This window comes from Mustela lutreola, chromosome 5, assembly GCF_030435805.1.
Source record: "Mustela lutreola isolate mMusLut2 chromosome 5, mMusLut2.pri, whole genome shotgun sequence".
NCBI lineage: Eukaryota > Metazoa > Chordata > Mammalia > Carnivora > Mustelidae > Mustela > Mustela lutreola.
Genome location: NC_081294.1, coordinates 123,314,561 through 123,458,739, shown reverse-complemented (window position 1 = coordinate 123,458,739; position 144,179 = coordinate 123,314,561). Strand labels below are relative to the sequence as shown.

The window sequence follows — 144,179 nt, the reverse complement described above, 5'->3', positions numbered from 1 at the left end:
GAATGCAGAGTGCAGTTAAGAATTGTTTCCTGGGGCGTCTGGGTGGCTCAGTGGGTTAAGCCACTGCCTTCGGCTCAGGTTATGATCTCAGGGTCCTGGGATCGAGTCCCACGTTGGGCTCTCTGCTCAGCGGGGAGCCTGCTTCTTCCTCCTCTCTCTCTCTCTCTCTGCCTGCCTCTCTGCCTGCTTGTGATCTCTCTGTCAAATAAATAAATAAAATCTTTAAAAAAAAAAAAAAAAAGAATTGTTTCCCCTTTGGCATAGTCTGGCTTGCTCATGACCTTAGATTAAATCCCTGGTATCACCTGGATAGATGTGAAATGGTTTATAACCAGGTAGAACTGGAGATCATAGAATTTTAGAGCTGAAAGGTGCCTTAGAGATCATCTATATCTTTTACCTCCACTATGCAAATCAGAGAATCAAAGACCAGAGAAGGCTAACAACCAGCTCAAAGTCACAAATTCAGAGCAAAACTTTCAAATCCTTACATAATGCTTATTTCTCTATAACACATTCCACACTGTAATTCTCAGGTGCCCAGGATTCTTGCAAGGAACCAGTGGGACTTCTGGGATGACAGAGAAGTGACTGAGTCTAAGAGACTCTACAGACCTCCCTAACTTCAATTCTAACATCTCTACTTTTACTACTTTTCCATAAAATTCTAAACAAGCTTTTGATATTTTAATATTGTGCATATTTGAAAGTCAAAAAAGGAAAGCAATTTTCATTTACTGACCTCTTATTTAGATATTGAAATCACAGAAAAGAAATATACATGGGTAAATGATTGTATTTATTAACCGAATGTAAATCTATATCAAAAAACAGATTTCTGACTATTGTTTCTGTAGTATTAATCTGAACTGAAAATAGATTAGCATCTTCCCAAGAACACTTGATTTTTAAAAGTACTTATAAGGATTTAAAGTCTACTTATGCCCAAAGGAGTCATAAAGATGCCTTGCCTAACAGTCTACTCAAATACATAGTCTAATATTAGTATAGTACTACCAGTAACATAGTATTTATTTCCTAATGGAACTGGTCTTCCAGGGGTACAAAAGGCTGATCTGGCAACTGAATTTGGGGTGAAAAGAGTGGGGTGCAGCCACTCAAGAGATCAATGTTATTTGAAAATCATTTCAGTTAATGTTTCTCTGTAGACTCTGACGCTTTCTTGAGTCACTTACTATACCAGTTTTCCCAAATGAAGCACCACAGATTGGGTGGCTTAGAAAACAGCCCAAGGTCAAGGTGTCAGCAGGGTTGATTTCTTCTAGAATTTCCTCCTTGGCTTGTTCATAGCCACTTTTTCCCCCTGAGTCCTGCCATGGTCTTCCCTTTTGTATCTGATCCCAAATTACCTTTTTATGAAGACACCAGTCACACTGAATTAGCTTCATTACCTCTTTCAAAACCTTATCTCCAAATGCAGTCACATTCTGAGGGATGGGGAGTTAGGACTTCAATATATGTATTTTGGGAAGACATAATCCAGTCCACAGCACTTACCATGAAGCAATAAATTCTGCTAGTCAGTGTTTAGCAAGCAGCTCTCCAAAAAGGAAAAGACTTGAATTGCAGCATTTGCTTATTTCTATGGCAAAATTTCTCCCACCACAGCCAATTGCAAGCTACCAGTGTGATTTCTCTGACTGCAGATTTTGGAAGAGATGCAACACGGTACACCATTTTTTACTATTTCTACCACAGAAATATATAGATGTAAATAAACTTAAGAGATCAGAAGTCAGCTAACTTTTCCCTGGAGTGCCAGGTAGTAAATATTTTCGATTCGCTCAACTCTTGGAATTGTAGCAAGAAAGCAGCCATGGGCAGCATGTAAACAGATGGGCATAACTGTGTTCCCGTAAAACTCCACTTTGCAGTTGGCCTTTGCCTAATGATACAGACTTGGGGAGATGTAGTGTTCAAAATGCTTCTTCAGCAACTTTCAATCAGCACTCCATGTTTCAGCCTCCCTTCCTATCCCCTTGATCAAGTTCTTCAGCTTCTAGTTGCTGGCACCCCTAAGCCTTTCCAGACTAGATCAGGATAGCCATGGAAGTGTACTGCTTCTATCTCCCTTCAAGACAGAACTTGCAATTCAGCCGCAATTAACGTCATTAAGGTAACTGCCTCTACCTGTAGTATTTTCAGGTTTTAATACAGCATTCCAACTGAGGCAAACTCTCCTGCTCAGCCAATAACTGAGGATGGCGGTGGTACTAGGGCCCAGCCATCTTTGCTCAATGTAGGATTTCCCCAACAGGAATATTTGCTCCATAGCTCCGCATTGTGCTGGCTGAGCTTTTGTCGTATTTGTACCATCATCTGAAACCTTTCTTTCCCAATCCTGCTTTCTCTCCCTTCATCTTTTTTTCCAATAGGCTTCCTGGACAACTAACTTAGTGCCATCATCTGTTTCTTGGAATACCCTGAGTGAGACACTTGGTAAAAGGAGTTGTCTAAGAAATCAGTAAGAGGGGGTTTGGGAAACTGGATCTGAACTGTCCCACTGTTCGTGAACCTCACCACATGTGGTATCTGGGGCTTGGATAGTCTCTGGTACAATGTGGTGGCCCAGTTAAGAAAACATTCACCAGTTGTCACTAGGGAGATTCTCCTGAAGCAGAGGAATGCCATGACGGGGGCAAAGATGCGGGCAATTCAAAAGTGTGTGTAGGTGTATGAACAATAGATACAAGCTAATAATAGCTGGCTATTATTAAGTTGCACTGAGGCCTACAGAAGGTTAATGAAAACCAGAGAGCAGTTAACCAAGTGAAAACTACTTCCCTAGTGGCTTCCAAAGACACCTTTGCTTCCTGGCCTGAGAAAAACAGAAAAAGCTTTAACACCAAACCCCAAACTTAATCAATCAAGAAGCTTTAAAAACAACTGAATCCAAGGGTAGATAACTTGTTGGAAAAATCAGGACCCTCATAAACGAGGCATATGGAGAGCTGTGTGGATTCCCCCAAAGATTCTGAGAGACTTCCATGAACACTCAGAACCTACAGAAGTTGCCCACCTTTCTGGTTAAAAGCTAGCACTCCTGGACTCCTCCATGGCTCAGTTGGTTAAGCAGTTAAGCTGTTAAGTGTCTGCTTTTGCTCAAGTCATGATCTCATGGCCCTGGGATCAAATCCCTCATAGGACTCCTTGCTCAGGGGGAGCCAGCTGTTCCCCCCTCTTTGCTCCCTCCTTTCTCTGTCAAATAAATAAATAAAATCTTTTTAAAAAGTAGAAAAAAAAAAAAAGAAGCTAGCACACTCCCCCACGCAGAAAGTCACCACAGTAAGTGCTTCTGAACAGAAGAGGACTCTCTAAGAAACTTAGCCCACCTTCTTTCATAGCTGCTACACCACATGGGAATATGGTAGGCAGCAAGAACTAGTCAGCATATACTGACCCAAAACAGGGAAATATTTGGGCACGTTTTCAGAGCACTTGATCAAAAGAGCTAGAACATAAGAGTAGATAAGGGTAACCTATTGACTTGTTGGCATTCTTAGGTTATGGGAATTCACAACCTGACAAGGTCCCAGGGGATGGTGAAAATCTCCTGTTAGGATGGTTCCTAAAAGTCTGGAGAAAGTAATGGCCTATGCTGAGAGATGCTGAAATGCCTAAATTGTCACACCCGACAGTGGAGGGTAAGATTTAAAAGATCAGAGAAGTAGATATATTATGCGAGGCCAGAAGCCCAGAATGGAAGATTATGTTCCATGAGAGGGTATATCGTTCTCCAAACCACCAAAACCACAGGCATGCCCTGGTAAGAGAGGTATCACCCTCATGAGTAAGTTCAGTGACAGCTTACCTCTAAAGACCAGGGCTTATTGTCAGTGATACTATCATAAAACTTGGCTTATTAGTAGCAATGGGAATGATGGGGCCCAGAATCATAGCAGATCCAGAAGACGGAACTTAATACCAGAAGTCAGCATGTCACAATTATCATAATGACTGAGGAAATCAGCACAATAGCCAAGGGAGTTCAACCTGGAAGAAGTTGTGGAGATGTCTTCTAGAAGTGCCCCTAAGAGAAAAAAAAAATTGATGGGCCGGCAATAAGAATACTGCCTAATGTATGTAATCAAAGAAAGGAAGAATGAATGAAGAGTCCGAGCATGGTCACTATAGTAAAAAGTGTCATGACCCATTGCCCAGTTCCCAGACTGGAGCTAATATTTTTTAGACCCAGAAGCTATTGACTATAGAGGTAGTCAGGTTCTAGCAGAAAGGACTCCACAACACTATGGCAAATATATATTGTAATGATTCTTCTAGTCCTTCCCGCAAAAGGACCTAGGCCATTTTCTCAGGTGACTGAACACTGAGGAAAAGGAAGTGTCCAGACATTTCAAGGAAAATTAGACACAGGACGTGTGTTGACAACAACACTAGAGACTGAGAATATTTTCTTGACCTCCCTATTAAGAGTAGGAATATATAAGAGCCAAGTAATAAATGTAGGCCTGGACAAATTTGGACTCACAGTAAGTACACTGGGTCTATGGAAACAACTAGTGCTCATTTCTTCAATCCCGAAATGTAATAATTGTGATTGACACACTAGGCGTTGAAGTAATCCCCATACTGGGTTTTAGCTTTTAAGTAAAAGCTATTTCAGTGGGGAAGACTTAGAAGTCTTGGAAACTAATACCCAGTGTACTTCTGCCCCCAAAACGAAAAAACAATGTATCATATTTTGGGTATGCATTGTGGAGATGGGTGCTAGTTTTAAAGGTCATAAAGATGCCTGGGTGGTGTCCGTGAGAGTTAATTTTATGTGTCTACTTCACTGGGCAACAAGGTGCCCAGATAGTTGGTTAAACTTTCTGGGCTTGTCCATAAGAGTGTTTCTGGATTCAAATTTACATTCGAATAGGTGGACTGAACAAACTGCCCTCCCCACTGAGGGGTGGGACTCATACAATCTACTGAAGGCCTGAATAGAACAAATAAGGCTAAGTAACGGAAGAACTTTCTCTCTCTGCCTGAATTCTTAGTCTTCTGCCTTTGGATTCAGACTCAGACTGGAACTTACACCATCATGTCTCCTAGTTCTCAGGGCTTTGGACTAGGACTAGAGCTGTATCATTAGCTCTCCTGGGTCTCCAGCTTATTTGTACAGCTCTTGGGACTTCTTAGCCTCTAAAGCATGAACCAATTCATTACAATAAATCTCTTTTTATATATATCCTATTAGTCCGTTTCTCTGGAGAACCCTAACACATGGTCCCTATCATTTGTCTGCCCCCTGCAAAAACTGAAAGAATCCTAGAGAATGACTATACCACTATAAGCCCAACCAAGTAGTAGCTTTGACTGCAGGCAAGACTTGCATATTAATATGGCTTCAGTTATACAATATATGATAATGCTGTAACACAAACTGTTTGTGGAACAATACTGTTAAGCAAACTGAATGCAGAATCTTCTAGATGTTTATGCTATTTCACTTTTTTTTTTTAACTGTTTCATATATACCTCATTTATCTGAATATTCTTAGCCAGTTGACTTTCAGTTTTTCAAAATCATTCCACAAATGTTTCAAAGAAACTAGATTGCCTTCTTAGTTCATCCGTTTATGTATTTTTTTTCAATTATATAACTGCAACAATGAGTACAACTAGCATTAACAGGCTTAAAAGAACAAATACATAATTTAAAATATGCAATTCAACTTACAGAAGCAGAAATGTATGTTGCACTAGAGTAGCTTTCCACATATAAGCGCTTAAAAGCTGCCGATGACAGCAATGGGTTTTACAGAGGGAATGGAAAGGGTGGGTTATTCCAAGGAGTTATAGTGGATTGAAGATTAAGTGGAGCTCAGTTATGAGGGTGTTTGTTCTCAGAAAGGACATGATCTTCCTTTCCTTCTTCCTAGTCCCATGTATGTGTATATGGTGGGAGGTGGTGGGGAGGAAAGGCAGTGGGAGGGGAAATGTACTTTAGATCTTACCAACACTAAACAGATCGGATCTTACCGTCTCCCTGCTCCCAAAACATCATTAGTTCTCACTGCTCTGAAGACAAATGAAAACTCCTTAAGGGTGCCTGGGTGGCTCAGTTGGTTAAATGGCTGCCTTTGGCTCAGGTCATGAGTCCGGCATTGGACTCCTTGCTCAGCAGGGAGTCTGCGTCTCCCTCTCCTCCTACCAGCTGCTTCTCCTGTAGGTGCTTGTTCTCTATTCCTCTCATACATACATACATACATACATATATACATACATACATAAAATCTTTAATGAAAGTAAAAAAAAAACAAAAACAAATAAAAACTCCTTAAAAGTGGTGTGTCCCTTCACCAGCTCAGAGTCACTATGTTTTCTGTCATATTTCTACCTTGTGTCCCTTCCCCCACCAATCCTCCTGCCATGCCACTCAGTCTAGAATTAATTTTCCCTTCCTTTTTTAGGGTGACTACATAATTTACTATCCATAGTGGTAAACATTTAAGAGCAAATGAGAAAATGGGAAAAATTAAACAAACTAGGGTACTCAACAGACCTGTAATCCCCTATTCATCATAGGCCCAATGATTTCCTCCTTTCTCTGACTCAGGGCTTAAGGCTCAGAGAATGCTCCAAAAACCTTGGTTGAAATTGATTATATATTCAATAACCCTCTCCTGTTGCTGTTTTTATTTCCCTTTCCAACCTTGGTTACCAATAACATGTATAGCAACTTTGTGTGAATTATAAAATGTGCCCTTTCTTGCTGGCAGCGAATTCCAGAGTACATAGCAAGTAGATACAGGCTGGATTTCAGCCACTACTTTCCCTGCACGTGGGTATTCTTCTGTAGTGAAAAAATTACTTGATGTGTCTCCAACTATTTATCCTGCATAAAAATTAACTGGTGGTGGAAGAAACTGAAACACTCCACTGAAATCTATGTCAGATGACATTTGAAATCTGGATAAGAAAAGATGCAAAGTGAATTTGTAGTAAAGGGAGGAAAGTATCAAAGATTTATCCAGAATTTTATGTGGAGTGACCATGAGAACACTGTGAAAATCTACTGGGGAGCAATAAATTTGCTTCATGTTGAAACAGGAAAAGATTTGACAAGGGGGACATAGGACCATAAGATTATTTAGAGAAAGCATACTATCAATATCAATCTAAGAAAAAGAAAAGCCAATATTCTCACTGCTCAGAAACAGGCTATGACAAACCATATGTATAAAATGTCCATTTTGTTTTAAGAAATCTATCTTAACAAACAAGCACTCAGTATTTTTTTTTTTTTTTTTGGTTGCTCAATACCTCTGTAACATAGTACATACATTTTAGATATTACCCCCTGGTAACTTTAAAAATAAAAAAAGATGAGGGGCACCTGGGTGGTTCAGTTCAGTTGATTAAGTGTCTGCTCATGTTGTGATCTCGGGGGTCCTGGGACCAAGCCTTGAGTCCTGCTCCCTGCTCAGCAGGGAGTCTGCTTCTCCCTCTCCCTTTTGCTCCTCCCCCTACTCATGCCAACAAATTAAAAAAAAAAAAAAAGATGAAACTTCAAATTTCTTATCCTTTAAGACTCTGACTTCTTATGTTCACTCTATGTACCCCACTTCTGGATTACCATTCTCTACGTTCAGAACAAAAAATACTTTGATTTTTAAATTGCCCATATTAAATAGTAATTAAAGAAGTCATTTTTTAAAATGGACTCAATTTAAAATTCTAACTTGGGGGCTCCTGGTTGACTCAGTCAGTGAAGTATCTGCCTTAGGCTCAGGTCATGATCCCAGGTGCAGGATAGACCCTGGCTCCCTGATCCGCGGAGAGCCTACTTCTCCTTCTCCCTCTGCCAACCGCTCCCACTGCTTGTGTCCTCTCTCTCTCCTTGTCAAATAAATAAAATAATAAATAATAATAAAATAATAAATAAATAATAATAAAATAAATAACATCTTTTAAAAAAAACAATATTTATTGAAAGCTATTTCTTCATTTACATATTTTAGATAATGTTTCTTTACTTGTTAAGAGAAAGTAGGGATTTTGTCAGGTAAGATGCCTCAACTTCTAGTAATACCAATCCCACCCCATTTAAGAAGTAAGAACTGTGCTGATTTCCACAATTCAAAGTCCAGAGTTTATTGTGAACCTGAGTCAACTTCATTCAGCGACACTAGCTCCATTTCTCTGTGGTTGCCTCAGTTCTATTATCTTGGAATGATGTCCCATCCACAGACTGCCTTTCCCGTGGGGCAAATGAACTGTAGTACTTCCTGATCTTATGCTAACACAGCTGATATCCAAAGGAAGAAAGAGATTCATTCTCTGATTTTTCAGATTAGAATAAAGAAGATTTCTTTTTCTGAATATCTAGACGAATCCCATATAGATCTTTACTATGAATTGGGTTATATGTTCGTTCCTCAGCCATTCCCTATAACCTAGGGAATGCCATGGATTTACTGGCTCAGAACCACCTATCCTCAGATATTAGATTGGCAAGGGCAATTGGATTACACTGATCAATTTAATCAGACTGACCCCTAAAGTGGTCTTCATGGCCACTATGCAATAGGGAAGAGGTGGAATGGATGATGAACAAACAATGTCAACTTTCACTATAAGCATTCAGCACTCAAATACTATGTCCACCCCTACCACTCCAAGGGTATTATATCACCATATTTAGTTAAATCATATTTAACTTCATGATAACCATGAAAAAGATGGCAATAGGGTACTATAATTTTATTATCTTTTTGTAGAATGTTTATACTTCACCTGTAATTTTTTAAAGATTTTATTTATTTATTTGACAGAGATCACAAGTAGGCAGAGAGGCAGGCAAAGAGAGAGAGGGGAGGAAGCAGGCTCCCTGCAGAGCAGAGAGCCTGATGCGGGGCTCAGTCCCAGGACCCTGAGATCATGACCTGAGCTGAAGGCAGAGGCTTAACCCACTGAACCACCCAGGCGCCCCTTACCTGTAACTTTTAATTGCTCTTAAAAATCCTACAAAATTTACTTTTAACATAGTCTAAGCTTTTCAAATGTTTCACCCTATCAATTGACCAGGGTGCTTACCTTCTAGTAGGGGAGAAAACAATAGGTAAGTAACAAGGAAAATGAGGTAAATGTAAATCCTAATTGCTATTTTTATGAGGAAAATAAACAAGGGAACTAGAAAAAGTAACTGAAGAAAGCCTCATTAGAGAATGCTGTTCAGAGGCCCCTTTGAGGAAGTGACATCTGACCTGAGACCTAAAGGATGACGAATAGCCTGCATGAGAAGAGCTGAGAGCAGCATTCCAGGCCCAGAAACACCCAGAGCAAAAGCCTGGGAGGGGAAAAGCATTTGGCAGGCTTGTGGACAGAAAGGAGGCCAAGTGACCTGGACAGAATGAGTAGGGGGGAGAATGATGGGGTAAGACTGCAGAGCAAGACTGAAGTCAGGTCATCCAGGCTCTTGGAAGACCATGGAAAGAAAGCTGGATTTCTCTGAAAGGGTGTGAAACAGTGGAGCAATAGGATTTGCTTAATGTTTATAAAGACACCCCCTGGATTCTTTGTTAAGAGTGGATTTAGGAGGAGGGTGGGGGTTGGAGCCAAAATGGAAGTTACTGAAATCAGCAGGCTACTGGCTGCCACACTCTTCCTCATAGCAGTTCCACTAGACTGCATTCTTCATCCTATGTTTTTTTTTTTTTTTAAAGAAGCTTGAATTGTTTTGAAAATGTGCAATCAGCTTCATTTATTAATGACTAGATGTTCATATAACCACTAAGACCAACAGAACATCAAACTTAGACAAAGTACTTGTACTTATTTTTCTTACTTATTTCAGATGAATCATGTAGGCTCACCTACTATCTCCTCTGAAAGTTTTGTTGGTGACATATATAAAATGATCATTCCATGTAATTTTTGCTTACATTCCTCTAATTAAAGTGATCTCCATTCATCACAGGAAAAAAAAAAAAAAGGTGAACCACAATAACAACTAATATTAAGAAATCATAAAATCTAATGGATTTTTAACTTTTTTAAAAATAAAGCATTTATGCCTTATTATGTGATGCCAAATGTCTAAGTATTTCACATTTCCAGGTTGAAAAATTAAGATCTATGGAGAATTTAAAATATGAATAGAGATAGAGAAGCTTCTAGTTAAATGAGCACTTTTACTTCCTCAGTGTTAATACAGAAATTAGTATAAACAAACAAATAATTACTATGTGAGTGCTCCCCCCCCCCCCTGCACTGAACTCAAATCAGATTCCTTGCTGTGTCATAAACATAATAAGTACCCTCTGGCCTTAGGGCTTTTGTCCTGCTCTTCCTTCCACACAGAATGCCCCTGTCCCTGCCAAATATCTGCAAGTGTCTCACTTTATTCAGTTTTTGGCTCACATGTCTATAACCTTATCAGAAAAGCTCTCTGTAACCTTGTTTAAAATACCATCCTCATCACCCTCTAGCCCTCTCAAAATGTGTGTTTTTTCTTCATAGCACTTAACACTACCAGATAGAACGTATGTTTACTTTCTGGCTCCCCACACAGGAACATAAATTCCAAAAAAAATAAAAAATTGAAAAAAATGCACAGACTTGGCTTTCTTGTTGATTGTTGTATCTCAAACATCTAAAACAAATAGCACAATACCTAGATGTTTCACATATGCTTATTGAATAGGATGTGTCCTTATCAAATAAGGACCTACGTTCTTAGCATTAAATGAGTCTAGGCTGTCTTAAATTAATAATGACTCAACTATATTCTTTTCAACTGTAGACTTTCTTTGCCCCTAAATAGTGGATCTCAGGGTCAGGATCTGGGGCATGTCCTTCTTGTCTCCAAGAATATAAGCTTCTTTGAAGCTGATGTGATGACCTTGATTACTGGTCAAGTCCTGTACAGCTGTTCACTGCTAGTCATTCTTCTATTTATTGACAACTTTTTTTCTGGTTTACGCTTATATTTCCCCTTTCCAACACTATATAGATCATTCTCAGTGACTTTCAAAATATATGTAGCGGACCCACCCAATAGCAGTGTTTTTGTTTCTGTTTTTAAATCTGTCGCATTTCTGTTTCTTTCTTAGGATTTCCAGCTCTTAGCTTACATTGCCTACCTATTCTTGCATGATGCCTACTTTATCTATTGTTCGGAATGTATCAATCATTGTTGTTTTAAATTCTTTGATTAATAATTCCCAACAACTCTGCCATGTCCGGTCTGATGCTTACTCTGTCCTCTGTCTCTTCAAATTATGGTGTTTTTTGTTTTGTTTTGGTTTTGTTTTTTGTTGTTGTTGTTTGTTTTTTGTTTTTTGGGTTTTTTTTTTGGTTTGTTTGTTTCTTGATATACCTGGAATTTTTTTTCTTAATAGTTGGACATAACATACTGGATAAAAGGAATTGCTGTAAATAGGCCTTTAGTGATGTGGTGTTGAGGTGTTGGTGGAGGACAAGCAATCCATAGTGCTGTGATTAGATTTCAGTCATTTAGTGTGCCTATGTCTCTAGACTGTGAACCTTACAAGTGTTTCTGTTTTTTCTATTCCCTTGCAGTGGGACAGGATAACTAGAGTGGATAGGAGTTGGATATTTCCCTTCCCTTAGGTCAGTTAGGCTTTGAAAATAGCCCAGCTGGTTAGGCACTGGCTAACTAGTTTCTCCTGAGGACAGGCTTTGTTCAGAAGAACAGAATGGTCTGGAATATTTCTGAATGGCTCTTTTCCTCTCTCCCTGCAGAAGGCATAAGGGGATTCAAGTTAGATATTTATTGTGGGAACCTAGTCAAGCTCTTGGAGGTAAATCTCATAATATTTGGGGGACCCCTGTATGACTGTCCCCTGAAGTTTTTAATTCAGAGTTGTTTACATAAAGCCTCTAGATATTCATCAATTATGGTTCAGATTTTCCTAGTCTGGTCTTGTTCCCAGTGTTTTCTGCTTGTCTGTGCTCAGGTAAACCATGACTGTGTATTTGCTTGTCTCACCAATCTTGGGGGCAGAGGTCTGTCCTGTGTTGTCCTTTCTCTTACTGATCCAAGAAGAGTTTCTGATTTTATAGTCTGCTAGCATAGAGTAGAAACTTCTATTCTTTACTGGAAACTGGAAAAGGTTCTTTAGCCTTCATCATCTCCAAAGACCATCACCAACCTCAATTCATATCTTAGACCAACCCTGGACCACGTAAGCACTGATGACTGTACTACCTGTGAAATATCAATTTTGAACATCTTATTTGGTCCACCCACCACCTCCTAATTTAGCTCACTTTAGCTTGGCAGTAAATCTTTAGCTTCTTACAGACCTCTAGTTCATTGATACCCTCTTCCATTCCCACTACTTTTTAATTACCTGTATTCACTCCCACATTTACCCAGCGTGGAATTCATGTTTCATCATATAAGCATTCCTTCTGAAGCACAATCAAGTGCCTTGGCTCCCATCTCTCTCTGTTGAAATCATTTCACAAAATCTCAAACCTGCTTGAATTCAATCTGATTCTTTGTGCAGAGATCCAAGCTACTTAATAAAGAAATAATACAATTAGCGGACTCATTTCTCTCTAAATTCATGACCACAGACCATAAACAAACACCCAAGCCAAACTGGCAGTCCTACTATGCTTCCCTAGGAAGTTCATCTTCACATTTTCTGAGGTAGAAATGTCATCTTTTTTTCCTGTTACCTCAGACTCCTTCACTCTCCTCATTTTCAGCAGATGATTCTACTCCATACATAATTGATTGTGAATACAGAAACCCTCAGAGAGGATTTACTTCATTTTCATTCCAACAGATATCCAAACCTCTCTGCATCCGTACTCACCTTCTAAGCCTTCTTTTCTGTTCCAATTGAAACAGTATCATTTTCCCTATCATGAGCAATTGTAACTCTTGACACCTATATTTTCTCTTCTCGATTTAGCTCCTTCAGTTATTCCATTTGTCTACTACACATCACCAAATTTTCATTCTCTGCTTATTATTCATGCCAGTCTACCAACATACATCAGTATTTTCAACTAAAAAGAAATACTCTGTTGACTTACTTCATCTTTTACCACACTGCTCTCTAACCTTTTCACAGCAAAGGTTTTGTGTACACACACACACACACACACACACACACAATTTTTATTTAAAAATTATATTGAAGTTTATGAAACAAAACAAAACAAAACAAAACAGCATTTCCCTCTCAGCCCTCTCTACTCTCAAATACCTTCAACCTAACTAGCTCTTTGATATTTATCTCCAGATTCCCAAACAATATTCTTGTTAGCTATTTATCGATATATTTAGATACTAATGTATCATAAATGAGGACCTCAACTCAAATGTTGTCATTCTTAAAACCCAAATTAATCTTAATTCCATTTTCTCTACATTTCAAAGCTACTCCTCTAAACCTAACAGCTATTATACATTAGACTAGCTTTTTAAGTGGAGAGTTAGAGAGAGCCACTTTCACTTTTGCTACTGTTATCTATTTTTCTACATAGAAGCTACAACAATCTTTTAGAAAGTAAATCAGATTATGCTACTCTTTAGTGTAAAACCTTTCAATAGTATCTGCTTGTGTTTGGAATTAAACTGCAATGCTTTCCATAGGCCACAAAGCCCTAGATAAAAGGAGGTTCCTTGAATGTGTTTTTGAGTCCAGTATCAACTTCTCCTACACTATGCTTCAGCTATACTTGCCTCCTTTGGTTCTTCACATATAACAACCCCCTTCTTACTCTAGGGTCTTTGCATTTGTTCTTCTTCTTGCTCTTCCCATGGTCCTTCCTACACTAAGTGCAACCTCATTCTACCACCTATGGCTTGAAGAAGACTTTTCTTCTGACCACCCCACTGCTCTTTCCATTTGCCTCCTTTTTAAATTTCTCTGACATTACCTCACCTTTCCCCTGCAGAACCCATCCCAATTTATAACCTTATTTCCTTAATGATATTTATTTCCCTTCCCCCAAATAGAATGGTAACTCTAAGTGCAAAAACCCATTGTCCATCTTAGCACTTTTTTCCATGTCCCTACCCCAAGGGTAGGCATATAAAAAGCACCCAAGAAATACTTGGATTAATGCTGTATTTTGTGGACTAAATATAAATTCAACAAGTTCAACTAAATTATATATTATATTCAGCAGGAGTGGGATGGTAAATAATAGGCCTTGAGATCTTAAAAGGCATGAGCTAATGGACCCACTTCCTGGTCAATTATTAGGATGTCTGGCTGCACCTAATTTGGATTCTCTTTTACAATCTTCCAGAGCCACTCCTGACAAAGGACACTGAGATTCTTCACTTGGGGCAAGGGCACCCACTTCTTGCTGGTGCAGATTGTTTTGTACTGGAGAAGGAGAGGTGCTTAGGGGTTTGAGATAGTCTGTGGTCTGAGTCCACTTTGGGGTTTATGACATGCAACTGCTTTACTATGGAGAACTGCCTGCCAATTTTCTTTTAGGGAGATCTGTATTTAGCTAAAGCTGAAGAACTTAGTGGGTCAGGTTTCACCATAAGTTGTCAGTTCTTCTGGATTTCTGTTTCTTAGCAACAGCTGGGACTCTGTCCATCTTCATTGTTGGCTGCGTTAGCCTCAAAGCAAACAAGAGAAAAAGTGCATACAACAACTTGCAGTTTGCCATTTAGTAATATTCCCAGACATACAGTGCATTCCGATCTTAGTAGCTATTGATAGACCTTGTAAAGGATCATCACACTTTTGTGAAGGGGATGGCAGTGAAAAATGCTTTGATGGGAACTGAGAAATTGGAATACCTTAGTATCATTTGCTCCTTCTTGCGAGTCTTATTGCTATTACCAAAATTTCGCTTCCTGGAAATGTAAAACTTCAGTGTAAATGTAAATGTAAACTTCAATGTTAGAAATAAGGTGGTAAAAAAAGAAAATGTTGCAATTCAATAAACTGCTTAATTAATTTCTTTTTTGTGGGGGGAGGGTGGGACAGTGGGGCCAAGGGAGAGAGAATCTTAAGCAGATTCCATGCCCAGCGGGGCTTGATTTTACAACCCTGAGATCATGACTTGTACCGAAATTAAGAGTGGGATGCTGCGGCCTCCGGGGGTCTAAATTGTCAAGCATCTGGCTTTGGCTTAGGTCATGATCTCAGGGTTCTGGGATTGAGCCCCACATCGGGCTCCATGCTCAGCGGAAAGCCTGCTTGTTCCTCTCCCACTCCCCCTGCTCATGTTTCCTCTTTCCCTGTGTCTCTGTCAAATAAGTAAATAAAATCTTAAAAAAAATAAAAAAGAAAAAAGAGAGTGGGAGGTTTACACAGATGCCCCTTCATTGACTAATTTCTTGGTCTGTTTCTATCTGAGGTTTATTTTCTGTTCCATTCACAGTCAAACTGGAGAAACATTCTTCCAGTTGCAACTGGCAGAAACCCACTTAAGCTAGCTTAAGCAAAGACATGACATTTTATTATAAGGATAAATTACGATAAATAATTCAAAGATAGGAAGCAAACTCAACCCTTTCAAGAGACTGAGATCAAGAAATGGAAACCTGTCAGGAATCAAGGCAGCTCTTACAGCTGTGTCTAACAGGTCAGCACTACTTCATGAAAGCACAGACTTGAGTCAGACAGCCCGAGTTTTATTTTAGCTTCAATACATATTTACTTTAGTCAAGCTTCTGAGCTTCCTTACCTGTAAAGTGAAGATAATAGGACCAACCTCACAAAATTAAAACACTTAGAACACTGAGCGACATAGTAACATGAAATCATTCTTACTCTGCAACACAACTGGGATTCTCCACTTGCTGCTCCCAAGTAAGGCAGACGTGACCCAACTTCCTTTCTCAGAACAGATTAACTAATAAACATTCTCGATTTCAGTTTTACTCAAGACAATTTGATTGGTCCAGAGGTGTAATTGTTCAGCCTAGCTAAAGACAGAGGCATTAAGTCACCTAATACACATACAGATGCTGAGGCCCACCCAGAACATCTGTGAATTTTTCTCAGTGGTGGGAGAGAATCATGAAATAAGGCTAAAATCAAAATAAAACAGACAGTGGATTTTTCTTTTTTTTTTCTTTCAAAGATTTTTATTTATTCATTTGAGAAGGAGAGCTACAGAAAAAGGGAGAGAGAGAGCAGCAGCAGGGGGAAGAGGCAGAAGGAGAAGCAGACTTCCAGCTGAGCCAGGAGTCTGACATGGCACTCAACATGGGGGTGGATCCCAAGAGCAGAAGGCAAATGCTTAACCATATGAGCCACTCAGGCATCCCTACAGTGGATTTTTTTCTATACTTCTCTTAACTCACTGATCTTCTGTTCTTCCATAGTCACAAAAAATACCAATAGAAATGATGTTACCAATGTCATAATAATGGATGAAGCAATGGTTCAAAACCAGATCTGACTCCAAAATCAAAATTTATTTTCACTAAACAATGCACTGGAGTTGTTCACAATGTGAATCTATTAGATAGTTAACCCCGCATTTAACCAAGCACTTGACACACAAGACTTCAAGTAGTTCAAAATTAGGTTTCCCAGTTTCTTTCCCTAATTTTAAGAAATGGGGATGTGGCATATACACAGTAAAGTCAACAAAATTGAAATGTTCAGTTCAAACCTTTTCATATGTATACACTCATATAACCAGCCAGATAAAGGTCTGGAAGGACATTTCCATCATTTCATCACCTATGCTCCATCTAATACCTGTGCCCTGAGAGGTTACTATCCTTTTATCACCACAAATTAGCTTTGTTTGTTTTAAAATTTTATATAAATGGAATTACAGGGGGGCCTGGGTGGCTCAGTGGGTTAAAGCCTCTGCCTTCGGCTCAGGTCATGATCCCAGGGTCCTGGAATCGAGCCCCGCATCGGGCTCTCTGCTCAGCAGGGAGACTGCTTCCCTTCCTCTCTCTCTCTGCCTGCCTCTCTGCCTACTTGTGATCTCTGTCAAATAAATAAATTAAAAAATAAATAAATAAATGGAATTACATAATATGAGTTCATGTTTATTTCACTCAACACAATACCTGTGAGATCTATCCATGCTATTGTGTGTAGCGATCTATTCTTTTGAATTGATGGGTAGTAGTTCACTGTATGGATATACTTCACTTTTTTCAAGTTTGAGGCCATAATGAATCAAACTGTGATGAACTTTCATATATGAGACTTTATCGGGACAGAAACTGCTGACATAGGGTAGACATAAGTTCAGGTATAATGGATACTGTCACTGATTTTTCAATCCCATTTACTCTACCAGCAATAAGAGTTTCAGTTACACTATATTTTCTTTTAAACAAAGAAAATAATATAATCAGTCTATTGTGCTAGTTACATTTCTTTGTTCTGCACATGTGTTTTGTTTGAGGTTCTTTTGTTGCTAATATGAGCAAGGCTGAGTTCAGGCTAAGCTGATGGGTAGGGTAGATCCTCCTTCACTTGTACCCTTACCAAACCACAACTCTACCCATGAAGATTTCACTAAAAAGTAACTATTTAGCTTGATATCTTTTATAGCAGGGTTTCTCAACAATGGCACAACTGTCTTCTGGGGCTAGATAATTCTGTTGTTGGGTCTGTCTGGTGCATTAATGGATCTTTAGCAGTACCCCTGGCCTCTACCCACTAAATGTCCGCAGCATCTGCCATTCTATTGTGACAACCAAAAATGTTTCCAGATGTTGCCAAATGTCACCAGTGGAGCAAAATCTCCCCTTGGCCTATTACTAAACACTATTATAAAAAATAAATGTCCTGGGCGCCTGGGTGGCTCAGTGGGTTAAGCCTCTGCCTTCGGCTCAGGTCATGACCTCAGAGTCCTGGGATCGAGTCCTGCATTGGGCTCTCTGCTCGGCAGGGAGCCTGCTTCCTCCTCTCTGCCTACTTGTGATCTCTTTCTGTCAAATAAATAAATAAAATCTTAAAAAAAAAATAAATGTCCTGGACTCTCTATACTTCATTTAAACTACTTTTAGTCAGTACAGTATTAATAAAACAATGTCCATAGTTTTCCAGTGCCATAACACAGAACCATCTTTTAAAAGGTGAGCTTTTAAAGAATGCATAGGCCAAGGCCCTACCTTAAAACAATGGAATGCAATCTCTTGAGGTAGGGCTTGAACATTTTTATTGTAGAGCTACCCAATATTTAATTCTAAATTTTGGCACAGTTGAAAACTTAACATATTTGTCTTCCCAGAAATATAAGCTTTAAAATAGATTTCTACAAACGATTTTTCAATTAGTAGAATATGAGGCATACATAAATGTGGAGACTAGAAGGCTCTCAGAAACTCTCAAATCACACCAGATGACCACCTGGAACCCCTAACAATAAATAGTGGATGGTGCACCTGGGTGGCTCAGTTGGTTGGACAACTGCCTTTGGCTTGGGTCATGATCCTGGAGTCCCGGGATCGAGTCCCACATAGGGCTCCCTGTTCGGCAGGGAGTCTGCTTCTCCCGCTGACCTCTCTCCTATCATGCTTTCTCTCTTTCAAGTAAATAAAATAAAATCTTTAAAACAATAAACAGTGGTATCTAATGCTTAGTTCCTGATTGAAAAAATTACTTTTTTCCCGAAATCAGAACTTTAATGTATTTCCTTTTCTGAATGTTAATCCTTCCAGCTGACTATCACTAACTCTTCTCTAATCAACCTCTCAAAAGGACATTTCCCATTGTTTTTGAAACATCTGAAGTCTTTCACCTAAACAAATAAAAATCCACAACCCTCCCCAACAATATTCCCTCCCAAGTCAAAGTCAATGATTTTAAACTAAATGATCAACTTCAATTATCACATTCCACTCCAATCTGACTTCTGGCCCTATTATTCCAACAAAACACTTCTAAGGTAACAGATGCTCATCATATTACTAAATCCAACAGATATGCTGACCTTATTTCAGTGATTCTCAACAGCATTATACACTGTTCACCACTCCTTTATTGAAGTACTTGTCTTTGTTATCCATTGCACAACACCCTTGACATCTGCAACTCCTTATCCAGCTCATCTTCCTTCTCCTAGCCAAAAATTAATTGAAGTTCTTGACTGCATACTCCTAGGCTATCTTCCAAGTTTATCTCACATATACTCAAGAGTTTAATTTCTCCCCACACACCTAACAGTTTTTTATTCAGTCCAAATCTCCCTTCTTAGCTCCAGACTTCTATACCAAAGACTCTGACAAGGTATGAGAAACTCAGTAAGTCCCAAATTTATGATCTTCACACCTACCGGACTCCAAATACATTACCATTGAAGGGAATGCTATTATCATTCAGTTCCATGCCATTCTATTGTATGCGCAGCTTTCCTCCTCCTCCTAATCCTGAATCTAATTGCATTGACAAATCCTGTGGACAGTTCCTTCCAAAACTACTCTCTCTTCTGTGACACTACCCTGGTCCATCAAATTATTTATCTTTAGTCAAATTCACTTAAGAATATTGTTTTTTCTTTGACATACCACCAATTTTTAAAGGCTGGAATAAATTTTCCCATTTGCAAATCCTCCATTACCATAGTTTAAAATCCTTCAAAGCCTCCCTTTGTTCCAAGAAAAGGACACACTTAATTCTTATTACTTACTTTTTTAGAGAGGGAGAGTGAGAATCCCAATCAGGCTTGATGCCCAGCATCCATCTTACAACCCTGAAATCATGACCTGAGCTGAAATCAAGACTTGGACGCTTAACTGAGCCACGAAGATCAAACCCACTTCTTTACCTGGCTTTGGGCCCTGAAGAGCCTGGCTCCTATGCAGCTTCATCTCCTCAGTTCTGTCTGTTCCAGCAGTACTGTGCTCCTTGCAGTCCAAACCAGAGCACTTCTGAAAGTAAAAAATGCCTATCCTTGGCAAACTGGATTATAAATTGACCTAATCTCTCTGGCCCAGAATTTTTGCTCATATTATTTCTTTTACCTGATAAGCTCCTTTTTTCTCTTTTGCTTATCTTCTCCATATTAATTCTTCGGTTCTCCAAGGATGTCGCTTCCTTCGGAGACTTTTTTTAAAGATTTATTTTAGAGAGATAGAGAATGAGAGAGCACATGAGTGAGAGGGGGGAGAGGGAGAGAGAGAATTTTAAGCCGACTCTGCACTGAGCATGGAGGCCGGCAGAGGACTCTATCGCAGGACCCATGAGATCATAACCTGAGCCAAAACCAAGAGTTAGATACTCAACCAACTTAGCCACCCAGGGACCCCTGGAGACTATTCTGACTAGGACTCTCCATTACGAATTCTCACATGATTGATTCTTCATACCATTTTTCTCAGTTATGATTTTGCAGTATGATGGTTTCCTCTATTAGACTCTAACTCTTCTAAAGTAACTGTTTTTTTCTCTATTATAATCCCAAGGCAATCATCTCCCACCCGAGCAGAATGTCTGATACTCAATTTATTGAATAAATGTCAATAAATGTCAATAATAGTGTACTGGGGACACAGAGAGTCTCCACTCAAATCAAACCTGTAAGAGATTCCTTCATAAGATAGATGGACTATATCCATTTACAATTAAAAAGTTAACTCTTTTTCTTTTTAATTTAATTTATTTTTTATAAACATATAATGTATTTTTATCCCCAGGGAAAGGTTAACTTTCTAATAACTTGAAGGAATGTGTGGCTAGAGTGTCATGTGTCTCCTAGGAATGATGGAAGGCAATGCTGGAGTCAGACTATGAAAAGACTAATTAAAATATAATGTATGCAAACTTGCAGTATATCTAAAAATATGTATTTAAAAAAAATAAAATAATAAAAATGTGTATTTAAAGCAAGGAGTGATTTCATTAACTTCAAGTCTGAAGGAAGCTACAGGGTGAGCTAGAGGGAAAAACAGAGAAAGTGGGGCTTATAAAAATAAAGTAGTGGAGACAAAGAAAGGATGAAAATGACATACAAGAGGTAAAATAAACAGTAACTAAAGGATCTGCAGGAGAGGAATAACACAGCATCAATGCACCAATTTGATACTAGTTAGTAAACTTACTTTTCTTACTCTCTGGGTACACTTAACTTTGAAATTAGAGGAAGTAGAATCTTTATATATAGTTTTCTATATATATTTATACGTGTGTGTGTGTGTGTGTGTGTGTGTATGTATATATACATATATACATAGTTGCCTCTTAGTATCACCTCTAAGAATTTTCCACTTGAAGTTTAACTTGATTCAAGGATTTATCAGGAAAAAGCCCATATAAAGTGGCTATAAGCAAGGTGAATAAACCATTGGTGGATTTCTGAAAAATCCAGAAAAAAAATTTTCTAAACACTATCTAGAACCTAGAAATTCTGCATATTAGAAGAGGAAAGGAATGGGAGTGTCCAGCATGTACAGTTAGGAAAAAATTTCCTCAGTTACTGACTCCTACCCCCTGTCCAACACTGGGAACCACAGATCCTGTCATATAATTTTAATGATTAAAAAAATAGAAAATGTAGATTTTCATATAAGGTGATTTAGAATTTCATGAGTCCTATTTATAAAGGACTTGGTAAATTTAAGTATATTTGGAAACCCATTCCTCTGTTTAGAAAGAATCTGGGGTATGAGGACAGAAGTTCAGTTTTTAGGCTATTTTTTTTTTTAAGATTTTATTTGTTTATTTGACAGAGATCACAAGTAAGTGGAGAGGCAGGCAGAGAGAGAGGGGAAAGCAGACTCCCTGCAGAGCAGAGAGCCTGATTCGGGGCTCTATCCCAGGACCCTGGGATCATGACCTGAGCTGAAGGCAGAGGCTTAACCCACTGAGCCACCCAGGCGCCCCTCTAGGCTATTTAAATACTGTTCTGATTGTTTTAGCAGCTTCTCATACACAAATCCTCCAGGCAATAAGAACATAATTATGGAATTAAAATCCTATCTGGGCATCCAAAAAGTTCATGAGAAAAGTTGCGTTTATGTTGAACACCCCACAATTCCAGATAAGTGGTTTTCAATCTATCTTCACCTATGGGTACCCATCAGAAACTAGTCCTAACAGAGCAAATCAGAATCAAGAACCCACAAAGTACTGCCCTAAATTTTGTAAAAATAACATGCTTTCCAAAGAATATGAAATTTCTCAAATGGGAAATAATCAAGACTTCCTGGTTGACATTAATTTTCAAGGATTTTTGCTAGTCATGTGCTGAGATTATCAACTGTTTTTAGTACAACAGAAATAAAGACCGAGTTTGTCCAAACAAAGTTAAACTAAAAATTTAACTGTGCAGGTAACAAACAGTCAAACTATTTGACTTATTATATATCTTATATATTATATATCTTGTCTTATTCATTAAATAACTTAAAAAAAATTAACTGGCAAGATTGTTCCCATTTTCCACTTACCCTGTATTTCCCCACATTCTCAACAGTAATTCTAAAATTCTGTGGAGTCATAAAGTATATTATGATATTACCAGAAATAAAAACCTCCAAGGTTCAGTATTTCGTTATAAATTTATTGACTTATTTTGCAAAAAAAAAAAAGGGGGGTCTATAAACTTTATGTGTAGTGTATCACATCCAAATGGCAGTTTAAAAAGGTTTATGATATGATTTCAGAAAAAAAAATATATATATATAAATCATACAATTCTTTTTTGTAAGATGATACAATATAGTACAGATATAATTCAAGTCTTTATTATCAGAATCATTCTTCTGATTACAAAATTCTTTATCTACAATGGTTAATGTTTTTCTGGGGCTTTTTCCTTTTACTTTCCTTTTACTATTAATCCAATAAAGAAATTAGTCTGAGGCACAAGAAGACCCTATTGTTAAAGCACCTTTACCCTATTTTCAAAGCATAACATTAAAAACTAGCAGTTAGTTCCTACTTTTAGGGACTTTAGAAATGGATATTTGTTATAATCTTATTCTTCACAACCCAGCACTACAGCTCTTTAATAACCAGGACAAAAGAAAAGGTAGTGTTACATTTTACCACTTCATAATAAACATTTTTTTTTTCGAGAAGACCATGTATACTTGTTTGCCTTTCCCTACTTCCCACGGGTGAATACACTTCCATACAATGAACACATATTTGGAATTATGTTTTGAGATCTTTTCGAAGGCTTTAAATCAAACTGTTTCAACAGCTGGCGGACTAACATGACAATTTTCTACAGACGAAAAGAATTATTTTGGGAATGCAGCTACCGCATTCAAACTCATTTGGTTTGGAAGCTGGGACTTTGCACCAAATCCAATCAGTGGCGAATAGGATTAGAGAGTTAACCTCTCTGATTATCATTAGTTATCATTAACCTCCAGTGAGTCAAGACTGATCCATGAACTGGGGGGGGGGGGGGGAAGTATAAAAAGAATTTTGATTTTAAAAATGCTTTCAAGAAGAGTGAAGCCAGACACCACCATGCTAGAAAGGTGTTTCCTTCCACACTTACAAAGGGTTGTAACTGAGGCCCGCAGCTACAGTTATGAAAGAAACCGTCAACTAAATTGCAGCAGGTTAAACCGACACAGTTACTAACAACCCAGAGTTGCTTTTCTATTGCGAGTCCGCACCGCACCCTCCACCCCGCCCTCCAGGAAGAGAGACCTGGGAAGGTCGTAAAAGTTTTTTACTGAACCAGACAAAGGCTATCCACAGATGAAGTGTCACAGGAGGTCAACAACTCGGTCTCTATTTTCCCCCATCTCCTCAAGAGCCCCGCCCGTTCGGGGTATCAGACCCCGGAGGGGGCCCGTGTCACGGGCCACCTAAGCGTAGGAGGCGGCCGGAGGTGACCACAGTTGCCCAACAGTTGGGTTCCCAAGCTGCCTGGTGTGACGCACAGCCCCCTCCCCACCCCTCTGGACAGGCGCTCAGACTGGTCGGAGGGAGTGATGGTTTGGGGCCTGGGCGACCAGGTTCCACGCAAGCCCCTGCTCCCTCGGCTTATCCAACTTGGCCCCCCCGCGGCACCCCAGCCCCAACGTAGTTTTTAGCGTTTCCCCACCCCCCGGCTTCCCCCGTAGCTTCTCAGTCTCTCAGTCGCGATGTCCTTGCGTAATCGTTCCGAGTGACAGTAGCGTCCATACCCGCACGGAGCGAGCCTGCAGCTCCCACTTCCCGGAATTCAACTCCCGGCCTCTAAGAGAGGGCGCCCGAGCAAGGATCAGCAACCCACGGTCGTGGCCAGAGTCCGGCGGCCTCCGCGCGGCCAGCGTGCGCGCTCCCATTCCCGCGCGTGCGCGCACTCACCCTTGGCCCGCCTCAGCACCAATAGCTTTCCTTCTAGACCCCACGACTCCACAACGTGGCCCCTCCCACCGCCCGCGCGCCTGCCGGAGGTGTTCGGCGTGCGCGCGCTCGTTCGCCCGCCGGCCCGCCTCGCGCGCAGTGGGGAAGGGGAGTGAGCAGAGGAGCTTACGTCGCGCGGGAGGCGGAGGCGACGGCGACCTCGGTGGTGGCGGCGGCGGAGGCGGCTACGACGGAGACGGTTGCGCTCGCTCTCTCGGCGTCATGGCGGCTGCCGGGAGCCGATAAGCGGCGGGAGCGGGAGCGCGCGCGTGGCCGCGGCGACGACGACTGCTCGTTACTTCTGGCTTTTGCTGCCTTCGCCGTTGGTGCTTCAATAATGAATTGATTGTTGGATCCGCTCCGCAGGGGATCGCGCGTTGGTGCCGCGGCCCGGGGCTTCCCCTTCCCCTCCGCGTCCTTCCCCTTCCCCCTCCTTCTCACGGACTCCTGCTTACCCCGAGACGCCCGCAGCCCGAGGACTCACTAGCGGCAGAGACCGCGGGCCCGGGCGCGGGGGAGGCCGCCGATCGAGTCGGCTCCCTCCGCCCCGCGAAGCCTGCACGCCCGCCGGTAAGAAAGGGGGCGGCGGGCGGGTCAGGATGTGGCGGGGAGGACGGGAGCCGGCCAGGCGGAGGGCGGGGGCGGCGCGGTTCCCGGGCGGCGGCCCAGAGGCCGAGCGCCGGGCGAAGGCCGGGGCGGCTCTGAGAGGGCCGGCAGTGGCTGACGGGCTCGGAGCACAGGGGGCGTGTGAGTGGCGAGCGCAGGCCGGCGCCAAAGAGCGCATCCTCGCGCCGGACGGTCTGGCAGCCGGGCAGCCGAGCCTGGGCCTCCTCGGCTTGGGGCTGGCCGGGCCGCGAGGGGAGAGCGGCGAGGGCAGAGCGGCGAGCACTTGCCGGGTGCTTTAGTCCCGCCGCGACCCGGACTCCCAGCACGTGGGGAGCGGCGGGGAGGGGGAGGGGGCGGCGGCCCGGGCGAGCCCGGGAGGGCGCGGGGCGGGTCTGCGGGAAGTTTGAGGCGGGAAGAGAGACCCCGGGACCGGGATGAAGGCCGGGAGAGGGATAGGGGTGGAGGGGGTGGTGGTGGGGGGGTGTTGTGCATCTGGTTGGGTGGCTGATTGGAGCGAAGCTGCAAAGTACGGATGCGGGAGGAGGAAGGTTTCCAGCCTCCTTTCGAGGACCGCGTTGAAAACTTAGCAGGAGCGGAGCAACTGTTACAAGGCGCAGAGAAGGAAGATTCAAAGAGGTTTAGCGTCTTAGGGGAAAGAGTCATTGTTAGGACGCGTGAAAGGCAGGACAGAGCTGCTGGCGCCTGGAGCTTCAGAACTTAAGGGTGTTTCTCACACCCTTAAGTCTCCGAAAGAGGACTTAGTCGGAGAAGGAAGATGAGGGGGAAAAGGAAGTTTCACTGTACGGAGAAAGCCATTTTGAGGGGCGAAAGGAGTGAAAAGGAAAGAGCGAAAAGAGTTGTGAACTTTCTCGTTGAAGAGAGACTTTGGGTAAGCGGCAGTTTGTTCGAGTACCTAGGTTTTTAGGACATAATTGTTTAATAGTAAAGGTCTTTGACTAGTTGGAATTAATATTTAACGTTAAGAATAAATGTTGCATGGAATAGTTACTTTTTGGATGACCGTTTCTTGCAGTCTACTGGACTGTAGTCTCTGGAGAAATAAAATTCCGATCAAGATGCAGAGTTTACTATAATTGGGTTGACAACAGCGTATTTTCCCCCTCTTTTTTGTGGAGTGGAAATAATCGTAGGAGTAAATTCTCTTTGCTGAGGTCGGCAGACAGCTCTGCTCTCAGGCGCCTGTCTCGGTACTTTCTGGCTGGGGAAGGATCTGACGTCTCCTTCCCCCGCTTCTTCCTCTCCCTCCCCTGCCAGAGATCTCCTTTGTTTATTCGTGGATGGCTTGTAGGTGACTCTCCGGGGTTGGACTGAAATCTTGAAAGGTGGAAATGCTGTGTCTTGGCTCATGATTTCTACCCCAAGCCCATTTCTTAATTAATCCTAGTGTATATTCTATTACTTTTTTCCTTTTTTTTAATGGAGCCGCTGCAAGTCCAGACTGGATAACTACTATTTACATTTTATCTCTCCATTCTTGGTTTACCTGTGAAAGGAACACATTTGTTTTGACCTATACATTTTCCCCTGAAATTATATGATACACTTCTATTCTGTTCTCATGTGAGCATTTTCAAAACTTTCCCCCACTTGGGTATATGAAGTTCTGGGTAATAGGAATTAGTGCTTGATTAAAGGTAATCCTCCCCCCCCCCCCCTGCCATTTGTTTGACCAAGTATCTAATAAGTCTAATGAGACTTCATTTTCTGTTCTTGGGATATGTATATGTTACATACTAGCACTTTGTTTTAGTTATCTGTTTAGAATGTTTATATATGTGCATTGATACACAGTTGCAGTCAGTCTAAAAGTCTTATCACTCCACATGTATTTTAATTTCTTCTGTCAAAAATAAACAGTGGTACTAAATTCTAGTAAGTAGTCAGGAATGTATTTAATAGAAGCCTAAGTATTTTGAGTGAAAGACCCCTACTCCTCCCTTACCATTTCTAATTGTCTTAGGTAGGTTTGTATAAGTTCCAGATAGACTTACTCATCTTTTCCTCTATAGGTAATTTTCTTACTTTCTCAATATATTTTCTTTAGGTGAATCAAAAAGGGCCCAGGAAGCCTATGAATGTTGGAGAAAATTCATCTGTGAATTTCTGATGTTTAAGGAGTTCATATTTGTATTCATCTTTTAAACTGGGAAGATTTATATTTTATTTTAAAACTTCTTGGTATTTACAATGAATGGACACAGTGATGAAGAAAGTGTTAGAAACAGTAGTGGAGAATCAAGGTAAGCACTTTATTACAACTATTTATTATGAAGAGAATGTAAAACTTGCATGACTCTTTAGTTTTCCTAGTAGGTGGCAGAGTTTCCAGATCAGATTCTTCCTCTGAGTTATCCAAACAGTAAAAAAGAAATTTCCTGATATATGAAGTTTTGTTGATAATACAGGTTTTATTTTTTTTTATTGGGATATACAAAGTTGAATTTAAATATGGAAAGTTTAGGTGACTTAAATCTCTTTGGAAGTGTATATTATTTGGTCAGTTATTGAAACTAGACCAAGTAAAAAGAGACCCTTAAATAGCTTTGACTATTGGTGCACTCTCCAAATAAAGGCAATAAGAAGTTCTTTACTCACCTTTTTTCTGGCATTTTGTCATCCATACATTTCCTGTACAGTATAGTAGCTACTAGCCACATGTGGCTATTTAAATTTGAACTATTTAAAATTACAGAATATTCAAGATGTAATCATTCAGTCATACTGGATGCATTTCAAATGCTGAAAGCCACATGTGATTAATGGCTACCATGATCTGTTGCACAGATAGAAAACATTTCTATCAGTGCAAAAGTTCTTTTTGCCAATGCCGATTGGGACATTTGTTAGAATATTGCTGCAACCCTTTTTACCCCTCTGATTTTCTTTTTAAATTTCAGTTTTAATTATGTATGAATGAGTTACTTGAGCCATGTCTTTGCAAAGAAGACATAGTTAATGGGAATAAGACGTATTAAGCTATTTTAATGTGTAAGAAACCTCTTCAATACAAAGACTTTAAATTCTTCTGTAGCCCCCAGATTTTGAGTTACCTGCACATTGATGGAGTCCATATAGTTATATACACTTATCAGTAGAGATCAGGTGTGAACATCAGAGTCAGACCCCCTGATTACTTTCCCCAGTTCTACTTTTTATTAGTTGTATAAATTGGGGCAGATGACTTTACCTCTGAGGTTTTGTCTTTTTCACTTATAGAATATGAATTACAGTATTATTTATCTTAAAGTTGAGAATAGTGAAGTGTTCTGTAGAAGGGGCTTAAAGTAGTTCTGATATAATGAGCACTCAGTATTTGCTTACTATGATTAGCATCATGTTTTAGGTACCATAGAATACTACATAACTGGAACTTTAATTATGGTGGTAGAGAAATGTGATGGACAAGAAACAGGAAAGTTTTGGTAGTTGGGAGGGTTGCAGAAATAATATTGGTAGAAGAGAAAGCAGTGTTACTACTATATGACTTGAAACTTGGTGTTTTCTGGTCATGCTAGGTGTACTTTAGTTTATCAGCTTTCACAGGTGGACTGTTTGTATAACAAAAACATCATAGAGAGAAAGGAACAATTATGGAAAGCAGCATTGTTTAGTTGAACAGGTATTGGTCTAAACATTACAAAACCTGAGCTGATACTGCATTAACTAGTTCTCTGAACGATCTCAACTTTAAAAAAGAATTGAACTAAATGATTTTGAAGTTTCACCTCACTACTTAATTTACAAAGTATAATAAGGTTTTAGACAATAAGAGTTGAAGAATCAACAGAATTGAGAGGCTAAATTGGAAGAGTTTTGAATCTCATGTCTGATTCAAATCTCTACAGGTAAATTGACTATAGTAAGTGATTGTACACATTCTTTTATTTGTTAGTGAACAATGAAATGGTTAAGAGGTAGAACTTTCTAGAGGAAACACAGGAACTAAACTACTCACAAACTATGAAATAAGACTCTTGAAAATAAATCCTCTAGTTGAGTATTCAGAGAGGTCATGTGCTGTTACATTCTGAGCCCTCATTTGTTCTAATAATGTTTTATGTATTTTGCTGCCATATCTAGAGGGGAGCAGTGAGATAGATTTGGTAGTATAAGTGAAAAAAGTTAAACCCTGTGAAATCAGATGTACTTAAAGGAATCTTTTGCAACGCATACTTATTTAAAATAACTGCAAATCATATTCCCTAATTATTCTGAGTTACTATTTCTAGTATACAGGTTTTACATGCTTCTGAGAAGTGTGGTTGTCAAGTTATCTTGCTCCTGCAACTGCCTTGGTATTTATCAGGAGGGAGACCTGCTTCTCATCTGCTTTCATTTTCTTCCTTACTGCTGTTATGCTGTCTTTTTCCTTTGCTCCACTGTCATTGTTAACAACCCTCAACCACCATTCTCCCCAGCCACCTCCTGCCCGCAAAAAAACAGAACACTTCTAGTAACTATGAATATTACTATAGAGTGAAGAGAGGAGAAATATGCTCTGCTTTTAAAATTGATACATACTGTAAATAGTTTTTAAAGTAAAACTTGATTTTTATTAGGTAGAATTTTTAAATGGATTTTTGCTTTAGATTTTCTTTCTTCCTTTGTGGAAATTCCATTATAAAATGAAATAAAATTAAGCAAGGAGTCATTTGACAATTTTAGATGTTATAATTAGCTTTCTACTAAAAAATGGTTTTTGATTGTTTCCATGTGGAAAGCTGTCTATGACCACTGACTGAAAGAAGGAAGAGTACACAGGAAGATGTCTCTTTAGCTATGCTATAACTGACAATTTTGAAACTTATTTACAAAGAAATGTGGGTCAGGATGCACCTGCACATCAGTTTAAACTCAGCACAAAGTTTATTATATAACTGAAGTTAAGCTTTCTAAAGATGTTTTTGGAAGATTTCAAAGTACTGATTCTTGGCTATGTAGGTTTGAGGAAAAAACAAACAAACAAACAAAAAAATCAAGTTTTCCAAATTCTGGTTAGACTTTTTATTTTAAAGTTCTCTTGAATGATTTAATCCTGGAATAATTTGTGGATGAAGACCAGAAATACATAGTCACATCTTACTACTCAGAACAATTTCTCTCCTTGACTGCAGATTAATTTTTAATAATCTAAAATTGTACATGTAAATATACAGTCACATTTTGCTACTCAGAACAAATTCTCTCCTAGCCTGCAGATTAATTTTTAATAATCTAAAATTGTACATGTAAATTTGATAATTTATTTGAATTACTTTAATTAGCATCTAAATATGATGCTCTTGAAAAATTTTTACAGAGTGAGGGAGACTGTTATTGATGTGCTGCAATGGTCTTAACCATTGTTATGGTGAATCTGTGGCTGGCAGTTGAGCTTTATTAACCTGATTCCTAGAATTCTTTATTTCATTATAGCTTTTCATAGCATTAACAATGCTTGATTTAATATTTACGTATGTTTTAAATATATATGTGTGTAAATTTTATATTTATTTTGAAGAACTCTGGCACACAAATTTCCTTGGCTTTATGGAAAATATTTTTGTTAATGTTTTATAGTTCAAATAACTATAACTGGATCTGAACTTTTAAAGTATTTCTTGTAAGCAAAGAGTAGGAAATATGATCAGTGGAAATGTTCTAAATGAAAATCTCCTTTTATAGAAATTCAGCTTCTTTAAAAGGCTTTGAGAAGCCCCCTAGTTTAAAGGACCTGTTAAGGGGCACCTGGGCAGCTCAGTGGGTTAAGCCTCTGCCCTCCGCTCACGTCCTGATCTCCAGGTCCTGGGATGGAGCCCACATCTGCATGGGCTCTCTGCTCAGCAGGGAGCCTGCTCCCCCCCCCCCCCCCGCCCTCTCTGCCAGCCTCTCTGCCTACTTGTGATCTCTCTCTCTGTCATAAATAAATAAAATCTTAAAAAAAAAGAATTAAAAAAAAAAGGACCTGTTAAATTTATTAACACCAAGTCAAAGTTAATTTGAACACAGGCCATGTTTCTTTACCATGTATTTATTTGTTAGTGTCTTGTTGAAAACTACTATGGTACACCATTTTTGATGTGTTGCCTTTATGTACATTCATACCAGAAAGATTTGTTGTCATCAAAGTCAGTTTTTTTTCACTAAGTAAACTTGAATGATTTTTAAAGGCTATACCAGTTAAATGGTATTTTCTGAGCTGACTTTGCAGTTATCTCAGAGTTTTTAAAAAAAGTTCATTCTTAAATTTCAAATGTTTCTGCTAAGAAATATTTTAAGAAAGGCAGGAAAACATGAAATCACAAAACCGGAATGGCTAGAAATCATTCAGTTAAGGAAACTGTTTTTTTAAATTTTCCCATGATGTAATTATTTGCAGGGAAGTATGGCTCTTTTACACCATTTTCTGTTAATCCCTGTTTTTCAGCTCTATGTAATTTCATTTTTTCCTATTAGTTTTTTCTTTCCTCAAATATCCTATACTTGATCCTAGATGATCTGACATTAAGTACCATTTCTTAACATTTTGAAAATTGAATAAACTGTTAAGCAGGAACTTAATAGGTTACTCTCTCTCCCAAGTACAGTTTACTGAATTAGAATTTTCATAGTATTGTCTAGGATTGTAATTAATCTAGGTTACTGTAAAGTTTTGAGACTTTCAACTGGTAAGGATAAGAGAATTGTGTATGATTTGAGGTTCAAATATATTCCTTTTATCTGCATAGGCATGAGATAATGTGGAGGCAAATGTTAATGTGTAATTGTCCCTTTTTTATACTTCTAAGGTAGTTGCTGATTTAAGATCATGGTGATGGGTTACATTTGGTATGGTTCTGTTTTTAAAAATAAGAGTATTGGGGCACCTGGGTGGGTCAGTGGGTTAAGCCTCTGCCTTCAGCTCAGGTCATGATCTCAGGGTCTGGACATTGAGCCCTGCGTCAGGCTCTCTGCTCAGCGGGGAGCCTGCTTCCCCCCTCTCTCTCTGCCTGCTGCTCTTCCTACTTGTTATCTCTCTCTCTCTGTCAAATGAATAAATAAAATATTTTAAAAAATAAAATAGAAAAAACAAGAGTATTTCTTTGTAGGGAAGAGGTAAAGAATAAATAAGAAAAACCTTTTATCTTTTTATCTTTTTTAGAGAAAATTAAAAAAATGCATAAATAGAAAAGTTAAAGTTCCAGTTATAGTCCTTGGACCAATAACAGTGGCATCAACTGTGAATTTGTTGGAAATGTACAACCTTGGGCCCAACCCTGTCCCCCTGAATCAGAATCTTCATTTTAACAAGATTTCCAAGTGATTTTTGTTCATGTTAAATTCCTGTGTGTGTGTGTATAGCTACACATACACACACACACACGGAACTGTTTGGAGTCATTCATCATCTAGCCACTTACTTTTGTTACTGATGTTGTTATTTTTTTTCCTGGGAACCCCCAAAGGATGGTGTCATGGCCCATGCCAGCAAGAGATTGAGTACATTTCGTTTCTTTTGAATCGATAATAATGTGGCATGCAATGATTATTGAACTCTTACTCTGACTGAACCAGGCATGGTACACGTAGTGTACAGATTATTACATGAATTTATCATAGTTCATCCTCATAAAACTCCTGTGATGTATGCAGTATTATGATTCCTACTCTCCAGAAGGGGAAACCAGATTTATAGCCATTTTTAAAAATCTTTTTTAAAAAACTACTAACTAAATTCCACACTTTACTTGGATTTCATTGGTTTTTCCATTAATGCCACTTCTGTTCCAGGATTCAATCCAGGGTACCATGTTGCATTTAGTTGTCAACTCTCCATAGTATCCTTTGGTCTGTGAGAGTTTGTTTTTTGTTGATTTCCTTAAGTCTTAAAGTGCTGGCCAGGTATCCTATGGAATATCCCCCAGTTGGGATTTATCTGATGTTTTTATTAGGATAAACTGGGGTTATCAGTTTTTGGAAAGAGTATCACAGAGATGAAGTGCTCTTCTAGTCACATACATGGGAAGCGTAGTATCCACATGATATTAACCATCATCACATAGCCAACATAATATTTGCCGGGGTTCTCTATTTTAAGTTGCTGCTTTTTTTTTTTTTTCTCACACTGTATGCTTTGGAAGCAAGTGACTATGTCTAGCCCTCTCTCAAATGGTTGGGGGAAGGTTGGAATTAAGTTCCATCTCCTACTGACAGAGAGTATCTGTATACATTAAGTGGAGTTCTTCTGTAAAGAAGTCTTTTCTCCTCTGTTTACTCATTCATTTATAGAAGCCTGGACCTCCATATGTGAATTTTATGCTTTGGGTTATAATCCAGTAGTGGTTTATTTTGTTGCTCAAATTGTTCTAGCCTTGCCCATTGGGTGCTATCTTTCCAGTTTGCCTCTGTATCCTTTTTACATACTCCTCTATCTTTTTGCCCTAGAATCAGCCCTGGATTGAAGAGAGCCCTGGATCCTTTTATTGGAGAAAAGGGTATTAGAAACCAAGACTTGGGTGCTAGGTATGCTTGTTGCTACCCAGGTATCTCTGCTTCTAGGTCCTCTCAGTGGAAAAAACAGATAAGCTAGATAGTATATGTATATATACTAAACCATGTATATCTACGTATCTCTAGTGTATATCTGTGTATATCTGTGCATCTCTATCAGTATGCATATTAAGGTGGACATGAGTTTGTATTGATGTCTAATTCTGTACTACAGGATTCATCCTAACCTTCCTTTCTTGTTTGTTTGTTTGTTTCTTTCTTTCTTTCTTTCTTAGATTTTATTTATTTATTTGACAGACAGAGATCACAAGTAGGCAGAGAGGCAGGCAGAGAGAAACAAAGAGAGGGAAGCAGGCTCTCTGCGATGCCGGGCTCTATCCCAGGACCCTGAGATCGTGGTCTGAGCCAAAGGCAGAGGTTTTAACCCACTGAGCCACCCGGCGCCCCTCTTTCTTGCTCCTTTACAACTGCAGTCTCCTTCAGGGAGAAACATGGCTTTTATCAACCACCATCCCATCATGTACTTCAAGATCAGATGCAGATAAAGCAGTTTTAGAATTTTTAGGCCACAGTCCCAGAAGAAATAAATTTATCAACTATAATACAGTATTTATGTACAGTATACAGTTTATATGATATTTAGCCTTACAGTTTCTAGTCAAAACACTGTTTTCTAAAGTTACTAATGTTAGTTTCTTCCTGCCACCCTCTTCAGTGTGGTTGTCATAAATTTGTAATAAAGTTAGAGTCATTTGGCACAGTTTGCATTCCATTCTCTGTTCTTCGGTCACATGGGTTGATCTTTTAAAGTTGCATATATTACATTTACTCTCTGATATGCAGTTTCATGTGTTTTTAAAAAATTCACAGAATCATTTATCCACTATTCCATTACTGGGCAGAATTGTTCCTTCACCCTAAAAGTTCCCATCTTTGACCCAGATCTGCTGAATCAGAATTTTCATTTTGACAAGATTCCCAGGAGATGTATATGCATATTCAATTCATATACATATAGGAGAAGCTATTCACCTGGGATCCTTCAGTATCATGCCGTGTTAATGAAGAAAGATTATTATGATTTAGAGGTGATAATGCGGTAGCTAGGTTTTAACACACAATTAGGTATGTTCAGATTCTTGGAACCATATAGGTAAACAAATGAGGTGGAAGAAAATGGAATTGAGCAAAGTGCTAGAGTAATGTAATGGGCTATATGGGACGTTTTCATGGAACTCTTTAATTTTTGTAACCTTAATGGTAAGAAATGATGTAGTGTGGAAAGAAGCAAGAACAAATAGTATATAGTCAGAAGTGGGATGGAGAGGAAAGTTTTTACAGAGTCATAGTCCCCCAATAAATAAGTGTAAGTTCCCTAATAATGTGTTGGACATGCTGGCTTTGCAGTTCTCCAGTCTGATGTTTATTCAGTGTTATGCTGAAGTTATTGAATGGTTTAGTCCTAAGTGAAGGAAGGAGAAAAAGAGAAGGATAGCTGAACAAATGTAACATGTGTTAACAGAGTAATACCCACGTAAACGGGTTGTCAGAGCCACTGGTTTTAAAGAGGTACTCCAGAAATTTATTGTACTGGAATCAAGTTCTTACATATGAAGACTGAAAAAATTGCTGTTTATAGTTAAAGGTATCTTATCTGTCGCTGTGATATGAGGTGACTGCTTAGTCAAAAGTCAGCTTTAAATGTTAAACTGCACTTCAGAGTACTTTGGTGTGGATAGATTGAGATCTAAGCTATCATTGAGAATGAAGTACAAAGATGGTAAGCTCTGGCTAAACAGTACTGGCTTCTGGCACCTAGTGTCTACAGTACCTATCTCTCAGAGATGAGACATAAGGCACAAAAATAGTGAGAAGCTCTTTTCTAATGAAAACCATTCATGTTAGCTATTTCACATCTCTCATTTCTGCTTTCAGAAGTACAGTTCTCTGTCTTCATACGCTTAATTTAGATGATTAAGCATCAACTTTGTGGTAGATTGCATGAGATGTTAAAATTGGAGATTCTCCTGTGAAGTTTATAGTGAAGAAAGAAACCAGATTTAAATATTTGCAGTATCAAGTGGTTATAGTTAATACAAAGAGGTAATAGTGTGCTGCAGTTCAAAGGTGGGAGTCAGAGAAGTTTGGTCATAAGGCAAATGGTTAGTTTATTATTTTTTAAGGATTTTATTTATTTGAGAGACCATGAGAGAGAAAGCATGAGAGGGTAGAGGTCAGTGGGAGAAGCAGACTCACCATTGAGCAGGGAGCCCAGAGTGGGACTTGATCCTGAAACTCCTGGATCATGACTTGAGCCGAAGGCAGTTGCTTAACCAACTGAGCCACCATGTGCCCACAAGTGGTTAGTTTCTCTATCAAGCCCAGTGTTAGAATGAATTTTGGTTTTTTCAAAGAGATGTGTAAACCTGTGATGATCTTAGATTTTCTGCATGTTTAAAGTTCTGATAATGTGGCTTTTATGATGGTGAGGCATTTTGACAGGCTTAGGGGAAAAGCAGAGTAACTTTTATACCCAGGAAAATGTTGTTAGATGGCAGTAAATACTGTGCTGAAGAGCTATTATGTGAAGGGATGGGGCCATAGGACAAGAGTGGAGTTAGTCTGAATATCCCGAAAGGAGACTATTCTTTTTGTGCTTGAAGTAGATTATAGTATGATTATTGCCATTCGATGCAACTACTACAGTATTCCCATTTCTAATTGAGTAAATCTTCCATTAATAAAAGGAGGAAGTTTGATCTGAAAGGAAATTTTATAAGAAAAGAATTACAGTTGTATATGAGTATGAAAAATATAAATAATTTCTTTATTCCAGTTTTACCCTATATTTTATACCAAAGGATTGAACTAGTGTTCAGTAGCTTATCTCAGTCATATTATACTACATTGATGATTTCACTTTTTTTCTTAATTGAACAGCTTACAGTAAATGGAGGTAGTTGTTATGTGCAGCACACTCCTGTGTATCTGCAGACTGATGAAATACCAAATTACAAATAACTTTGTTGGAAAGTAAAGCATATAGTCCTGAGAACTTAGTTGTTCTGCTGTAGTATTCATTGACATAATAAAGACCATATACATAATTTCAAAAATCCTTTTTTTAAAGATTTTTATTTATTTTGAGAGAGAGAGAGAGAGACTGAGAGAGAGCATGAGAGGGGAGGTCAGAGGGAGAAGCAGACTCCCCATGGATCTGGGAACCCAATGTGGGACTTGATCCCAGGACTCTGGGACCATGACCTGAGCCAAAGGCAGTTGCTTAACCAAATGAGCCACCCAGGCGCCCCCAAGAATCTTTTTTAAAACAAATTACTCAAATGGATAATCTCTTTAAAAATAAACTTTTAAATATAGACATTTATTTTGTTATTAGTGTTGACTGAAAAGTTGTGAATGGTAATTTTAAGCATATGTATAAATAGTGACAGTAGTAAAATGAACTCTCATGTATACATCATATAGCTTCACATTTTATCTCATGGCCAATCTAATTTAATCTCAAAATCCTCCCACCTGCTCAATTATTTTGAAGATTATTTTGAAATACAATTTTTTAAAGGTTTTTATTTATTTATCTATCAGAGAGCAAGTGAGCACAAGCTGGGGAGCGGCAGGTGGAGGAGACAGAGGGAGAAGCAGGCTCCCTGCTGAGCAAGGAGCCTAATGTGGGACTCCATGGGATCATCACCTGGGCTGAAGGCAGATGCTTAACTGACTGAGCTACTCAGGTTTTCCTTGAAATACAATTTCTACAATTTCTACGTATGTTAGACTTCTGCATGATAGGTAATAGTAATGGGGAAAACAAATATTATAGTTAAGGTTCATCTCCTTGTTATAATTACAAATTATAGAATTGAGGAGCACCTGGGTGGCTCAGACTTTTTAAACGTCTGACTCTTAATTTCGGCTCAGGTCATGATCTCAGGGTTGTGACATCGAGCCCAGTGTCGGGCTCCTCTCTGGGCCTGGAGCCTGCTTAGGATTCTCTCTCTACCTCTACCCTTCCCCCCATTTCTCTCTCTCCTTCTCTCCTTTTCTCTCCTCCCCATTTAAAAAAAACAAACAAAACAAAACAAAAAAAACAAAATTACAGAGTTAGAGATGTGTATTGTTATTAATATTATAACAAATTTTGTATGTATTTTACGAAACTAACATTTAGCGACTTGCAAATGTATATATAGTAGCCTTTATTTCTCATCTGGTTCTCTGAATGTTTAGTGGAGAAATTTTGAATTTACTGTCTAACTCATATTCAACATGACTAAACCCAGTCATTTTTTAAATTAGTCATGCTAAATGTGACCCTTTCTAGCATCTAATTCTAGCAGATTTATTATTGTTTATTCAGTTGGAGGTAGAAACATACTGTACTTTGAGTTTATAGTAGCATTTTGACTTGGATTGGTAATATAGAATGCTAAAAGGAACCGTTGGGTTCCTTAGCCATAGCAGCAGCATTAGTTGGTTTTCAGAACCATGCAGATGGATAGATATATTCCAGGTTTTCTCAAACCTTTGGTATTTATTTGATGGCTTATAATAAAATCAAGTGGATACAGATTTTAAAATAAAGGTGGTATGGTCTCAGTTATCATCTAGCTGAACTCTTCTCATTTTTTAAATGACTACTCTAGGGTAATACATTTTAAATAGTAGGTCATAGTATGTTAAAGGATTAGTATCCGTTCTTACTAAAAGAGAATAGTGTAAATTAGAATAGAAAATACAGTGTACCTTTTTTAGAATACTAGTTCATCAAACTTTTATGCCTATGTGTGCATGCACGTGCATGTGTATACTGCATCATGATAGGAACTGTACATATACGAAATAGTCCAAGAAGTTTGAAAGCCATTGCCTTTGGCCACTAATACTTTTTTGTTGTTGTTTTAAGTATTTCCTCAGTACATACAGATTTCCATATTTTTTTTCTCTAGTCCTGTTGAAGTGAATAATGGTCTATAAAAACAACTAAAATGAAATCTCTGACTTAATGAATTCCAGGATATAGTTAGAAGAAAGACACATGAGGCACCTGGATGGCTCACTTGGTTAAGCTTCTGCCTGCAGCTTAGGTCATGATCTCCACGTCTTGGGATTGAGCCCTGCTTGGCTGGCTCCCTGCTTGTGCTCTTTTTCTCTCTATCAAATAAATAAATAAAATCTTTTTTTTAAAAAGAGATACATGTATACAAATAATTACAATATTGCGAAGGCATTACTAAAAACATATGAGCAAAATATTGTGAATTTGTGGGTTAGAACAGTGATGTGCCTGGAGAAACTGGAGAAGGTTACATAAAGGATATGATAATTTTGAGTAATGTTAGAGCCAAAAGTTTTATCTCTTGCTTCAGAGAGGAATCATTCTCTAGAGTGAAAAGTAGGGGAAATACTACCTATACTGAGCTCTAAATCACTCCCTCCACAAAGCCTTGCCCCTGATTCCATTTCCCTCAACTCTAGTTCTTTAATGAGGAATCAGTCCATCTTTATATCTTTAATTTTCAAAAGTTTTACTTTTTCCCATGGTATTATGTATCTACTAGAAATTCTTACTCAGTATTTGTTTGTCGAAGAGATGAGCCAATGAATTCACATTATCTATGTACAGAACTTAGTCTTTCAAAAAATGTTTATTACATTAACACTATTATAGTATATCAGAGAACCAGTTAAGGTGTTCTCTATGCCAGAAATTTACACTGTTCTCTTTCAGTTAGACCTGATCCTCAAAACACAGGGGCTCAAAATAGTTACTTCTTTTTCATTCTCAATGAGCTTTACCCCTTGGGGTTTTTAAGGTACTGTGGCCCGTGGGACAGCTTTGCTATTCCTAATCTTAATACATGGCTTCTCTTGCTCTGTGAGCTGCCATTTTCAGCCAGCAGGAAGAAAATGGGGAGGGAGTGGTAGGGTTTAAGGCAAGTCACTTTGTTAAGGCTGTGATGTAAAAATCCTATATCACTTCTAGCCATATCCCTTTGGTTGGATGGAACCTGTTTACATGGCCACATCTAGCTGAAAGCTGCACATATAGCAGTGAAAACTTCAGGACAGTTATGTACTACTAAAGGTTAGACAAAATGGATCCTGGGTGAGTGAGGTGGAGCAAGTAGACACGAGCAAGAGCATATAAACATATGGCACAAATAGAAAGAAATGTTATTTCAAAATAAATCACTCCTGTCATACTAAGAAATTAGCGGCTTTCATTTTTCTTAATTTTCTTTCTTTATATGTATTCATCATTTGTACACTTTTGTTACAATAGTATTGGTATTTGGTTTTGTCACTTACTCTTCTCTGAGCCTCAGTTGTTTATTATATGAAAGTGAAAGGATTAAATTAGAACCCAGGATCTGGCACAGAGCACCAAGTAGTAATTATGATCTGTTTCCTTTTTTTATTAAGCAATTTGTATTGAAAACTTTAGTATATCTGTATGTTTAACTCACAGGCATTTTAGATATCTACATTGACAGTTATGACATTCTGAAGAACAGCTAAAGTAGTCCTTGGAGTAATAATTCTGATCTTGAACTCAGGAAAAAGAACTTTTTTTTTTCCCTAATAGTCGTCAGTGTTGAGTTCCTATAATACATCAGACTGTATGCTTTATATCTCTTTTAATCTTCACAGTAATCCTTAAGTATGTTTATTATTTCCATGTGGCAGAAACTTGAGGCTTGTCTAAAGGGTGTACATATATAAATATAATAACAATGAGAAGAAGGAGCTAGAAAGCTAGGGGAAAAAAAGTTGAACTTCAGAGCACTCATCAGGTTAGCTCTGAATTTTCAAAAATTCTTTCAGAATTCCCCCAAAGAAATCCTTTTGAATGGTTTTGACTCTTAAACAGTAATCAGGGGAGGGAACAAGGCATGAAGTAAGAATTTGGTGCAATATGTTTATTCCTTAAAATAGTTAATACATTTCTTTGTTTATGTATTACTGTGTTTGTCAGGCGTACAACTTTCTATTAATATTTCTGTGGAAAATCGGTTTACCTTTTTTCAGTGTATCCTATAGCTTTCCTGCCCTACCTCCTTAGAGTCTACTCCATCTAAATACTATGACCAGTTTAAAAAATTTTGAAAATGATAAAGTGGGGAAATGGCATATACAAGGAGGAAGATCTTGATGTTTGATGTCCTAGGGACAAAAGAAGAAAATAAAAGAATACATTATTTAATGGAATTAAAATGAGAAATCATTGATGTAAGCCTTTGATACAGGCATATGTTTGACATATATGTTTGAATACACAGCCTTTTGTTTTTTCCTTCCCTGCTATTGTTTTGAGAGTTTCTTTTTATTGCTCCTTGGTACTTTTGCATCCAACCAATAACTCTTTCTTTATTTCTTCTCTCCCCCCGCCCCCAGTCCTATACCACTTTCTTGGCTTTTTCAGTCTATTCCTGTTCCTTTATCAGGGCCAGTTTCTTCTTTTATCTGATGGTAAGGAAAGCAGCTGCTCATTGTTACCATTTTCTTAGAAGATCATTCACATTTTATTCTTTATTCCCTTATGTGCCATTGCAGACATAGTTTCCAATTTCTGTGATAAAAAAAGCAAAAAAATACTTGAACATTTTTTTCCTTGTAATATATAAGAATCTTTGTTTATTCACTTGAAAATATGTTCTTCTCATCTACCCATTAGGCCTTGGTATTTTCTTTAAAGGATTGATTTGAGTGGAGAGTAAAGCGCAGAACAAGGAGGTGGTGTTGCTATTCTGTCATATGCAAGGCTGAGCTAACATAGATTCTCCTAAAGTAAAGTATATCCTACCCACAAACACATGAGAATCCTAAATAAAATTGGGGAAATGGGCGAAAAGTAAGTGCATTGCTGAACTTCAGAGAAAACCTTCATGTGCCAGAACAAAAGAGACCTTAAAGTCAGCAGAGGGAGCAGTAAGCTCTGAGCAAACATGGCAGTACAGGGAAGATGTAAAAAAGATGTAAATATACATGGTCTCTGAATAGGAGGCTGAGGTTGGAGTTGAAATTAAGTATTTGATTAGGGAATTAAGTCTCTTTAAAGTTGGGACCCTGGAAGGCTTGCCTGCTCTGGAAAGAATCTAGAAAAACTTCTATGTGTACCTTCAAGGACACTTTTTCTTGTTGTTGCAAAGATAAATTAGAATATAGTTATGAAGATATTTTGAAATCTATGAAGTGCTATTAAATTTTGTCTAGAGTAAAATGAGAGAAAGGGCCATAAGGGCCAGGCAGATAACGTAAATGAATGAAGATGTCTGGGTATAAGATACTTATTTGGGGGAGGTGACTAGTGAAGATCATATAGAGATTTGGTGATTATAGGCATCATTGTAAGGAACCAATGCTACTTGGATATAGACAACTGTGAGCATGTGGACAATGGACCTAGTTTTAGTGTTCTAAATATTCTGATTCTTCAAAATTATTTTACCATTAACAATTTTAAGTTAGATAACTTAAGAAAGAAAAAAACCCAAAAAGAAGAATAGAAGCAGAGAAACCAGGAGGAAAGAACAAGAAAATCATAAAAGATTTAGGCTTATGATGTTTTTGAGTAAAAAGCAGAGAGGTAGTAGTATTAACTGTTTATTGAGTCACATGTTTTTTGAGTCTGTCAAATAGAGTTCTAGAGAGTAGAGATAGATTTAAGCAGTAACACTCCTATGATACAACTGGCTTATATTAAGCAATGTACTAAGTGCCAGACTTCCTGCCTATGTATCTTATGTAATCAGTGGAGATCTAGAAAAACTTGATTGGAGAAGCGAAGGATAAATAGAGAAGGAATACTAGTGAAGACTGCAGAAGAGTTGCAAAAATAGTACCAAGAAATTCTTTGTGTATCTTTTGCCCAGATTCATTACTTTTTAATTTTTTGCCTTTATACATACATATCTGAATACTTGATACATAATGTAATACATATTTATTTTTCCTGAATTTTTTAAGAGCATGTTGCAAAAATCATGCCCCTTTAGGCACTGATACTTCAGTATATATTTTCTAAGAACAAAGGTACCCCTTTACAGAAACCATGTATAGTTAATAAATTCAGAAAAGTTTACATTGATATAATACTTTAATCTTTAGTCATTATTCCATTATGGTCAATCATCCTTATCATTTTTCAGTACAGGTCCAGTCTAAGATCACATAATGCATTTGGCTGTCACGTCTCTTTAATCTGTAACACTTCTCTTTGTTTTTCATGACATTAGCATTTTGAAGATGATAGGCTAGTTATTTTACAGAATGTATTTCTCAATTTGTGCTTGTCTTATGTTCACTTATGATTAGATCTAAGTTATGCATCGTCTACCATATGCATCCCTGGCTAGAATACTGTGTAAGTGATGATACATCTCTCTCAAAAGTATATCTAGAGGCTTATGTTTCTGCCTGTCCCTATTGATGTTAGTTTTGATCATCAGGACAAGGTGGTACCTGGTTTTTCAACTATTTTCAAATTTATCTGTTATACTAAAAAGCAGTTTCTGAGAAATTAACTACAAGTATCTACTCATCAGACTCTTTCCTTGGATTTAGCTTGTATTGACGATTCTTGCCTAAACCTATTTTCTATAATGATTGCAAAATGGTAATTTTCTAACACTGCTCTCCTGTTCACATTAATCAGTTGGCATTCAGAGCCCTATCAGAACCCTCCCCTGTCTTTCTTCTTGGTTAACTACCTACCTACCTACTTATCATCAGAATGGACTCAAGGATTCCTGTTTTATTTACTGGGGAATAACTTTTTAATGATCTCTTTTGATATTCAGGTCAGTTTGGCCAATGAAAGTTTCTTGAGGGTGGTTCCTGTGTCCTGTTTTATTTTTTTCCTATTCTTTTAACATGTCCCCATTTTTGCTTTTCCTTCCTTTCCAAGTATTTTGCTTTTTGGCATAGGAAGATAGTTTAGATTCATCTTTTATTTTCCTGTCCCAAGAATCTGCTATTTTTTTTTTCTTTTTTAAGATTTTATTTATTTCAGAGGGAGTAAGAGAGCATGAACATTGGGGAGGAGGAGAGGGAGAAGCGTGCTCCCTACTAAGCAGGGAACCTGATGTGGAGCACCATCCTAGGACTCTGGGATCATTCCCTGAGCCAAAGGCAGACACCTAACTGAGCCACCCGGGCACCCCTAGAATCTGCCATTTCTGAAAGGTCTCTCAGTTCATATAAGTGTAGAATAGTACTTAGCTATCAGGATCTGGGTGCTATGTGATTACAAATTTAACACTTCAAAGTGGATGTTTTTATATTGGTTAATAAATAGCAAATCAGAGGATATACTGTCATAAATACAAAAAGATATATGCACAGGGCCATCTTTTTGTATCAATGTGATATCACAGGAATGGAAGCAAAGCATGTTCATCATTGAGGGTCAAGCTGGAACGGTGATGATTCTACGAAAGGGAGTATGTGCAGTTGTATGAAGGAAGGGGGAACATATCTACTGCTGTGGAATGATCTCTAGAATAATATATATGTATATAATATATCATTTATTTAATAGTGTTAATATGTTAATGATTATTTATAAAAGAGGGGATAGAAGCATACATTTCTTTTTTCTTTTTTTTTTTCAAAGATTCTATTCATTCATTTGACAGACAGATCACAAGTAGGCAGAGAAGCAGGCAGAGAGAGAGGAGGAAGCAGGCTCCCGCTGAGCAGAGAGCCGGATGCAGGGCTCGATCCCAGGACACTGGGATCATGACCTGAGCCGAAGGCAGAGGCTTTAACCCACTGAGCCACCCAGGCACCCCGAAACATACCTTTCTTAAGCACAGTTTGCTTACATTGAAAAAAGGGAAAATAAATTTAAAATTTTTAAAAAGAACTATAAGGGAGAAAGGACATAGTATAGAGGAGACAAGGATGGATAGTAGATTTTAACTAACTTCTGTAAATTCAAGTTGGACCCAAGTAGATAATAAAGCAAGATTAAATTGAGATGAATAAAAAAGTAGTCTATAAAATGAAAAAAAAGCAAATGACTGTAGGTAAGCCAAATTGGTGGCTATATAGAAATAAACTATTTCAGGTGACATTAAAACAATAATTTGATTCTAGGAGTGTGTATTCCTGAAGGACAAAAAGAATTGTAAAGAAATCTTGATATTTAGTAATAATGTTAATAATATCGGTATTATTTTGGAACTATTATATATAATCTAAGATAGACAGTAATTTTGTTAATGTTTTTTGGAACCAAAAAAACTCAACCCAAGTGATATTATAAATATAAAACTAAAGAAATAAAAACCCTGCAAATTAAAATTGGAAATGCTAGTATAAATTCTTTTTTTTTTTTTTTTTAAATCTTTTTTTTTTTTTTTTAAAGATTTTATTTATTTATTTGACAGAGAGAAATCACAAGTAGATGGAGAGGCAGGCAGAGAGAGAGGGAAGCAGGCTCCCTGCTGAGCAGAGAGCCCGATGCGGGACTCGATCTCAGGACTCTGAGATCATGACCTGAGCCGAAGGCAGCAGCTTAACCCACTGAGCCACCCAGGCGCCCCGCTAGTATAAATTCTTAATGCATTGTCTCTTAAAGTATTTATTCTAGGACCTTCCATTAAAAACAAAACTTTTTAAAGATTTTGTTTGTTAGAGAGAGAGTGCACAGCAGGGGAAGCAGCAGGCAGAGGGAGATGCGGGCTCCCTGCTGAGGGAGCAGTCCTTTGGGAGTCTGCATCCCAGGACCCTGGGATCAAGATCTGAGCTCAGGGCAGATGCTTTGCTGACTGAGCCACGCACGAGCCCCTGAAAACAAAATTAAAAACAGTGACCAATCGCTAGTTATAGGCTCAGTTAGGACTCAGATTGAAATTTAAGTTCTAATCTAAACAGAAGCAGGGCTTTTGATGAAATACCTGAATTATATTCTGAAATATGCAAGATGAGCCTGGTTCTTCTTGTCAGACCAGAAAGTGAGGAAGCTATCAAAGAGTACTTGAGTTCTTGTCAAAAGGACTTCAGAACTAATAAACCCTTCAGAACAGGGTTTCCTGTTGGCTAAAGATGGGACAATTTGGACATCAACAATGATACAGTGGATTAAAATTCATCAGATAATTCAAATCCATGAGTTAATGAGACAGATAAATTATTGATTGACTTGGAAAGGATGCTAGCAATTTAACTTTCAAAACTGACAAGGAAGAGAAATGAAAATGGCTTTCATGTATGAACTGTACCTTAAGGTTAACAATTACCAAAGTTTCTCATTATAGAAGTATTCCACCTATTAATGAAATTATATAATGGGTAAATAAAGATAGATCACCATTTTACTGCCTCTAAATAAATAGATGATAAAGCAATTATGACCAATGGCTGCTAAAAACATTAGATACAGAGCTTATAGGAAACTGTGTAATGAATAGATAAGGCTGAAAATGCCATAGCTGAAATTTAACCTCACTCAAAAAGGACAGCCAAACTTAAGATTCTTTTGATAGAAGTCCATAACAACTCAAAAATTATTCTTTCTAAGGAAAGCTGAATTTGAATCTGAGTCTCTAGATCTAAGAGTTTACAGGAACTATAAGGGCCAGGAAAATATGTTAATAACAAGGGTTGAAGTTAGCAAAATCTGAAAAAGCAAGAAAAACTACTTAATTTCTTCCACAAAATAAATCGCAAGAGAAAACGAAGAGGGAACTGTCAAATTAATGAAGGAAACTTAAAGAGTCAGAGAAAAAAAAATACCGTATGATTTCACTGATATGTGTAATTTAAGAAAATGAATAAGCAAAGGAAAAAAGGCAATCCAAGAAACAGATTTTTAACCAGAGAACAAACTGGTGGTTTCCAGAAGTGGGGTGGTTGGGGGGGGGGATTAGTTAACTAGGCAATGGGGTTTAGGAGTGCACTTGTGGTGAGTACCTGGTGATGTTTGGAAGTATTGAATCACTATACTGTATACCTGAAACTAATATTATACTGTATAATAAGTAACTGGAATTTAAATAAAAACTTTAAAAAATGAAAGAAACTTAAAAAAATATGATTCAAGTACAATTTGTGAATCTCACTTGGATTCCTATTCAGTCAGTTGAAGAAACAAAATTGTGACTAAAGAGGTAAACTGAACTAGATATTTAATATTATTTAATGTTTAATTTCATATTGAAATTCAGATGTAAGTGGTATTTTAAAGATATGGTACTTGTATTGTGGATATTTAAAAATAGTGTTAAACTTTTTATTTGTATTACCTAAATATTTATGGATTAAAATTTTAAAATGCCTGAGATTGTATGTGTTTAGGAAGCTGGATTATTTGAAATAAGATTGGTATATTGATAATTGTGAAGCTGGTTTTTAGATATATGGTAGTTCATTACATTGCTCTCTTGTTTGTATTTGAAGTTGAATATAAAAACAGGCCTGCGAAGAGACTTTAATTTGAATTGCTATTTTATTATTTAAATGTTGTATTCCTATTTAATTTTCCCTCTGAAAGCAATTTATCAGAGTGCCCATAAATTTATGGTGGGTTTTGTTTTGTAAATTGACAAAAGTGAGGAATACAGTGTTTCTTTTAATCCACCACTTAATTGTAATGTGGTAGCGGGATTTAATATAATAAGGATAATGCTTAAACTCTTATGTGACTTATGTTGTATAGATTATTGATATTGGTTGTTACCTAAATAAACAGAACATTAGTTGGAGCTCAGCAATATTTCTTGTAGACCAAATATATTTGTGAATTATACAAGCATTTGAACCCATATATTATCTTTGATCTGTTTATATGTACATCCAACCACGCATCAAAGATACTGAGCTCTTCATTTGGTGTTCAGTATACAAAGGACAACAAGTAAAAATTCCAACTCTCTTGAAACATATAGTAGAATATGAAAGATAGGATACCAAAAATACTACAGCGTTCTTTACAAAGTGTATGTAGAGCCAAGATTGTGGTATGTACATAACGTTTTGGAAGTGTTGAGGAAGATACCTAATTTAAGGTTGAACTGAGAATAATAGTCAGGAAAAATGTTGAAGTGCCTCTGAGATGAAGCTCAAGTAGGAATTCTATAGTGAGGAAAGAAAAAGAGAAGTACGTGAGCAAAAGCAGGAAGTGGAAAGAGAAACTTGCTCTCAGAATTACAAGTAGTTTGCCATTGATAGAACTAAGGATTTAAGTGGGAAACTGGCTAGAAATAGGTTGGCAAAGACAAATTCCTGAAAGCCCTCATAGGTGTTTGCATTTTGTTATAGAAACACTGACCACGCCCAGATTTTTATTCTGGAAAGAGCATTTACAGGAGTGGGCTGAAACAATTACTTTAATAGGGAGGAGTTTTTCAACAATTTTAGCTCAAATTTTTTTGTCCAAATATAGTTTTTTTTTTTTTTCTGAACCTGTGTCTGTTTTTCCTAAAGTTTTTAGGATTTTCTTTTTTAAAAAGTTATGTAAAACATTTACAGGTCTTCAGTCTGACGACTCCCATTTCAAACCTTGTCCTGCTGTTCTTCCTCTGTCCCTCCCTCTGTAGATTACCATTTTTTTTTTAAGATTTTATTTTTTGGTTGAAGGAGAGTACAAACAGGGGGAGCAGCAGAGGGAGAGAAAGAAGCAGGCTTCCCACCAAGCAGGGAGCCAGGTGTGGGGCTCGATCCCAGGACCCCAGGATCATGATCTGAGCCGAAGGCAGTTGCTCAGCCGACTGAGCCACCCAGGCACCCCTGTAGATAACCATTTTTAACTTTTATTGTTGTCATATACTGCCATTATTGCTATTTTAAAAATATGAGCAAATAATGTGTATTTTTCCCTTATACAAAGGAAGCATACTTTAAACATTGTTTTATATCTTGGGTTTTTTTTTTGTTTGTGTTTTACTTAACTATATTCTGGAGATTGTTCTGTGGCAGTATAAACTATTTCTTACTTAATCTTTGTATACTCTTAATCCTACTAAGAACAACTAGATAAAATAAGTACTTTATATTTCTAATACATAAGGTAAAATACATTCTATAATAGGTTCGTACCATTAGAGTAACCTGGATTCAGTCTGTTTTCTTTTATCTTCAGCCAGAACTACTATAACCTAAAGAATATGAAGGGAAAGATTCCTCCTTTCACTTAGAATTTTGATTTATTTTTAGTTTTTAAAGATTTTATTTATTTATTTATTTGACAGACAGAGATCACAAGTAGGCAGAGAGAGGGGCAGGGAAGCAGGCTCCCTGCTGAGCAGAGAGCCCTATGCGGGGCTTGATCTCAGGACCCTGGGATCATGACCTGAGCTGAAGGTAGAGGCTTTAACCCACTGAGCCACCCAAGCACCCCTAGAATTTTGATTTATTAACAAAGAATTTTGACTAGCCACTCATCCGAATGACTAATCAGGACATAATCAAGAATATAGCCCATGATAGCCCCCCAAATTCAGTCATTCCAGTCCACCTATTTTTTGAGTCTCTGTTGGGCACCTTTACCTGTGTAAAGTTCTGTGGTTAAGTAATCTGGAAAAAAATAAAATGGTGTCTTAAGAAGCTTACAAGCAATTCTCCTTTTCTATCAATGACACATTTTTTTCTGTGTTTCCTAATTACTCTGTTTGACTTGCTTGTATATGTAGTGCTCCCTATACACCTAGATCACTTATCTTAAAATAGCACAGAACGACACTTACTGGTTGACATGACTGTCTCTCCATATGAAGTTAGAGGTTTTTTAATGCTAAGAATTTTGTATGCTCTTGGTCTTGCCAGTGCTTAATACATGATATTGTCTCTGTAAAGTTTACTGAGTAAATGAAAGTGGGTTGAAGGAAAAATAAAATTGTATGTCAGGAAAAGTATCTTAGTATTCGTGCTGAAATTTCTCAGAAGGGAAACAAGTAAAATATGGTAAGTGGGATTGGTTTGTCACAAGGCACTGTGCTGATTTTGGATCTCTGGACCATGTGACCAATGGTTTAAAATTTTGGCAAAAGTGATTGTGGGGTGCCTGTGTGGCTCATTTGGTTATGCTTCTGACTCTTGATTTTGGCTCAGGTCATGATCTCAGGAGCAAGAGATTGAGCCCCCCTGTTGGGCTCTGCACTCAGTGGGGAGTCTGCTTAAAGATTCTCTTTCTTTTTTCCTCTGCTCCTCTTCTTACTTACATCCATGCTCTCTTTCTCTCTTTAAAATAAATGAATAAATCTATTTTTAAAAACAGTGGTCTTGATATCATAGACTTTAAAAGGCAAATTTTTTCTGTTTCTGTGAAAATTTTATTCTACTCAATTCTTAGACTTTCAGATATGCAAATGTTTGCATTTTAAGCATTTAATTTATATCTAACTTTTGGAATCAGAAGTCTTCTTTCAAACTTTTATGTCTGTGTTTCCATGTGAAAACTAAACTCCTTGCTCTAGAAAAGGAGAAATTTTTATAAAGGAATTACTTTTAATATTGCAGTCTATTTCTTTAGAATAATACCTCCATCTGGTGGTATTTCTGAAAATTACAGCAGAGGATGATGAAGCTTGAGTTGAACTGTGTATACATAAACTACATTATCTGTTGTTTGTCATAAAGCTAGGTGAAATTAGGGGCGCCTGGGTGACTTAGTCGTTAAGCGTCTGCCTTCAGCCCAGGTCATGATTCCAGGGTCCTGCAATCGAGCCCCGGCATAGGGCTCCCTGCTCAGTGTGAAGCTTGCCTCTCCCTCTTCCACTCCCTCTACTTGTGTTCCCTCTCTTGCTAGGTCTCTCTCTGTCAAATAAATAAATACAATCTTAAAAAAAAAAAAGCTAGGTGAAAGTACATTAAAAGGTGAATCAAACGTGTATATAAAGAATTTAATGCCCTGGTTTTCAACAATTCAGATGTAAACACTATTTGAACAAATGGCCTTGGGAATAATAGTAATTTACAGAGTCACCTGTATAGTCCTGACCATTTCTAGACTACTTTGGACTGAAAATTAGTAATGGGAAAAAACGTGGTTTCTCAATGAACTGTTAATTGCTTTCACATGTGATATACAGAGGTTAGGAAAGATTGTGAAAATTTACTATTTCAGATTTATTACTGTGGAACCATGAAGATTCAGTGATACTCCGAGAAGCAATTACTGATTTTTTTCTTTTAGTAAATTATATTCTATCATAGCTTAATTTCATTTTTTAATTTTTAAAAATTTTTTGAAAGATTTTATTTATTGGAGAGAGCGCGCACGTTAGCATGAGTTGGGGGAGGAGCAGAGGGAGAGGGAGAAGCAGATTCCCCTCTGAGCAGGGAGCCGGATGTGTTGACTCAATCCCTAGGACCTCGGGATCATGACCCGAGCTAAAGGCAGATGCTTAACCGACTGAGCCACCTAGACACCCTTTTTCATAGCTTAATTTTAATAAATTATTTTCCCCCAGACTGGTAGAGTACAGGTATAATTTAAAAACAAGTAGAAACTAGTTTTTTTTCTACCTACGACTGAAAATTTTCAGTACATTAATTGCTTTCTTCACACAATTTCTCCGTTAGAGTTCTTATGGTTAAATTGCCTTTTAAGGATAGGGACTATATGGCTTCAATTTCTTGTTTTCCCAAGTTTCTAGCTCAGGATTTTGTGTTTGATAGATTTTACTTATTATCTTGGAGGGAGATTGTGATCTGATGGCTTATGTTTTTGTCAAAACTGTACGAAATCTACAAAGTAAGTCATTTATTATAGATTAATATTCTTTTTTCTGTCTGTTTGGCTATGGAATGTTGAAATATGAAATAAACGAGGCTTAAAGATATGAAGCTTTCTGCTGACTTTCAGGGAAAATTAAATTCCTAATAAATTTTGTTTGAAATTTGTTTATTTTCAAATTGTAGCCAGTCGGATGATGATTCTGGGTCAGCTTCGGGCTCAGGATCTGGTTCAAGTTCTGGAAGCAGTAGTGATGGAAGCAGTAGCCAGTCAGGTAGCAGTGACTCTGAATCCGGATCTGAATCGGGCAGTCAGTCAGAGTCTGAATCAGACACTTCCCGAGAAAACAAAGTCCAAGCAAAACCACCGAAAGTTGATGGAGCTGAGGTAATAAATAAAGTATCCTGAAAGATTGATTTCTTGTACTACTTTGGGAAAATTTATAGCATTCTTAGTCTAGCTTTTAGAAAACATTAATTTTAAACATGAAAATTTACTTTCTCAAACGTAAAGTATCTGTGGACTTGATTGGCTGGAAGAGAAGAGGTCAAGCAAGTACAAAATAAACACTTTCTAAGGCAGAAACTGAGTTTCATAAATATTCATTGTCTCCTGGATAAAAATTAAAGGTTTTATGAGATCTTTCTGTTAATCTTAGAGTTTCTGATCTGTATTTTCAAGATCTTCAAAGGAGATACTTTATTGCTGATAGGGAATTTTAAGAGAACGTGCTTCCTTGAAGATAACTTGGTAGAGTAGGCTAAGAGTCATTCTGTTTGAAAAAGGCTAATACAAGATTTACTAAAACCTGTCTATTCTTCATAATAGAATACAGTAGTATTACTTAGAGTACCAGTCATGATAAGATTTTGGGGCCAGAATGTACATCAACACATATCTTCTGCCATGGAGAAAATCTTACTGTCTAGTAAATAAATGAAAATAAAAGTCAGTTGAACTGAAACTATATATTTAGTGACATAGTTGATTTGCATTCTGACTCAAGCTCTTCATCGTCACCTCACATTAATTAAAAAACCAGGCAGCTACTTTTCCAGGAGCAAAAGTGTCACAGATTGTCAGTTTGTTTTTTGAAAATAATATGGAGCACCAAAGAATATATTGGTTAGTATTGTTTGTTTATGAACTCAGCACACCATAAATTTTTTATATGCAACTAAAGCTCAGAATTTTATTTTAATTGCCATAATATTGTATTACACATAATGTGAGTACAGAAAAGAGTCTTAACTTATTATTTGGAGGCAGTGATAATGCTGGTACTGCTGTTCAGTAAATTAACCCTTTTTTGTTTTTTTCAAAATTTAATCCTTCACTGGTTATATTTCTGTTACAGTTTTGGAAATCTAGCCCTAGTATACTGGCCGTGCAGAGATCTGCAATGCTCAAGAAGCAGCAGCAGCAGCAGCAGCAGCAGCAGGCTTCATCTAATAGTGGAACAGAGGAGGTGAGTTTTCATCATGAAAGCTATGATTTTAGGGATGCCTAGGTGGTTCAGGGCATGATCCCAGGGCCCTGGTTCTCCTCCGACTCTTCCTGTTTGTTTTCCGCTCTCACCATGTCTCTGTCAAATAAGTAAGTAATAAGTAAATATAGTAAATAAGTAAATTATTTTACAAATAAGTAAATTATTTTAAAAGTAGATATTATGCCCAATCATTTAACTAGGTGTAGGTGTTTATGAAATTATCACAGTGTTCTGAAAGGATGAGGAAAAAAGTATGTGTATCAAGAGCCTTGAAATATACATATGTTATTATCCAGTAATTCCACTTTTAGGAATTAATCCTAACAGACGTGTGTACATTTGCTTATCACAGCAAAACTAGAAATAAACTAAATGTGAATACTGTGAAAATATACAGACAAACGTGTCTGTTAAATCATTTGTATAGAATATGAATAAGTCACATCTTTTTTTAAAAGAATAGGCTGTAGATACAAACAGTATAGTTCCTGTGCACACGTAAGTATACCAGCTTGTGTGTTTGTACAGAAACATTCAGAAAGAACTCTATCAAAAACGGTCTAATGGGGCAGGATAATATTAAATTTTAAAAGTATTTTTATTTTAATGTATTTTATTAAATATATGTTTATATATTTTTACCATATATAACACACATGTATTTATAAATATAAAATGTATATTTCCTATTTAATATTAATATATTAAATCCAAATTTGAATATACCAACAATTACAATTCCTTTTTGAGGCCATACTAGGCAAGAATAATGGTTTCTAGAGGTGGTAGATTTTAAGGTGTTGCATAAAATGCTGACACTGTGATTATTTACCTAATTTCAATGGCTGTGTTAAATAAATTTGTAATAAAGATGCTATTACTTTATGTGCTAATGGTACAAATATAACAACATGGTTATATATATAGTTATATGTATATATAGTTATTATATATTATATATAATATATATAGCATTGTATATATATGTATTATACATTATATATATAATATATATATAGCGTTATTGGCAAAGTGAATGTTAAATAGTATGACAAGCAAAAATTTGATACCACGGTCAAATTCTAATCATTAGCTTTGTTTTTTCTTTGTAGGATTCCTCCAGCAGTGAAGATTCTGATGACTCATCGAATGAGGTCAAAAGGAAAAAACATAAAGAGTATGTCATTTTGTTCAGCCAATCATTGTCATATCAGGAAGACCTTTTGATGTTGTGTTTCTTTATGAAAAATTGTCAAAAGTAGAATTATGTAAATTCTTGGCTCATGGCATCTTATTAGATTAATTTAAACCATTAATTTTTAATATCCATTTTTCTCTGAGAACTTGAGGTTTTTGTGCCACTTGTTTATCTTCTATAACCCCTCTCTCCTTTGTATTTTTAAACTCCAGAGTTCTACTTGGTCATAAAATCAGAAAATTTTAATAACTTGGGAAAACTATGTAGAAGTGTAGGGACCGGTAGAAATTTAGGTAATTCTGTTAATTTATGTTAATAGCTATCTTACTGTTCATCTGCATGTGAAATTTACTTTCTATGTAGAACTCATTTAGAAACTCACTATAATTTCCTAAACATCCTGACTCAGAAGGTGTTTAAGAGTACATCAGATTCTCAGTTCAGTTACTTAGATGGTCTGTTTTTTTTCTCTTTCATTTTGTCAAAAATATTATTCCATTGTCTTAGGTCTTATTTTTCTATTTGTCTTGAATATTCTGTAGTTTCACTTTGGTGTGTCTGGTCTGGATTTGTTATTTATTTATTCCACTTTATTTACTCATGTATCTTCAATGTGAAGATTCCTGTTTTTTGGACATTTTCTTATCCTGTAAATCTCTCTGGTACTGTTATTAATATATATCAGTCATATTGGATTATATCTATTTTATATATCTGCTGGATCATCCCTTCATTAATCTTACTGTATCATGTGTTTTTATCCCTTTATTTCTGTGCTACATTCTGGCTAATTTCCTCAGTTCTGTCTTTTAGTTTATGAAGTACATTTTCAGCTACTGTGTCTCATCAGCTCTCTAAACTCTTCCACTGAGTTAGTAATTTGTAAATTTAGCAGAGGTACAGCCAAATAATTTTTAAAAATTAATGATTTGGGATGATGGGTAGGCTTGGTTAAATATAAAAATCACTGTAATTTGTGTTCTAAAAAATAGTGCATTGGAGGTACTTTCATATATTCTACATATTGCTACTTCTAATTTGCAAGCTCTAAAAAGATCTCAAGATAAAAAAGAAATTGCTGCTCATGTTTTTATCATAAACTGGATTTTAGCATATGTGCTTGCTTATGTAACTCTTGACAAAGTTATAATTGACACAAGAGATACAGAGGAATGGAGTAGAAGCAGTAGCTGTGAGAAAAGGATATGGTGTATATATAAGAATTTAATATGTATCTTCCATTTGAAGTTTATATTATAGTAGAATATTAACATGTGCAGCCTGTAATTTTTCTCTACATGTGTATTAGAATTAAATAGAATGAGTAGACTAAAAATAGCAATAAAGGTAAGCTGCTCATTGACTGTTGGTTAAAGTGGACTGATTTTTTTAATATACATTTTTCTATACTGTATTTTAGGCTTCTTAATGAACATGTACTACTTTAAAAATCAGTTTCAGATTGTATATTTTTAAAAATCACAGTCTCCAGAGAATTAAAATAAATGGGATTAGAATTTTTTTTTTAGAGAGGGCAAATATAATTATACAAGATTTTCAAAATTAAAGCCTGTGATTCTTTAAATAGCATACTATGTTTTCATCCACAGAGATAATCAGAATAACATTTCCTTATTTGCCATTCATTGAAGTGTAACTAAATGATTAACAAAACTCTACAGTTATGGGAGAAATCTGTGAAGAATATTTTCTAGCATTTTTTTTACTCTACTCACATGGTAATATGTTCGTGTGGTTGAAAGCAACAGCTTTTTTAATAGTAACTGAAATGTAGTTCAGTTTGATTTTTTTTTGTACTTTTATCAGATATATTTGTACTTTTATCAGATATATAAATTTGCTATACGATATAAGGATAAACAAACATACTTTATATATTCTCTATACAGTGAAGACTGGCAAATGTCTGGGTCAGGATCTCCATCTCAGTCTGGTTCAGATTCAGAATCTGAAGAAGAAAGAGATAAAAGCAGTTGTGATGAAACAGAATCTGATTATGAGCCAAAAAACAAAGTTAAAAGCAGAAAACCTCAAAATAGGTAAGTATAGTATGTTTTCAATTTGATCCTGAAAATTGTTGGTTACAGACGGTACTCTTTCTGTATATAGTGTCTTGCATCTTGTTTTATATGCTAGTGTTTCTGTGAAAAACCTCTATCCCCTGGTCTTCCCTACCTAGATCTAAGGCAAAAAATGGGAAGAAAATTCTTGGACAAAAAAAGAGACAGATTGATTCATCTGAGGAGGAAGATGATGAAGAAGATTATGATAATGATAAAAGAAGTTCTCGTCGCCAGGCAACTGTCAATGTTAGCTATAAAGAAGATGAAGAAATGAAAACAGATTCTGATGATCTACTGGAGGTCTGTGGAGAGGATGTTCCTCAACCTGAGGAAGAAGAATTTGAAACAATAGAACGTTTTATGGATTGTCGGATTGGGAGAAAAGGAGGTATTTTCTTAAAAAATATTTATTGTTTATTTCAGTAATATTTACTAAAGTAAATAAAGTATTTCTTGAAGATATTTCAGTTTTGAAAGCGAAGAGGGTGGAAAATATACTTTGCTTAGCCTGAATATTTTCTTTGCACATGATCCACTTAACCTGACTGTGTTCATTGCAGACAATTAGAAAAATTCTTTTAAACTATGTATTTCAGTTTTTTTGTTGTCATACCTAAATAATGGTTGTTATATAGGTACTTTCAGTTTCACAAATAGTTTGGCTATTTTTAAATGTTTTTTCTTTCATCTCTAATCTGTGGGTTTTTAGTTGTCTTAACATGCATTTTTTTTTTGGTTTTATCAAGATACGACATACAATGTATAAATTTAAGATTGACAGCATGACTTGCATACATTGCAAAATTGTTACCACAGGTAGTTTAGTTTATATTTATCCATCATCTCATATAGATAGAATAAGAGAAGAAAAAGAAATTTTTTTTTCTTTGTGATAACTTTTAAAATCTACCATTAGAGTAGGTTTCAAATAAACTGTAGAACAGTGTTAACTATGGTCATTATGTTGTACATTACATCCCCAATACTTACTTATCTTAAAACAGGAAGCTTGTATACATCTACATTATTAACCCCCACACGCATCTGCTGGCTGCCCCAGGTAACTACAGATCTGATGATCTCTTTTCCTATGAGGTTTTTGTTTGTTTTAGATTCCATATGTAAGTGAGATCATATGGTATTTGTCTTACTCTCACTTAATTTATTTAGTGTAATATCCTCAAATTCATCCACATTGTTGCAAATGGCAGGATTTCTTTCTTTTTGTGGCTAAATAGTATTCCATTATATATGTGTACCACATTTTCTTTATCTGTTGAGGGGATACTTAGGTTGTTTCCATGTCTTAACTGTTGTAAATAATGCTGCATTGAACATGAGGGTACAGATCTCCAACATAATGATTTTGGAGTTTTTAAAGGTAATTTTCCATATTTTATTTCCAGTTATCAGGCAGCCAGTCATTGGTTATTATAAATTGCTGTATGACTTTAGGTGTGCCACTGTGTTTTGACCTTGTTTTTTCTAATTTTAAAACTGAGGGGATTAAATTAGATAATCTTTCCATTCTAAAATCTGGAGTTTCTTTTATGTATGTGTAATACAATTATCCTTACATTCTCTACACTGATTCTTTACTTATTTAAAAACATATATTTTTATTCATATTCTTGAATTTTTGAGTTGAAGGAAATGGTCTTATAACAGAATTACATGGAATGTATTGTGTTTTCTTTTTCAGCTACTGGTGCTACTACAACCATCTATGCAGTTGAAGCAGATGGTGACCCAAATGCAGGATTTGAAAAAAACAAGGAACCAGGCGAGATCCAATATTTGATTAAATGGAAAGGATGGTCCCATATTCACAATACTTGGGAGACAGAAGAAACCCTTAAGCAGCAGAATGTTAGAGGAATGAAAAAATTGGATAACTATAAGAAAAAAGATCAGGAAACAAAAAGATGGTAAATATGTTTTATATTTTACTTAATTTTTTAACAGTTCTAAAATAACTATTTATAGATTTAAATTGTATTTGAAGGTAAACTTTTGGGAATAGCCATGTCTGAACTTCTTGTTAATGATAATCATGTAGAATGTGTCTCATATATATTATAAATTATACATTTTTAAAATTAAAAATTAATGATGCTTCACTTTATTTCTATTTCAGTTTCTTCATTATTCAGCTGACTCACATGATAGGTGGCAAATGGGAGATTTTGTGCTACAGATAGTATGGGGGAATGGTTATTTAGGGGAGATTTTGAAGTCTATTTGTGGATTAATAATCTTTCAGGTTGAAAAATGCTTCTCCAGAAGATGTGGAATATTATAATTGCCAGCAAGAACTTACAGATGATCTACACAAACAGTATCAAATTGTGGAACGAATAATTGGTTAGTAATAAATGATTCTCACTGAACTTTTATCTTTCCATGCTTGATCTGAAAAAAATTTAAATTTACTGCTTACACATCGAATACAGTAGTTTAGTCTTACTGTAATAGGGTAATGTAAACCAGATGACTGATTTTTGCTTATGTAGTTTTTTACTAAAGATTAGTCCTTGGATAAGATGCATTGTGAAAATAAATAAATATCTGATTTATCTCACAGCTCATTCCAATCAGAAGTCAGCAGCTGGTTATCCCGATTATTACTGTAAATGGCAGGGCCTTCCATACTCAGAGTGCAGCTGGGAGGATGGAGCTCTAATTTCCAAAAAGTTTCAAGCATGCATAGATGAGTATTTTAGCAGGAATCAATCAAAAACCACTCCTTTTAAAGATTGCAAAGTGAGTATTGTTTGGAATTTTTAACTAATTGAAAATAGTATTTACACATCATAAATATTACAAGCCCAAATGGAGAGTTAGATCCTGATTTCAGAGAAGCTAAGAGAGGGAACTGCTTGGTTGATAGATCTTAAAGGAAAGAGTGTTCTGGTGATTGCTCTGTGGTCTTAGATGTGGTGCTGTCTTTTAGCCTTGGTGAGTGAAACGGTCAGGAAGGTGATAAATTGGTGGCAGTAGTTCTGAGGAGTGTCTTGGGGAGACCAAATAAGGGAAATTCCCTAGAAAATAGATATATATGCTTGCTTTAAAAGGTAGTGAATATTTTCTCTAAAGTTGGGAAAGAAAAGAGGGACATACCCATAAGAAAAGAAGTAGTACCCAGGACTACCTTGCCTAATATAAGATCTTTATACTTAGAGACATTATTAACCATAGTTTTGAGGGTCTGTATAATACTAGAATTTGTTTTCTTACTATAAGATTGAATTAAATTGATAATGGTAATTTAGAAATCAGAGATTTCTTTTAAGCCAGTTGTATGGTTTATTTCTAGGTCAGGGCTGCACCAGCAGTTAAATGAATGAATTTAAGATAGCTCTATCTTGCGAACTGTGTAAGACTGAAGTATTTCAGTAGGAACTTACTTATTTCTGTCATTATTTTCTCCAAAAAGGAGGGCAAAATATTTCACTGTACATTGTTGTTACAGTAAGAGAATAGAGTCTTATTTGAATGAATCTTGAGATTTTGAGTCATGGAATTTCTGAGCCTGAAATTTTAGAAAAAATTTCAGAATTTATGGTAAAAGCTAAGATTTTGATCTTTAAAAATTCTCTCATTTTGATAGTTCTTCTTACTCATTTATTTCTACTAAAGGTATTAAAACAAAGGCCAAGATTTGTAGCCCTAAAAAAGCAACCATCCTATATTGGAGGACATGAGAGTTTAGAATTAAGAGATTATCAACTGAATGGTTTAAATTGGCTTGCTCACTCTTGGTGCAAGTAAGTATATTTTGAATTGTCTGTTTAATTTGAGGGCATACAGATTTTACACATACAGGATTTGAAAAGATTTACACCAATATCAAGGATAAAGACCGTTTGGTATTTATATGCAGGCTTTTGAATTTCCTTAGTATGTAAGTAATACTTAATAATACTAAGAAGAAAATCCAGTGGAGTTTGAGTTTAACCTGTTTAAGTGCTGCACTACTTCATATTATTGTTATTCTTTAAGCTTCCTTTGGACTAAAATGGCAAACTTTGTGTACTTCTCTCATACTATTGCAGAAGCCTTTACTTATTATTGATAGCTAGTAAAAGTGATATATTTGTATACCTTTCAGATTAATTTTAACTGTTTAAATTTGTACGTGGGTTATGTGAAAAGGTTTCTTTATAAATTTGAATCTATTGTATACATAATTTTTGTTCTTAATTTTGTAGAGGAAATAGTTGCATCCTTGCTGATGAAATGGGCCTTGGAAAAACAATACAGACGATCTCATTTCTGAACTATTTGTTTCATGAACATCAATTATATGGACCTTTTCTGTTAGTGGTACCACTTTCCACTCTTACTTCTTGGCAAAGGGAAATTCAGACATGGGCTTCTCAAATGAATGCTGTGGTTTATTTAGGTGACATTAACAGTAGAAATATGGTAAGTTGTTTCTTCACAAATTTAGAAATCTAGACACACTAGTCTTTATAGTCCTAGTTTCTAGTATAAAACTTGCCACAAAGTATTCAGTACAATTGGCTGTAACAAAAGACAATTTTTAGCTGAGTGTTACTTTATGTAATATATATTTTTTTCTAATTTCTTATAGAAAGTTTCAAATATACATGAAAGCAGACAGAAGAAAATAATAAATCCCTGTGTGTCCATCTCCAGCCTCACAGTTTTAATGCTTTGCCAGTTTTGTTTGATCTGTACCTCTACAGAGTACTTTCCTTCTAAATATTGTGAAGCAGACCTGTATATTGTATATCATCCATAAATGCTGTTATAAAATGAATTAATCATTTATGTTTTATTAAATGAGAACTTCCTTCAGTGGGAAGTGTGTATTAAAAGCATGTCTGCTTTACTTTTATAGGCTTTGAAATGCTGTGCTGTTTGTATTTTTATTTGTAAGTAAGATGATTGTAGCTTGTTGGACTGTGTTAAGAATTAAAATGATTTTATTATGTAAACAAACATAGTTTTTTCTGTATTTTGGAGGGATTTTTTTTTAAGGTACTCAAATATAAGTGTACTTTTCTTAATGTTTGTCTTAAAATTATCTTCAAAATCTCTTGATAGATAAGAACTCATGAATGGATGCATCCCCAGACCAAACGGTTAAAATTTAATATACTTTTAACAACTTATGAAATTTTATTGAAGGATAAGGTGTGTATTACCTATGCTTTTCTGTTTGGAGTATATTAATTTTTGCTTTACCATATATTGTGGTTAGGATGAGAAGATAAATCATGGGTCAGAAGACCACATCCTCTGGGTCAAATCTGGCTTATATTTCATAACTTTTGAACGAAGAATGGTTTTTACATTTTTAGATGGTGTATAAACAAAGAATATGTGACAGAGACCAACGCACATTTGTCTGCAAGAAGCTTAAATATTTACCATCTGGGTCTCTACAAGAAAAGTTTACCAACTATTTACTTATATAAAACTAGTTTGGTATAGTGTGTTGATTTGTAAGATCTTTAAAGAGAAGAAAATACCTGAAAGAATTAAGCTACCTCTGGGTGAAGCACTATACTAAATGCTTTATAGATGTTGTCTGTTTAGTTCTTTATAGTTCATATCTCAAGTAATTCCCATCTATTTTATAAGATACTGCTCTTTCTATTTTATTGGAAAGAAAAATTCTATCTCAAAAGAGGTTATGCAACCATTAAATAGCAGAATGAGGCCTGGCTCTGTTTTAAGTCAGAGACCCACATTTATATATTGGAGATCCATATATTATTTTTATGATATAAAAATCATACAGTAAATTATTTCTACACTTGGAATAAGACATGTCCAAATTTGTATCCTATTTTCTTTCTCTAAATTGACATTAATAGAGGCTTCCGCTGGCCTTAAGCTAAAAATCTTTTGTGAAAAATTTTAAATGATACTATTTTAATGATACAATTGTTTTTCTTTTTCCTTTTTGAATGTGTAAGCTAGTAAAAACTTTCATTTGCCTTTCTCTGTTTTCCAATGAGTGAATTCATCATCGAAGGAACTTTGTTTTGCATGTTGAGTTACTTTGAGGATTTCAATAAATCTTGAAATATATAATTTTTATTTGAAAAAAGTTTGCTTTTAATTTCAGTTTGCCTGAGTTTAGTAACTTGAATTTAATTTTTTTCTTAAAATGTTAACTGTGTTCTGTTCATTTTAAGGCATTCCTTGGAGGTCTAAATTGGGCATTTATAGGTGTAGATGAAGCACATCGATTAAAGAATGATGACTCTCTTCTGTATAAAACTTTAATAGACTTTAAGTCCAATCATCGTCTCCTCATTACTGGAACTCCTCTACAAAACTCCCTCAAAGAGCTCTGGTCTTTGCTACATTTCATTATGCCAGAAAAGTAAGATACGTTGGGATATATAGTTTTAATATTAGTTTTATATGTTACGCTTCACAGTAAAATAATTAATGTAGGTCATAAGGTCCATAAGAAGTTTTATTGCCCTAGAACATTAGATCACAGATTTTTAAGAAGGAAAATTAAAAAGGGAAGTGACATACAGCAGTTCATATTTCTAATATTTTTTCAGTTTTGTAAATAAGCAAGTTTAAGTCATGTGTAATAAATTACAACAGTTCATTTTGCCCTTGTTCAAAATAAAATTCATTTGGAAAACTGAAACAGTATCCTTCTTAGTATTTAATAGGAGCAGTAATAACAATAATAATCCCTTTTTCTATATGAGGAAAACTAGAGTAGATAAAGGTCAGATAACTTGTTCAAGATGACAAATTCTTTTTTCAGAATTTTAAAATTCTTTGAGAAATATTATAGTGAAAATCCTGTATTTGAAAATACTTTAATTTTATTTAACATCTTTAACTCAAAGAGAATCATAATTTTATAAAACAGCTTTGTTTCACCTTTGGATACATGACAGATTTCTTGGAAAGAATGGTTCTTAGAAGTGACTAATAACAGCAAATCTCTTTTATTGAAAGTCTGTATTTTGTTTATATATGAGTACTCTCAAAAATCTCATATTCAATGACTTTTTTTCAGTAGTTCTTCCATTTCTTACATTTTTAAGGTTTTCTTCCTGGGAAGATTTTGAAGAAGAACATGGAAAAGGCAGAGAATATGGTTATGCAAGCCTCCACAAGGAGCTTGAGCCATTTCTGTTACGCAGAGTTAAAAAAGATGTGGAAAAATCTCTTCCTGCCAAGGTTGAGCAGATTTTAAGAATGGAAATGAGTGCTTTACAGAAACAGTATTACAAGTAAGCCGTAAACAAGACCACGTGTTGGACATTTAATTCTAAATAACCCCCTGTAACCTTGTCTCATTGAAGTGTCCCCCCAACCCTGTAGTGTGTTCTTAGAGTAGTAACAATTGTTGAATTTTAGAATAGGTTTATTCTATAGGCTCTTAAAGCAAAGAAATTAAATGGCATGTTCAAGACCATGGGTAACCTAATACTAATCATGATTAATTGTGTTTCTCTGTTTTGTGCTCTGTTACCATATAGAGGGTTCTGTTAAGTGTTAATAATACTTACCTGTTAGTGATACTAAGGCATTATTTTGTAGTTATGATGATTATGTAATTGACAAATGTAGAATTTAAAATTTTAGGCCCCCTGTTGAGGAATATTAATCATACTTAAGATAAATTTGTATGTAAGATCTATACAATACTACTTCTACTTCAAAGAATCAAAAGGTAATATTTGTCCTAAAAGCTATTTAAACATTTAATTGCATAAAATGCACTGCTGTATACATGCATTTGGATTCTGAAAAATTTATTGCATGGTAAAAGCTGTAAGTACCATACATGAAAAGGAATATATTTTTTGCATGAATTAACCCTCGGGTTTGTTTTCAGCTCACAGACAGTCTTATTTTATCTCTAGCTATTCCCACTCCCTGCCCCCCCATATCATTCTGAGGCATATCAGTCATAAAATTGTTTCATGTCCTTTCCCAGACTAACCTTATAGAAAGGAAGAAAATAAAAGATGTTAGAAGACAAAGTATATTGTGGTGAGAGGAAATGTTATATAGTTACATAAATTGTTTGGACTGATAAAAATAACCACCCATAATTTTTCTACAAGTTGCATATATATTGTTTAATTGTAATTTAGAGAAGGCAATGTGGGTAAGCCAGGTATGCTCATGAGGTTTCTTACATGTCTATGTTTTGGTTGCCTAATGTAATAAAATTTGTAGGAAGGTTAATATAGATCATAGTTGATCCATTTTTGAAGTAACTTCGGGAGAAAAAGGATTAATACACTATACTCACTGTTACATTAAGCCTTTACTGTATGTTGCTCAGATAACAAGTTATGTGTTGTTTTCTCATTAATTTTATGAATGAAGTTAGTCTTGTGAATGGGGTTTGGTCCGTTGTCTATCCAGTTGTGAACTTTGTAATGGTGCAGTTTTGCTTTGGTGCTTGATTGTTTTTTCATGATTTTAGAATTCATCCTGGTAAGTATTGTGCTGAACCTCATTTTTGTGTTATTTTTTTTCTTTAAACAGATGGATATTAACTAGGAATTACAAAGCCCTAAGCAAAGGTTCCAAGGGCAGTACCTCAGGCTTTTTGAACATTATGATGGAGCTAAAGAAATGTTGTAACCATTGCTACCTCATTAAACCACCAGATAATAATGAATTCTATAATAAACAGGAGGCCTTACAAGTAAGGATTTTAAAATATTGTTACTCTGTGGTAAAACAAAATTCTAGAAATGCTTATTGCAGTTATAACTGAAAATGGTACAAGGCTTTAATGTATTAGTTAAAATTTCTCTTTGGTTATGGTATAATTAAAGAATTTTTTTTTTAGTCTTTATAAAAAAAGCCTTTAAATGATAATTTATTCCATTTATTATTTTGATCATTTTCTAAAAATGGATTTGTATGGAGTAACAAGGTCTATCCAGCAGAAATCCCTTAATATATTCTTAATTGACAGAAATTCACTTCAGTGAATGTGCTGAATTTGTGATATGGCAAATGGTAGTCTTGAGAAAGACATCTTAACCTCAGGTTTTACCATAACTGTCACTTCTGGAAGATGGATGAGAAGTATGCAGAAGGCACAACTGCCATCCTACTCCAGCAGTGCTTTAAAGTCCTAGGTTCAGTGACTGATATGTATAAATTCAAATATGTTTTGTTATTGTTTTAAAACCTTTAGTTGCTTAGTAGCTGTTTCTTTCAGTATATTGTTTTTCAAAGATTTTTGGAGAAGTAGTTGTAATGACTAGCCAGTGAAGTGAAACTACTCCCCCCATCCCCTTACCTCCAAAACATGACAAAACCTAGGTGCTGAATGACAAGGAAAATCCTAGCTGGCGTAGATCAGAGTGATCCTAGAAAGGTCCTAGAAAATTTTGAAAACTGAAATAAACTATATTCCACCATTATAAAAACAATTTTGATTTCTAGAAAGGTCCTAGAAAATTTTGTAAACTGAAATAAACTATATTCCACCATTATAAAAACAATTTTGATTTTAAATAATTAAAGAAGATGAAGTATTAAGTGGAGTATTTATTTAATGTGATTGATTTTTTTTCACATGATGTAACATTTGTAATTTAATGTTTCTAGCACTTAATCCGTAGTAGCGGAAAATTGATTCTTCTTGACAAACTGTTAATTCGTCTAAGAGAACGAGGCAATAGAGTTCTTATTTTTTCTCAAATGGTGCGGATGTTAGATATTCTTGCAGAATATTTGAAATATCGTCAATTCCCCTTTCAAGTAAGCATTTCATTTTTTCTTTTTTGTTGACTTAAATTTTATCTGATTTTTAAAAAAATTTTTATCTGATTCTTGAGTGTATTCTACACAATTACCTTTGAAATTCTTCTGTATAGATTTTTATATAAACTGTACTTCTAAGATACTGTTATCTATTTTAAAAATTTCTATTTGTGGGGTGCCTGGTGGCTCAGTCAGTTAAGCTCTTGCATCTTGATTTTGGCGCAGGTCCTCTCATGGTCGAGATTGAGCCCCAAGTCAGGCTCTGCACTGGCTGTGGAGCCATCTACCTCTGCCTTTGCCCTCTCCTCTCTCTCTCTCTTCCTCCCCAGGTGGGGGGGGCGGATTTCTATTTGTTGTTATTCCTTTTTTTTCCTTTTTGACTTACATTTAGCAGCAAAGCAATTTTTCTTTTCTCTAATTTTTATTTTAATTCTGTACTTCTCTGCTCAAATCGAAATGGCCGGACTGTTACAGATTCTGAAGAATAATGTTCTTATAGTTACTCTGATTACATAGCTTGCTGAATAAAACTACAGATGACTCTAAGGAAGGTACTTTTAGTACCAAATGGTCTTATATTTCATTTATTCATTATTTATTTTGAAATCTATTCAGTATAATTGAAGCTAACATGAATGAGTGTTTAATGTTAAGAGACAGGTGCTGATCTCAGTACTTTCTAATAATTTGTTTAATCCTTATTTAATCCTTTATGAACAGTCCCTAGAACCTAGTGAACTTCAATCCTGTAACTAGTTAATGACATATATTTACTGCAGGAAATAAAACAGAAGCAGAATTATAAGGATGAATCTCAAAACATAATTCCTGCTCTGTTAGAATTTAAATCATAATGTGGGAGATAGATATTAAGCAGGTAATTATACATAAAAATAACATTACAACTCTGGTAATGTGCTTTGAAGGACAGGTTTTTGGTGATATGAACATGGTTGAGAAATAGTCATTCAGGCTAGGGGAAAAGTGGAACAAGTATCATTGTTTTTTGTAACAGCTTTATTGAGATGTAATTTCCTTCCCATGCAATTCATGCATTTAAAGTGTACAGTAAAGTGATTCTTAATATATGCACAGAGTTGGGCAGCCAACTGCACAATCTTAGAATGTTTTGTTCCCTCAAAAAGAAACTACCCTTCAGCTACCATCGTATTTCTCCTTATCACCCCTCTGTGCCCACCTCAACTCTCTCTTGGTTGTTTTTAGTCCAACTAGTATATGTACATGGTCAAATAAAACAATAGAGTAAAGAAGTGCTTGTTGTCAGCAGTTCTGTGCCCCTTATGCCTTCTCATTCCCAGATTAATTCCCAGAGAAAACTATCTTTACTGTTCTTTTGGTCTAGTTATATTTCAATAAATGATATAGCCACTGTATTTTAAAAGTTTACTAATTGCGATTGTTAATGAAAAGGAAACAAATAGCAGTATTTAAAATATATATTTTGAGCAGGTGTTTAGTAAGCACTCAGTATATATCCAATACTGAGCTAAGTGTTTTTACTGTTTTCTCTCACTGAATGCTCTGAATGTTGTGAGGGAAATATACTATTATGATCATTCCCTGAGAACGAAATGAACAAGGTAAAAAGTTAAGATCACTTGTCCAGGCACCCATGAATACTGAAGACACTCAAATGCAGGCTATTTGACTAGAACCCGTGGTGCCCCAAATCAGTGACTTATACTTAATCAGGGGGTTTTGGTGGATCTACCTCCCTCTTTCTTTCCCTCCCTTTCTTTATTTCCTTCCTTCCTTTCTCTCTTTCTCTATCTCTTTTTTTTAAAAAAATTTTAAAGTTTTTATTTATTAGAGAGCCTTCATGAGCAGGGAGGAGGGGCAGAGGGAGAGTGAGAAGCAGACTTCCTACTGAGTGCAGAGCTCATTGTGGGGCTCAATCCCCACATGACCTGAGCCAAAGGCAGACACTTAACTGAACCACCCAGATGTCCCTGGATCCCGTTCTCAAGAGTTTTTGATTCAGTAGATCTGGAATGGGGCTCAAAAAGTTTGCATTTCTAATTTCTCCGGTGACATTGATGGCTGTTGGTCCGGTAACCACGCTGGACTTAATCAGCATTTATAAAAACTGCAGTCTGAAACCAGTTAATGGATCTGGGAATCAATTTAATGAGTTGTACCAATATTTTGAAAAAATGAAATAGATTTTAATATATGAGAGTGTATCATGGTACATTGATTTCATGTAACTTGCTTTGAGTACACAGCTGTGTACTCATTCATATGTAAAGTGTATTTCTTACACTGAGACTCAGGTGAAATGGTAGCCATTGCCATTACTTACTGTTATAATCTGGGGAAATAGTTTTAGTGGTTAAGAGCACAGACTTGAGAGACAAAATGCCTGGACATTGTCTTCTCTCTTCTTAGGTACCTTATACTCTGTTACAGTCTTAGCAAAAGCAGTATAGCCTTTTCATACTTAATCTCATTGATTAAGTATCAGTGATTTTAATCTTGTTGATTTTAATATTTTAAAATATTTGATTTGGTTATATGCAGTATTTTGCTGTGTTCTTTCTAGAGATTAGATGGATCAATAAAAGGGGAGCTGAGAAAACAAGCTCTAGATCATTTTAATGCTGAAGGATCAGAGGTATGAATGCTTTTAAAATTGTGAATTATTTTAATCACTATTTTAGTTGTATGTGCTTTTTTTTAAAAAATCATATTGTTGTTACCCAGTTTTGCTTTGTGAGGTTTTTAAAAATCAATATTCTCTTTTTTAAATCTGAAGAGTTTTACCCTTTCTTTATAATACTGTTTCAGCATAGGACAGTTAATTTGATTCAGAATAAATGAGCCCACTTTCATTTAGAATTTTTTAAATTTGGTGTATATTATTCCATGTATATTTGTATTTAAGAGTCTTGTTGACTGGTTTTGCTAGAGGTTTTTGTATTTTAGTATTTTTTAAAACTACTTTCTTAGTTTTATTGGTGAAATTCTTCTAAATTCAAAAAAATAAATTATTAAATTCTCTAATTAATTAATCACAGTCTCTAATTAATAGATCACAGTTTAGAAGAATTTAAAATCGAGCCTATTTATAATTCCTTACAGGATTTCTGCTTTTTACTTTCCACAAGAGCTGGAGGCTTGGGAATTAATTTAGCCTCCGCTGACACTGTTGTTATATTTGATTCTGATTGGAATCCACAAAATGATCTTCAGGCACAGGCTAGAGCTCATCGAATTGGGCAGAAGAAACAGGTATTTTTTTTTTTTCTTTAATTTTACTTTTGTATTACATCAGTGTTTGGAAGTGATTTTGGTTTATCTTCCTGGTCAAGTCATTAGAACATAGTCATGTTGCTCTTTAACATGTAAAATACTAAGGAATTCAAATTTACCAAAAGAACAGCTGGCAGAATTGAAGTAACTGCCAAAATAGGTTTATGCCCTCTCTTTTAATCATACATTTTGTTTACAGCTATAGAGTATCAATTGTTTTTCATTTAAAACCTAAACTTCAAAATGTTTTTATTTTAACTACTGAAAGAGATTTTCTTTAGTATATTGCTACCTCTTTCTTAACCTGTATTTTATCCATTTGCCTATAAGATTGCAAAAAAGCCATTCTGATTTTATAGTTTTTATACAGCTTTCTGATACTGTTATATTAGGCCTTGAGAAAAACCACCTGTCATCATTCTGATGCCTTGTTCTTTGTATTTTAATTCATTTACCTACATCTAGAGTAATGCTTCTCAAACTTCTCCAAAGCAGGAGATAACAAACAATAGAAAGACTTATGGGCACATTTATACTGCCTTTTAAAGATTTCATGTTTTCTACTGAAAAATTTGTCCATAATTTTAAATTGAAAAAATATTTTGCCCAAATAATTCTCATACAACTCTGATCAGAAATATATTATGCTTCTTTATGTAATTTTTTTATACTCTGGAACAATATTGCATACCCCTAACTGAAAGCTTGTATTTACAGTAGTGGTTCTTAACATCATCAGACCCAGTGACTACTTTTACGACCCAGTGACTACTTTTACATCAGCTGTTTTTAGCACCTCCTTTCCCTTGAATTGAATGCATGAATTTGAAAATAATTTGAGTGCCCTAATAGCAATTTAGGTAGAAAAACAACAGCAACCCAAAACCTTTTTTAAAAAATACGTATTTTAATATATAGAGCTACACATATGGGAAAATAAGAGCAGAACTCATTCTCCATTGGAAGTACCAAGGAAGGAAAGATCCAGGGGTATGTTGGTGCATAAGGGAATAGAAATTAATATTAAAATTAGGTCATAACACTTACTTGCACATTATAAAGAGAGGTGCACTTGAAGTAGGGATAATAGCATGCCAAGATAAATTACAGACTGCCGGAGAGGAGATGGTGAGGAAGTAAGGTAATCTTATAAGTGAGCTGGACCTTGTGAATAGTCCAATTAGACCTGTTTTATGAATGAGATGGGGCATAGTGGTTAATTGCACTAAACCTTCCTGTATTGAAATCCTTAACACATGGCTGGACTCATTCCATTTATACTACTTAGATACTAATTAAAGGCCACCACATTTTCCAATAGGTGATAGAAAATAAAGGATACATTAGAAGAACCAGTTAGATAAAATACTATAGAAAGTTGCATGGTAGACCTTTGGGAAGAATATCTGAATAAGATCATGAAATGATGGTAACACAGATTTCTTACATTTATGTTACAAAACTTTTAAAAAAATGTGATATAAACATAACTATATTTTTAAATATAATTTAATTATCATTTAACACATTTAAAATATATAAATATGGGTACATATTTTTATTAATGATTATTGAGCTGTATTTATTATTTGACTATTGGTGTATTATAATAAAATTGCTTCCTGTTCCTGGGTGTTTTTTATTTTTTAAATTTTTATTTAAATTCCAGTTAACATGCAGTATATTATTAGTTTCAAATGTACATTATAGTGCTTGAACTCTTCCATACAACACGTGGTACGCCTTATTACAACAGGGGCCCTCCATAATCCCCATCACCTGTTTAATGCCCCACCCACATCCCCAAGGTGGTAACTATCAATTTGTTTTCTGTTGTTAAGAGTCTCTTTCTTGGTTTGCTTCTCTTTTCCCCTATGATCATTTGTTTAGTTTTTTTCAAATTCCACATATATGTGAAATCAAGCACGTGCCTGTGGCTTTACTAGTATTTGGTTCTAAATCTGACACAAGGTATTTCATATCTCTTATTAAATATTTATATACAACAACTACAAAATGAGTATAGATGAGTAATACAGATGCATTTTATTGGTGACACCAGTACTATACACATTTGGAAATAATTTTTGACAGAGATCTAAATAAAATGATATCCTGTTATCTACTGATTTATGCAGTAGTTAAAATGCTGGGAAAAAAAGTGTGTGAATTAGAACTTCATTAAAACTCTTATTGTTTACCTTAAAATGGAATCAAATTTAGACTCAAAATAATTTAAAAGTTTTTAAAAATCATATATAAGACTTGAAAGACTCAAGATACTTTTTCTTTGTGCCTGCATGTCCAATGTCTCAGGTCCCTCTGCTCTAAAGTACTGGTAAACCTACCTGATGATTTCGAAAACTATGAAAATGTCCCCATAAATTTTCAGAATATCCCTATATGGTCCTACTGTTTATATAGAACTGCTGGTCTTGAGAAATAGGGCAAAATATCTACACATTAATTTTTGTTTGTTTTGGAAAGCTTTGTCTTATGGCAGGGTTTCATCATTAACATGGGAAATGATTCACAGAATTTTGGATTATATGAAATATGAAATATTAATCAGAATTAACATAACTGATGCAAATTATCATATGTTTACCACTTTTTCCCACCTTTTTTTTTTTGCTAAAAAATAATTTAAAAATTACTGTCTTTGCTTTTATTTATTTATTTATTTTTAAATATATTTCTTAAAGATTTTATTTAATTATTTGAGAGAGAAAGAGATCACAAGTAGCTGTAGAGGCAGGCAAAGAGTGGAGTGGGAAGCAGGCTCCCAGTGAGCAGAGAGCCCAATGTGGGGCTCAGTCCCAGGACCCTGAGATCATGACCTGAGCTGAAAGCAGAGGCTTTAACCCACTGAGACACCCAGGCGCCCCATCATTGCTTTAAAAAAAAAAAAAAAAATAAGCAAATAAAATCTCCTGACCAAAGTATAAGGACACAGCCTCAAAATAATCTTTAAATTGAAGAAGTTTAGCTGTTATATATATTGTTTTTTTTTGTTTTTGTTTTTGTTTTAATTTTGACCAGTGAAAATTTCACGTAGGATGAGCTTTCCTCTATGTAGAGTATTTGGGTGTTCGTTAGCAAGTGAATCCTTTTTACTACATTTTATGTTTCATCATGCGTTTCTTTACAGGTGAATATTTATCGTCTAGTTACGAAAGGATCAGTTGAAGAGGATATACTTGAAAGGGCCAAAAAGAAGATGGTTTTAGATCACCTTGTAATTCAGAGAATGGACACAACTGGGAAGACAGTACTGCATACAGGTTCTGCCCCCTCAAGGTAGTTAGTTACTTTCATTTTTTTTTTTTTTTAAGATTTTTTTCGGTTAGAGAGAACATGAATCTGGGGCAGGGGAGAAGAGAGGCAGAGGGAGAAGCAGACTTCCCGCTGAGCAGAGAGCCTGATGACACGGGGTTGTATCCCAGAACCCTTAGTTCATGACCTGAGCCAAAAGCAGATGCTTAACCAACACTGAGCCACCCAGGCGCCCTGGTAGTTACTATAATATTTAAAAAAAAAAAAAAGTAGACTCATTTTACACTCATTTTCCTGAAATGTTACATAGTACAGGCAGATCTTTGATGTATCATATTTAGTATTGTAATTCTTCAATTCTTTAAAGCATTGGAGTAATTTTTAATCAAAAGCATACATTCAGTACTGATTTCACCACTCAAGTTTTATAAATCTTGGGAGAAATTCCTTTAATTTCCAGGTTTCAAGTTCTTATCTTTTAAAATAAGTGATCTTATAGTACTTCACATGTCTAACTCTGTCATAACTTACATAAAGTTGACTGTGTCAATAATGAATGAAAGTGCAGTGTAAATACTAAATTGTTAACTGTTAATATTAAGCATTTTTATTTGGCTTTATTTAGTTCTACTCCTTTCAATAAAGAAGAATTATCAGCCATTTTAAAGTTTGGCGCCGAGGAACTTTTTAAGGAACCTGAAGGAGAAGAGCAAGAGCCCCAGGTAAAAAAAACTTTCCTCAAAATGTGCCATTTCATTAAACTTATGAAGTATATTTACTTCAAAATATATTAAAGTATACTTAAAGATTTCTTTCTAATTATAGGAAATGGATATAGATGAAATCTTGAAGAGGGCTGAAACTCATGAAAACGAACCAGGCCCTTTAACTGTAGGAGATGAGTTGCTTTCCCAGTTCAAGGTATATTTTCTTTCTTTTTAATTTTTCCTTCAAATTATCTAAATTGAGAGGGAGTGATTATTTTTTTGTCATCTCATGTTTTATTAATCTCTTTATTAACAGTGAACATAATTTCTTATGATTTTTGTCTTAAAATTTGCTATGTGTTTGAAAATTTTTCTCCCTTATTTTGAGAAACCAGTAGCAACTTGTTTTGAAAAGGACCAAATCATTTATGAATAGGTACATTTAGTGGAATGAGGAGGGCTGTTATTCTAATTAGCTTCTAAAAAAGTGCTTGGCAAATAGCATATCCTCAAATATTTGGGTAAATGAGTGAACATGGTCTCTAATGGAGATTTCTATGATGGAAGGCTTTTAGCTAATGTTTGTTGGAGCAATTTTTGACATTAGATTGTTAAGCATTGTCACACCTCAGAAAACTCAAGTTAATCAGTCCATGTAAGCAATGAGCTCCTATTAGTACTTATAAATACCCCTGGTCTGGTAAGGGCTAAAAGGTTGCAAGGAGTCCTAAAGCAGAGTAAGTCAGCCAACCTCCTAGAGTAAGCTGTTTAGAGTAAAGAAGAAAGTTCCTCGGTAGCCATAACCCTAGAACTGAGGGTTCTAAGAAGAGCAGTTCAGTTTGTGTCATTTGTTCATTCAACAAATATTTATTGCATTCTCTCTCTCTCTCAAATAAATCTTTAAAATAAAGACATGAAAGGATGAACACTGTTTGTAGTATCATCTCTTAACACAGGATAAGCATGGGTTTTTTCCATCCAGTTTTTGTAAGTTTTATGTGCCACTATTGGCAGTTAGCATTAATGAATTCATTCTGTGTACCAGTCTTCATAGTTCCTTCAGTATATTATTTAATCTTCACAAAAGTTAGTGAGCTCTTTCTATTCCTTTTTTTTTAACATTGAAGAAACCAGGAACCCAAGATAACCTAAGGTTATCTATGGACCCAGAGTTCTTTTTGTCTTGTTAGTAACTCTTTGTACTACTTTTATGATCATAAAAATAAGAATATTGGTTTGTTCTATAGCGCTTTGTACTTAATGGGCTGGTGTGCTATTTTCTGCAAAAGATGATTTAGCATGTTACTATAAATTATATTGTTGGTCTGTCAACTGATTTTGTTGAGCAGCAGGACAAAAGAGAATCATTCTATAAGTCTTATGGTTTATTCTACTTTGACCTAAAAAAAAAAAAAACAAATAATAAAGAATATAGATAGCTTAGCAGTCATTTTTATTTAATCCATAGTCGTATTCATTATCCTGAGGATATTTAGGTTTTATTGCCTTATTCTAGTATATCACTCCCTCTCCCCTAAAATGCAAAATATAATTTAAGGATGAGTTTTTCTTTAATGCTTATTCTGTTAAAATTCTGGAATTTAAGGTTGCCAACTTTTCAAATATGGATGAGGATGACATTGAGCTGGAACCAGAAAGAAATTCAAAGAATTGGGAAGAAATAATTCCAGAAGATCAAAGAAGACGATTAGAAGAGGAAGAAAGACAAAAGGAACTTGAAGAAATTTATATGCTTCCAAGAATGAGAAACTGTGCAAAACAGGTGATCTTTTAATTTAAAAGATTATGTCTGTTGTTGTAAGGATATTCATACCTGGACTGATCTGGTTTTGTTTATAAAGCATGCTGGTCCATTGTTTCCTTTTGTAGTATTTCATCTGATTTAATAATTCTTGTCTCATAAAATAAGTTGGAACGTGTTCACCCCTCCTCTGCTTTTGGGAAGAGTCTGTATAGAATTAGTATCCTTCATTAAATGTTCGGCATTATTTGTCAGGAAAACCATCTAGGCTTGGAGTTTTCTTTGTTAGAATTTTTAACTCTAAGCTCTTTTATAAATACAGAACTATTTATAATATTTCTTTCTTGAGTGAGTTTAGCAGTTTGTTTCTTTTAAGGAATTTGTCCATTTTATCTAGATTGTTGAATTTATGGACATGAAGTTATTCATAATATTCCCCCCCAAAAATCATCCCTGGTTTCATTATTTTTTCTGTTTCAGTTGATTTCTGCTCTTTTTTACTTTTTGCTTTGCTTTACTTTGCTCTACTGTTTTTAGTGTCTTAAGATGTATTCTTAAGAATTTAATCAAAACCTTCCTTTTATAATATTATCAGTGTTTAATGTAAACTACAAGTTTCCCTGTAAGCACTGTGTTTTTTTTTATTCTTGCAAATTTTGATACCTGTTGTGTTCTCATTTTCATTCATTTCAGAGTATTTTCTAATTTGCCTTAGGAAGTACTCTTTGACCCGTAGGTATTTTTTTGTTGGTTTATTTTTGTTCTTTTTTGTTGTTACAGAGTTTAATTTAATTTACAAATATTTGGGAGATATTCTGATTATCTTTGTTACTGATTTCTCATCAGCATACCTTGTGTGATGTGAATTTTTAAGTTTATTGCTGTTTATTTTATGACCCAAATGAAGAAAACAGGAGATTTTAAATAATGGTAACGGGGTCATGCCAGGTTACATGAGATCCTGCAACAAAAGGAAAGAAACTTTAATACTAGATTTTTTTTTGTTTGAATTAACTTTTGTTTTTTGGACTATTCAATTACAAGATTATTTGTCTTGATTACTGAGCTTTTTTGGTGCCTCCTTAAATTTTGAGTTTGAGGCAAATGAGGGAATTGCTTAGTCATTGTTCTGCTATCCTTCCCCCAGGGGTAGAGTGTTTTGTTTTCTTTTTCTTTTCCTGCAACTGTATTGTGTCTTTTGGTGAGGTGCCCAGTGAGATGCCCTCAGTGCCCTCAGTGCGGAGAAAGCTACTCCTGTTCTCCAAGCCATCATCTGGAAAGAAAGTTTTTTCTTATCTCCTGCCCAGTGTTACTCATGAGCACCTGTTGGGAATTTTGCAGAGGAATGTCTGAGAGGGGGTGCAAGTTGTATTCTCCATGCCTTTCATTTCCAGGGATCCTATACTCTCATAGTCACCCAAACGAAGCCTTTAGCAAATTTTAGCTAGCTTCTTTCGCCTGCTTATTACTCCTGCTTTTCACAGGCGAACCAATGCTCAAGTTTCTTCTTTTCTTACAAACTCTGCTGTATTTCCTTATATTTTAGACTATTACATTGCCTTGTGATTGTGTAAGAGGGGTTAGGATTTTGTAATTGAGATTTGTTGTTAGGATTGGGGCATCCTATCAATAGGCAGAAGTGGAGCCAAAAAAAAAAATGTCTTTGGTCTGAAAATGACATGTATGTAGTTTCTTGTTAGTGTTTATTTCTGCCAACCCCATGATGATTTCCTTTTATAGTACACAGGAAGCACAGCATTATATTGCTTCTTGTGAAAGGATGAAAGGAGCTTAGAATGAGGAAGAACTGACTACTGTCTTGACTTTAAGTTAGCTTTCAGCATATTAGGGGTTCAGAAAATGCACTGTGACTTTAGAAAAATTCCAGAGAGTTATAAAGATACGTTTTGATATTTCTGTTAAATAACTGGTGTTAGAAATACTGTTGCTTTAATTCTTATTTTTAAAAAATTACCATTGAGGTTGTTTAATTCTGTGTTTATGCTATTTGATTAATCGCTTATTAATAATTTTTCTCATTTTTACAGAAGAACAATTTTGGGGGCCCCTGGGTGGCTTAGTTGGTTAAGCATCTGACTCTTGGTTTCTTCTGAGGTCATGATGTCAGGGATTGTGAGATCTGGCATCAGAGCCTCATTCTCAGCAGGGAGTCTGCTGGAGATTCTTTCTCCCTCTTCTCTCCCCCTCCCCTTCTCACATGTGAGCGTTCTCTCTCTCTAATCAATCTTTAAAAAAAAAAAGACAATTTTGTATTTTCTTTCTAAGAGTGTTTTAAAAAATGTTTGGGGCCGTTAATAACTCTTGGTCATTAACCTGCCATGTTTTTCTCTGTTTTGTTGGCTTTTTTAGTTTTATTTATAGAAAAATTTTTGATATACAGACATTTGAATTTGTTAATTCTCTTAATCTTTTCTTTTGTAATGTTTTCTTTGCTCTTAGAGTTAGAAGGCTTCTTTAGTCTAAGTTAGGATAAATTTTTGTTTTCCAATTCCAGATTAGTTTTAATGGAAGTGAAGGGAGGCGCAGTAGAAGTAGGAGATATTCTGGATCTGACAGTGACTCGATCTCAGAAAGGAAAAGGCCAAAGAAACGTGGAAGACCACGGACTATTCCTCGAGAGAATATCAAAGGATTTAGTGATGCAGAAATTAGGCGGTAAGATGACACAAGACTATATTACTTCAACTTGCTTTTATTAGAAGGTGAAATTTAAATGTACAAATTTCCATAATTTTCAAAATTAAAATGAAGGTTTTAGAGGAGGCAAATATATGATAATTGTGTAGGAATTGGATGGTTCTGCTTTTGGGTCTTCATTATAGCTATGGAAAATAAAGTTTGGTATCTAATCTCTGCATGTTATTTATTGTTAGTCTACTTAGACTGCTAAATTTTTTTAGTTTTATTAATGTGGTTCGGAATAGTGACCCTTTTGAATAATGAGTGTATATTTTAGTACATTGGATTTATTTATTAAAATTTTTTCCTGCATTTATGACTCCCAACATTACTATTTTTATGTGGGACTACTTTAGTTCCATATTTTTCTAGTTTTTTTTAACACTGAGGAGGTTTGCTTTTTGAAAGTAGCAATGTTAAAAGCATTTCTGATATGTCTAAGTAAGAATTGAGGTAAGATAGTCATGTAGGATAAATTACAGTTTTCTTTTAAAATATGTTTTTCTTTATATACATTTATATAAGGGGAATGGGATATCAGCCTGCTTTTGTTTATGTAATATTTTTGCTTATGAAATTTGTAAAAAGGTTTGCTTATTGTTATATTTTGAGAGTTTGTTATTTCTTTCAAGCCATTTTAACTCTTTTCTTTTAAATCATAGACCTGACCGATAAAGTTCTTCCTCATTCTTTCTACCAGAAAACTAAATATGTTGTTAGATTTTATTAAGGGTACTTTTATGACCACCTGATTTGCTGGACTTTCTGTCTTTAGTTGAAGAACATTTCAGCTTCTACTTTTCCTGGATATTTTCCCTCATCCATCAACCACTTGGTAGCTTTGTTCTTAAGTAAAATTTTTATTTTCCATTGTTGGTATTATACCATACATCTGAAATAAAGCTATTATTCAGTAAACTTTTATCAATACTTGGAATGTGAAGGAGGTGTAGTATGGTTGATAATTCTGGACATAACTTCCTGTGGTAGCCTTGAACTTGTCTTGTGAAAATAATAAAGTAATTTCTAAAATAAAATTTAGCTTCTATTGTTTTATTTATATTGGTTTCTAAACATCATGCTGGGTGTTAAAATATGTCTTGTCTTACTTGGTATATATTAATGTTTTAACATTTTTGTCTTTAGCATAGTTTCTTCATTTGTGTTAATAGTAACAGTGCCCTGAATTGATTTTTGCACTAACAGCTGTTTTCTTTTTTCTGTATATTTATAAATCTATTTTTTAATGGATAACACATTTAAACCAAACATTTATTTTCTGTTAGGTTTATCAAGAGTTACAAGAAATTTGGTGGCCCTCTGGAAAGGTAAATATTTCATTCTTGGAATCACAGGACGTGTGTTATGTGCTTTCAGCTTTATTTACATATATTATTATTGGCTTTAACTACTTCATTAAATTTGCTTAAAAATCATTTACAAAGTTTTCCTAATTATAGTTCATGCTTAAAATTTAGTTTATCAGGACAGGGTGTGTGTGTGTGTGTGTGTGTTTAAGTTAATGGTTAATCTCAATAATTGTTGGTGACTTGAATATTCTTTGTCCTTTGTTGTAGAAGGCCCAATGTCTGAATATATAGTGGCAAAGACTCAAATTGGCTCAATTCTATTTTTTCTCTCCAGAACTCCCTCTTAAAGATATTTTCTGTTTTATTTTGGATATTTAGAGTTACTCTATTTATCAAAAAAAGTCCACATATAATTGGACCTGTCCAGATCAAGCCTGTGTTCAAGGGTCATCTTTATTACAATGTTTAGCCCCTTTAGATTTTAAAATCTGATCGGTTAGGAAAAGCTTTTATAGAATCATTATATAATCTTCAAGTTGGAAGCATACCATTTTTTTATAATGAATTTGTTAACTTTATTATTCTTGAATAAATGCATAAATAAATTGTTTTCCTGCCAACTTTTTAAATTTGAACTCCTTTTTTATGTATCTTGTGCCATTTATGTGAACTAGACTTTTTAGGGCATGTAGAGTGACATGTAGAGGTTAAGGTAGAGTGAAACTACTGTGTCTTAAATGCTACCACCTTATTCTCCATATTTACCTGAAAATTGTATTATTTCATTAACAGATTAGATGCAATTGCTCGGGATGCTGAATTAGTTGATAAGTCAGAGACAGACCTCCGGCGATTAGGAGAATTGGTGCATAATGGTTGCATTAAAGCTTTAAAGGATAATTCTTCGGGAACAGAACGAACAGGTAATATTAAAGTGAGAGTGATTTAAAAAGAGAGATAAATGGAAGTTTCAAATAATGCTTTTACTGAGTTAGGAGGGTATTTACCTATTCTTAAAAGATGCTTTGAAAAACAAAGCAGGACCATACTGGGTAATAGGAAATGGGTAACAGAATTGTATTCTTGAAAGCAGTAGATTCTCTTTGTCTGATGTATTCTAACTAATTGGTAACATCAGAGGTTTCTGTATTTTTAGTATAGATGGCTGGGAAAAGGTAGTGTGCCTATGTGATAATGGCTTTGGGCATAGTTCTTTAATTATGCTTATTTTGTAATTTACTTACATGAAAATATTTAGCTAAGATTTAGTAATGTATACTGAAAAAAATTATGCTTAGAACACTTATTTAGAAGGTAAGTGTATTAATAGATGTATCTTGTGCAATTGATAAAACATTTATGGAAATACTTTCTGTGAAATGCTTTCTTTGAATCCATATCTGCTTTATTGTAATCTCTATAGTATGTACTTAAAAATCTTGTGAAATTTAAGGTTTGCAGCAAGTGCCACCCCTCAGTAATATAAATAAGTAATACTTATAAATACAGTTAAATAGTAATGCTTATTAATATAAGTAATAGCATATCTTTGTATTTTGTAGAATTGTATATTTCATTTTTTTATGTCTTAAAAAAATTAAGGTGGTAGACTTGGAAAAGTGAAGGGTCCAACATTCCGAATATCAGGTGTACAGGTGAATGCCAAGCTTGTCATCTCCCACGAAGAAGAATTAATACCATTGCACAAATCCATTCCTTCAGATCCAGAAGAAAGAAAGCAGTGAGTTGTTTACTTTATCCATTGTAAATTATTTGTTGTTATTCAATAATTCGAATTTGTATATTTGTTATAAAAGTCTTATGTCATTGGCTAGTTTGAATAACATGTTTTTAAAAATAAATAAGGCATAGTATTTTGAAGTTCCAATAACTCAAATATGTCCTTCAAAATTAATTTTTAATATGGCAGTTATAGGGGCACCTGGGTGGCTCAGTGGGTTAAGTGTCTGCCCTCGACTCAGGTCATGATCCCAGGGTCCTGGGATCGAGCCCCGCATTGGGCTTTCTGTTCAGTGGGGAGCCTACTTCCTCCCTCTCTCTCTGCCTGCCTCTCTGCCTACTTGTGATCTCTGTCTGTCAAATAAATAAATAACATCTTAAAAAATATATATGGCAGTTATAAACTTGAAAGTGGTTATTTGATACAGGTATACTATCCCATGCCACACAAAGGCAGCTCATTTTGATATAGACTGGGGCAAAGAAGATGATTCCAATTTGTTAATTGGTATCTATGAATATGGATATGGAAGCTGGGAAATGATTAAAATGGATCCTGACCTCAGTTTAACACACAAGGTACTTATATATTTCTTGTTTCTGTTGACTACTGATACTGAATTAGATTTTTGCTTTTAAATTATGTTAGAAATAAACTCAATTGATAGGAAACCAAGGTTCCAACTAGCTGTATGACCTTGGCTTCTTGGTTTTCATGAAGGGGTTGAATTTGAATGTTTCAGATTTTGCTTTACCTCTGAAATTATATTTTTTTATTAAGGCATAGGTTTATTTTTCTTCATATTACTAGGTTTAAAGTAAAATTCTCATTCTGTCATATTATTCAAGAGCAAAATGATTTTCTTAAAATTATCAATGTTTAGGGGTTTTAGTGATTTGATACTACCACAACTAAAATCATTTTTTTGCCTAGACTGGAAAACACTGGAAGCATTGCCTTATTATCATATATCTTTTTATATTTTACTTCTTCACAGTCACTTTTGATATTGGTGTTGTATCATTTGCTATCTGTGAAGCCAAACTGGAATAGCTTAAATTCCTAATGTAAAAATTTCTTCAGAGCACATGCTTTGGGTCACATACATAGCTGATACATTGTATTTGGTGAATTTTTGTATACTTTATAGTTAAATATACTGTTACTAAGAGAGGGAAGAAATCTAAAAATAATGTTTAATAACACTGGATGCTAAATATACTTGGACATTTGAAAGAAATTTCTAACCTCACACTTTATATCATTATTTTGAATGGAGGGTTTTTTTTTTCATGTATTTATTTAGAACTCATTCCCAGGCAAATGAAATCTTTGCTATGGTGTAGGTATAAATAAAAAAATGTATTTTGCATTCTTACTGCATTCAAACTTTAACAGTTATAACTTGCAGTGAATTATGTGTTTCTTTAAATGTGTAAGCCTTATATATAGGCAATAAATTTCTCATATTATTTATTAAAAGCAATCTGAAAAAATTAATTTCTTTCCAGATCCTTCCAGATGATCCTGATAAAAAACCACAAGCAAAGCAATTGCAGACACGTGCGGACTACCTCATCAAATTACTTAGTAGAGATCTTGCCAAAAAAGAAGCTCAGAGGCTTTCTGGTGCAGTAAGTTAATTTAGATGCTTAAAGAGCAGTTCACTTTTCAGTAAGATAAATTTAGTTTACTGAAAGTCCTAGATATCTGAGGCTAATATGACTTTATAAGTGTATTTTTCTGTAATTTGATAACTTTAATTGCATTTGATGACATTTTGCCCTAAGTTTTCTCTGCATTCCTCTTAAAACTGCTATGTCCTTTTTTCAGAAGTGGGATCCAGGTTTTTTTCCCTAATGTTTGGATAGGTACTGGGGGCAAGCTGTTTCAAGTAGTGTACTTTTTAAGAGATCAGGCCTCTATTACTCTTTTATTTGGTCGTATTGGAGAGCTAAAGGTACAGCATAAAGAACACTGAGCTTATTTATTAGGGGCAGGGGGTCCAAAGTAGTAGGAAAAATACACTGAAGAGGAGGTGATTAGAAACTAACAGCCTTTAACCATTTGCATTATATCCACAATGTCAGTAACTACCTATATACCAATAAAAATATTTGTAATGCTATCTCTAGTAGGATCAAATTTAGTTTAAGATAATAGTAATTTAGGAAGGTGAAAAACCTTCCGTTTCTTTCAACTTCTGCTTTTCTCTAATCCTTTTTTAAGGGAATAATTAATTGTCGTTAGTTCCTGTTATTCATAATATGTACTTGATTCATTAAGTTATATCACTTTTGTTGATTTTCTAAGACTGGTGTAGCATATTGTGATTAGACTAAGGATTGGGTTGGAATATCCATTCTTTTAGCTTTTTAGATTTAGTATTCAAGAATCTTTTTTTTTTTTTAACTGAATCTGTGGATTTGGTTAGAATAAAAATAATTATTTTTAGGGAGGGTCAAAGAGGAGAAAAGCAAGAGCTAAGAAGAATAAAGCAATGAAGTCTATAAAAGTGAAAGAAGAAATAAAGAGTGACTCTTCACCCCTGCCTTCAGAGAAGTCCGATGAAGATGATGAAAAGGTAAGAATGTGTTTTAGAAGGATATTTATAATATCTAATATATTTATATTTATATTAGAAAGGTACATAGCATGCTTTAGTATACTTAATATTTAAAATTTGAACTAAGACCTGAAATTTTACTTTAAGGTACTAAAGTTCCTTATTTGTAGTTCATTACATAGTCTCATGTATGAAACAGAATTCTACCCATGACTAAGAGGGATAGAGCAGAGGTCCTTCCTTTTTAAAAATTTGCCGTTTAAATGAGGTTCTGTTTCCTTTCATTTTATTTTGAATTTTGAATGGGACTGGTTTACTTTAGTTTTTATAGGAAGGTGAACATTGCATGTATCATTATTAATGGGATTCTGGGTTATTTCTTTCTGAATCCACGTACATGCAATCCATAGTCTTGCAAAGAAAAGAAATTAGTCTTTGTCAAGATTTGGTTAGTAATACATTGGCCATACTTGCCCTTTTCAGGATGAGATCACTTCTGTGAAACATCCAAATAAAAAAATTAAAACAGAAAGAGACAGTGAAGAAAGACCTGAGCCAGATGTTTTTATAAAGAAGGAATCAGAAGAAAAGAGGGAAGCAAAAGAAAAAGAGAATAAAAGAGAACTTAAAAGGGAGCTAAAAGAAAAAGAGGATAAGAAAGATATAAAGGAAAAAGATTTTAAAGAGAAAAGAGAAAACAAAGTAAAAGAAGCTATACAGAAAGAAAAAGACATAAAGGAAGAAAAGGTATGCAAATCATAATATAAACTTAGAAAGTGACACAATCAGCATATTTACATTTTAGGAAAATAAATTGCCTATCATCCCAAATTAGCGTGAATAACCAAGTCCTTTAAAAATACATATGGGTATCTAGAAAAGGAGAAAAAATTTTTTTTGTTTGTTTGTTTTTAAAGCTTTACCTATATGGTAACTTTACAGAGTGGATCCATTTTTGGTTTCCCAGAAAGATAAAATAGAGTGTGGAATGTGAACAAATCACTGTAGAATAAAGTAAGACAGTAATTGTCTTGTGGAAGTGTTAATCATTTTACCTTTGTTTTTGTTGGACTTTTGTTTTTATTTTCTCTTTTTCTTTAGTTGAGTGAATCCAAGTCTGATAGCAAGGAAAGATCCAAGAAATCTTCAGTGTCAGATGCTCCAGTTCATATCACCGCAGGTGGTGAACCAGTTCCCATATCTGAAGAATCTGAAGAGCTAGATCAGAAGACATTCAGCATTGTAAGTAGTAGACTTGCTGATTATTAGTAAGAATTCATACAGTATTTTAATTGGCAATTTTATCTTCTGGAGCTTTTAATTTAGAAGTGTATTTGAATTGGGTAGTACTACAGTTCTGATTGATAAAGGCAATAGATTTGAATTTTGAAAGTTTTCTTAAATTTAGAATTAACTTGGAAAAGCTCTATAATAAAAACTTTAAGGAGAGGCATTTAGGGAATGCTTGGAGCAAACTTTTTTCCCTTCAGCTTTAGAATTGTAAACTTCTCTGTTCCTGTACCTTTTATCTTTGTAACATTGCTTCTTATCTATAGAATAGGACTAGCTTTTTTTCCCCCATCTTTTATAGAACAGTATTCTTAGAAAGTACAAAAAAAACAATTAGTGAAATTATTTCATTAGAAAAGTGAAAATAAGGGGAAAATGCAAAATGTAAGCCCCATTGTATTACTAGATTTAGTAGACATAAAATTACATTGTCAGATTCATAGAAACGTTTCTAAAATTTCTGCCTATTCCTTCTTGTGAACTAGTACAGTTTCATAGACCACTTTAACTAACAACTTGGCTAAGAAATACTGGGTTTACATGCTGTCATGCTTTTATATTCATCAAAGTCCCCCTCTGCCTCTCCCTCTTACGCACTTGCATGTGCTCTCTCTCCTCTCTCTCTCTCTAAAAAGATAAATGAAATCTTACAAAAAAGAATACTTCCTCTTTAGGATCTCTAGAATCTGAATCTTTTTGGTGTTTTGGTATAATCTTAAGTCAGTTTTATTGCTAGTATTAATCAAATGCTATACTTGAAAGATGGAAATTTTCACTTCTAAAAACACATTTTTGTTTTACCTCCTACACCGTTTTAGATGCCCAGGTTACCTTCTTTTCCCATTGTCTTCAACTTTGTACCCTAACTAGAGAATGTTGATCATTGAACCCATTTATTTATTCGTTCCTGCTAATTCCATGGCATGCCCATATTTTGCCCATATTTTTCATGCTCTTTAAGTATAGTAGTTCCTACCTCAGTTTTTTTCCTCCTTCTTACTTTTGGCTGTTTACATCCCTCCAATCCTTAAGAATGTTGGAAACAGTCAGAATAAGCTACTCTTATTCCTGTTTTCCATCATACTTATTTGAACATATCTCTGTACTTTTCATTTTTATCTCTTACATGCTGGGATCCCTCAGCATCTTTTTAAGGTTAACCTTTCTATTTGTGACCTGGTTCTTAATCTAGCCTCTCTCCATTTTCTGTTGATTTTTTTTTTTTTTAAAAAGCCTCTCTAGGGACGCCTGGCTGGCTCAGTCGGTTGAGTCACTGCCTTTGCTCAGGTCATGATCCCAGGGTCCTGGGATTGAGTCCCGCATCGAGCTCCTTGCTCAGCAGGGAGCCTGCTTCTCTCTCTGCCTCTGCCTACCACTCTGCCTGCTTGTGCTCTCTCTCTCTGACAAATAAATAAATAAAATCTTTTAAAAAATAAAAAATAAAATAAAAAGCCTCTCTACTGGGTGGAAATAGGGAGGTGGTGGTGTGCTTTTGCTTTTCTGAAGTGAAGACTGAACGCTTTTGAACTGCTGCCCTTACTCTGCCTATTCATTACTGAGTTAAGTACCTCTTGCCACCTTTCTTTGCCTACATTTCCTCCTTAGTCTTCTGACTGGTTCATATAACTGCTGAAATGGAAAACTTCCTGTTGTGCCCAATGCACGAGTTTCTTCTCCATCAACTTTTATGATTGATCTTAAAATCGCTTGTATTATGGAGAGAAGAATGGAATAGTTTTCAACGTGGACTCTGTAGCCAGACTTTCTGAGCTCACATGATTAGGATTTTACTGCTATATAAATTTTATTTGGAACTAGCTCTGATTATTAAATTCAGTGGTCTTTTCTTGGTCCTCATTTTCCTTTACATCTTTGCTTAATTTGACACCTCTTGATTTTCTTTGTGTCTTATTGATTTGTCTCCTAAATATCCTATGCAATTTAACAGTTAAGAAAGAGTACAGCCTTTGAGGTCAGACTTGGGTTTGACGGATGTCATTTCACTCTAAGCTTCAGTTTCTTCCATGAAATAAATAGTGTTGCAAAGCTCTACTAGCAGAATTAAATGAGGTGACTTTACACAACACATAGCTTCTAATACCTAGCAAGTGCTTTTTAAATATTGGTTATCATTGCTCCAATTCCCAGCTTCAGGCCTTGGCCTTAGCATAGATTTTGGTCAGGAATTCTTTTTTTCTTTACTGCTATCAGTCAGTGAGCAAATCATATTGGCTCTTCCATACTACTTCAAGCTATATCCATCTCTGCCTTCAATTATTTCAAAAGCTTCTTAGCTATTTTTCACTGCTCCCACTCATCTTTTGCTTATACCCTTTTCATTCCTGAGCACATACTCCACACACAGCAGCCAGAGTGATAATAACTGTTAAAGAGAGGGTAAAGTCACCCCTGCTTATTTTTTTGCTTCAAATCCTTCAGAGAGTGGCTTTCCCTCACTCAGGATGAAAGATTCATAATAGGCTAAAAGATACTGCATCTGGTTTATTATTCCCATCATCTCTTGCTACTTCTAGGTTCCGGCCATGCTGGCATTTATACTATTCCTTTGAACTTTCAATTTTTAGAACATATGTACTTGTTCTTCCCTCTGCTCAAAATTGCTTACTCTGTCATTTTCTTTAGATATATGCTCTTCTCTGAAGTCTTACTTGAAGTAGAAATTCCTCTACTTTGCTTGCTTTATTTTTCTTTGTCACCATCCAACACACTGCATCTTGTTTATTTTTTGGCTGTTTTCTCCTACTAGAGTACAGATTCCACAAAAGCAAGATCTCTTTTATTTATTGCTCTGTTTCCTGGGTCTGGGATAATGCTTAGAACATGGTTTGCCCTCAAATTACATATGTTGAATGAATCATTTTCTAGCAGAATATAAACTACCAAAATCGAGCAAGAAGCAGGAAATGTGGAGAACAGAGAGGAGTAATGCTGGAAATTGGAAAGGAAAAGATTTTCCCTTAATAAAAAAAAGACAACAGGCCTGGCAGAATTCTGATTTTAACTAAAAAGCATGTAATTCTAATATTATTTAAATTATTCCTGACAGAAGATGGATAACTTCCAAGCGATTTGGATAAATAAGTCAATAAAACAGAATAAAATACTCAGAAACGATTCCATACATATATAGATACTTAATAAGACTGGCCCTTCCATGGCAGTGATATGAGGATTTCTTCTTTAAATGATGTTGGTTCAGCTAAATATGTTTTCTGTAGTTGATCCATCCTTAAAATTCTGGGAACTAACCCAGCTTTGCTTCTTGAGGATATCATTATTTATTTTCATTCGTTTTGTATTTGTATGCATAAATAAAATTTGTATAGTTTGATTTTTTAATAATACTCTTATTTTAGTTTTGGCTTAAGGTTATAGCTTTTATTGCACATGTTGGACTTTTAACTAAATAATACAGTTTTTGATATATCATCCTTTTATTTGCATGCCAGTGATATGTAGGCATTGGAAAAGGTTGGTTCCTATCAAGCATTCCCAGTTCCCTGACCAGCCAAATATAAGAGCAAAATTCTTTAGCTACTTTCTTTTGTCCCAAAGGTTTAGAAGCATAGACAGTTTATACTTATAGCTACATTGATTTTAATAGCTTTGCCAGCATTTTTATTTTATGAAGATCCTTATTTTTTACATTTTATTCTATATTAGAGTGAATCTAAGATAATGAGTTGTGTTTTGAGATACATTATTTTTTAACATTCTGTGTTTAAGACTGCTTAATAATGTGTTACAAGGTATAAAGTAACCATTTTTATAGAAGGTAATTAAACCCAAAGCTTTAACATACATAAAGATTGAATTTCAATGATAGTGAAAAACCTTACTTTCTGAAGAAAATCTGAGAGAAAAAACCCTGATATTTAAGAGCTGCGATGCAAGCTTTAATGCTTATTTTAGCATCAAATAGTTGTTATATTTACTCCTATAGATGTATTGAAGAAAATAGATCTTTGTTGAATTCTTATTTTTAATACGTGTTCTTATTTTCCCATATTTAAAGTGTAAAGAAAGGATGAGGCCTGTCAAAGCAGCTTTGAAACAACTTGATAGGCCTGAAAAAGGCCTTTCAGAAAGAGAACAATTGGAGCATACTAGACAGTGTTTAATAAAAATTGGAGACCATATCACAGAATGTCTGAAAGAGTATGCAAATCCTGAACAAATCAAGCAGTGGAGAAAGTAAGTGATGTGCTTTTCAGGAAACATGAAATTTGTAATTATGTAACCATCTATTTGTGTCTTATTATTTCAGTTTCTTATTCTTAAGTTTAGGTAACAAAATAATGTTTAAAGAGGTAGCCTGAGGGCAATTGTTTTCATTTTTTCCCTTTAACTTTAAAACTTTGTATTTGTGAATGATTGCTTAATTATACATCATGATAAGCCACAGGTGGCACTTCTTCCTTTAAACACAAAATAGTGAAGGGTTGGCTGGGTGGCATAGTCAATTAAGCCCCAAGACTTCAGCTCAGGTCATGATCCCAAAATCCTGGGATTGAGCCCTGCATTGGGCTCCATGTATAGTGGGGAGTCTGCTTGTCCCTTTCCCTGTGCCCCTACCTGCCTGTTGCCTGTGTTCATGTGTGTTCTCTCTCTGTCTCAAATAATTAAAATCTTTAAAAAAAAAAAAAAGGTAGTGGAAACTTCCATTAAAATTCAGACTGCATTTTATTTTTAGAAATTTCTACAGTTCGCCAAATTTTTTTTAGTAATAACTTTAGAATTTTGCAGTACCAAATAAATAAATTTATTGTTAATATAAATTTAGCAGTTCATCTGCTAGGTGTAAGTATACAGCCTTGTAAAAATTAATTTTATCAAGCAATGTAAAATGCTGACTTTTACTTTCCCCTTTATTTTAGAAGCAGCAGCAACACAATTGATCTTAAAATTTGGAAATCTGAGCTGCTATAATATACAAATCACTTAATGACTACCAGATCCAGATCAGTGTTAAGCCAAGCTACTAGACAAGTTAGGAATACTCCAAAATGACCACAACCCAGTCCTATCAGTTTACTAATCCTATCAGATTACTAGTAATCATCTGTAAAATAACATCATCTGTACTTGAAACCCTTTATAAACTATATATAAGGCACTGTATATTTTTCAACTGAATGATACGATATATTATGAGGAGGGGCACCTGAGTGGCTCTGTCCATTAAGAATCTGATTCTGGATTTTGGTTCACGTTGTGATCTCAGGGTTCTGGAGATCAAGAACTCTCCCTCTACCCCTTTCCCTGTTCCCACTCTCTTCTCTGTCTGAAATAAATAAATCCTGAAAAAGAAAAAAAAAAGATATTATGAGGAAGGAGAGGAAATAATCATAAAGTACTATGTTATATTGTTTGGCTTAATCTTTTATTTATAGCTGGAATATATATACTGGAGTTTTAATGCTTTCCTTAAATACCATAAAACAGAATTCTATACATCTCAAGCTCTTTGAACTCACATGATGACTTCCAAACCACAGAACTATAGAACAGGGATACAGTAAAGTTCAATTATATATATTTATTAGGCTTAAATGGGAATATAGCCACATTATCTTTTTATATTCAAGATCCAAATTTAAAGTTTCTCTGTTAATGGGTCCCATACAATTGCTCTTTAGTACATTCTTTTTTTTTTTTTAGATTTTATTGATTTATTTGATAGACAGAGATCCCAAGTAGGCAGAGAGGGGGAAGGAGGCTCCCTCCCGATTAGAGAGCCCGATATGGGGCTTGATCCAAGAACTCTGAGATTATGACCTGAACCAAAGGCAAAAGCTTTAACCAATTGAGCCACCCAGGCACCCCTCTATAACACATTCTTTAGGACCCTTCTTAAACAAGCTTAATCTACACTATCTGATGATATCTTTAGTCAGACTACTAACATAGGTTATTTCTTTTATAGTAATAGGAACCATGATATGAGTACCTTCCTGATTTGTAAGTTTATAACTTTTTGGTTTCAAAAGAGGATGGATTACTACTTTTCATTCTAAAAGATTATAAAATGAAAGGATTTGGAAGAGAAGCAAAACTTAATGTTTAATTTGGAGTCTTATTCATATGGGAGCACCAGCCTGGCTGTCTTTGGAACATGGAACTCTTGATCTTAGGGCTGTGAGTTTGGTGTTGGATGTAGAGATTACTTAAAAAGATTGGAGTCTGAACCATATAAAGTTTTTAAAAATACTAGAAATAATGTCCTTAGGCTTTTTTCCATAGAAGGCCAAGTATGTGTGTATGTGTGTTTCTGTCTAGAGGTTAGGGGTTCCATGAAAAGGCTTAATTTTTTCCACCAGACTGACTTACCTGTTCTTCTTCTAGAAACCTGTGGATTTTTGTATCTAAGTTTACGGAGTTTGATGCAAGAAAATTACATAAATTATACAAACATGCTATTAAAAAACGGCAGGAATCTCAGGTAAATTAATGCATCATATTTTTTCCATTAGTTTATGTTATTAAAACTGAGACATTCTTCCATATAGAAGAATTTAGTTAATAAATGTAGAAGGAATGAAGGAAATGCAAAATCAGTGTTAGAGCACAATAAAAGCTGTTACAGGTAGGATCTTCTGAAGGAAGCTAAAATAAGTGGTCATGAAAACAAGATATTGGCATAGTCCAAGGGTATCTCCTCCAAAGTGTTTAAAAACCACCTTAAACATTTGATCAGGGTTAATAGCATAAACCCTCAGTACATGCACTAAGAAAGGTACATCACTTTTGTGGAATTCTTAGCAAAAATGCATGCCTTAGTTTGATCATGAGAAAAATATCATACAAACCCCAACTGAAGGATGTTCTATAGAATAACTGTCTAGTACTCTACAGAAGTGTCAAGGTCATCGAAGACAAACTAAAAAGCTGTCTGAGATTGGAGGAAATTAAGATAACATGAAAACTCATTTTTCATATGAATACCATATTGGGTCTTGGAGCAGAAAAAAGATTTTACTGGAAAAATGTAAAAATGAATAAAGTTTCTAATTCAGTACATAGTATTGTCCCAACGTTAATTACTCAGTTTTAACTATGCTGTGCTCTTTTGTAAGATACTAACATTAGGAGAAGCTGGGTAAAAGGCATATGGGAACTCTAGGTACTTTTTTTGCAGCTTTTCTGTAAGTCTAAAATTCTTTCAATTTTAAATAAAATTTTTTCATTTTAAAGAAAGTCATAGGGGACAGATAGTCTGTGTTTTTAAAAAAGGTATCTGGAAGTGATACATTTATACATTCTAATATATGAGGACTTCTTTCAACATCAGGATTTTCTTTTTAGGGTGGTTATTTTTTTTTCTTTTTCCAATTTTGTAAGGGTATTTGAAGCCACTTTAAAGATTCTTACGTATCTGCATTTATTTTAGCAAAATAATGACCAGAACAGCAACTTGAATGCTCAAGTGATTAGAAATCCAGGTAAGTGTTACTAATTGTTTTAGAGACTAAATTTAAAAATTGTTTTCCTCTTTCAGGTTTGTTTTACGCAATACCCACATTTTTCTATCAAATCTTGTTATCTTAAACAGTAATCCTTTTAGCTTATTAATCTTCCCATAAATCAACCTCTTGTCAGTTTCTGGAACTTACAGAATAATTGTTAAAGTGAATGTATTTTTAAAAACACAAAAATACAAAAAAAAAAATAAAAAAGAGACCATTTCTGAAGTATTTAACTGTTGAACAACTGATTTTTTTTTCTGGAGTTGAATTAGGTATTCTTATAATCTAGCAGCAAAGTTACTTTTGTACCATGTTTTTTTTTGGTCTGTTTTCTCTGTTTGTTTTTACACGTCATTAACCAAAACTGTACTCTTTTATCTAATAGATGTGGAAAGATTAAAAGAGAATACAAATCACGATGATAGCAGCAGGGACAGTTATTCATCTGATAGACATTTATCTCAGTATCATGATCATCATAAAGACCGACATCAGGGAGATTCTTATAAAAAGAGTGACTCTAGGAAAAGACCCTATTCTTCTTTTAGTAATGGTAAAGATCATCGTGACTGGGATCATTACAAGCAAGAAAGCAGGTAAACTGGACAATTAGTTTTAAAATTTTGCTTATTCATATCTTTTTTTTTTTTTTTTTTTTAAGTTTGCAATACTCGACTTTGTATCAGTCAGTTCAGTATTCAGGTAATCATTACAAATCATAAGTGAAATAAAGGTGTTTGTTTACAAATAAAAAAACTGATACATAGTCCTTTTTTAATATTGAGAACTGAATTTCTATAAATTTTTTTTAATTCTTAATTTAAGATCAGAGTGCTATAATAAATCATAGGATTCATTTTTATTGGTTGATTTTAGGAGATTATTGGCTCAAATACTCTTCAAAATACAATAATAGACTAAAATAAAAGCTCAGTGGAATATGACTGAAATTTGATGGGGGGAGTTTTGTATTCCATTAAAAAAACGGGAAAAATTAACTGATCTGAAAACACTTTACTGAGTTTATATTTAATCACAACAATCTGGGAAGTCTTGAAATCAGAAGTTTTCTCTGTTTATTGTTGTTATTTGAAAACTAAGTAGTAAAAAACCTTATATAATTACAAAATACATTATTTGATAAAGGAATACTTTCATCAGTTAATTATAATTATGAAGAGCAAAAGATAAAACAGAAGAATAAGTAAAGATCAGAAATAGAGAAATTAGTAGATTTTCTTTTCATTTTAGTTAGGCTCACTGCAATAATTTCTTCTGTCATAGAAGCACTGTCATAAATACAGCAATTCTGGAATTGCTCTTAGAATTAGAAAAGGCACACAAAACAAAAAGATCTGTTTACATGTTGTAGTAAATTTTTATAATTTCACAGGTTTATGGAACATAATTTTATGTTGTTTATAACAACAACCTTTCCCCAACTAATGAAAATTCTCTTCTGACAAATTAGTTCACAGACTGCATTTTAGAGGTCTTTATTTTTTTTCTGGTTAAAAGTTCATAAGAGGCTCTGATTTCAAGTGTATTCTGTATCATTATCTTAATCTCCACTTCCAGATAACTTAGATGCAGTAGTATAACTTTTGCATAGGATAGTAGCAGCCAGTTGAAAAATGGGCGTTTGAACTAAATGAAATAATTCAGACAGAGAAAGACAAATACCATGTGATTTCACTTGTGTCTGGAATCTTAAAAAAAAAAAAAAAAAAAACAGAAAACAAACAAAACTCATCAATACAGAGAATAAAGCAATGATTGCCAGAGGGAGGGGGGGCGTTGGGGGGATAGGTGAATTAAGTAAAGGGGACTAATAGGTACAGACTTGCAGTTATAAATTTATATAAATTCAGATAATTATAATATATAAGTAATTTATATATTTATATTATTTATATAAATAATTTATATAATTTAAATAAATTCAGATGATTATATAATATATAATTATATAAATTTATGAATTTATGTAAATATAAACTTATATCGGGATATAAAGTACAGCTTGGGAATAGTCAGTATTGTAATTACTTTGTATGGTGACAGATTGTAACTACACTGAACCATGGTGAGCATTCCATATTGTGTATAATTTCAAATCTCTTTATGTTGTATACCTGAAGCTAATGTGATAAGTATAAGTTATGCTTTAACTAAAAAATAAAATGGGCATATAAAATAAGCTGCTGTCTGAGGTATTCTGTATGATTCACTTCAGTTTTGTGAATTGAATCATTTTTCTAGCAAGACATGCAGAGATAGATCCAATGACTGAAGCTCATTTAGGAAGTTTTTGTAATGAAACACAGAGCTTATATCCAATTAAGAAGATGCCTTAAAGTATTTTTCTGTTTTATTTTTTAATTATTTTATTTGGAAATTTTAAATTCACATTATTAATTTAATCCCTCATTTATCTTTTATTAGGTATTACAGTGATAGAGAGAAACACAGAAAACTGGATGATCACAGGAGTAGAGATCACAGGTCAAATTTGGAAGGAAGTTTAAAGGATAGATCTCATTCTGATCATCGTTCTCATTCAGATCATCGGTTACATTCAGACCATCGGGCAAGTTCTGAATATACACACCATAAATCTTCCAGGGATTATAGGTATCATTCAGATTGGCAAATGGACCACAGAGCTTCCAGTAGTGGCCCCAGATCACCTTTAGATCAGAGATCTTCTTATGGCTCCAGATCTCCATTTGAACACTCAGTTGAACACAAAAGTACACCCGAGCATACCTGGAGTAGTCGGAAAACATAACAAAAACTGATACTTTGTTTTTCTGGACTTTTCTTTTAGCCATATATCATAAACCAACACAGTAATTGCCTTACATGACTTGAAAGATATAAACAGATCTTCTATCAGTAGCAGTATTGTTACTTCTTTCCAGGATGCAAGGTCTATTATCCCAACAGAAGAGAAAATATTTTTATATTTAAGGATTATGCTGCACTGTACTACAAATACTGTAGTACTTTTTTTTTCTTTTTTAAAGAAATGGAAAATGTTTACTATTACAGGGACCTCAACACTGCCCTTCCATATAGGCTGGATAAAACTGTTTTTAAGTCAGTGATTTTAGACTGACCTCCATTTAAATTATGTTTGTATATGAACTTTACTCTGACCTGTGATCATGTTTCAGGAAGGAATGAAAGAGAGTTCTTTTCTTAATAAAGAAAAAACACTCAAGGACTTTGTTCACTTTCCAAAGCTACTTGTTTACATTGTACACTGCGACCACCTTGCCGCTTTTCATCACAAGCTTGAATATTTAAATTCTGTACTTATATCTGTAAAATAGCCAGGAATTTCCTGTTTGTGATCTATTATTATGCCTTTTTACACACACACATACACACAAATGGCTGTAAATTATTGTAAATGGATTAAAATGAGCTTTCCTTACTTCCTTTCCCTTCTCAGGCTTTTTTTGACTGTTCCTTTCCCTACCAACTCAGGCCTTCTTATCATTTGAAAATATCAGTGTAATAACACTTTTTAATGATTTGTCTGATGGAATCATTGTTTAGAATGTAAAAAATGGGGAAAGGGGCCACTTAATTCCATTAGTCCTCTTTTTATATTGACTATTTTATTAGATACATGTTATTTTTTTTTTTCTTTTGTAGTAAATATTGTGTTTGTAGTAACAAAATGGTGAGATAATATGTAAAATCTAAACTGCATGCTCTGGAAACATTTTTTTCAGATGCATTTGGTTTAAAAGGGTAGGTGTATGAACACTTTTCAGAATCCAAAATGGCCAAAAGTTATTGTAAATCCATTTGTTTTCCCTTTTCATGTGGGCAATAATGTCAAATGTGCTATGCAGCCAGGTAACATTTTAGATAAACTTGATTGACTTTTAATATAAACTGTTACAATGCACACTGATTGTATATAAAAACCTTATATATGACAAATTAAATTTAAGAAAAAGGATATGTGGGCTCCTGTAATTTTCTGCTGCATTCTTATTCCCTTAAGCACTTAACTTTGTTTTTTTTTTTTTAAGTGATAATGTTTAGCTACCAGGAAAAAGGTATTTTGGTAAGCAGTTAACTATTGTCAATGTGTGGCACTACAACTAAATCTATTTTGAAGACTATATGAACAATCTATGAAGTAAAATTGAGATCATAGAAATCTTTGTTGGACTCTTGTTGGTTTCCTGCAGATTTTATTTTAGAATGCCTTATATTTATTCACAGATTTTTATTTTGTTATATTCAGTGGGAATTTTTGAGTCAGTGTGGCATACATTGGATGTGTGCTATGCTGTAGCGAATTTGAATCTTAACTTCAACAAATATAAGTATATTGGTATATGCTTATAATATTCTTAAATGTGTCCCTGTTGATTAACTGTGGGAACAGTCTACAGAAATTTATTCATAGATGGTGTATTTTTTAGACATTTTTCTTTTATCTATTTAGGTCTAAGATTTTATCTGTACGAAACAAAGCTTCCCCGTCCCCCTTTTTTGGGAATAGTGATACCTCTTTTAGTTACCCTGAAGAATAATAATCTATTTTTCCCTGGCATATCAGATAACATAGCAAAAATAACTCAGTTTTTAAACATTAATTTATAATTAAATATAAAAGTGATAAAACAGTTTAGTGCCAGTACATTTTTTAAGCTTTTCCACTTTTTTCCATATTGAGTATAAATGATTATTCCATAAGATAGCATTTAACAAGGAAATACAATACTTAATGAAATTGTAATATTAACACAGAAAACAGATCAGGGTTGGCATTTTTAATTCATTTTGTAGCTGGGATATTTGTGTTATATCCTATTGTACAGATTTCATAGAAGAACAATATTAACATATTTTGAGGCAATGGAATGGCTTTAATTTCTTAATGACATATCTAGTTGAATATTTCAGTCAATTAGTTGAGTTGAATGAAAAATCTAAAACTGTTTGTAACATTAATTGATGGAAAATATGTTCATTATTTGTAAGAAATCATCAATCCTATAGAAAAGGAATAAGCCATAAACTTATTAAGACACAATGGAGAAGAACATTAGTGCATAGATATAACAGGGAACATTCTCTATAAAATATGCTTAAATTTTGTCTTACATGCTTATTCTGCTTTGCTATTTTTATTCATTTGTGTTTAAATTTTCAAGGGTGAGAGATTATGCATAGTACTGTACCAGTTAACCTCCACTTCAATAATATACAATAAATGATTCTTATTAAAAGCAATGGCCTCTTTGCTTATAAAGAAAATATTCTTTGTTCAGGATATGTTAGAAAATAATTTTAGACTGGAAAGCTGTCAAAAACGAGTGTGAATGATTGATTAATTTCAGAGTAAGTGGCTTAATAAAACAAACCTTTATAGTTGCATGAAATATGGTAGGTTACATATATGGTAATTTATGTAATCCATTTTTCTAGTTAAATAATGAAAGGGTTGTATAGATACACTGATTGACACTGATTTCATTTCTATGGGATTTAAAGAATATGCACTGGGGTAATTAGCATAATTCCTATCTTTATTACTCTTTCTGACTAATAATAGAGTTTTATAGTTGTAATTGTTTTGCAGGAAGTACAGTGATTTGGGAGTAAGGGTAGGTAGGGAAAAGCAGCTAATTTTTAAATATGGGATTCTTTTGGACTTACCCATCTTCATTTGAAATTGTAATACGAACTCATAAATGTGGCTTGTTAAAATTTTAAGTAGTTTGTTACTTAACAAGTAATGCAAAAAAAAATTTTAAATGTTTCTAAATTGATATTTAAGGTATTAATATAAACAACTATCAGACCCCATTACTGAATTTCAAGACTCATATATTGTAGCACTTAATGCAAGATTTGTGATGAACATGTTTAAGGACAGGCAACTAGGCACAGTACAACAAAAATACCCTGAGGCAAAATAATGTCAAAAAAACTTCTTGTTAAAAGTTTAAAACAAAACAATTGAAATTATATTTTCTCCTGGCAATGGCTATAGTAATTGATTTGATAGATGCTTTGTGCTAACTTTTTCTTCTTTTTTTAAGAACCAAATAGATTGATTTTATTATAGGATATCTTTAGATTCTTTATAAAGAAAGACCTAAGGATAGGAGATCCTAACTACATTAAAGAATCAAAGGTAAGATTATTTGGTAAAGTAGGATTAAAATATACTTCTAGGTTTTTTCCAAATACCTATACAAATTCTTCAGTGGGACTTCATGTGCCATATTTTCTATCCTAAAAGGCCTTTAGTCACCTTGTCCTTTAATCAAAATAAAACAAAAAACCACCAAACTTAACCCACCTTTATTTTGAAATAAGACTGGTAGTTCAAATTCCCAAATGAATAAGATGCTTTTAATTCTGTGTCCCAATCTGCATTTGAGTCTTGATCTAAATATTAAATTGAAATGGTATAGGTTGTCTCCAAACAAAACTTGAGTTCATAATGCTTCTCTTAAATGAGCTAAAATATTGATTGCATGGATGATCTACATTATCTGCCAGAAATGTGGATTGAATTGTAGTTTTATTATTTTAGACTACTGTTAGGTTTTCAGTCTGTTGATGAGCTGTGGAATTGACCTGACACATTGTTTTTTTCCTCTTTTTACCGTTCAAAACTTGCTTTGTCTCTGGTGTTCTTCTATTTCACTATGCTGAGTTTAGGTGTGGTTTTATTTTTTTTTAGATCAGGTCTTGCCTCAACCAGTTCTTGGTACTTTCTGGAAACCTATGGTATTACTATCATAATGGTTTTTGGTTTTTTTTTTTATGTCTGTCCTCTGTCTCACCAATTTTACTGTTTTCCTTTAATCTTTCCATTTCTGTGCTGAATATCTTCAGCTTCAACTACTCCCCTGAACTCATCTCCACTTAGATATCTAATAGGTATCTAATCTTAAAGTATGTAAAACCAGACTCTTCTCCACCAGTAACATCAAACAACAACAAAACAACTGCCAATCTTCCATAATTTTTGATAAATGAATGGGCTTGGCAATTATAACTTTATAATATGTGGCACTTAACCCCTAGCTATTTCTATTCTTTCTGTCTCACATTACTCCTATTGTTTAGAAAACCCCAAAGAATACTTTTGGGACTTTGCATTGTTGGTCATTCAGTCAAGAAAGCCTTTATCCCTCCCTGATTTGTACAAAACTTGTTCCCTCACTTAAATAATTCAAGTCAAGTCTGCTCACATGTCACATCAAGTCTCTAAACTGGTGCTGTGCCCCTATCAATCATTTTTGAATCCCTTTTCTTTTCCTTCTAGCACTTGTCATTACTTGACTTTTTTTTTTTTTTTTTTTCTTTTTTTCATTTGTCACTGGCTGCTTCCTCGTGAACATGTATGTTCCTTAGGGGCAGGACTTCATATTCACTGAGGTAACCCAAGTACCTAAAACAATGCCTCATGTATCAATTGCATTTTTTTCATTATTTTGGTTCTTTCCCAGAAATGCCATGTCCCATAAGTGGCAAGAATTATTAAACTTTTGTCTTTCCATTATTACCTGATCTGTTGGTATATTTGGAAACATTTATATGCCTATCAGTATTTCAATTACTAGAGTCTTTTTACTATCTCTTGCTTTTTAACTCAACTAATAAAAATCACCTGAAACAGAGAAATACCTAAGTCTCATCTAGAAATTAAAGGTCTCAAGTAATAGGATTTTAGGGATTTTAATATTTATTTTATTGATTTGAATAATAACAGAGGTTAATTCCCCTCTTAAAACACTATGCTTCTATATAAATGAAAAACATTTTTGTAACTTATGACTGCTTAGAAAGATAATGATACTTTGTGAAGAGATATTCAGAGATGTGGTATGTAATAGAAAAATATAAAACATTTTAATATGTCTGTTCCTTAATCTTTTGATAGGAAAAATGTTTTTTGGTGGCATGATAGACTGTCCTATGCTACTCATAAGGAAAGAGTACAACTTATAAAAACACCATAAAGCAAGAGAAACATGCTACATTTGCAATGTCTTTAAGGTGAAATAGCCAAAAAAATTCCCTCTCTGGCTGGTTTTTGATATTTTCCCATTAAAAATTTAGATCATGTTTATATAGGGTAAATGCATCCTTTTTAGGTATACATTGTAATAAGCTTTGACATATTACACAGTTGTTCAACCACCAACATATTTAAGATACAAAAACATTTTCAGTACCTCAAAAAAGTTATCCTATACTAATTTCCCAGTACCTAGTCCCTGGCAACCACCGATTTGTTCCTACAGTTTTACATTTTCCATAATGTTATTTAAAGGAGTCATACAAAATATAGGTTTTGAGCCAAGCTTTCACTTAGTATAGTGTTTTTGAGATTCATCTGTGTTTTTGCATTGAGAGTAGCTCATTACTTTTTATTTTTAAGTGCCATTCTTCATACAGTTTGTTTATCCATTCACCAACTGGACTTCCAGTCATTTGGCCATTATGATTAAAGATGCAATAAACTGTCACATGCAAGTCTCTGGGTAGACGTATTCTAAACTTTGGAAGTACTTTGGAGTAGGACTTCTAGGTTGTATGGTAAAGTACGTGTTTTATTTTATAAGAAAACTGCCAAACTATTTTTCAAAGCAGATATGCCATTTTATGTTCCCAGCAGCTATAGATGAAAGTTCTTGTTACCCTTTAACCATGTGAGCATTTTGTACTGTAGTGTTTGTTTATTGTTTTTGTTCTTTTTGTTTTCATGTAGCCATTCTGGTAGGTGTCTAGTGGTAACAAGTAATTTGCATTTCTCTAGAGACTAATGGTATTCAACATCTTTTAATGTGTTTGTCATTCTTATTTCTAGTCTTCAAAAATTTTTCCAATTTTATAAATAGTATTGTTTATAGAATTCACATATCAAATAAATGCAATTTTTTTTCTAGTCTATGGCTTGTCCTCTTCTTCTTCTTCTTTTTTTTTTTTTAAAAGATTATATTTATTTATTTGACACAGAGAGAGAGAGAGATCACAAGTAGGCAGAGAGGCAGGCAGAGAGGGGGAAGCAGGCTCCCCACCGAGCAGAGAGCCTGATGCGGGGTCCGACCCAAGGCCCTGAGATCATGACCTGAGTTGGAGGCAGAGGCCCAACCCACTTTGAGCCACCTAGGTTCCCCTATGGCTTGTCTTTTAATTTTCTTAACAGTATCTTTTGAAAGGTTGAGTTCAAAAAATTTTTTTTATAAAATCCAGTTTTTCCCTTTTTTCTTCTGTGGTTCCTTTTTTGCGTTTAGAAATCTTTGCCTAACTCAAGATCACAAAGATTTTTCTCATATGTTTTCTTTTAAAGGGATTATATTTTTAGGAATTGTATTTAAGTCTGTGATCCATTTCGAGTTTATTTTTGTATATAATGTACGATGAACAAAAGGTATGTGGGGTTGTTTTCAGTTTTTGGTTTTATTTTTGGGATATTATTTGTTGAAAAGACTATCTTACCACTGTCTTGATTACTGCACTTTAAATAGTAAATTATGGGAGCACCGGGGTGGCTCAGTCAGTTAAGCAACCAACTTTTGGTTTCTACTCAGGTCATGATTTTGGGGTTGTGGGAGCGAGTCCCGTCTCAGGCTCTGTGCTCAGCACAGAGTCTCCTTGAGATTATCTCTCTTCCTCTCCTGCCAACAACCCCCCCCCCCCATCCCCCTTGGGTTCTCAATGTTCTCTCTCTCTCAGTAATAAATACAATCTTTAAATAAACAATAAATTATGAAATCAGGTGATGTGAGTTCTAAATTTTGTTCTTCTTCAGTATTGTTAGGGCCTTCTAAATTCCTTTGCTTTTCCACATACATTTTAGAGTCCAATTGCTATGTTCTACTGAAGTCTGGTAGGATTTTGATTGAGATTATATTGAGTGTATAATCAATTTGGAAAATATTGACAGTTTTTTACTTAGGAGCACAGTATGTATTCCATTATTTATGTCTTTAATTTCTCTCATTGTGATTTTTTCACTATACAAATCTTGCTACATAAATTGTTAGAACCATCCCTGTTATAAATGCTTTTTTATTACAATTTTTTAAAAGATTTTGAGAGAGAGCATGAGGAGGGCAGAAGGAGGGGAAGAAAAAGAAGGGAATCCCAAGCAGACTCTTAGCCGAACACGGAGCCTGATGGGGGAACTCAATCCTATAACCCTGTGACCTGAGCTGAAACCAGGAGTCCAATGCTGAGTTGAATGAACCATCCTTGTGCCTCTTTAATTTGAATTTTTAAGTATTTATTGATTTTTGGAATTAACTTTTTTCCTGTAACCTTGCTGTACTCAATAATTAGTTCTAACAGCTTCTTCCAGATTCTTTGAGATTTTCTACATAGATTATCATATCTTCTGTGAAAAAAGTTTTATTTGTATCTTTGCAGTCTTCTATGCCTTTTTTTCCCTTGCCTTAATGTACTTCCTAGGATCTTTTTTATAATGTTGGTAAGAATGGACATTTATTGCCTTATTTCCATCTGGCATAAATTTGTTCTTCCAACACTGATTATGGTAGTAGCCATAGCTTTTTGTATATGACCTTTATCTTGTCAAGGAAGTTCCCTTCTAATCTTAGATTTCTGAGTATTTAAAAAAATGACATTTTTAAAATATTCTTAAAATAACCACAAGTACTTATTCTTGGGATATGTGAACCTGTTGTACAACTTCTTAAATCATGGAATCAGATTGGAGACTGCCACCTTCGTTACCTATTCTACTTTTACTTCCTCATATAGTACTTTTTAATCAGAGAAACCATCAAAAAACAACTTGTGGGATTTTTTTTTTTTAATGTAGTGGGATTTAATGATGAAATTGAACTATCTCAAGCTGCTGGTTAGTATTTTGGACAGATGGACATTATCCATGTGTTTCTTTCAAAAATATAACATTTCTTGTAGCATCTCTGTTTCTGCTGCTTTTGCAAAGTACAGCACCAGTCTAGTACACAGTTATTCTTCAAAAATGCATTAAATATTAACTGGTTTCTTACTCTTTTCTTTCTTTTTGGCTTAAGTTTATTTTTAAGTAATCTCTATACCGAACATGGGATTCAAACTCATGACCCCAAGATCAAGAGTCATATGTTCAAACTGAGCCAACCAGGTGCCTCTAACTGATCTATTCTTACTGCTTTATGCACTCTTTCTTCTTGTCTTGTCTAATATATGGTTCATTTAGATTAGTTTCCCTTGGAGAATGTTGTCATTTTTTTTTTAGAATTCAGTTCACTTTGTTGCCTGGTGGTCTCTACTCTCTAATGGGTTCAAATAAAACTATGATTTTTTAGATTAACTATTTTTTCTTGTTAGAATTAAGAATGTTTATAACTGTATCCTAAGAAGAGGCACTCTAAAATGGATTTTTTAAAGTCAAGTTTATTGGGCATAATAGACATCCTACAGTAAATTGTATGCACCCTATGGGTGCAATTTGGTGAGGTTTGAGAAACATATACATTAACATAATCATGATACAGAATATTTCCTGAAGTTTTTACTGCACTCTTCCCAATCTCCATACTTGAACTGTGCCCAGGAAACCACTTACTGATTGGCTTTATATGACTACAGATTAGGTATATATGTAGTTTAATAAGTAAATTAGTAAAATCACACACTTTTTGTCTGACTTCTTTTGTTCAACAAAGTGTTTTTGAGATTAGTTCCTGTTATTGCATGTATCTATAGTTCTTTCCTTTTTATTGCTGTATAATACTCCATTGTATGGATCTACTGCTCACTTAATGGGTTTCCAGCTTTTAGCTCATATGAATAAAACTTCTATGACCATTCCTTTACAAGTTTTGTGCATATGTTTTCATTTCTTGGATAAATACCTTGGAAAATAATTGCTAAATCATATGCTAAACACTGAACTTTTTTTTTTTAATCATGCATTGCTCTTCTTTTTTTTTTTTAATTTTTTATTTTTTATAAACATAAAAATTTTTATCCCCAGGGGTACAGGTCTGTGAATCGCCAGGTTTACACACTTCACAGCACTCACCAAAGCACATACCCTCCCCAATGTCCATAACCCCACCCTCCTTCTCCCAACCCCCCTCCCCCCAGCAACCCTCAGTTTGTTTTGTGAGATTAAGAGTCACTTATGGTTTGTCTCTCTCTAAACACTGAACTTTTTTTTTTTTTTTAAAGATTTTATTTATTTATCAGAGAAAGAGAGGGGGAGAGAGCGAGCACAGGCAGAGTGGCAGGCAGAGGCAGAGGGAGAAGCAGGCTCCCCACTGAGCAAGGAGCCCTATGTGGGACTCGATCCCAGGATGCTGGGATCAAGACCTGAGCCGAAGGCAGCTGCTTAACCAACTGAGCCACCCAGGCGTCCCTAAACACTGAACTTTTAAAGAAGCTGTCAAACTTGTCCAACATAGCTGTACCATTTTACAATACATGAAAACTGCACTTGTTTTGCATCTTTGCCAGCACTAGCTATGGTAGGTTTTATTTAAAGTTATTATAGTAGTTATGTAGTCACATGGTTTTAATTTGATACTGATCTCTTCATGTGCCTTTGGGTATTTATGTCTGAAGTGAAATACTTATCAAATCTTTTGCCCATTTTGTAGTTGGATTATTTGCTTTCTTGTTACTGAGCTGTAAGCATTTTTTCTGTGCTATTTTTAAATAGATTATGGGATTTTTTTTGATAGGTTATATATGTATATATATATTTTAATTTATTTGACAGACAGAGGTTACAAGTAGGCAGAGAGGCAGGCAGACTGAGAGGAAGGAAAGCAGGCTCCCTGCTGAGCAGAGAGCCCGATGTGGGGCTCGATCCCAGGACCCTGGGATCATGACCTGAGCCGAAAGCAGAGGCTTTAACCCACTGAGCCACCCAGGCGCCCCTAGGTTATATTTTCTAAAGCAGTTTTAGGTTCACAACAAAATGAAGCAGAAGCTAGAGATTTTGCATATGCTCGCTACACTCATTATCCTCTCAATTATCAATATCCTCTGTAAGCATTTTAAATACCAGTCTTTTATTAGGTGTATGTATTGTAAGTACTTTTTCCAAAGCTATAACTTGCCATTTTTTTCTTAAGAGTAGTTTTCAAAGAACAAGTTTTAAATTTTAATGAAGTCCATTTTCCAATCTTTTCCCTTAATATTTCATACATTTTGTATCCCATCCATATAAGCTTTTGTCTACCCCACAGTCAAAAATATTTTCTTGTACTATTTTCTTGTACTATTTTTCTGTAGGATAAGAACTAGGAGTTGGGGCTCGTTTTTCCTGCTGTGTGGCTATCCAGTTTCTCTGGCATCATTTCCAAAGAAGAGCAATTTTCCTCACTGGGTTATTTGAAAAAAAAATTTATATATATACTGGGTTATTTGAAAAAAAAATTTATATATATATATATATATATATTTATATATATATATATACACATATATATACATATATATATGTATGTATATACATATACATACATATATATACATACATACATCAGTTGACCACATGTGTGCATCTATTTCTGTATATTCTACTGACTATCCCTAAGCTAAAATAAAATAGTCTTAATTACTATTTCTTTCTAACTCTTGAAGTCAGGTGCTTGAACTTTGTACATTTCCCAAATTGTTGTAGCTGCTCTAAGTCGTTCATATTTGTTGACCTTAAACAAAAGAGCCAACTGTTTTATTAGCAAAATGAGTTTATTCGGGAATAGCAGAGGAATTGCATTTCAGGACAAGCAAATTATGGTGGACCAGAGGCATGTCTGGAGAACAGAGGAGAGGGGCTTGCTTTTACAGAAGGAAGGAGAAAGCTGAGAGGGCTGTTTCAGAGTTCTCATTGGCTGGGCTATTGCTAAATAAGGAGAAATTCTTCCTTCCCACGGCTGGGATATGTAAAGTAAGTTTCTTGTTGGAAATGCTTTTTATCGTGACTAGCATTACCTGAAAGCTCATGCTTCAGGGTTTCCCGATTCCATCTTACATGAGGTTTCTTTTATTTGTTTTCACATTTCCTACTTCTGATTAAGATCTTTGCTCAAAACATTGCTGCTCAAGATTAGATTTTTGATATTTAGTGGTTTTTGTCCCTTGGTGCCAGGAAGGACATTTACTGGTTGTCCTGTTCTACATCAGAGGGAAAAATGCACAGGTTTCAAACCTGTGAGGCCACATTTGAGTAACAAGAAAGGTAATGAGGGAGAACTCTTGGGCATTTCCCATTTGAGGTCTGTACCTTAAAAAGTTGGAAGCATTGGAGAACATCTGTAAGTGCCGAGCTAAAAGCACCCTACTGGGTGTATCACTTCTGTAGAGATTTGACAGGCAACAGGCGCAAAATTCAAACATGATTATATAGCAGAATAATGACCCCAGTTTGTATGCATATAATAGTTCTGAACCATGAGCCAGACTTGAAGTCAACCAGCTAAAGAGCATACAAGGTTATGGTTAGAGGAAGGTTAAAACAGGGATGAGAGCCTCTGACTCTTAACAGCCTAAACTGATAGGTCTTGGGATCAAACAGAAATTGCTTACAGATAAAACCAAGGGATCCCTGACATTATGAGTAGACTGGAGTTTCTGGTAACAGAACCTCGGGTCAGAGAGGCTTCATCTTTTTTGCAGCAGACTGGGTCAAGAAAGGAACGAAGCAAATAAGGTAAGAAGAAACAACAAGGAGAAGGTAAACAGAACCAGGCTTCTGTCATTTGGGGGAAAGTTTTTCTCCTTCACTTGTTTCAATTCCTGGAAATCTATTTTTCAGGCCACCAGTTGGTGTGCAGGATCAGTCAGGGTTTGGTGATTTTCTTTCTTTTCTTTTTTTTTTAGATCCAACATATGTACTCAAGAGTCGATTCCTTGGAGTTTGGCTGCATAAGGGTTGGTTAACAGTACTAGAAAGGGGCCTTTCAACAGAGTTGCACTATGAAGTCTTTCTGGAGAGATCTTTTCCAATAGACAAAATCTGAGCTGCAAGGTGAGATGTTTAAAGTCTTTGTCCCCTCGGGGACGCTGTGTAAAGATCGTTCTTCTAAAGCGCAGTTTAACAATCAGGTGTTCACGATATCATCAAAAGGAGTAGACCAGAGATTAGGGATTAATGGCAGTGCCTTTGGCCAGGATATTTGAAGAGTTTCTGCAAATTTTGCTAATTTTGCTAATTTACAACACAGTGAAGTGTTGTAAAACAGGCCAACCAAACAGCACGGACCTGTCGAAAACCTGCCCAGTAAAGGGAGTTCCCCCAGCACGACGAAGTTCCAGAGAGAGTTCTTCAGGTTGGGATGATCTTTTCTAGTAGATCAAGAGCTTTTCTTGCTCTGAAATGAGGTGCCCTAAATATCAAACCTCCATTCAGGAATTTAAAGTGCTTGGGAGCAGTGTGAACAGGTGTTCTTAAATTATATTTCAGCAAGAGGGCAAAAAAAAAAAAAAAAAAAAAGCAAAGTAGGCACTCCTTGCAGCCTTATTAATATATCCCCTCTACTGCTGTTCAGAAAGAATCATTTTTTCAGAATGCCAGTGATTCAATGCATGGATATAATCAGTAATGAGAAATTTGGAGTCTCTGGAAGGACTGGATTACCATTTGGCCTAAACCAGAATTTTCTTGTTTTAACCAAACGAACAATTATTAGAATTCCAATACTGTTTTTCCTTTTCTAGGGCCAATGGCTGGGCATCTCTAGTCAACTTTTCTAGATTATCATTTGAAGGAACATCTCCGTGGACCATGACAGAAGTTTGGTTGTGGGTTCCTTGGAGAGCCGTGTACTTGGTGGCATTCTAGAGGCGTCACTATTGTCATACAGGTAGATGCGGTTTTGCTGGCAGCTAAAACGCAAGTTCGCATAAGACAGTTCAGACCGTTGGGCCGAGGTAACCAAGGGCAGAGGGACTTCCAAAGATTTGATGACTTCCAAAGCCTTCGGAACAGCATACGCAGCATAATATTTACCGATTCGGTCCTTTTAAACACAGTACCAAATGTCAGTACAAAAGAGTTGGTGTTAACCAAAAGAATTTCCTCATAGTCATCAGGCAGCCGCAGGAGGTGACCTGTCAGAGACACAGTCCTGAGGATTCCCATCCACAGGAGAGGGAAGGAGGGTGGCAAGGTTAAGATGAGGGATGTGAGGAGTGGGTACGGGTAATAAAGTTCAGGAAGGAGAGGGAAGGAGGAAGTTGGTCATTTGGATGTCCAAAGGCAGGGGATTTTTAAAGCTTTCCTTTAGGGTTTTATTTCTAAAGATCTTATTTGTTTATTTGTCAGAGAGCGAAAGAGAGAGCACAAGCAGGGGGAGCTGCAGTCAGGGAGAAGCAGACTTCCTGCTGAGGAGGGAACGGGATGTGGGACTTGATCCCAGAACCCTGGGATCATGACCTGAGCTGAAGCCAAATGCTTAACCGACTGAACCATCTAAGCATCCCTCCTTTAAGGTTTTAAAGACTAAATCATCCTGATCTTCCCAAATGATAGGATCAGGTTTTTGTTTTTTTGTTTGTTTGTTTTCATTTTTTAATACAGTAGTCTGTTAACCAAGAAAACCTTGTAAATGGCACTTGATTTGGGTTTGAGTAAGTTCAAGGTGTATATTTGGATCTAAATGTAGTCCTTGTTCTGAAATTAGGTACCCCTGTTTTTTTGTTTTTTTTTTTTTTTTAGATTTTATTATTTATTTATTTATTTGACAGAGAGAGAACACAAGTAGGCAGAGAGGCAGGCAGAGAGAGAGAGAAGGAAGCAGGCTCCCCGGTGAGCAGAGAGCCCGATGCGGAACTCTATCCCAGGACCCTGAGATCATGATCCGAGCTGAAGGCAGCAGCTTAACCCACTGAGCACCCAGGTGCCCCAAGGCAGGGACTGTTTGATAACAACAGTGACGTTGAACTCCCAACAGTGCAGCTCCAGGGTCAGTAAACAGAGAGATTCATTTCCAACCTGGAGAAAGATGGAGAAATGCTCCTATAGTTCCTCAGAGTCTTGTAATCAGGAAAAGGTTGGTTGGAGGGCTGAAGGCTCCTGGAGAGCTTAAATGCGTAACAATCTTTCTCCCAGTGTCCTAGCTTTTGCAGTAAGACAAAGACCAAAGTTTGGCTTCGTTTAGGGGCCTCCACTTGTTGGAGTTGAAAATTAAGGATTTTAGTGGATTTCCTTTCAGTTGAACCGCCTAGGTTGAGGGTGAGCAGATGTACTCACTTAACCGAAGATAGAGTGGACGTGGTTTCCCATTTCATCCTGGTCGTTTTAACTAGAAAGTAAAGATCTCAGTTCAGCCTGTTAATGAACACAGAGCTGAAGCCAACCCAAGTGGATTCAGTAATGGTAAAAGGCTAGAGTTTTCCTTAGAAACAATTTGGAGTCAAATGTAAGAGTTGTGCACAGGCTCACTGGGTTTCTGAGTGCAAACCTGAATCTTATTCCAGTCAACAGGTTTTGGGAAAGCCCTAGAAATTGCCAGGTGAAGTCGCTTAGTGATTGCAAACATGACCATGTAAGAGAGCAGGGGATTGGTCTCTCATTTGCAGCTCCAGAAAGTTTTCAGAATCGTCCTGCTTAGCTGTTTTCCTTCAGCGCTGTGCTTGGCCTTGGCCAAGGAGCTTGCGAAAGAGCCGGTGAAGTCAGAGAAACCAGGTTGGTAAGTCCAAACAACTATATTAAATTCTTCAGCAATTAAAAAAAAAAAGGATTATTTATTTATTTGACAGAGAGAGAGAGACAGACAGACAGACAGACAGCACAATCAGGTAGAGCGGCAGAGGGAGAGGGAGACGCAGACTCCCTGCTGAGCAGGGAGACACCGTGGAGCTCGATTCCACGACCCTGGGATCCTGAACTGCACCGACGCTTTACTATTTGAGCACCCCCAGGCACCTCTCCTCTGCACATTTGTGGGGAAACTTGCTTGCTTTGAGAAAATGTTAGTCCAGGGGATATGCGAAATTAAGGATTTAACATTAGGGTCTTCATAGGGTCTAATTTTAAAGGGGCAGATTCTAATGAGTTCTGAGGAGGAGGACAGGGAGAGCTTCTGAGAAAAAGAGAAGCTCAGCAAGAGAGCTGGAACGGAGACGTGAAGGGTACCAGGGAGTGCGCAGAGTGGAAGAGCAATCGTGTGGGGGCGGAGGAAATGAAGAGGCCTCTGACGGCTTTTTCCCTTTTTTCAGCAGTTTATTTCCCTGGGTCAGGCCTTCTTTCTTTCCTTCCTCCCCTCCCGTCTTTCCTCACTACACTTTTTTTGTTTTTTTTTTTAAGATTTTATGTATTTTATTTGATGGGCAGAGAGGCAGAGGCAGGCAGAGAGAGGGGGAGGCAGGCTCCCTGCTGAGCAGAGAGCTGATGAGGGCGGGGCTCGGTCCCAGGACCCTGGGCGGGGCCGGTCCCAGGACCCTGGGATCATGACCTGAAGCCAGGCTCCCCGGTGAGCAGAGAGCAGAGGCTTTAACCCACTGAGCCACCCAGGCGCCTCCCTACACTCTTTTTTATGCTTGTTTTCATTGACGTGTAGTTGACATAATTGTATTCCCTTCAAGAACACAATACATTGATCTGACAAGTACATGCATCGCTCACCTTTCACCCCCCTGAATATGTAGTTACCCTCTGTCGCCATACAGTGCTGTTATAAGTTCGTCGACTATATTCTCTGTACTGTGTTTTTCATCCCCATGACTTAATATGTTATTTTTTTATTACTCTTTGGACTTATTTATTTATAACTGGAAGTTCGTAGCTTTTAATCCCCTTCACCTATTTTGCCCGTTACTCTACCCCCCTCCCTCCCCTCTGGGAACCACCAGTTTTTTCTCTGTATTTATGAATCCATTACTTTCTTTCATTTGTGTCATTTTTTAGATTCCAGATATAAGTGAAATTGTACGGTATTGGTCTTTCTCTGACTTATTTCAGTTAGCATAATAACCTCTAAGTCCATCCATGTTGTCACAAAAAAAAGATTTCATTTTTTTATGGCTGAGAAATATTCCATTGTGTGTGTGTGTGTGTGTTGGTGTATGCACACGTGTATGTATAGATATATACACATACACATCTTCTTTATCCACTTATCCCTTGATGGACACTTACATTGTTTCCATATCGTGGCTATCATAAATGAGGCTACAATTAACATAGGCACACACCTATCTTTTCAAAAGTGTGTTTTCATTTTCTTTGGGTAAATATCCAATAGTGGAGTTACTAGGTCATATAGTATTTCTATTTTTAATTTTTGAGGACTCGTGTACTCTTTCCATAGTAGCTGCATCAGTTTACATTCCCACCAACACTGGGAGAGGATTGTCTTTTTTGATACTAGCCATTCTGCCTAGCGTGAAGTGATAGCTTTTGTAGTTTTGATCTGCATTTCTCTGATAATTAGTGATGCTTAGGATCTTTTCATGTACCTGTTGGACATTTGAATGTCTTCTTTGGAAAAATGTCTTTTAAGGTCCTCTGCTCATTTTCTCATCGACTTATTTGTTGTCATGGTGTTGAGTTGTATGAATTCAAAGTATATTTTGGATATTATTAATCCCTTATCAAATATATCCCTTGCAAATACCCTCTCCCATTTAGTAGGTTGCCCTTCAGTTTTGTTGATGGTTTGCTCACTGTTAAAAAGCTTTTTAGTTTGACATAGTCCCAATTCCTTTTTTTCTTTCTTTCTTTTGTTTCCTTTGCCTGGCGAGACAGATTCAGAAAAATGTTGCTAAGGCCAATGTCTAAGAGTTACCTGCTTAAGTTTTAAGGTCTTACATTTAGGTTTTTAATATATTTTGAGTTTATATCTGTGTATGGTACAAGAAAGTGATCCAGTCAAATTCCTTTGTATGTAGCTGTACAGTTTTCCTAGCACCAGTTTTTGAAGAAACTGTCTTTCCCTCACTGTATATTCTTGCTTCCTTTGTCATAGAATAATTGACCATGTAAGTCTGGGTTTCTTTCTGGACACTCTGCTCTATTCCTTAGATCTGTGTGTCTTTGTCTATACCATACTTTTTTGATTACTATAGTTTTATTGTATAGTTTGAAATCTGGGATTGTGATACTTCCAGCTTTTTTATCTTTGTCGGTATTGTTTGGCTATACATGGTCTTTTAAAATTTCATACAAATTTTAAGATTGTTTTAGTTCTGTGGAAGATACTGTTGTTATTTTGATAGTGATTGCATAGGATCTGTTGATTGCTTTGGGTAGTGTGGACATTGTAACAATATTCTAATGCATGAACATGATATATCTTTTATTTGTATCTTTGTCAATTTCTTTCATCACTGTCTTACAGTTTTTGGAGTACAGGTCTTTCATTTCCTGAATTAAATTTATTCCCAGATATGTTTCTTTCTGCAGTTGACTGTGGCTTCTTAATTTCTCTTTCTGATAGCTCATTATTAGTGTACAGAAAAGCAAGTAGTTATTATGTATTAGCTGTATATCCTACAAATTTACTGGATTCATTTGTCAGTCTGATAGTTTTGGGATGGAGTACTTAGCATTTTCTGTATATGGTGTCATGTCATCTGCAAATAGTGACAGTTTTACTTCTCTGCTGATTGAGATGCCTTTTATTTCTTGTCTAATTGCTGCTAGGCCTTCCAGTACTGTCGTGAATGAAAGGGATGAGAGTGGACATCCTTGTCTTGTTCCCGATCTTACAGGTTCATATTCTGTGGGTTAGGACAGATGCATGACGTGTATCCACCATTGTAGTGTGATACACAACAGTTTCCCTGACCTAAAAAGTCTCCATGCTCTGTCCTTTCGTCCCTCCTTTCCTCCGATTCTGGCAACATTGATCCTTTTACTGTCTCCATAGTTTTGCTGTTTCTAGACTGTCCTAGGGCTGGAATCATACAATATGTAGCATTTTCTGATTGGCTTCTTTCATTCTGTAATGTGCAACTTAGTTTATTCCTATCTTTTCATGGCTTGATAGCTATTTTCTCTCTAGTGCTGGAGAATAATCTATTGTCTAGATGTAACAGTTCAGTTATCCTTCACATACTGAATGAAGGATGTCTTGGTTGCTTCGAAGTTTGGGCAATTACGAATGAAGATTTCGAATAAACATTCATGTGCATGTTTATGTGCAGGTTTTTGTATGGACCTAGGTTTTCAACTCATTTGGATAAATATCAAAGAGATCATATGGTAAGAGTATGTTTAGTTTTGTAAGAAACTGTCAAATTGTCTTTCAAAGTGACTGTCCTGTTGTACATTCTCACCAGCAGTGTATGAGAGTTTCCGTTACTCTACGTCCTTTCCAGCATTTGGTGGTGTCAGTGCTTTGGATTTTTGGCCTTTCTGATAGGTGTGTTGGGATATCTTCTTGTTACTTTGATTGACAACTATATCCCTAATAATATAGGGTCTTGAGAATCCTTTCATATGTCCTTTTTAAGTTTTTCATTTTTACTAGCACATCTGGATTAACGAATTTGAGTATCTTTTCCTATATTTCATATTCCTTTGAATTTCTTCTGTGGATTGCCTGTTTAGTTTGCTCATTTTCCTATTGCCTTTCTCATTTGATTGTTGATTTCTTATTGATTATTATCATTCCTTTGGGATGCTGGAAAATAACTTTCGCTGGTTTAAAATCTTGTATCTCCTCCCAATTTATTATCTATCATTAACTTCTACATGATATCTTTAATTGAACCCAAATTATTTTTTAAAGATTTTACTTAGAGAGTGAGTGAGGAAGCAAGAGAACATGAGCCATGGGGAGGGTCAAAAGGAGAGGGAGGAAGTAAGATTCCCCGCAGAGCAGGGAGCCAGACGTGGGGCTCCATCTGATCCTGGGACTCCAGGATCATGACCTGAGCTGAAGGAAGATGCTTAACCCACTGAGCCACCCCGGCATGTACCAGCTCTACTTGTTTTCTTTGCATGTTCACCCTTGGCAATCCCTCGGACCTTTGCCCCTTGAAGTACATTGTTTCTGTGGATGGTTTTCACCTCATTGTCCCCGAATGGTGACCTCTCCCAAATGTTGTTTTCAGAGGCCAGGTGTCTGCTAGCACCTTGATCTCTGCTTTTTAAAAAAATCAACCCCTCAGATCATCTCTCCTCACCTCAGATTTTGCATCACTCATTTTCTGGTCAGTAGAATTCTGGTTAGTCATGGTTTTACTCTAATTATAAATGATTTGGGGAAAAAAAAAAGACACCAAACAAAGCACCTCATCTATATTTCTTCAATAATTTTAGCATTTAGATGAATGCTTAGGATGGAATTTGAGGTTGTTTTTGCTATTCTAGAAAGAAGGAGGCAAGAGTAAAGGTTTACTTGTGACTACCTGATGTCATAAAGGGGGTTGGAATCCTTTTCACTTTTGTCCTTGGGTTTCCCACCTCTTTCCCCCTTCAAATGAAATTTTCTTATGTATAGGATTTTTTAAAACTTTTTAAAAAAATTATTTTTGTTAACATGTAATGTATTACTTGCCCCAGGGGTACAGGTCTATGAATCATCAGGCTTACACATTTCACAGCACTCACCATAGCACATATACTCCCCAGTGTCCATGACCCAACCACCCTATCACCAACCCCCAAGCCCCCAAGCAACCCTCAGTTTGTTTTGTGAGATTAAGAGTCTCTTCTGGTTTCTCTCCCTCCTGATCCCATCTTGTTTCATTTTTTCCTTTCCTACCCCCCACAACCCCCCACCCTGCCTCTCAAATTCCTCATATCAGAGAGATCATATAATAATTGTCTTTCTCTGATTGACTTATTTCACTCAGCATAATACCCTCTAGTTCCATCCACGTCATTGCAAATGGCAAGATTTCATTTCTCTGATGGCTGCACAGTATTCCATTGTGTGTGTGTGTGTATGTGTGTGTGTGTGTATTATATCTTCTATATCCATTTATCTCTTGATGGACATATAGGCTCTTTCCATAATTTGGCTATTGTGGACATTGCTGCTATAAACATTCAGGTACACGTATGCCCACTGGATCACAACATTTGTATCTTTAGGGTAAATACCCAGTAGTGCAATGGCCGGGTCATAGGGTAGCTCTATTTTCCACTTTTTGAGGAAATTCCATGCTGTTTTCCAGAGTGACTGCACCAGCTTGCATTCCCACCGACAGTGTAAGAGGGTTCCCCTTTCTCCACATTCTCACCAACCTCTGTATTTCCTGACTCGTTAATTTTAGTCAATCTGACTAGAGTGAGATGGTATCTCATTGTGGTTTTGATTTCTATTTTCTTGATGCTCAGTGATGTTGAGCAATTTTTCATGTGTCTATTGGCCATCTGGATGTCGTCTTTGCAGAAGTATCTGTTCATGTCTTCTGCCCATTTCTTGATTGGATTCTTTGTTCTTTGGGTGTTGAGTTTGATAAGTTCTTTCTAGATTTTGGATACTAGCCCTTTATCTGATATATCATTTGTGAATATCTTCTCCCATGCTGTCAGTTGTCTTTTGGTTTTGTTGACTGTTTCCTTTGCTGTGCAAAAGCTTTTGATCTTAATGAAGTCCGAATAGTTCATTTTTGCCCTTGCTTCCCTTGCCTTTGGCAATGTACCTAGGAAGAAGTTGCTGCAGCTGAAGTTGAAGTTGCTGCCTGCATTCTCCTTAAGGATTTTGATGGATTCCTTTCTCACATTGAGTCTTTCATCCATCTTGAGTCTATTTTTGTGTGTGGTGTAAGGAAATGGTCCATTTTCATTCTTCTGCATGTAGTTGTCCAATTTTCCCAACACCATTTGTTGAAAAGACTGTCTTTTTTCTATTGGACATTCATTCCTGCTTTGTTGAAGATTAGTTGACCATAGAGTTGAGGGTCCATTTCTGGGCTCTCTGTTCTGTTCCATTGATCTGTGTCTGTTTTTGTGTCAGTACCATACTGTTTTGATGATGACAGCTTTGTAATAGGAGCTTGAAGTCTGGAATTGTGGTGCCACCAACTTTGGCTTTCTTTTCAAAATTCCTCTGTCTTTTCTGGTTCCATACAAATTTTAGGATTATTTGTTCCATTTCTTTGAAAAAAATGGATGGGACTTTGATAGGGATTGCATTAAATATGTAGATTGCTTTAGGTAGCATAGACATTTTCACAATATTTGTTCGTCCAATGCATGAGCATGGAACTTTTTTCCATTTGTGTCTTCCTCAACTCTTTGATGAGTACTTTATAGTTTTCTGAATACAGATTATTTGATTCTCTTTTTTTAAAAGATTTTATTTATTCATTTGACAGATGGAGATCACAAGTAGGCAGAGAGGCAGGCAGAGATAGAGAGAGAGAGAAGAAAGCAGGCTCCCTGCCGAGCAGAGATCCCAGGACCCTGAGATCATGACCTGGGGCAAAGGCAGCAGCTTAACCTACTAAGCCACCCAGGTGCCCCAGATTATTTGATTCTTTAGTTATGTTTATTCCCAGGTATCTTATGGTTTGGGGTCCAATTGTAAATGGAATCGACTCCTTAATTTCTCTTTCTTCTGTCTGGTTGTTGGTGTATAAGAATGCAACTGATTTCTGTGCATTGATTTTATATCCTGGCACTTTACTGAATTCTTGTATGAGTTCTAGCAGTTTTGGAGTGGAGTCTTTTGGGTTTTCCACATATAGTATCATATCATCTGCAAAGAGTGAGTGTTTGACTTCTTCTTTGCCAATTTGAATGCCTTTTATTTCTTTTTGTTGTCTGACTGCCGAAGCTAGGACTTCTAGTACTATGTTGAATAGCAGTGGTGATAGTGGACATCCCTGCCATGCTCCTGACCTTAGAGGAAAAGCTCTCAGTTTTTCCCCATTGCGAATGAAATTCACTGTGGGTTTTCCATAGATGGCTTTGATGATATTGAGGTATGTACCTTCTATGCCTACACTGTGAAGAGTTTTGATCAAGAAAGGATGCTGTACTTTGTCAAATGTTTTTTTTAGCATCTGTTGAGAGTATCATATGGTTCTAGTTCTTTTATTAATGTATTGTATCACATTGATTGATTTGCAGTTGTTGAACCAACCTTGAGTCCCAGGAATAAATCCCACTTGGTCATGCTGAATAATCCTTTTAATGTACTGTTGGATCCTATTAACTAGTATTTTGGTGAGAATTTTTGCATCTGCATTCATTAAGGATATTGGTTTGTAATTCCCTTTTTGATGGGGTCTTTGTCTGGTTTTAGGGTCAAGGGAATACTGGCCTCGTAAAATGAGTTTGGGAGTTTTTCTTTCATTTCTATTTTTTGGAATAGTTTCAGGAGAATAGGTATTAATCCTTCTTTAAATGTTTGGTAGAATTCTGCTGGGAAGCTGTCTGGTCCTGGGCTCTTGTTTCTTGGGAGATTTTTGATGACTGCTTCAATCTCCTTACTGGTTATGGGCCTGTTCAGGATTTCTATTTCTTCCTGGTTCAGTTGTAGTAGTTTATATGTCTCTAGGAATGCATCCATTTCTTCCAGATTGTCAAATTTTTTGGTGTAGAGTTGCTCATAATATGTTCTAATTGTCTGTATTTCTTTGGTGTTATATGTGATCTCTCCTCTTTCATTTATTATTTTATTAATTTGGGTCCTTTCTCTTTTCTTTTTGTAAGTCTGTCCTGAGGTTTATCAATCTTATTCTTTCAAAGAACCAGCTCCTAGTTTCTTTGATTTGTTCTACTGTTCTTTTGGTTTCTATCTCATTGATTTCTGCTCTGATCTTTATGATTTCTCTTCTCCTACCCGGCTTAGGCTTTCTTTGCTATTCTTTCTTTAACTCCTTTAGGTATAGAGTTGGGTTATGTACTTGAGACCTTTCTTGTTACTTGAGAAAAGCTTATATTGCTATATACTTTCCTCTAAGGACCACCTTTGCTGTGTCTCAAAGATTTTGAACAATTGTGTTTTCATTTTCATTTGTTTCCATGAATTTTTCAATTCTTCTTTAATTTCCTGGTGACCCATTATTCAGTAGGATCCTCTTTTGCCTGTATGTATTTGAGTTCTTTCCAAATTTCCTTTTGTGATTGGGTTCTAGCTTCAGAGCATTGTGGTCTGAAAATATGCAAGAAATGATCCTAATCAAATCAGTTGAGACCTGATTTGTGACCCACGATGCAATCTATTCTTGAGAGTGTTCCTTGTGCACTAAAGAAGAATGTGTATTCTGTTGCTCTGTGGTGGAATGTTCTGAATATATCCGTGATGTCCATCTGGTCCAGTGTGTCATTTAAATCCTTTATTTCCTTGTTGATCTTTTGCTTGGATGATCCATCTATTTCAGTGAGGAAGGGTGTTAAAGTCCCCTAATATTATTGTATTATTGTTAGTGTGTTTCTTTAATTTTTTGATTAATTGGTTCATATAATTGGCTGCTCCCATGTTAGGGACATAGATATCTAAAATTATTAGATCTTGTTGGACAGACTCTTTATGTAGGATATAGTGTCCTTCCTCATCTCTTGGTTATAGTCTTTGGCTTAAAATCTAATTATCTGATATAAGGATTGTCACCCCAACTTTCTTTTGATGTCCATTAGCATGGTAAATTTTTTTCTACCCCTTCACTTTAAATCTGGAGGTGTCTTTGGGTCTAAAGTGTTTCTTGTAAACAGCATATCAATGGATCTTTTTTATTTATCCATTCTGATACCCTGTGTCTTTGATTGGGGCATTTAGCCCATTTCCATTCAGGGTAACTATTGAAAGATAAGAGTTTAGTACCATTGTATTGCCTCTAAGGTGACTGTTACTGTATATTGTCTCTGTTCCTTTCTGGTTTATTACTTTTATGCTCTCTCTTTGCTTAGAAGACCCCTTTCAATATTTCCTATAGGGCCGGTTGGTGCTTGCAAATTATTTTAATTTTTATTTATCCTGGAATCTTTTTATTTCTCTTTCTATTTTCAGTGACAGCCTAGCTGGATATAGTATTCTTGGTTGCATATTTTTTCTCATTTAGTGCTCTGAATGTATGGTGCCAGTCCTTTCTGGCCTGCCAGTCTCTGTGGATAGGTCTGCTGCCAATCTAATATTTCTACCATTGTATGTTACAGACCTCTAGTCCCAGCTACTTTCAGGATTTTCTCTTTGTCAGTGAGATTTGTAAGTTTTACTATTATATGATGGGTGTGTGAACCTATTCTTATTGATTTTTAGGGGAGTTCTCTATGCCTCCTGGATTTTGATGCTTATTCCTTTTTCCATATTAGGGAAATTTCCATATTTACGCCTGCTTCCTACTCTCTCTCTCTCTCTCTCTCTCTGCCCCTCTTTTCTTCTGGGATCTTAATTATTCTAATGTTTTGTCTTATGGTATCACTTATCTCTTGAATTCTCCCCTCATTGTCCAGTAGTTTTTTGTCTCTCTTTTGCTCAGCTTCTTTATTCTCCACCATTTGGTCTTCTATATCACTAATTCTCTCTTCTGCCTCATTTATTCTAGCAGTAAGAGCCTCTATTTTTTATTACACCTCACTAATAGCTTTTTTGATTTCAACTTGGTTAGATTTTAGTTCTTTTATTTCTCCAGAAAGAGATTTTATTTATCCAGAAAGGGATTTTTAGTATCATCCATGCTTTTTTTGAGCCCAGCTAGCACCTTGATAATCGCCATTCTGAACTCTAGTTCTGACATACTACCAATATCCATATTGATTAGGTTCCTAGCTGTTGGTGATGCTTCTTGTTCTTTTGTTTTTTTTGTGGTGAGTTTTTCTGTCTTGTCATTTTATCCAGATAAGAATATATGAATGAGAGAACAAAATACTAAAAAGGTTGCAAAGACCCCAGAAAAATACATGCTAACCAAATCAAAAGAGACCCAAAACAGGGGAGAAGAAAGGGGAGGGGAAACAAACAAACAAACAAAAATATATATATATTAGATTGATGAATAAAACAGAGCCACCCACTTGATTTTGGGTGTATTCTGGTCTTTTAGAAGAAACTACCTCCCAAAATTTTAAAGAAAAAAAAAAAAAACCTGTATCTATTTAAAAAAATAAGGGTAAATACAATGAAGGGATAAGATATGACTATAACAATGAAAATTTAAAATTTTTTGAAAAGATACTGATAAGATAAAATAGTTAAAACATTAAAAGAGGAAAGAGGAGAAGTTAAAAAAATAGAATAAGAAAAAAGATAGGGTCGCCTGGGTGGCTCAATGGATTAAAGCCTCTGCTTTCAGCTCAGGTCATGATCCTAGGGTCCTGGGATCAAGCCCCACATCGGGCTCTCTGCTCCCTGGAGAGCCTCCTTCCTTCTCTCTCTCTCCCTGCCTGCCTCTCTTGCCTACTTGTAACCTCTGTCTGTCAAATAAATAAATAAAATCTTAAAAAAAAATAAAATTAATAAAAAATTTAACTTTATAAAACTAAAGAATCATGGGGAGAAAGCCAAGAATTCCATGCTTTGCTTTCCCCTTCTCTGGAATTCTGTTGTTCTCCTTGATGAGTGAGCTTGGTCTTGGCTGGATGTTCTTGCTGATCTTCTGAGGGAGGGGTCTGTTGTAGTGATTCTCAAATGTCTTTGCTGGAGGCTGAATTGCACCACCCCAGCCAGGGGCCGGCCTAAATAAATTGCTCCTGTTTGCTCTAGGGAGCTTTTGTTCCCTGAGTGCTTTCCGTAGAGCTCTGGAGGATGGGAATGAAAATGGCGGCCTCCCAATATCCCACCCAGAGGATCCGAGAGCTTGGGGCCCCACTCTTCAGTGTGCCTTCAGAGAAGAGTGCTCAATCCCTCCTGTCTCCCTGGTCTCTGGCCGTGCTCTGTGCTCACCCAGCCTGTGACCGAGTTTCCATCACTGACACACAGCCCTATTTGGAGTCCCCAAACCCAGCAAATTCCTGTCAAGTGCTCCCTCACTGCTCCTCCCAGAGGAGAAAGGAGAAAGTCTCCCCAGATCTGCTATTTGTAGGGTCCCTGATCAAAGAACAGTGGCCCCACTATGCCTTGGATCATGGTTTAAGGTAACCCTGAGCTAAGAGCTCACTCCTCAGCTCTGTCTCTGTAACCAGCTTCCCCTCTCTGATACCTGGCAGCTCGGTCGTACTCAGACACCTCTGGTATTTCTGTGACCCCACAGGTCCTGAGACCACATGGTCCCCATGAGGGCTCCACCCCTGCTTAGCCTCTGGAGTGATGTCCCTCAGTGGAGCAGATTTCTAAAAGTTCTGACTTTGTGCTCTACTGCTCTACTGCTTGCTGGGAGCCAGCCACTCCCCACCACGGTTTATCTTCCCATTGCTTTGGATTCACCTCTCCACATGTCTTGCCTTCCCAAAAGTGGTTGATTTTTTTATTCCTGGAATTGCTGCTCCTCTTCTCTTTGATCTTGTGTCAAATTTGTAGGTTTTTGGAATGGTTTGATAACCATCTAGCTGAACTCCTGGGGTCTAATGTTATTTCAGTTTCCCTCTCCTCTGCCATCTTGCCTTCCAATGTATAGGATATTTTAAACCTTCGCCTCTCTCTCCCTCCAAGAATGCAGAGGGTTCCAAAGAATCTTCTCTATTTTAATTCTAGTCTTTGAAGCTATAAAATGTCAACATATAGGCAGTTCTTTAATGAAGAGATTAAAATATTTATTAGGTAATAATATTTGAATTGGTGATGTTATATTAAATAGTAATGAACAGATGTTAATGCATATGCAAATTTCTACTTGAGCATGCACATTGAACTATAAATATAAATAAGTTTGAGATTCTCTGGTAATCATATGCGTAATACAGCTGGGGCCACTCTGCTCATCTCCAATAACAGAGACCACTATGATAAAGCTTGCTGTTTGTGACTGTATTAGTCAGTGTTTTCCAGAGAATCAATGTCTATCTCCTCTATCCATACCTACTTCCTTTCCTACCTGTCACCTTACCTATATTTATACAAAGAGAAGGAAGAATACAGAAAAGGAGGGGAGAGAGGGAGAGATTAATTTAAGGTCTTGGGTCACATGATTATGGGTGCTGGGGAGTCCAAAATCCTTAGGACAAGTCAGAAGGCTGGAAAGTTAGGGTTGCAGACTTGAGAAATTTCTTCTTCTTTGAGAAACCCATCTTTGCTCTCAAGACTTATAACTGACTGAATGAAGCTCACTCAAATTTTGGGGGAGGGAGTTAATCTGCATTACTCAAAGTCTGATCACTTAAATATTAATCACATCTAAAAATGCCTTCACATCAGTATCTGTACTATTATTTGATCAAACAACTGGGCACCATAGCCTCAGCAAGTTGATGTAAAAATTAACCCTCATGGTGAGCCTGCCACTTCTTGGCTGGTGCTAACTGAGAAAAGATGTACACTTCAAACTTGCACTAATCAGGTTTTTCTCATGGAAATTTACAGTGAGAGACTTAGGGACTCTTGACCTAGAAAGTTCTATATCATAAATCTTCAAAGGAACATAAGAATGAAGAGATGTGGAGAGCAGGAGGAACAAGAGACTATGCATCCCTAGAGTGGCCTAATGAATTACATTATAGGGCTTGGCTGTATTTCCTGTCCCAAAAGTTTGTGAGATAATAGAGATTTTTTTTTTAAAGAATGAATCTTTGTCTATTTGAGTTACTTTGAGTGAGTTCTTATTCTTTACCACCAAGTCGTCCCTAAGATACCATTTAACACATACCCTACTTTTTTTCTTCTCATTTTGCATTGTCAACTCTCAGAAGCTGCTAAGGAATCTGTTAAGAACAGAGCAAGTTGTATTGGAATTGGTATCAGAATTGAATTTCTGACCTTGGCAAGTTTCAGTCAAGGAGAAGGACATTATTCCATAGAGAGTAGACTGAAGAAAGCATGTGAGGTGAGGAAATAGAAACTATGACTATGAACAACTCTTCCAAGATGTTTAATGATGAAGGGGAGCAGAGAAAGAAATCATTATCTCAGGGTTATGTGGAGTACAAAGGCAGTTTTTATTTTGGGGGTGGAGGTTGTTTGATTGAAAGAGAAGCAAATACCTGAGAACATATCTTATTAGAAAGGGAGACAACAGGCTGCTGAGGAGAGGGGTAATTGTGCTGATCAAGCCTCCATGAACATGAGCGTGCTAGAGTCGGAGAGCACATGGGGAGTGTGGCACTGCCGCCAGGCTGTGACTGCTGACAGGTCAGTATTCGTGGAGGCTGCATCTGTTTTTTTCATCATAAACCAGGATCAATCACCTGAGGAAGGGAAAAGAGGAGCAAGTTTAATAAAGATAAACGAGGGTGAAATGTTTCTCTCAGAGTAGGAGAGAAAACACTGAGGAAGATACATGTGATGGCATTGCTGGGACTAAGTAAATAAAATTGAGTAAGATACCCTAGGTGACCCCCCTGGGACTATAATCTGTATCCTCCTCATGGGCGGACCGCCTAATAGTCCTCAGGTGTAAAAGAACAGTAATTACAGTTTATTGTTATTATTGAGCATGTTACCTATTTGTTTTTACGGTTGTAAACGGTTTTACATGGTGTCTGTGAGGCTGGTATTATACTATTGGAGAAAAGGACCAGGAGAATCCTATGAATTTTATCAAGATCACAGGTAGTGATGAGTGGGATCAAAATTCAGGTACTGTTGTTGGAAGTTTCATTATCCCCTGCTCCATCTACTATGCCACACGTTCTCTCTAATGGATATCCTAGTTGCTGACTGGGTTCTCTTGGGGAAGAGGTAGGAGGAAGGGGACGAGAAGGGAAGGAGCTGAGCAGAAGCTTGAATAAAGGTAAAGCTCCACATTTGTCCTGACAACAACCTGAAGCTATAGGCTGATGTTGCATTCAGCTGATGGACTGTCCGTGTTGTGTCTCTGGACTCTTATGATGGTCTGGATGTCTGTGGAAAGGGGAAATCTTGTTACTTAGTCAACACCGAATGACAATTATTGAAGGCAAGTAAGCTGATTTTTTGGATCCATTTGGGTTGTCATATTTTAACTTTCAAAATCCTTTCAGTGTACTCACATTTCATAAAACTAGTAAGAATATGTGAGATGTAGTCATCTCTACAAGTTGCTATTTGTTCAATGCTACAAGAAGGAAATGGAATTCCTGTGTTTCAAAACACCTTCTGTCCAAATTATGCGTTCCATCATCCTAACCACAAGAGGGCAGTGTGACTCTACCCATTAACCTTAGCAGGTGTTCTGCTGCAAAATTTATGCTCTCAGACCTGTAAAAATAATTTCAAATATTGTGAATCCCCTCAGAGAATTGATAACTAAATTTAAGATCCTTAAAATTGGGATGCCTGGGTCTCTTAGTTGATTAAGTGGCTGCCTTCGACTCAGGTCATGATCTCAGTGTCCTGAGACACACACACACACACTCTCTCTGACAACTGAATAAATAAAATATTTTTTAAAAAAGATTTTTAAAATTAAATATCTTTATTTAAGTTGGTATCTAAAAATTTTCCAGATAGGGACATAATTTTTATATATTTTATATATTTTATTTATAACGGAAGATCATTTCTGATATATTTTATATACTGACCTTTTAAAATAAAATGTGTATAACTTTTTCCATATAGCAAAGAAATCTAAATACATGGCAATTTGGTAGCCATCACCATCCATTTAAAAGTTAGATGGTGGTGAGCAAAGGAGGGCAGACCCAAGGAACTTGTACTTTTTATGGGTGGTACTTCTGCCCTGCCTGGCCTCATCCTTGTATTTATTTATTTATTTTTAAAAAATTTATTTACTTGAGAAAGAGAGAGAAAGAGAAAGAAAAAGAGAGGGAGAACGAGTGAGGGGAGAGGGAGACGGAGAAACAGATGTCCCGCTGAGTGGCGAACCTGAGGCAGGGCTCCATCCCACGACCCTGAGATCATGAACAGAGCTGAAGACAGATGCTTAACAGACTGAGCACCCAGTTAATTTTACTAATTAAAAAACAAAGCACCTCTGTAATCCTTAAAAAGATTATAAGGAAAAATAAAAATTTTTTTTTCTACTTCTGTGTAAATTCCACTCCCATCACAACATATGTATCTGTAGGGTTTTCTGGATTGATTTCTCAAACCTTTCCTGCAACATAAATAAATTGGAAGAGTCTAGAAAAATTTCAAGTAAGCATAATTATTAGTTATTACTAATACATAATTAAGTGTGATAGCATAAATATAAGTGTTGATTATGATTAAACCTAAGAAGTAAATTGTACTCAAAATGTAGATATTGATGAGATAGATGAGGATATATTTATTGTAGAATGATACAGGATTCAGCATCAATTTTATTTCTTGCATTATATATTTCTTATATTTATGTGACTGTGTGTCTTACTCTGACACACAGTCACATAAATATGTAGATAGAAATGGAAGGTGTTTTGTTGAGGCAGTAACAGAGCTCCCTAAACTCGTCCCCTGTCATATGCAGACAGTCACAGTGATGATCATCAGAAATGTTTAAATGGTCTGGTAGTTGACCACTGGTTTAGTATCTCCTGTATGGTGGTAAGAAAGAATTGAAAGCTACTTGATTTGTAAAATTGAGTGTGACCCATTCATTAGAGATGTTCACTTGCTTAAGCAGTATTTTGACTTGTCCCGTGGCTTGATGCTCCAGAGGTTTTTTCAAATCATGGCATTGTCCCATGGTAAGACTAGGGCTGAGTGAGGGACACACGTTTCATTTATAAATTGGGCGAAAGCTGGTTATGTACAGGGAGTGGGCAAGGAAAACGAGCATCGTCTTCAGCCCCGAGGATATGTTCAGGTAGAACTATTTGAGGAAATACTACATATGAAATAAGACAATCTGGAAATCACGTGCACGGTGAAAAGTCTTAACGTAAGCTAGTTGGAAGATCATTGTCCAAACTACTTTAAAACGAAACACAGGGCTTTTCTCCCCTCTGGACTTTGAAATCAATGGAGTTAAGCATATGTGATGAATGCTGAAAAGTATGCAAGCCCCAATTTTCATTTCTATCTAAATAAACTCATTGTTTAAGGCTCAAGGAAGAAATTTCTTGCTCCAAATCAATGTCTTTAATTCATACCTTTTTAAAATTTTTTTCTTATATTACAATAGATACGATTTTGTAGTCTGCATTTCGACTGTTTGAAATATGCTTCTTAATTTTAATTGAAATGAAAAGTACACATAGTATAAAGGCCTAAATACCTCCACAAATCTATCATGAAAAAGAGTAGTCCTCTGTCTGACTCATTCACCTCTCACATTGGTTACCAGCCTTTTTTTTTTTTTTTAATTCTCCTACCTGATTTTATGGCTGTAGTCCACACTTACCTCATTACAATGTGTGTATGGCTCCTTCTCAATCTTACAGTTTCAGGCATTAATTATGAACTTTTCCTTTGGAAAGAAGAGGATTTAGTTCAATTTCCCCTCCATCTAAGCCCCACCTCGAGTTCCTATGCTGGTCTTTCTTCTACATATATCACTTTAACAGAAACCATGTTCCATCATGGGGGACATCGTGTTTATTCTGTCTCATTGACACATCTTGTCTTCCTCGGAGTTTTTAAGTGTCTTGTTTATCATTTACATGGTTTCATGTACTCACTTCAGTCCCAAACGCCTCCTGAATCGTGTGACTCTTCAATTAATATGTTCAGACACATTAGGTACAAACACATTAGGTTCCAATTTCACCTTCTATATGGGGTCTCTTCCAAGCCTACAGATGGTTTGGGGTGGGGGTGCCTCTAGCTTGATGGACCTGGGATCTTCTTTCACCTCATTTTGGGGTTCTGTTGACTTGCTTCCTGGCTTGGATACCCCCCCAATAAAATTTTCATCCTTCTTGTTGTTAATGGGACTTGATTGATTTGTGATTATTGAAGCATCCTTGCAATCCCTAGAATAAATACCACTTAATCATGGTGTATGAGCCTTTTAATGTATTATTAAGTTCAGTTTACTAATATTTTGTTAAGGATATTTACAGTGGTGTTCATCATGGATATTGGCTTGTAATTTTCTATTCAGTATCTTTTTCTGGTTTTGGTGTCAAAGTAATGCTGGTTTCATAGAATGAGTTTGGAAAGTTTTCTTCCTTTTCTATTTTTTTTTTTAAAGATTATTTATTTATTTATTTGACAGAGAGAGATCACAAGTAGGCAGAGAGGCAGGCAGAGAGAGGAGAGGAGGAAGCAGGCTCCCTGCTGAGCAGAGAGCCCGATGCGGGACTCGACCCCAGGACCCTGAGATCATGACCTGAGCCGAAGGCAGCGGCTTAACCCACTGAGCCACCCAGGCTCCCCCCTTTTCTATTTTTTAAAAAAGATTTTATTTATTTGTTTCTTTGAGAATAAGAATGAGAGAGAGAGAGAGAGCATGAGAGGAGAGAGGTCAGTGGGTGAAGCAGACTCCTTATCAAGCAGGGAGCCTGATACAGGACTCGATCCCAGGACTCCAGGATCATGACCTGAGCCGAAGGCAGTCACTCAACCAACTGAGCCACCCAGGCAGCCCCTCATTTTCTATTTTTTTTTTTTTTTTTTGAAAAAGTTGGAGAAGAAGAGGTATTAACTCATCTTTAAATGTTTGGTAGATTTCACCTTAGAATCTGTCTGGTCATTGGCTTTTGTTGAGAGTGTTTTGATTACTGATTCTATTCGTTATTAATAATCTGTTTAGATATTGCATTTTTTTCTGATTCGGTGTTGGAATATTGTGTTTTAGTAATTTATTCATTTCTTCTAGACTGTCTCATTTTTGGCATAGGTTTTTTTGTAGTATTCTTGTATGATCTTTTGTATTTTTGGACCCTTTCTCCTTTTTCTTGATGAGTCGGACTGAAGGTTTTTCCAGTTTTGTTTATCCTCTCAAAGAACCATCTTAGTTTCACTGATCTTTTCTGTCGTTGTTTTTAGTCTCTATTTTATAATTTTTTCTATGATCTTTATTATGTCACTCCTACCAACCTGTGTTCTTTTTCTGGTTCCTTTAGGTGCAAGGTTAAGATTGAGATTTTTTTCGTTTCTTGAGTTTATATTGCTATAAACTTGCCTCTTATAACTACTTTTGCTAAGTTCAATATATTTTGGAAAGTTGTGTTTCCATTTTCATTTGCCTCAAGGTTGTCTCTTATTTCCTCTTTGATTTCTTCATTGACTTATTGGTTGTTTAGTTAATAGCATGTTATTTAGCCTCTGCATGTTTGTGTTTTTCTAGTTTTCTTAGAATAGATTTCTAGGTTCATACCACTGTAGTTGAAAAGATGCTTAATCAGATTTCTTTTTTTTTTTTTTTAAGATTTTATTTATTCATTTGACAGACAGAGATCACAAGTAGGCAGAGAGGCAGGCAGAGAGAGAGGAGGAAGCAGGCTCCCTGCCGGGCAGAATGCCTGATGTGGAGCTCAATCCCAGGACCCTGGGATCATGACCTGAGCCAAAGGCAGAAGCTTTAACCCACTGAACCACCCAGATGCCCCTCAGATTTCATTCTTATTAAATTTATTGAGACTTGTTTTGTGGCCATCTGCTCTGTCCTAGAGAATGCCCTCTGCGCATCTAAAAGAATGGCTCAGTGGGTTAAGCCGCTGCCTTCGGCTCAGGTCATGATCTCAGGGTCCTGGGATCAAGCCCCGCATCGGACTCTCTGCTCAGCGGGGAGCCTGCTTCCCTCTCTCTCTCTCTCTGCCTGCCTCTCTGACTACTTGTGATCTCTGTCTGTCAAATAAATAAATAAAAAAATCTTTAAAAAAAAAAAAAATAAATAAAAGAATGTAAATTCTTCTGGTTTTGGATGAATGTTCTATATACATTTATTAAGTTCATCTTAATAAATTTTATTATTTATGATATATAATATGTTATGTATTTTATTATATAAATATTACACATAATATTTATATATAATATATAACATTATATAATAATACATTGGGCCAGATATCTGGCCTAATGTCATAGAAGACCAATGTTTTCTTATTGACATTCTGTCTGTATGATCTATCCATTGATACAAGTGGGGTACTAAAGTCCTCTACTCTTGTGTTACTGTCCGTTTTTCTCTTATGTCTTTCAGTACTTATACATTTAGTTGCCCCCCCATTGCTTCTGGGCCTTTTGGCTAAGATCAAGTGTATACAATTAGTTGTCCCTGTGTTGGGTGCATGGGTATTCACAAGTGGTATATCCTCTTTCTGTCTTTTGTTACAGTCTTTATTTCTCCTGATGTAAGTATTAGGATCCCAACTTTGTTTTTTTGTTATATTTGAATGGGAAAACTGCTATCCCTTCACTTTCAGTTTGTGTGTGTCTTTAGATCTAAAGTGAATCTCTTGTAGAAACACATATGTGGGTCTGTTTTGTTTTGTTTTTTAAATCCATTCAGCCATCCTATGTGCTTTGATTGGAACATTTGGTCCACTTAAAATTAAAGTAATTATTGATAGATATGTACTTATTACCATTTTGTTGATTTTTTTTTTTTTTTTTTTTTTGTCTTTCTCTTCCCTTGTGATTTGGTGAGTTTCTTTAGTGTTATGCTTGGATTCCTTTCTCTCTCTCTCCCTCTCTTTTTTAAAGACTTTATTTATTTGAAAGAGAGAGAGAGAGCACAAGTAGGCAGAGTGTCAGGCAGAGGGAGAAGGAGAGGCAGACTCTCCCGTGAGCCACGTCCCATTTGGGGCAGGCAGAGAGAGAGGAGGAAGCAGGCTCCCCACAGAGCAGAGAGCCCGATGCGGGGCTCCATCCCAGGACCCCAGGACCACAACCTGAGCCAAAGGGAGAGGCTTTAACCCGCTAGGCCACTCAGGTTCCCCTCTTTTCTGGTTTTAAAGGCTTCACAGCTGTAAAAGGTGACAGGTATAAAATACCAGTATGTTGTTTGGTCATTCATCTGCCCTCAGGAAAAAAAAAATTTAAGCAACTGTGTATTTGATGGCATTATTTTGCATAGTTTTACAAATCTGTGGTGAAGTTTACAAGAACAGTCACTATGCATGAAACACTCTAGGGCTATATGCCACCATAAACAAGTTTTTTTTTTTTTTAAAGATTTTGTTTATTTATTTGACAGACAGACATTACATGTAGGCAGAGAGGCAGGCAGAGAGAGAGGAGGAAGCAGGCTCCCTACTGAGCAGAGAGCCCGATGCGGGGCTCAATCCCAGGACCCCGAGATCATGACCTGAGCCGAAGGCAGAGGCTTAACCCACTGATCCACCCAGACACCCCACAAGTGTTTTAACAGATAATGCCTTGGGTCTGCTGGCATGGATCAATTTTCTGATTAATATTTATATTTACACTTATATTCCTTTTTATATTTCTACCTTTTTTATGAGTCACAGTACTTAACCACTTTCATCCGTCCTTTTAATCTTTAATGAACTACTTCATGCTATGGATATATTTTCTTTGAATTAGGATGGTAATGATGAAAAATTCAAATTTAACAAATTTAAATGACAATCCTCAATGGACTTGAAAACACCTTGAACAGACAATATTTCAATGTAGTTGAATGTTAAGCAAGATTTTGGGATCAGTCCAAATAGCGCTTGTGCAACTCTAAAAGTTTAGAAATTGTTAGAACATAAAGAAGTTTGAGCAAAAATTAAAATTCACTATAAATTTCAAATTTGTGAAATACATGTGGGGCGCCTGGGTGGCTCAGTAGGTTAAAGCCTCTGCCTTTAGCTCGGGTCATGATCCCAGGGTCCTGGGATGGAGCCCCACATCGGGCTCTCTGCTCAGCGGGGAGCTTGCTTCCTGCTCTATCTCTCTCTCTCTGCCTCTCTGCCTACTTGTGATCTCTGTCTGTCAAATAAATTAAAAAAAAAAAAAAGGAATAATGCTTAAATTTGTGAAATACATGCAAACAATTGTAAGCATTAAAAATATCTTAATTGCCAATCAGACTGAGGATACTTCGTGAACTGAGAAACCGTCCAGGGTCGGAGGAAAAACTTTGAAACACACTGTCCTAAAGCATTTACTTCAGAGATTAACAGTTCCGTATTGTGTTTCAGAAAAGTAGAACTCAAACAATCCAAAGACATGTAAGTTGACAGAGGACGTGTGCCAACAGCCTCAAATGTAGCCAGATCTAGGTTTTGACCAGTACTACCTTAAATTTCACTTTGTTACCTGGGAAATCCCTTATGATGTATCATCATACTATCCATATGTGTTCTGTAAAGGGTAGCCATTTATCAAAGGATAGTCATTTTTGTGATCTAAGAAATTTATGTAGATGTAGTAATTGAATTTTTCAGTTTTTAGGATAATCATTTTCCTGTTTTAAAAATTTTATTAGGAAAGGCTTCAAAAAACTCCACACAGTTCCTATGACCCTCACACTCAGATCCCACTCTTCAAAAGCAACCACCTTAAATTGTAAGATTTTGTCCTGGCATATATATATATATATATATATATATATATTTTAAAGATTTTATTAATTTTTTTTGACAGAGATCACAAGTAAGCAGAGAAGCAGGTAGAGAGAGGGAAGTAGGCTCCCTGCCTAGCAGAGAGCCCAATGTGGGGCTAGATCCCAGGACCCTGAGATCATGACCTGAGCCGAAGACAGAGGCTTTAACCCACTGAGCCACCCAGACGTCCCTTACCAGTGTATTTTTATATATTTATTGCTTTCTCATAATTCATCAATTTTAAGCATTTTCTATTTTTATAGCAGGTTATAATTTTGCCCTCTTTTTTCTTTCATCCACCTCTTCTTTCCAATATGGTGCAAGCACAAGTTTTAGTTAAATTCAGGGAGTGTTTCCGATAGTATTCTCAAATATTTCTCTTAAATGGACAAGTAGTGCACTGTGACATTTTTTGTATGACTTTGCCCAACTTCCCCACCAGGAGTGGTTTCATGTTTTCATTTGCTTGTCATTCTGCAGTCCTCTTTGTCTTTTCCCAATTATTTTTTAGTTTAGTCTTTCTGCAACTGCTGAGAGTCAGTGTTCACATCCAGGTTTGAGACTCTAAATAAAATCAAACCAAATCAAATAAACCTTTTCTCTCCTATTCTCATTACTTCGTTTTTCTGTTCTGTCTTCTTGGTGATTTCCTAGATTTACTTTCCAGTTCTCCTAGTAGTATCTTTAATCCTGCTCCTAGATTTTTAGTTTTCCAGAGTTCTTCATTTGTTCTCAGGATCTAAAAAAAAAAAAACGGATTTCAGTTCTTTGGCTGTGATTATGAAAATATTTTCCCTGTATTTCGCTTTTCCATCCTCCTCTCCCCTTCCCCAGCACCTTTTAAGCTCAGGGTAGGATTGGGGGGAGGGTAATGGAAGGGGGGGGTTGGTCTCATTCATGAAGGGTTGTCCCTTGACCTGTTGGTGACCCTAGGTCTCTCATTCATGTTTAGGCACGAAGACTCAGGCTCACTAAAAACTTCTCGTGCTTGGTAGGTCTTGTTGACCCAGTGGACAAGCTTCACTGTAGCTCAGTAGGGTGCCCAGTTGTCACTCTTTCTTGGTCTTCTCCAGAAGTATTTACCTATAGGTTGTTTCTCTAGGCCAGTTTTTGACTGGAGACTTGGGTTCTTAGTTGCCAGAATCACCCAGGCTTTTCTTGATACCTTGTTACTCCCATTCCTGAGGCTTTCAGAAATGCTTCAAGGCAAATTGACTTGCTTTCCACTGTATCTACGTGGGATTTTTCTTTATCTGTAAATGCATGACCATTTCACTATTCACTTCTGATTTAAATATGGTTTAGGAATGTGAATTTATTTTAGTGTCATCAAAAATTGACTCTTTGTTTTGTATTCATTCCTGGGTTGATTTCAAAGGGAATAAAGAGTCAAAAGGTATCTTTTTTACCATTTTATTCTTGTAGTGGGATTAGTCTTATCTGAGCCCATAATGCCTCTGCTGAATTGTCCAGAGTTAAATTCAAGGGCATAATATGAACCCAGGAGAAAAAGTGTTTCGGGAGTAAAAGATTCATCCAGATTTCTCTGCTAATTAACCCAGATGTCCCATGATTTTTAATAATTCAAGGAAGTATTCACAGTGTGCTGCACTTAAAAACCTCAAAAAGAATCCTTAGAATACTCGGGAAAATTCTGTTCTAGGGTTCTCAGGACGTTTGAAGACTTAGAATACTTAATCTCAGGTGCAGATAGCACTATTAAGCAATGAGTGACTGAGGCCATTCACCAGGGCATGTATAGGAACCATGGATATCTTTTTAAATTTTATTTATTTGAGGAAGAGCACACCAGAGGGGGAAGGGTCAAAGGGAGAAGTAGATGCCCTGCTCAGTAGGGACCCTAAAGCAGGACCCTCTCTTGAGATTCTGGGATCATGACTTGAGCCCAAGGTAAATGTTTAACCTTAACCAACGGAGCCACCCAGGGGTCTAGGCAGTGTAGATTCCTCATAAAGAAGTGGGAAGCACATCCCTCTGAAGGGCAGGACGAAGTATGCTCTGAAGCATCAGATCACTGATTTCCCACCCCAGGGTCTTTGATTAGATCAATGTGTATTTTAAGGGCCTCAAGAATCCAATAAACACTTTAAAATCACTTGAATTTAAGCGTTGTATTTATATCTCTAGTATTTTGACCTTGATGGGAGATAAAGATATGTATCTATAAGTTAAGTGTATTTTTCCCTTAATTTTATTATTTATGGATTACTATATATTTTCTTATTTTCCAAAAATATTTTATCTGATAACTAATCTTTCAGTGCCACAGTTTTTAATCACCTCTATGTGGATATAATAGTACCTACTGAGTAGCATAATTATGAGGAATAATTGAGTTAATATTTGTAAAGGGCTTAGAACAATGTCTAGCACACACTACATTCTACACAAATTTTTAAAAATAAACAACATAGCAAAAAGAAATTTGGAAACAAAATGCAGTCCACAAAATCATGCCCATGAAATCCCCTAGATTACTAAGAAGTGGAAGGGCACCTGGTTGGCTCAGTTGGAGGAGCATGTGACTCTTGATCTTGAGGTCATGAGTTCAAGCCCCACACTGGTATAGAGATTACTTAAATAAACAAATTTCTAAAAAAAAAAAAAAGAAGTAGAATCACTAGTTTTAGTTTTGAGCTTTGTGGTACCAAGACAAAATAAGAAAGGCAATCTGTTATGAGATTCTTGGAGCCCATATATTAAAAACGAGAGTATTGTTCCTTATATTAAGAACAGAGAGAAGTACATTCCCAGGTCCTAATATCTGTCATTTCTCACAGTAGCTGAAGCAATAGGTTTTATTGGGTTGTGTCTCATCATCCTTTTCTGTCACATCATTAACAGTCCATTGAGAGTAGCCTGAGGCTGCTGCAGACGTGCAGAAAGGAGAAGGCTGTGGGTTGGCTCAGTGACCTACTATTTTATGGCCTGGCTTAGTGTAGGATTAACTCGGAGAATATCCTTAGGATGATAGCTGATCTTCCAGTGCTCAGTTATCTAAAATTAAAACCAAAAGGCAGGGGGTGGTGGGTGGGGAGCTTGGCACACGATAAACACTCTCAATCTATTTTTGAATGAATGAAATTCTCTATTGAAGCTATTTTTATTGGAAAACATGACGGAATGGGCGGTACACATTTTTGCCCTCTTATTTGGTGAATTCAAAATATAATACCACCTATCCTCGCTGACTCTGTTCCCCTGTCGTGAACATCCCCGAAGGCCTCAGGGGAGGTTGAGAGGCAGAAGCCTGTCTGCACCCTCCCTTTGTAATCTGCTTCACAATGGCGTGGCTTTTACTCTGACAGATGTTTTGAAGTTCTCACTTCTGCATCCAAAGCAGTTATTGGGTTTATTTTTGGTTATTGCCACTACGTCTGTGTCTCTTAGCCTTCTCTCTCTCTTTTTTTTTTTTAATTTTTTTTCAAAGATTTTATTTATTTATTTGACAGATAGATATCACAAATAGGCAGAGAGGCAGAGAGAGAGAGAGAAAGAGAGAGAGAGAGGAGGAAGCAGGCTCTCTGCTGAGCAGAGAGCCCAATGGATCCTGGGATCATGACCTGAGCCGAAGGCAGAGCTTTAACCCACTGAACCACCTAGGTGGCTCAGCCTTCTCTTTTCCCTTCGTATATCTATTGTTTTCCTTCTGATGTGAGTAAGAAGCCGGGTGATTAACATGGAAGAATTGCATCTAAAATCAAACTAAATAAGCCCTGAGTGATGGCCAGAGAAATTTTTCTGTGGGTAAAAGACGTAAGATTTTGTGAGCATATTCTCTTAGATTCTTTTTGTGGCTCACCTGAGCTTTTATCTTCCTATTTACTCAAGGTTGTGTTCTGGATAGTCGAATTCCAGATAACCAATCCTTAGAAAAATGTAATATTATTCTACACAGGATACACTATTATGCTGAATAATGTGTCAGAGGGAGAGCTTTCTTATAAAGTATTTCACAAGAAGGAGATGGCTGTAGCATTTCTGGGAAAGTCCTCTTGTTAGACATACATAATAGATTAATTAAGCAAGAGTTCCAGGTAAGTGGAGACTAGGTAAACCAGACTGTAGCACTGTCATCCAATGTAGGAGACAGAGGTGTTGAAGGCTTAGGGCTTAGAGATTGAATGTTCTAGATACCCATCCATACCCATCTAAAATATCACTTGCCTGTTCTTGGAGCAAGAGTTTGGGATTAGTCATTGACTTTCTTTATCATTTTCATATTCTAAGGGTAAAATGAAAAGAACACTCCTTGATTCTCTGAATTTTTGATATATTACATATGATTTTCATTTAGTGATTTCATTGTTTACACTTATCATTCTTAGTTACTTAGAGCTTTTTGGGAATGGCACAACAAAATGTGTAGACAATAGAACACAATATGACCTTAAGGAATTCATTTTTAGCATCATGAAAAAGAATAATTGAGATGAGCTTAGTTTCATAAGTGCATCAGTATAGTTCAGTAAACCTGAGAAGCAGAGTAAGATTCTCAAGAGAATAGGGGATATACAGTCTGTAATGAATAAGTAAATCCTTGAGATTTATTTTTTTTCTGTCCAAAGAAGTGTTACCTAACATATCATTGGCACAGTCAGAAAAGAATCCATTAAGAGTATGTTAAAATCTTACAAAATTTAGACCATACTTCCCACGAATTTGGATGTATTATTTTTTCCATTTTAATTGTTTGTTCGTGATGAAGCTTGTTGGTGCTCCTGCCAGCGTGATTAATGAAATGGAGTGTTGGGAACACTGACTCATTCATTCCTCAGAAAACAAACCTTGTTTCGGCAATTTCTTCCCATGCCTCTACCATCTTGGTCCCTATCAAGTTCTACCCAAGACCTAAATGTAGATTTCCTGTGAAAAATGGGCTTCATAATGGGAGATCATTGTATTGTTAATGGGCTTGTTCAATTTACTTCAAGGTCATGTTATCACTACATTATCCCAACTACAAATAAATTACTTAAATTGAGGTCAAAGGTAGCCCAAGGAAGTAACCTTCTTCAGTGAGCCACCTGAGCCCACTCCCAGCATTCACTGACCTGCATACCCAACGCATGTTAACAATTGATTCAAAGTGCCCTTCAGTGAACCAGCCTCCTGTGACTTTCTTCCTAACCTCATCATTCAGAGAGCTTGGGGACCCTCAGGACTGTCTATACTGATAAAAGAGGCAAGGCTTACACTGGGGATGGGAGTTAGGAAAGAAGACCGAATCTTTGCTCATGGAGAATAGGAGGTAAAAGCACTTCTCCCCATTGTCCCAAAAGGTGAGGCAGGAGGAAGCTCTTCTCAGGAAAAACAGTCTTCTGATAGGCTCTTCTCTCTTCTGACCATGGAAGAAACCATATATTTACCATCTTGAATTTCCTAAGTCCCCATCTAAGCAAGTTGTCTTTATAAGAAGGCTAAAATATATAGAGACCTAGAAATTTTTAAGCACCAGGAGAATATTTTGGGGTTTTCCAAGTCTACCTAATGACCCTATTAAAAAATGAGAGTTGATAACAGTTTCATCAAAGTTAATTTGTGTTAGTTACTGTAAAAATGATTCACAATTCTATTTTATATAGGGCACTATAGAAAAATGTTGAGCTTTTTAGAGTAATCTCGTCTCTATTGATGAACAACTAGAGATGTTTGAAACTTTCTAAATTAAACAGATTCAAAGACAGTCCACTAAATTCTGTATTTTGTGTAACTTACTTTGGTAGCCTTTTGAGGGAAAAAAAAAAGCGAAAAAAAAAAAAACAGTAATAAGGGACACACATACTTTGTTAAGACTCATCATGAAGAAGAGAGAATATTTTTCTGCCCCTTGACATAGGTTGTAAATTCCAAGAAGACTTGATTATGTAGTCTGAAACACTTAACAGCCTCATATAGATGATTTCAGTAGATGAATTTCAGTTTAAATTGAGGAAGAATTGAAAAGATATGACACTCTAAGATAAGCATGTAGATTTATAATCAATGTGCTTGTGTTCGGATTTATGATCTTGCTCTGCATAATAAAGACTTGTGTTTCTTCTTTGTGGGGTGTGGGTGTGTGTGATGTACATGTTAGACAGGAACTAGTACTTATCTTACTATCTGAAGGGAGTTCTTTCCCCAAATTACGCATTTCTTTCTTTGCCTAGAAAAGTGTAGATAGGATAACTTGTTTGCTAGATGGATGGCATTTAAAGTTTTAATAGTTAAAATAGTTTGAAATAAAATATTGGTCAAAGCAATAGTTTTATATCTGTGTCAGATTGTGTTTTCCAAAGATGCATAAAGATAACTTTCATCCTACATTATCTTTTACGTATGCTTTTGATACTCCCTCACCAAGAGATGGTTTATTTCTCCAGTTCCTTATATTTGAATAAACCCTGCTATGGCTCTGACTTATGGAATGTGATGGAAGTAAATGATGCTGGGCTAGTTTCTGGTATAGACCTTAACTCCATTTGATTTCTTCCCTGGGTATTAGGAAACTGCTTTTGTACTCTACTCACTGTTTTTTCTTTTTTCTTTTTGAAGGTTTTATTTATTTATTTGACAGAGAGAAAGAGAACATAAGCAGGGGGAGCAGCAGGGAGAGGGAGAAGTAGATTCCCCTCTGAGCAGGGAGCCTGATGTGGGCTCAATCCCAGGACTCTGGGATCATGACGTGAGCCAAAGGCAGATGCTTAACTAATGAGACCCAGGCATCTCTGCCCTGCTCTGCTCACTCTTAATCTGCCTCTCAGAGCTGCCATCTTATGTATGTAAGCCCAAGGCAAAGCCCATGGAAAAGCCACGGGCAGGTACCTTAGTTCCCAGCCCCAGCCTATGGCCCAGTGAACAGACACCATTGATAGTCAGCTGTTTGAGTGGGCCATCTTGGATATCCAGCCCAAGCGAGCATTTCTTTATTTTTCAAAAGATTTCATTTATTTGACAGGAGGCAGGGAACACAAGCAGGGGGGAGCAGTAGGGAGAGTGAAACGGAGAAGCAGGTTCTCTGTTCACCTGACCTGGGGCTCAATCTCAGGACCCTGGGATTATGACCTGGGCCAAAGGCAGCCGCTTAACTGACTGAGCCACTCAGTCCCCCACTCCACTACCCCCAGGTGAGCATTTAGATTACTGTATTCCCGGGTGACTCCTAACCACCACTATACTCCCAGGTGGACCCCAAAGAAGGACCACCAAGCTGAGCCCAGCTAATCCATAGAACCGTGAGAGAAAGTATTTTACATCATTGAAACTGTAGATAGACAGTATAGAAAGAAATGTTGCTATACGAAAATTGTGTTGGCCCATTTAAAAACATTTCCTTTTTAAAATTGAGCGCTGAGGGTTGAGCATAATAATATTAATTGCTAGACTTTAAGTTTCTCTAGGTAAGGAAATAAGACCATCTAACGTTGAATCTCTAGCAGTCAACAGTGTTTTGTAGTTAGGAGGTATTCAAGAAATGTTTCACTGAGTAACTCTTCCCTTTAATATTACACTCCATCCAACTCTTCTCATTAAGATCCCTCTTCAATTGCAGGGAGTTATTTTATGAAGCAAATTTATAGTCCTATCCCATGATTGCCAAAGAATGTTGTTCTGATGAGTTGACCAAGTTCAGCACATTTTTGTTAGGTGATTAGCAATGTTGATATTTATATAAGATTTTTTGTAAAGATTTTATTTATTTGAGGGAGAGCGAGAGCGAGTGAATGAGTGGAGAGGAAGAGCAGATGGAGAGGGACAGACAGACTCCCTGCTGAGCATGGAGTCCAACACAGGACTCCATCCCAGGACCCCAAGATCATGGGACCCTAAGATCTTAACAGACTGAGCCACCCAGACACCCCTTTATATAAGATTTCATTGATATGGTACACATACATGTGTTTATATCAGTATTTACACAGAAAACAGCCTAAGTATTTTTAAATTATGATCCCATTAATTCAAATAGGGATGATAAATTTGATTTTTATAGTAACAACAAAATATTGAAGCAAGATTATAGATATGTGATTTACCTTCTTATGACAACATCTTTAATGTAGGTGCATTGTTAGTAAACAAAATGATTATTTGTAGTATTTATTCATAAAAAATGATTTTTTTAACAGATTTTATTTATTTATTTGACAGAGATCACAAGTAGGCAGAGAGGCAGGCAGAGAGAGAGGAGGAAGCAGGCTCCCTGCTGAGCAGAGAGCCCGATATGGGGCTCGATCCCAGGACCCTGAGATCAGGACCTGAGCCGAAGGCAGAGGCTTTAACCCACTGAGTCACCCAGGCACCCCAAAAGAATGATCTTAATAAGCTATTTATCTAGATTCTGGGCATTTTCTTTCAAGTAGGTGCTATAAGTTAATGTAAATCATAGAGCAACAGGAAGACATGATTGGACCAGAGCATGGTTTTACATGGCAAGCGCAGGTTTTATAATCTCAGTGAACCTGGATAGTAACATAAGCTTTACTGCTCACGGCTTGGTGATGACACTCTAATTAGTCACTCTGCTCTCTCTGCTCATTTTCTTCAAATTGCAGAGTTTGGAGGTTGCTTGCCCTGACACAATAGATAATCAACAAATCCCTTTGTTTCCTGTCTGTTGGGTGCAGGATCAATCCAGTTCTAGGATTAACTTGATCTCTTGCATGTAGCCTCCATCTTGGTATTCCTAATGGGTGTCAGAAAAAGTGGCTGCCATGAGCTTAGAGTCTTTATGATGCTAATGGTTACATCTGGCAGCTTATTCTTCACTCCTCCATTCTTTGTTTCTTCTAATACCTGTCCTAGTTTACTAAATTGAATTTCAGCTTGTCTTCATCCCTCCTCTTTCCCTTCCTCCCTTCCTTTCCATTCCTTCCTCCCTCCCTCTCAGAGCTTGAATAAAGTGGGCACCAATGTACTCGAACTTGAAAGTGTCAAAACTTCACGGAGGTCTGTGGTGAAGTGGGGGAGAGGCTCACTGCCCATTTTGGGTTGTTGGTCTATCTGTCCCAAGCTGGGCTAAAGAGATTGTTCCTAGGGATGGACATTCTCTGCAGGGAGCTGGAACTACAGCTTGGTGAGGTGGCCGTGTTCCACTGAGAGTTCCTGTGAGGTTGAGAAAGCAGCTTGCAGAGGGAGAGAGAAAACAGTCCTTGTAGAATCCAAAGCAGAGATGAGATCCTAACGGCTTTCCAGGCACTTACCAGCCTTGTGGTCTTGACTCCATCCCTGCCCTTAGGGTTCTCTAAGATACCTCTGAAACCTTAGAATAAGTCCCTCCTTCTCCCTTTGTACTTGAGGTAGCTCAAATTGAATTCTGTTGAGGAAATCATAGAGTCTTGATCAGTCATTACCCCTTCCAGTGCCTGAGGTGATGTATAATAAATTTTAAAAGCAAATATATAAAAGGAAGATGTGATATTTAATTTCATATGTCAACTTGAGTGGACTAAAGGATGTCCAGAGAGTTGTACAACATTATTTCTGGGTGTGTCTGTAGAGTATGTCTGGAAAAATTAGCATTTGTTTCAGTAGAATGAGTAAAGAGATCCATCCTCACCAATTTAGCTAGACATCATTTAATCCACTGGGGACCTGAATAAAACAAAAAAGATGGAGGAAGGGTGAAATCCTCTCTTTCCATGTGCTGGGACATCCATCTTCTCTTGCCCTTGGATATTGGAGTTGCTGGTTCTTAGACTTTCAGAGTCTGGGGCTTACACCAGCTGCCCCGCAGTTCTCAGGACTTTGGACTCAGACTAAATTCTACCACTGGCTTTCCCAGTATTCTAGCATGCAGGTGGTAGACGGCGAGACCTTTCAACCTCCATAACTGCATGTGCCAGTTTCTGTAACAAATTACCTGCCCCCCCCAACCCCCATCACCTGACATTTGAATAACAGAGTGCTTAGGGGTCCCAATTCCCAATACAGTGAAAAATCCTCGCATAACTTTAATTGCCCTAAAGGTTAACAACTAATAGCCCACTGTTGACTGAAAGCTTTACTGATAACATAAGCAATCGATGAACATGTATTTTGTATGTCATATGTATTATATACTGTATTCTTTTCCTTAAAGGTTTTATTTATTAGCGCGAGAGGGAGAGAGAAAACATGAGCAGTGAGGAGGAGCAGAGGGAGAAGCAGACTCCCTCCTGAGCAGGGAGCCTGACGTGGGGCTCAATCCCGAGTCCTTGGGATCATGACCTGAACAAAAGGCAGATTGAGCTACCCTAGTGCACCTATATACCATATTCTCAAACGAGAGAAAATGTTGTTAAGAAACTCCTAAATGAACCCATGCAGTTCAAACCTGTGTTAAGGGTTAGCTGTATATATTTACACACACACGCACAAACACAATGTATATATACACACACATATGGTCATATATGTAGGACACTTATATCTAGCTATATATATATATATTTATATATAAATATATATATATATATATATTTATATATGTATATATATAAATATATATATATATATATATATACACATACATATATATATTCCATTGGTTCTATTTCAGGGAGAACCCTGCTGATGCAGAGGATATATCTGGTTACTCCATGCCACTGCTTTTCTTCATAAATGTCTCTGGCATTCCCTGCATTTTTGTGTCTCTGTTTCATGTCTTTTTTTAGCCATGTACACTTTTTTTAACCATCCCTCCTACACTGCTTACTTTTTTGTCACTTTCTCCTTCCCAGTGCTATTATTTTTGTAGTCCTTTTCAACATCTTGTCATCAACTTTTGCCCAGGTTGCTTTCTTATTGAGTCTATGAACAATTTCTCAAAACTCCTCCTCTCTCACTTGATACATTTGAAAAAATTCTAAGATCAGAGAGTGAAAAGGGGCCATGATGAGCCTCTTGCCTTTTGCCATTCTCTACTACAAGTCATTCTGAAAAGTTAATGTTGTAACTGGGGGGCACCTGGGTGGCTCAGTGGGTTAAGCTTCTGCCTTTGGCTCAGGTCAGGGATCGAGGGTCCTGGGATGGAGCACCGCATCGGGCTCTCTGCTCAGCAGGGAGCCTGCTTCCTCCTCTCTCTTTGCCTGCCTCTCTGCCTACTTGTGATCTCTCTCTCTCTCTCTCTCTGTGTCAGATAAATAAATAAAATCTTGGAAAAAAAAAAAAAAGAATGTTGTAACTGGCCTCATCTGAACGACTGGAAGGGATCTACAGACAAGAGCTGAGGTTATGATACAAACATTGCAGGCCCTGTCTCCAAACCCTTTATGTGCAACCCAGTCAAAGAGAACATTTTAGAGTGCCCTTTCCTGAAACTGGATTCTCCACTGGGACTCTTACTTGCTGAGGTGTAGAATACAGGACCAGTGAGAGATCTGTAGCAGCAATTTCACTGGCAGCAGATTTTCTTCAGAGTCCTTCTTGTCACTCCAGGTCCTTCCAGGTCACTCCTAATCCCTGAAGTTCTGTTCAGGGCTTATGGTTGTTTGCAAGTCAGGATTACTCTCCTAGTAGGAGCCTTGAGATTTCATGAGGAGGCAAGCCTGAGTTACCTGGTATACCCAACCTTTGCATTGGTCTCACTCCTTCTTTTAGGAGACATGGGTACAGAGTTCAACTCCCTTATGGGATTCTGGAATGTTCACAGGGGGCATCAGTGCAAATTTAGTTCTAGGAATAGCTCAGGGGTTTGCCGGTTCCCAAAGATGAACATAAAATTCTCCATCTCATGTGTATTTTGGAGTAACCTATTGATTGCTAGGTCTGCACTAGGTAATGTGCTAAGAACTTTAGATGTGGTAACACATTTAATTCTTACAATGAATATTTGAGGTTCAAAGTTCTAAAAGGATCTTCATTTTATATATTATTTTTTAAAGATATTTTTTATTTATTTGACAGAAGGGGGGGGTCACAAGTAGGCAGAGAGGCAGGCAGAGAGAAGGGGGAAGCAGGCTTCCTGTTAAGCAGAGAGCCTGATGCAGGGCTCGATCCCAGGACCATGGGATCATGACCAGAGGCTTTAACCCACTGAGCCACCCAGGTGCCCCAATGTCTTCATTTTAAAGATGACACTATAGTTTGGCATTACCTAAGGCTGTATAACTAGTAAAGTTGGTGAATTTGAACTCTGAACCCTATGATTCCACAGTCTATAATCTTGATCCTTATGCTATGCTGTCTGTTCTAGCTCTACTTTTATGTAGTGTGTAGAACATATTTACACACAAATGGACCATAATAATGCTCCTGTGGCCTAAAAAGTAATCTGTATCCATTCCATATTTGTCTTTCTGGTTTGTGAGCTCCTCCTCTGCTATCGGCACCCTTCTTCTTAGATCCCCCAATACTTCTACCTCTCTCACAACCTCTAAATGTCAACCAAATTTCCAATTTAACAGAACACTGACAATCTTCATTTTGGTGCCATCCCAAGTTATTTTACTACTTTTTCTTCTTCCTTCCCAAGAAGGAAGATGAACATCCATGTAGTGACTCTGGCTTAGAATTCATCCCTTGTAGTTAGGGTTAGCAAATGATTAGCTCTTTCTGCAGTTCTCAGTGCACCAGTGACCAACAGTGTATTAATGACATTGCTGTTTGGCAGCTCAAAAGATCTTGCTAGAAAATAAATGTGTTGTCTCCTTTAGTGATTACTACTTTGCTGCTTCCTCCGTGAAGTCTTTGAAAACCCTTTGTGTCATAAGGGTTTTCATAAGCACTATTACCCTTGGCAGTGCCAAATTAATTTAATTTTTATTATGACTGATGTACAATATGAGTTTCAGGTCTACATGATAATGATTTGATATTTTTACATTATGAAATGATTCCTATGATAAGTCTACTTACCATCTGTCACCATACAAAGTAATAATGATACCACTGACTTTATTCCTTGTGCTATATATTACATCCCCAGGATTCATTTACTTTATACCTGGAAGTTAGTACTTCTCAAATTCCCCTCACCTATTTTGCCTGACCTCCAGCTCCTTCCCCTCTCTGGTAACCAACAATTTATTTCTTGTATCTGTAAGTCTGTCTTTCATTTTTTTCTTTTCTTTTTTCTTTCTTTCTTTCTTTCTTTCTTTCTTTCTTTCTTTCTTTCTTTCCTTCTTTCTTTCTTTCTTCTTCTTCCTCCTCCTCCTCCTCCTCCTCCTTCTT

The 144,179-nt window shown here is 36.2% G+C and overlaps 1 protein-coding gene across 2 annotated transcripts; it reads left to right on the top strand.

Moving 5' to 3' along the window:
- Nucleotides 1–24,684: 24,684 nt before the first annotated feature.
- CHD1 (chromodomain helicase DNA binding protein 1) lies at nucleotides 24,685–100,627 on the top strand. 2 transcript variants are annotated; one of them, XM_059175554.1, is made up of 37 exons: nucleotides 24,685–24,821; nucleotides 26,923–27,118; nucleotides 51,234–51,435; nucleotides 52,406–52,516; nucleotides 53,650–53,714; nucleotides 55,646–55,795; nucleotides 55,936–56,207; nucleotides 57,522–57,747; nucleotides 58,083–58,183; nucleotides 58,404–58,582; nucleotides 59,459–59,586; nucleotides 60,031–60,247; nucleotides 60,893–60,982; nucleotides 61,993–62,183; nucleotides 62,875–63,063; nucleotides 64,334–64,496; nucleotides 65,414–65,566; nucleotides 68,133–68,204; nucleotides 68,672–68,821; nucleotides 71,994–72,142; nucleotides 72,744–72,840; nucleotides 72,944–73,039; nucleotides 74,432–74,608; nucleotides 77,103–77,263; nucleotides 78,574–78,615; nucleotides 79,390–79,520; nucleotides 80,200–80,338; nucleotides 80,766–80,916; nucleotides 81,850–81,972; nucleotides 82,794–82,922; nucleotides 83,388–83,651; nucleotides 84,006–84,146; nucleotides 88,231–88,409; nucleotides 90,561–90,657; nucleotides 91,606–91,657; nucleotides 92,067–92,277; nucleotides 94,127–100,627. In XM_059175554.1, the coding sequence occupies exons 2-37, from the start codon at nucleotides 27,066–27,068 to the stop codon at nucleotides 94,470–94,472; spliced, it is 5,397 nt and encodes a 1,798-aa protein (XP_059031537.1). In that variant the 5' UTR covers nucleotides 24,685–24,821; nucleotides 26,923–27,065; the 3' UTR covers nucleotides 94,473–100,627. The 2 variants fall into 2 exon arrangements, with proteins under 2 accessions (XP_059031537.1, XP_059031538.1); XM_059175555.1 differs by lacking the exon at nucleotides 83,388–83,651.
- Nucleotides 100,628–144,179: the final 43,552 nt, after the last annotated feature.

Coding starts and splice junctions, on each gene's coding strand:
- CHD1 (XM_059175554.1), top strand. CDS start 27,066: ATGAATGGACACAGTGATGAAGAAAGTGTTAGAAACAGTAGTGGAGAA. Junction 58,583..59,458: donor CTCCTTTTAAAGATTGCAAA/GTGAGTATTGTT, acceptor TTTCTACTAAAG/GTATTAAAACAAAGGCCAAG. Junction 78,616..79,389: donor TTTGGTGGCCCTCTGGAAAG/GTAAATATTTCA, acceptor TTTCATTAACAG/ATTAGATGCAATTGCTCGGG.